This window comes from Pipra filicauda, unplaced genomic scaffold (assembly GCF_003945595.2).
Source record: "Pipra filicauda isolate LSUMZ 115617 unplaced genomic scaffold, ASM394559v2 scaffold83_size3615187_pilon, whole genome shotgun sequence".
NCBI lineage: Eukaryota > Metazoa > Chordata > Aves > Passeriformes > Pipridae > Pipra > Pipra filicauda.
The window spans coordinates 1,235,089-1,346,724 of NW_024105020.1; the positions used below are offsets into that span (position 1 = coordinate 1,235,089).

The 111,636-nt window shown below is 39.6% G+C and overlaps 3 protein-coding genes and 1 long non-coding RNA gene across 7 annotated transcripts; 2 read left to right on the top strand and 2 right to left on the bottom strand.

The window, feature by feature from the left end:
- Positions 1–8,410: 8,410 nt before the first annotated feature.
- TMEM182 (transmembrane protein 182) lies at positions 8,411–29,557 on the bottom strand. 2 transcript variants are annotated; one of them, XM_039390569.1, is made up of 5 exons: positions 29,383–29,557; positions 28,898–28,993; positions 27,487–27,585; positions 18,815–18,952; positions 8,411–9,393 (listed from the first exon to the last, which is right to left on the bottom strand). In XM_039390569.1, exons 1-5 carry the CDS (start codon positions 29,525–29,527, stop codon positions 9,170–9,172), a joined length of 702 nt encoding a protein of 233 aa, XP_039246503.1. In that variant the 5' UTR covers positions 29,528–29,557; the 3' UTR covers positions 8,411–9,169. The 2 variants fall into 2 exon arrangements, with proteins under 2 accessions (XP_039246503.1, XP_027573947.2); XM_027718146.2 differs by lacking the exon at positions 29,383–29,557 and having other exon boundaries at positions 28,898–29,037.
- A 9,930-nt stretch (positions 29,558–39,487) lies between these two features.
- MFSD9 (major facilitator superfamily domain containing 9) lies at positions 39,488–50,131 on the top strand. 2 transcript variants are annotated; one of them, XM_027718052.2, is made up of 6 exons: positions 39,488–39,982; positions 41,951–42,038; positions 43,347–43,390; positions 44,564–44,693; positions 46,475–46,684; positions 47,023–50,131. In XM_027718052.2, exons 1-6 carry the CDS (start codon positions 39,884–39,886, stop codon positions 47,808–47,810), a joined length of 1,359 nt encoding a protein of 452 aa, XP_027573853.2. In that variant the 5' UTR covers positions 39,488–39,883; the 3' UTR covers positions 47,811–50,131. The 2 variants fall into 2 exon arrangements, with proteins under 2 accessions (XP_027573853.2, XP_039246482.1); XM_039390548.1 differs by lacking the exon at positions 39,488–39,982 and adding an exon at positions 40,003–40,243.
- Positions 50,132–54,953: 4,822 nt separating this feature from the next.
- SLC9A2 (solute carrier family 9 member A2) lies at positions 54,954–88,028 on the bottom strand. 2 transcript variants are annotated; one of them, XM_027718050.2, is made up of 12 exons: positions 87,640–88,028; positions 81,733–82,196; positions 76,464–76,714; positions 70,238–70,455; positions 68,621–68,823; positions 65,928–66,017; positions 64,609–64,679; positions 63,104–63,265; positions 62,432–62,528; positions 61,400–61,531; positions 59,463–59,553; positions 54,954–57,423 (listed from the first exon to the last, which is right to left on the bottom strand). In XM_027718050.2, exons 1-12 carry the CDS (start codon positions 87,923–87,925, stop codon positions 57,053–57,055), a joined length of 2,436 nt encoding a protein of 811 aa, XP_027573851.2. In that variant the 5' UTR covers positions 87,926–88,028; the 3' UTR covers positions 54,954–57,052. The 2 variants fall into 2 exon arrangements, with proteins under 2 accessions (XP_027573851.2, XP_039246481.1); XM_039390547.1 differs by lacking the exon at positions 87,640–88,028 and adding an exon at positions 83,348–84,318.
- Positions 88,029–88,244: 216 nt separating this feature from the next.
- Positions 88,245–95,979, top strand: LOC113986391. The gene is made up of 4 exons (XR_003540153.2): positions 88,245–88,424; positions 89,801–89,951; positions 90,705–90,771; positions 93,904–95,979. It is a non-coding gene; the product is annotated as an uncharacterized LOC113986391 (long non-coding RNA).
- Positions 95,980–111,636: the final 15,657 nt, after the last annotated feature.

The window sequence follows — 111,636 nt, forward strand, 5'->3', positions numbered from 1 at the left end:
ACAGTGGCTTCTCTGTGCTTTCTATTCTCCTTTCCTCCTGAGGATTTCACTGCTCCTGCTCAGCATATAGATCCCATCATGTCTGGCGTGTGGCTGCAGTGCATGCATGCAATAACCAGGGAAATGGAAAAATCTTGCCCTAACCCTGCAGTTTCCTTTCCCTGACTCGAAGAAGAAGGGAAAAGACAACTCCAGAGGAAAAGTGCCAAAATGTTTTAGAAATAAACGACAGACACCAGAGTCATCACACATTTTCCTAGGCAGGATAGTAATTTCTGTAATGTATTTTTAACTGTGAGGAGTGATGGGAGGGAAGCCACTTAAATCTAATGCAAATGAAGGATTTGTCAGTTACGCAGTTCGTATAATGTCATACGTAGAAAATGTTATAAAAGTGGAGGGATTATGGTGAGGAGAGACATTTCTAAAATTGGAGGCCTCCTTTCAGGTCTTTAGCCCCCTCACTCTTTCAGATCACCAAGGAAGGGCAGAAGACTATCTCAAAAATTGTGACAGCTCTCTAAGCTACACATCATTCAAGAAACTTAGCTTTCTTCACTGCTACCTCTTCCAGTTTTTGCCAACTGCTGCTTCTCCTCATTTCAGCTCTTCAGTGATCCCTAACCACTTTAACCACAGTGGGGCAGTTTCCAAATCCTTCCAGGCTATTTTCTTCCTCCCTTCCAGGCAGCGGCAGCTTCTGTGAGCAGAAACCTTATCTAATATGGAGGCTTCCTGCTGTTTTGGTTTTGGTTCCAGACTGGATTAAAGGTGTTAGAAACGGGACCATTTGTCCGGCTGATGCACAGTGACAGCATCAGTTATGAGCACATCTGGAAATTCCTCACAGCAGTGGTTCGATAGGGTTAATTGCACTGACCTCATTTATAAAACACTTTGAGATCTTATGAATGAATATAAGTGTTTAAAAAACTCCCAATGTATTATAGTTATTAATATGTATTACTCTCACGGCTAATTATTTAAGCAAGACATTATTGAAGCACCCGTTTACAGCAAAAAAGTAGAGCAGCACCGCAGGAACAGGAGCCTGGCAGGCTGAAAAGAGAGTTTAGCCCAGCATTTGGGGCTGTCCTGTCCCATAAATGGGTTTGATTGTAATTATGCAAGAGTCCCGCGAAGGATAAAACGTGCTTAAGTGTATCAGCCTCTACTAGGTGAAGGATGACAGATGTGAGACCCTCAAACTAGACAGGGAGACCGGGATACCTTTAAATGGCTAAAACCTGAGCTAACAGCAAAAGCTCCGCCGCGGGAGCAGAACAGCCGGGCTCTCATTAGCGCTAACAAGCCGCTTTCTCGGGAAGCGACTCCCGGCGGAGCTCCTTTCGAGGGGAAAGGAAGCCCCCCGGTGGCCGTCGGACGCCTTGCAGCCCCCGCCCGCCCGCCCGCCCCGCACAGCCCGCACCGCGCCCAAGGTCCGCACCGCTCCCGCAGCCCGCATCGCTCCCGGGCCCCTGCGCTTCGGTCCCCCTGCCCCGCGGCTCTGCTGGAAAGCCCGCGGGTTTTCCGCGGCCTGGCCGGCCCCTTAGCGCGGGGCAGGCGTCGCCACAGCAGCACACCCCTGGACCACTCATCCCCTCGCCAAAAATTTGGTCGCTGTCTTCCTCCAGCCTGCCTTTATGACTGGCTAAGTGAGAGTAAGTACCCTTTCGGCCGAGGGGATTTCCATCCTGTCTACAGCAGGTTGCACAGGGGTGACATGAATGTCACTCATGTTCCCTCTTAGCTAAACAACAAATACAATTTTTGACAAAACATACACAGAGAAAGAAATTGGTGGGCATCCCCGTCTCATGAGGGGAGAGTTTAGTTTTGCCAACCACTTCTCTTACACGGAAGTAGTTCAGAACTCATGTAGTACAAATGTTCTTTCCAAACTTAAAGCCACACCTTTGGCATTCTTCACAGGCAGAATCCAGGTGCATTAAAAAACTGATATGGGCCAAACGCTTTTTTTGTTAAATTGCTCTCTCAAGGCCCTATCTTTTTCTATTTTTGAGCAGTTTTTAGGCACTCTTGCATCCACAGGTATTCCTGCATCTAGACATACAGGCAGTAACTGAACAGGCAGTTTGTTTCTGCTGCAATAAGGATCTGACCCACACATATGGCTGATCAAGGAGTTTCAGATACCAAGATGTAGGGCATTAACTTCTAACTGGGGCTTCCACTTTGGTCTCTCTAGTTCATGAATTTCCTTCCATTCTGAGTGCAGAAGCTCTTTATTAAATTAAAGAGCCCATAGCTGATTCATGCGGAGTCTTCACAGGATGTATTCATTTCACCAGAGCAGTGGAGATATGGGGACAGATTACCAAGGGCAATCTGAAGAGTATTTCACTGCCATTGAAATATGCATAGAATTTGTTTCGGTTCTTTTCTGCAGAGAAAAAAAAGTCAGACATGCTTTTTTATAGCAATTTATAATTGGAATATACTTACTTCATATTCCCATACATCTGAATTACAAGTAATGCTCCTTAGTGCAGAAAGGTTATCCAAATATTCACTGGATGAATCACAGGTTAGACTTATAAGAGGGTCTCACGTACTAGAACCAGTTGTCACCATCCTGTCTTTGCGTGTGTACGTCATGCTTTTGAGTGTGTACGTCACAATTTGCCTTGTGACAAATTTCTAGGACTTTGTGCAATAAGGTACTACTACGTTTTCATTAGAGCTAGAAAAACTAAGCTGATAGGAGTTGGCTTCTTTTTATCAGACTGGAACTTCTTTTTCCTGATAGTGACTAGAAGCAGGTACCTTCTGTGGATTGCATTCTCTGTAAGTACAGAGTTGTCTATCAGAAACATCTTCCAAGGAAATATGAAGCTTTGCACAGCTTTTACGTAGTACTGTATCAATCCAGCTGAAGAACTACAACCTACACATACCACATTCTGTTCTGAATCCCACCAGGTTCATTTCCTCAGGCACAACTAACACTGGAGAAACCCACAAATTAATGGTGTATTGTGCAACTTCAAGAACAAAAAAGCATTTGGAGCTATAATGATGGGACCACAGTACTGGTACACTGGGCCTTGTTTCTGCAGGGAAGGCAAAGAGCATAATCCAGTTATTGTTCCACCTCTCTCTTCTACCCTCTCTTTGTCTTGCACACCACAACACAGTCACCATCAGCTGGCACAATATAGTACTTAAGCTAAGTTTTTCAAGCTAGTTGTCCACTCTACATTACTCATAGACATATCGTGGAGACTGCATTTAAAGCTGTATCCTCCCACATCTGGACCCTAGTGTGGGTTCATGTAGCTGTGCAGGCTCATCTCATCACCAGACATGTGCAGGACTGTTGTGTGCATGGCAGGAGCACACCAGTGCCTCAAAGCATGTGGTGCTTCAAGGGAGGCTTAACAGTTCCCTCTCTAAAGCCTGCTCCTAAGGGAAGGTTGAAAGGGTGCTTTTGTACCGGATCATGTGATGCACATGCCAAAGAAACGAGCTACTTAGCACTAGTCCCAGCATATGCAGGAATATGCTGATCATATTGCTTTGGCTAGCAATTTGTTATTTCAGTTCAGGGCTAAGATTTAAACCCTGAAAAGGTTTTGTCATAATTGTTGGGAGGGGGGAGGATGATGATGAACAACATGAGCAGGACTTACGGAAATAGGAGTAAAAGAAGGATTACATACAAAACTTCAGTTTCCTTCTTTGAAGGCACTATCCCATATTTCTTGAGAGATGTTAAATGCAAGCTGATCACCTCAGCTTCTGAATTTAATGCATCCATCAGAGTTAACAATTACCTGGGTACGGGATCAGTCACTTTATTTCCTATGGAAAATTCTCCTATTCTCCATAAAATAACTAAATAAAATAACTAAATTCCTTATAGTGTATTTATTAGTTAATTCTTCTTGGGAGTACCTTGTCTTGACTGTGTTCAGTGCTTTGTAAAATTCAAGATTAGGCTCATGATATTAAGAGCAGGATTCAAAGCTATGTCAAATCTCATAATGGTATCCTCTCCTGCTACAAAATCTCACTCTGGACTAAATATGGGAAGAAAATATTAGTCCTTTTAAATGGGCAATCATCAAAGACCAATGACCATCAAAGTGCTTTACTTGGGGGGAAAAAAGAAAGAGGCCAAATTTCAAGATAGTGCAGACAGTCAGTGACAACGGAGTGCTTGAAGCTGCTGGAAGTTTTTTAAGTCATTCACAAATACTACATCTACCCATGACAGGTCATTTCATTCTATTTAGCACTTTTTATTCTCTGTGGTTTATAAGCTCTTAAGCAAATGTAAGAGGGAGGAAAAGCTAATGTGTCTGATAATACACTATATCAGGCTGACAACCTAACCGAATTTCCCCTGTGGTGCTAGCAAAATGCTGTTCCAAAAAGCAATAATGCATACAAAAAAAAAAAAAAGAAAAAAAAGGAAAGAGAAAAGGGGAAAAAAGGATCATAGAGATCATGCCGTCACATTTAATTTCAGAGAACAAAACCTGAAGCTGATTTCTCTTTAGATCAGTTGTATACCAGTTGGAACATGGGTGCCTAGCACTGCGACAGAGTAATATGATCTGAGCTTTAAATAGCTGCCAAATAACCATGTGGTGGCTGGCAGCATTAAACGTGTTGCAACGAGAATGATCTGTTTCAAAGTAAAGCCACATAACAGAGGATTAGTCAATCTGATGTGGTATAGAAAAGGAGGGGGGAATGTTTTTCATTACCCTTCTGGGTTTCTTTCTGGTTTAAATGTGTTTCCATCTAAAAGATGCATTAATTTTAGCTCTTTTTCTTAACCGGTTTAAAACCTGAATTATATGCAGGTCATTTCAGATAACATCTCCTTGCGTACCCGGGTACAAGGTGGGGGGGATAAGAGTGTGATAAATGTGAAGCACCGGCACCGAGACCATTCTCTTGAATTAGCCCAGTACATAGTGACTGCCTCTCAGCATGAAAGGCACCTTTCCTATGCAGAGCCCCCCCTTCACTTCCATAGTTGGTACCAAATGCATCCTTGCCAGATTTTAGGAACAGATAAGGAATAGATCTATAGCAAATAACATGGGGTGACTCATGCTCCAAGCCCTGTCCTTATCCTCACAGCAAAATGTGGAGCCTTGCAGTACTCCATGAGACCCCTTCGGGTTCTTTGGGATGTAGGGAAAAAAACAGGTGCAGTTTGGAGATGTCTAATATAGGAGACACTGCCAACCCTCCATTCCTTCTTACCTTCATGTCAAATGGCTCTCCTGATCACCATTGTAAATGTACCCCCTGGGTAGATAAGGCACATAAGGACTGGAAAGATAGACCAGGAATGATCTTAAACTGGTAATGTGAGCAAGAGACATAGAGGGAAAAGTGGTGCTGTAAACACTCGTGATTCTTCATCCCTTCTGTCACTTTTGATTATAGATGACTGACTTCTGTTTTCAATTTCAGTGTCTCCACCAACTTTAGCTGCATCAGTCAAGACTTACTGTAAGTCAACACAGCAGAATTTCATGTGAACGTTCTTTATCTACTCTTCACTGCCTGGAAATCACTCTGCCAAAAGGACAGATAGCCAGAGGAGAGCCAGCTGCTTCATCAGAAGGTAAATAGCTTATTTAAGAGGTTCAATATGACTTCTTAAAAGATAATAAGCACAACATACTTTGCAGCCAAGATTTTGCAAGAATGGAGACAGCATTAAATACTACTTACAATTTTCCTACTAGCAGTTGACTAGCACGCTATAGAGCACAGTCTCAGTTGCTGCAGCTAGGCACCCTGTGGAGAAATAAAGCAGGCTTTTTTTGCATTTCCTCAGAGGAGAACATTGCTTTACCTCACCATCGTAAATGCCAATAAACAGCCACATATTTCACGAAGGTCAGCTCCAGTGAAAACTCCAGCAGCAGCCCCAATGAGTAACAAAGATAAACCGGAGGCAAATCCTTTTCTGACTGATTTTGTCAGCAGGTGCCTTCACCACGTTGTGACAGTGCATCCCCCAGGAATCCACAACAGCTGCACAGTGGGCTGGCAGAGGGCATCAAAGAGGGACATTCACCTGCCTTTTTCTCCCTCCTTTCTCACCTTCCTCTACTCGTTTTCTCACTGCCTCCTTTGTGGGCAGTCACAGTCCTTGCCATGTTTGCACTGGACAAGCAGATGATTGTAAGATGGAAAGTAATCAGAAAATGTTTCTTATTTACTCTTGCTCCTTTTGCCATCACTTTTTCAAACACATTTCTTAGAAAAAATAAATCTCTTTTCTTCCAATATGATCACAAGCTATTAAGCCAGAGAGGCAATTATTAAAAAAAAAAAAAAGGCAACAAACCAACCAAAAAAGAAAACCCAAAACCAAAACCAACCAAACAAAAAAACAACAAAACACAAACTCCTATGGATTTGTGGGGAACACATGTCTTTCACCAACTTCACAGAATATTTTGATTACAGTATTTAATCCCCTTTACAATATTTTACACAGCTCTCATGACAATCCCTGCATCGCTGCCAAGGACTTTCTAGACAAAAGCATATCTGGAAGAATGCCATAGAGCGAGTCTCCTTAGCTGGTCTGTCTTCCATGAGTTCTTACAAACTCATTCCCCTGCACGCATTTCTTTAATGAAATCAGAAGAACAAGAGTTAGACTGTGGTTTTAGTCCATAGAGAAATGCCTCTCCACCATCCTCAACGCTACTCCCTGGTCTGCAGTGACTACCTATTACATATCATGTGCTTACCTACATATATGTTTTGGAGGGAGCAAGCAACCTTCCCCACCTTTTCAGAAGGAACCTGACTTTCAGTTCTGCTACTAAGAGAAGATGGAATCCAACTAAAGCAAATGGATAGAGCTACAGACCACTGCCAAAGTGTGAGTCTGAGTGAAGAATTAATGAGGACTCAAGCAATTTTTACTGATGCCAGGAAGGCTTCTGGACGTTTCTAAGGAAATCCTCAGAAACACCTCAAATCTTCAATGGCCATTACATCCACGGTCTGACCCAAAGCATTGCCTCCAAGAGAGGACCTCTTGCACACGAAAGTGCAACTAATTTAGCTGCATAATGGAGAGAGTTCTGAAGATGCACATGGGCTGAATTAAGGGCGCCACGGGAGCCTTTGGCTCATTCCTTGCAGAGTTTATTAGTTGCTGCTGCACACATGGTTAGGTTTGCTGGAAGAGGTCCAGCTCTGAGGCACCACTCAATTCCTCCAGCTTCCAAAAGCTGCAAGAAAGTGGCTCAAGCGTATTGCCCCCTCTAAGCTCTTGTGCAGAATGACTCTCCCCTGCAGAGAAGCAGACAGGATTTGGGAGGGATACCTAGTCAATAACTCTTGATTATTGAATTTACCTTCACAATTACCAGTGAGTATCCTAGACTGTAAAGAGGGTAAATACCAACAGATTGTATTATTTGAGAAACGGTATGTGATTGTGTAATTAAGGGCATGAATATAATACCATATGCACAAGGGCCAGGGTTAATTTCAGCATTTCCTAACTAACCAATGGCATTATGGTGTAACCCTAATGTTCTCTGGATGGCTATCATTTATGTGGACCTCAGATATATGCTTATGAATATTTGCTTAAAATTCATCTATCTTACTCTCTGACACAATAATTAAAAACACTGTGTTAGCTGCCAATAAAAATATTTTTGTGATTTGGTAATTATTCTAAACCTCCCAGATTCCCTACCTCCCACCCTCGTTGTCTTCCTGTTCTAAAATATATAAAGCTAATCTTGATGATGGAAAAATAAATAAGTAGCAGGAAAGGCTGGAAAGCTTCCAACCACAAAAGCTCAAAAATAGAAGTAACATCCAATCTGGCCCACCACATCTTCTATATGGGCATTCCTTTCTTGCCTTTTAGCGATGCTTTTAGTATTCATAACAGCTGTGGAATTAAGGCTTACAAAATAGAAGAAACCAACATGCAGCCTTTACTTTTCCCCATCAGTCCCCAACTATTCTGCACTGAGTTACAAAGTGAAAACCAGCACACTCTCAGATGGATTTAATTTCAGCTTGGGCCCAATGCCAGACAAAGTTTCCCCACTGTTAAAACTCAACCCCATCTTTTCTATACCATGCATACAGTCTCATCCTTATCCCTTCTTCCAAACACATGTGCACGCACACACATAAACACACAGAGAAACAGCCGCTCCTACAATATAGAACCAAATCCACCTCTCCCACCGTCTTGGCTAGGCTCATTGCTTTCCTTAGGAAGCCTAGTAGGCAAGTTGGATTTGGTCTACAATGCAGACTTTTAAAATTTGGGAAAATGAAGGCTGCATAAGACACACATTTTCATGTCCCAGATATTGTCTTGACAATAAACCTTTTTTAATAAAAAAGTAATTTTACACAACCAGGAAAAATAAAAGGGTTAAAACTTAATTAAATTCTTAATGCTGTAATTCAAAATACAATTTTTGCATAACTGCAGCTAGTGATTGTACTACAGCATTTTGGCTTACAGAGTCATGCAACATATATGGACTTCAGAATACAGAAGTATACAGCTTTCAAATGTATACAGAAAAGAGAAATGGGTAATGGAAGCAGTTAAGCTTTTACACATTCACAGCAATTGTCTTCTCTTATGTCCTCTTCTCATGGATCTGCACTCTATTTTTATAAAGTGCAGACATCTTTTCTTCCATTAAAGCTAAGGCAATTAGTGGAAAATAGGAGAGGAGGTAGAATGAATTCCTGTATTTGAATGCTTACCTTCTCCTCTACTTTGTGCCATCTCAACAAACAGAAGCACAAAGTAAATGTTAAAAGATAAATGCATAAAATCTTGATTTGGGTCACTTCATGTTGGGCTTTTATTTGCAAAAAATTTCTGCCTTTTTCTGTTTGCAAACCTACAAAAATGCTGCGAATAGTACAGTCTGGAGAACCACATGTGTACTTGCTAAAGAATTAAAAACAACTAGTTGGGACTAGAGGTGGCTTCTTCCTGTAGTGAGTTTTGTATCTTTTACCCTTAAACAAGCAATAGAAGAACTTCCAGAAGTCTGCCTGCATACTTACGATTGCCATAATGGTAATAATGTATAAAATTGTGTTCCAGCTTACACTCGTCACGAAGTTTCACAAGTATTCCTGTATTCCCTTCAGCAGTGTACAACTAGTCTGAATGTAAATAAATGTGACGCCCTACCAATAAGAACAGCATTCCTGCTAATAAAGCAAAAAATACTCCTATAGGAGCCAGCATAAAAGACCAGCCATAACGTACATAAACAGCAAAGTCTGGGCAATCCATTTTTTTCATGCTTGTGTAGTTTTCCAGATCAGCCATGGCCTGGACCCAGATGACATACATCACGACTACCAGCGAAAACAAGACACCTGGAAAAGAAACACCAGGTTTTAACAATATAGTGTGAAACAGATGATGGGTGCATTTACTGTAATACCTAAAAATCCACCAGTGCTTGAGGCCCTGTCTGCAAGGCACAGTCAGCCACCACTGGACAATTTTTGCCTTTGGCTTCCTCTAACTGCCACTACCTCCATCTTGCTTCTGATTTGCACTGAAAGGCACACTTCCATATCTCCAAATGGAGATATCTGGTTTTGGTAGGCAGACTTTAAGGCAAAATTCAGGCAGCTATTTACTGGTTTGAATTCAGGGATCAAAGCGGAGGAGGGAGGGGGAATGGGATGGGACAATCTGAGAAAAAATATCTACTTTTACTTCCCAAACTCTGACACTGTTTTTATGAGTCTTTTGGAAAGGAGTGGGAAATTTTTCTACCATCTTCCCCTCTCTGCATTTGCATCTTTATTCTTATAAAAAGGGCTTTGTTTGGAACTTGCAACCTCCAGAGTATTCTACTCAAATATTTTGCAGAAAAATTCAAATGTCTTTAATCCAAAATCATCCACATTTAGAAAAAAGCTCTTGTTATAGGAAAAAAAAGACCAACAATAATTAAATAATAGCTATGGAGCAGGTTATTAGTATTAATCTCAAATTTTGTACAACAGTTTCCTGTAATTAATCCACCACATAATTCACAGCCTTTTCCCAACTACTCCTCTGGATTGTTTACACATGATAGTAATAGGAGCACTTGTCCTTACAAACTTTGTTAATCTCCTTGTTTCTATATACCAGAAGGAGATATAAGAAGAAAGTGCTTTCCAAAGTATCAGTTGCATTCCTAATATTTCATTTCACTCTAGAGGAATGTGGACACTTGAGAAATGCAAGCTTGTAGCGCACATGTTCCAGCAAAACATTTGCTGGAAAACTGAGGGCACAAGTCTAAATTTTTTGCATGCTCCAGTGTGTATCCATTTGCTCTGGGAGTTCCAGCTGTCCCAGCACAGTTACAGCAGCAGGACTATCTATTCCAACATTAAAATGTTTGAGGGACACAACCCCATCATGTTTTTATCCCAGGATATTTAGGTGCCTCATTAAAACCACAAGCCAGTGTATAGTCCTGGGAACACTGAACTGCCAAACTTGAGTCTAAAGGCTGTAGAGCTGCAGAGTATAAGTTAAAGGTATTTGTGATCTCTTCACCATCCTCCTAAATACTTGCAATGCAACCTTGAACAAATGTGACATTTGTGGCAAAATCCAGAAATACAACTTGTAAGCACTCATGGCCAGGCATTTTGCTCCAGACCCACGTGTCCTGGTAAACTTTGATGGTTGCCTTTCCCCATTCCCAGCCTGAGATACTGCCTCACAACCTCCTTTCTCTGCCCTTTCTGCCCATTTAGCAGGGAGCAGCTCTTGTCCTCACTCTCTCATTTGACTCAGATAAAACTAGACGGGTTAGATGCAGCAGCTTAACTTGGTGATCTGGTGACCTTCTTGTTGGTGCTTTATGGTCAAAATGTAATAGCTTTACATATATCCTGAACATCTGACAGACGAGAGCTCATGACTCAATGCTTGTAAACACTATCTTTTGAAGCCCACCAAAAAAAGAGCTGAAGTAGTTAACATGAGGCATAATCAAAACATAACTGAAATTTCCAAAGGATCTGCAATTTTTAGGAGGCTGAAAGAAAAGTAGAAAAACTAAATAAAGAAGGAGGCAGACACATTTTCTCTCTGTGAAATACGCTTCTGGGATTATATTTTTTGCTAGGGCTCAAATTTCTAACTAAGTTTGAAAAAAAAAAACCCAACACTCAACTCTAAAAGGCATAAATTCAATTTTGAAAGTATTTTACCTAAGTAAAACTGAATTTTGATGGAATTTAGTACTGCACTTGTATTAAACACAAAATCGGTGAAACAATCAGAGAGAAAGATCACCTTAGGGCCAGCCAGACATGAAGAATGAGAAATTAAATTGAAGACTCTCCAAATACAATTCAAATTGAGCAGAAGATTCGTAGAACAGAATGTCTAATGATAACAGATAACGTAGGCAATATAAGAAAATTAGAACCAAACACAGTTAGTAACTTTTGATTTAAAAAGTAAAAAGATTCAGGGCCAAATTCATAAATGGAGTTATTAGATACATGGATTTTGCTCAAGGTTTCAAAACTTGAACACACACAGAAACAATGTAGCCCAAAGATTTGGAAAGATACATTAATAACCTGGCAAAATCCATACAAACATCGGAATTTACCTCTTCAGCTGGCTGTGCCTATGCATTTTCAAATTTGTCCTCTATTTATTCTCTTTGTTGGGGAAAACTTAGTCCAAAACAATAATAACAAAAAGTAGTGGTGCATATTCCCTTATTATAGCAGCAGGTAAGTATAACCAGGCCTTGAACATCTGGAATGCCCTCTAGCACCCTGGGCAGAAACAAAGTTAAGTAGGCCACTTAGTTGGAAACATCTGCCATTAAAACAAGACTGTGTCAGAGGTGCTTTAATCTCGAAATGGGCATCCCTTGCTTTTCTGGCAGTCTGAAGAAACACCTTAGTGATTAAACTAGAGCCAACACTATGTAGGGGCAAAACGGCAGGCCAATGCTGCCACACTGTGCTACCATACGTGGTAGAACAACTTCAGGGAAGCTAACATCCACCGGGTGTGATTTCCCAGCAAGCTGTTATACCGGTGAGTGGCAAATTGTTGGGTATGGAAATTTGCAGAAGAAAAGTATATCAAGCAGAGATAAATGTCCTTCTTTAAAAGAGAAGAAAAAGAGAGGAAGAGCATGTAAATCCTTTTGGCTAATTAGGGCACTAAAGGGGTATTTAAGTGTTCTCACTGCCTGCTAATGGAGACTAATTAGTAGGTGTATTACTTAGTGTGTTCAAGAAATATCTTGAACAGTAGAATCAGGCTAAGTAAAAACTGGCCATGTCCTGTTGTCTCCAACAGTATTTTATTCATTAGTGCTCCTTTTGTCTAATTTTCACAGAGTTATGATTTCACAAGGGTTAAGCACTTAGACAGGAGTTTAGTGAATATATATTTATTCTGAGAAATCTGTTCCTGCAGTCTTGCACTGACTATCTATTGGGAATGTCATGAACTCTCAAAGCCAACACAAAAGTAATGAGACTTTAAAAAACTCCAAAATTCAATGAAGCAAATATTTTTAGGAAAAATGTGTGCTATTATGTATTTCTACATTTTTGGCATTTAGACCTTTTGCATAGTGTGCGGGAATCCTTTTGCCCTTGCCTCTTAGTGAATATAAAATGAAACAGCAGTTGTATGAATCAGGAATGACGGGGAAAATTACTCACATAACATGAAATATGTCTGAGAGAGATTAAGACACATAAATACTTCCCTACTACTCCTTTTTCTTTCTTTTTTTTCCATTTTTCTTTTTCTTTTTTTTTATAAACATGTTTGATACACAGCTCTGTGCAGTGTGATAAGACATGGGACTTCTCTGAGGTCACACTTTTCTGTCTTTTGCATTCATTCTTTTGAATTTCTTTCAAACAAATACTTGTGCATTTTGTAGAGGAGAAAGAATACAGAACCTTTAGAAATGTCTGTGAATTCAAGAAGCAGTTTGCTGGCCTTTGGTACTGATTCTTCCCACGTAGAAATGCCTTTCACTTGTCAGTGGTGAATGGCTGTTTGTGGCATGAATCTTTTACTATGCAGACAAGAAGACAACAGGTGCTGGAAAGAATGATGTGAGCTTTTTACTTGTGCCTAGAAGTTTAAAACTCTTTATCTCACTTGAGGAAAACTTGTATGTGTGTGTGTGTATGTATTTTTTTTTTCAATTGCATTTTTCTGTTCCTGTCCTTATTTCAGACTCTACCACCTACCTTGGCCTTTTGTGATCTTTATTTAAAAAGACCAAAGCACATACAGAGGATCCCATTTAAGAGTTATAGGAGTTGACATATGTCTCTGAAGACAGATTTTTGTCCTCATCTAGGATATACAATTAAAGTATCAGCCATTTTTCACTCTTTTGGCTGGAAGTAGAAGTCGTACTTCTAATCTTGCTTCTTCACCAGGGTGTGATTCTGTAATGCTCTGTGCACATCCTGGAATATTGCTTGTTGACGTCAGTACATTAGGACAGTTTTTACCACCACACAGGCAGAAAGAGATGCAAGGTAATTATGGACTTTATTGAAGGCTGCTGTGATTATTTTATGGCCACTTTCTCTTCTTTTCCTATGACCTTTGAAGTAACTATAAGGCTTCTTGCAGTTTGCAGTACTGTAGCTGCTCTTGGACCAGCCTCTGATGTTGAAGACATGAAGGTGAGGCTGCAAAGGCAGCACTTGAACTGTGATATCATTGAACTGATATACACTTTTCCCCCACAGGTATAGCAGCTGTAGTTTCACCTGCAGCCTCAAGTGGTTTATGAGGTTACAACGAATAATAGGGAAAGCTGAACCAAATAATTTTGTGTTCTGCTCCATTTGTCATAGTTTATCTACACCACTCATAAGAGAAGTGAGCAGCCTTTCTTAAAGATCAGAATTAGGAAAAGGCAGGTGTGTGACTCTTCCACAGGTCAGACATCAGAACTGTTCTGATGGTAGGTTTGTTGTTTTCCTGGAGCCCAGATATACAACACTGTGAAGAAGCTTCCAAGGTTCTCTGACCTCTTTGCAGTTCATCCACCTGGGCACCAGTGATGCTGTCAGAGAGAATGTCAGTGGGCAGTTATAGGGCTTTGATGATGAGAGGTAAGGGTCCAGGACCCAGGTGATGATGATCTCAAACCTATTGCCCAAAGGGTAAAAGCTATACAAAAGTTGCTATACGCTGTGCATCAGCTCCTGGCTTTGTAGCTAATGTCACAAGCAGGGCTTTGGCTTCTGTGACTACAGGACCCTCTTTGAGATATGAACATTTAAAATGGGGTGGGATGGCTGCAGTCTGCAGAAATAAATATCTTGAATGGATAGGGATCTTCTAAGTAAGAGGAGCTCATGGGTTAAGATCAATAAGTTGGATAAAAGGGTGCTGTCATGGTGAGCATCTCCTACAGGCCACCTAATGAAGAAGATAAAGTGGACTGGAAAAATAATTATGATTTCTGGTTCTCATGAGGGACTCACCCCAATATCTTCTAGAAGAGCAACATTGCAGAGAGCAGGCAATCCAGGAGATAGGTAGCTGGACTACATCAAGGAAAACTTTTTGAAAGAGCTGTGGAACAGACCAACTAAATAGAAGTGCTTTGCTGGATCTGCTACTCACAAATAAGAAAAAATGGGTCAGGAAGATGATAGATGGTGTTAGTTGCGGTTATAATGGTCATGGAATGGCAAAGTTTAGTGTCCTAGGAAGAACATGGAAGGTAAGAGATTAAAGACCCAGAACTTAGGAGAACAGACTTCAGTCTGTGTAGGGAACTGGTAGGCAGGATCCCAAGAGAGACTGCCCTGAAGGGCAAAGGATGCCCAGAAGAACCGGTTGCTCCTCACAGGCAGCTTTCTTAAAGGACAAGAATGCTTTCTTAAAGGACAAGAATGAGGTCTGACAAAAATAAAAATTAATCTCATACAGAGCCACATTAGCAAAAACACCATCATCAGGTTTGAAAATACTATTATTTCCCTTTATTCAACAGTTGTGATATTGTATATGGAAAACTATGTCCAGTTTGGGGACCCCTGGTGAAAGAGAGGTACTGATAAACTGAGGTGATGACTATCAGAATGGTTAGGGGGATGGAGAATGAGAAGAGGCTGAGTGAGCTGGGGAATTTTAGTCTAGAGAAGAACCCAGTCTTCATCTTTCTAAATAAAGTTATAGAGAAGATGGGGACGGACTTTTCAGAGACTTGCAGACTTGAAAGGATGAGACACAATGGTCACAAACTGCATCAAGGACAATTTTAGGTGAAAACAAGGAAAAAAGAAAACATTTTTCACAATGAAGTTGATTAATCTGCGACAAGTGCCCAAAGGTGCTGTGGAACGTCAATTATTGGAGATTTTAAAATCTTGACTGGATAAGGCTCTGAGCTGCCTGATCTAACTTTGAAGCCAGCCCTGCTGTAAACGTGAGGTCAGACTTGATTGCCACAAGAGGTCCTTTCCAACCTAAATTTATTTGTGTCACTCAAGATCTCTGTTTAGGCTTCTTCCATAGGTTCCTCTAAAAGGCAAGTCTATCTGCCTTATCACAAATAAGGTGAGGTGTCCCTCTGAGTGTTTCTTACTATTGACAATAGAAATTTAAGCAGTTGGTTCATACAAAACAGCCTTCAGATGGCTGAACAGTTGGCGTGAATCTCATTCCCAATAATATCTTCAGCTGCTTCCAGAACCCTAAGGCATCACAGCAGACCACACTACAAGTACTCTTCAGTTGAGGCAGAGCTTTTATCTGCTGCCTAAGTTGTCAGTTAAGGTTGCAGAAGGATAAAGATATTTCAGTCCAACAACAGGTATTAAATCTATTTCATCTAACTTCTTTTAATGATTTGTAAGCAGGAAAATGAATGATCTTCCTATCATCTTCCTAACTTCCACAGAAAAACCATCTTGTCTAGTTTCATTCTCAGAAGATTATTCTCTCCAGTATAACAGATGCTTGAACTTTGCAGTAAGACAGCATCCAGGCTCTTTCAAAACAATGTATATAATTCCTTTTTTTCTTCAAATCAATCTGCTGGTTTCTGTCTTGGAAGAACTCTAACTTCACCTATAATCTAAGTCACATTACATCTTTTCATTTTGCTGTTAGGTCTGTCTTTAAGTAGATGCATACCCTGTCTGCATCCTGATCACATGTTTGTATGAGTGGTAAATATGCACCACTTCTCATCACTCTCCCCTTCCATACCCTGTTTTTCTTTGGCAGGCAGTAAACAAACAGACTCTCTAGTCCTGAAGGAGATGGGTAGAGGAAGGGGTCAGGGCAGCAGGGACACAATAGAGCACACTGTCCTGACTTCTAAAGGCAGGCTAAAACACTCCTCTTCTGCATCGTATTCTACCTTATCTTGCTCTGTCCCCATGTTATCCCGGATTTAAGATAATAACTATTCCTCCTATTGTGAGAAATTTTTACTGGGAGAGAAAGAGAGATAGCAATTTCATGCTGTCATACCTTTGGGTCTGAGAGGGTCTGAGAGTAAGAGGGTCTGAGAGTAAGAGGTCATACCTCTTACTCTCCATTTCACGTGATGGGCCGTTGAACAGTAACACCCCAGGAAAGTAAGTTGTTGCCCAAAACATCCCACAGGACATAGCTTTAACTACTGAAAATTCAAATTATTTGTAAGAACTTCTTATGTCAGTATGGTCACACCAACAAGCATGATTTTTAATTCATGGTATAAATAAACTCTCTCCTTGGCTATGGGCAGTATCTGTGAGAAGAGATGAAAGCAACAAACTTCTTTTTAGTGTTTTTGTAGGTGATCTGAAGTGTTGGATAGGATGATGATATTTATAGTAAGTACCTTCCCCAAGCAGTCGTGCCCTACTGGTGGGACTGGGAGTAGGTGCAGAAGACCTCGGTTGGGAACCATGTGCCCCTACTCAAGCCATAAGGCCTGGAGCAAGCTGAAAGGGTCCTATATTCTGCTGCCATCACCACTTTTTACCAAATCATAGCAGGATTTTGCTAAAGATCTTTGCTTTTCAACAACAGCAATAGTAATGGTAATGGTAATAGTAAAAATAACATAGCTCTTCTCTGAAGCCCTGATTGAGAACAGTCCTGAAGTTGAAGGATACTACATATAGAGAGAGTAAAAAAAATCAGGATTTCCCTTAAAGAACATCTGCTCTACAGGGACAAAGGGTGAGGGGCAAAGACACAGACCCAAGGTCACACACTGGGATAATAAAGCTCACTTAACTTCACACAGCTAAAGATATAGTCTCTCCAGATTCCCTCAGTAAAGGGAAGAGGGGTGTAAGGGTTCCTCCATAGCGCATTCATCTGATCCAATTAGGCCCCTCTTTCAGTATGAAATGAATCCCCAGCTGGGGGAACTTCTTATACACCTGCTATTTTTACTGCCAATAAATGTTATTGCCTCTTGCAAGCCTCCTAGGGAAGCAGAGGGAGGCTACTGCAGACTTGAGGATCTAACTTTCCCCTAAATGAGGGCAGATTAACTGACCCAGAGTGTTGAAGACACACATCGTTTTGCACCTCTGCCCGTCAGTTCCTGGCATCTTTCAAGTGCCCTTTCCCCCTCAAACAGCCTCTGCTACTTTCTAGTGACAGCTGAGGTTTTTTATGCATTACAAATGCAGAGAAAGAGCAGGACTCGCATGGGCTCTTGCCCTGCAAATTAGTGACAAAATGCATTGAAATATCTTAGGATTTCCATCAGACTATGAATGTTTTTTGCATGTCTTTTAAAAGCATGGAGGAGCAATTCTCAAGGGATCAAATGCAAGTATGCAGGATTTTCTTCAGCTAAAATACTTCCCAAACTTCACTGAGAGTCCTTTAGAAAGGAATAATGATCACTAGTTGCATATGAAGAGCTGTGAGGTGCAGTGGGTAAGCAAAGTCAGCAGGTCAGCAGAGAAGCAGAAAGAGAGCTCAGGCCTTTTGGTCCTGATACAGGTGGCTCTACCCTGTAACATACTGTGTTCTCACAGGGCTGCCTCTCACCAGGCTTTAAGCAAAGGAGAACACTGATGGAGCACGTACTATCATTTACATCCTATACAACTATATCTTACACACCAGTGTGACATCACAGACTTTTCAAGGTTAACCAAAAGCATGCCAGAGAGCTGCCCATATCAGCTGAATCCTGGGAGGGTGCATCCTCCACAGTTCATGTGGGTTATGAGGAAGGAGGGAATTCACTTACTTGTTATCTTTCATTCAGAGAGGCTTAGAGCTCCTACTTACTCATACGACAACTATTTTATTATCAACCACTTACAATATGACAACTATTTTATTTACTCCTATCACATCCAAAACATTTCTCCTATATTGGTCATGTGAATGTGCTCTGTCCCCCAGCTTCCTCAGAATCCACTATGATCATCTTTCACATCACTGATAAAAGACAAACCCCTCTCTTTAGCTAAAGCCCTTGAGAATCCTATGAGGTAACATCCCTAAATATGTATTCTTTTCCTTGATTAGAAAAAGTAGATTAAAATTGCAGTGTAATTTCATTATTTGTCCTGGATTTTTTTTTAATCTTAACCCAAAAATAGCTTTTAGAACAGCTTCATGACTAAATAACTGTGGAAAGAATTGTCTCCAAGGTGGGCGCTCCACAAGCCAAAGGACAGAAGCATATGCTTTTTTTTCTTTTAACCATGATTAATATGATTTTTGGTCAAGGAAAAGGGAAGAAATAACTCATCCTTTCTATTCTTTAATTGACTCAGCAAACAGTATACCCACCAGCAATGATGAAAAAGCCTCCTCCTGCTTTGTATAGAACGTGACTGGCAAAAGGAGCTGCACAGATGATGAAGAAACTAGCCATCACAATAGTGAGCACTCCCAGGAGCATAAGAACTGTCCAGAAACCTCGATAAACTGGAGAAAAGGAGAAGGAAAAAAATTACAATGCTTTTTAGAACTTATCCAAATTAGCTAACAAGATTTTTTTCCCCTTGTCTTATCACTTGCTTTGTTAACAAATGAAACATTTATTTTATTTTTCATAATCATTATATATCATGTGGCCCAAATTAGGTTTGAATGCCAGTCCTTATCTGATGATCATGGAAAATAGGTTGTAAGCTACCATGAATGAAATCCATCTAATGATTATTTAACAGTATCTTGTAAGATAGCAACTTGACCAAATTTACACTCTTTCAAAAATGGTACACCAAAGCTGTAGCAGTGATTCTTTGGGATAAATGACTGGACTGATATTTCACCAAAATTGTCTGGGAGAAGCAGAGAGCTGCAACATCTTGACATTCTTAGTGTTCGGACTATATCACCAATAAGAATCCATAAGTTCTCTACAATTTACAACTGGATAATACTCCTTATGTATAGTCAAATTCAGTAGACAGAAACCTAAAGCAGGAGCAGGGAGAAACTGAAAAATGTAAATAGCATTGCTGAAAAACAGTTAAATGTTTTAAACCAGCCTATTTCTTCTCTAAAATCTTTGGATTTTATTAGATTTAAAATGTTATGTTTCAGAAGCCCCTGTTAGACAGTGCCAAGCAGTGCTGAATTAATGAATGCAGCTGGTGATAAATGAGCTGAGAGTTTTGTGACATATTCTGGCCAAAAGAGTCTTTCTAACAATTAGTTTTTAGCTGGTTAATTGCACATCCATTTAACAAAGTCATCATTTTACAAATGCTACAAGAGTGACATAAATTTCTCCCATGAATTTAAAAATTGGTACATTAACACAACCCATTAGTAAAATTAGGAGTTGTAAGGATCTTCATCGTCAGATCTGAAAATCTTGAAGCACTGACAATTCAGTCAGTGAAAAACATTTCCACCCAACTGAGGGAAAGTATGTAAGCCAGCTGGCAAGTCAGGAAAAGTGAATCACAAAAGAAACTGCCACTTATCATCTGACAGCACCTACTTACTATTATGGCAAAACACAACCAAGCAGCTATTATACTGGTTCATATCCTGAAAGTTTCAAATTCATACAGCTTGTTAAAGACAGCTATTCTGGAATAATTTGGGTTTGCTCTCATCTGAAATCTGAAGGTACACTAGATATTAGCAGATCACATTTCCCACTAATGTGTTCCAAAAAAACCCTACTGTTTTTAACTCGACTAGCTTAACTCTTGTTAAAGTACTCACCATCACCCTATTAAATGTATTAGCTAGATCATGTTCACCATATTGCATTAGCCATACTTTTCAAATAGCATCCTTTTTAATCCAGGCAAACATTCAGAGACATAATTTTCTGCCACACTGATGCCACAGCAGATTTGGGCATATAAAGGAGGAATGCATCTGAAAGTAGCTGGCAGAAGGGTTAAAATTGTGTTTTGGTTCATATCCAATACAAGTTTTCACTCCATATAAACAAAAAACTATGGGAATAGTAGGTAAGAAATAAGGCTATGGCTCAGCAAAGCAGTTAAGTGTGAATTTTACTTTAAGTACTCTACCTCTTATGGGGTTTAGGCACCTGTTTAAAGTTAAACACATAGTTAAATGATTCACTTAATGCAAATAGACAGTGAATGGAGACCTAGAGAGGTAAATCTCTCAAGTCCTTCAGTCTTGGGTTTCTGAAGCAATTTCATATTATTTTACTCATGGGGCTACTTTGATAAGCTTCACTGCAGTCCCCAAGTCCATGGGACATTACCTCCTCGTTTAAAGCCTAATCTCACTAAATCAGTCTATAACCACCCAACTCTTTTACATGGATGGCCCAAGGTACTTCAAAGTCATGCTATATAATAGGACACATTGGCCAAAATGGACCTTGACAAAGCTTTCTTTGATATTATTATGGTCAGTCGCATAAGTCATGCAGCAGTGTTTCTATTTTCTGAATGGATGAGGACACAAGATTCTCCAGCATTACAAAATCAGCATCCACTTTCATTATCTGCTCTTCATACAGGAAGCTTTGAAGTCTGCTTTCAGTGACATTTTATGAGAAAAGCTTGATTTGATACTCAAATGTTCTTAGAAACAGATCACAGAAGGAGTACAAATGTAACTGATGAAAATTTGTTTAAACCTCCCTGAAACTATACAAGAGAAAAGCTGTTTTTCTGCTCCAACAGTGTAACTATTTTATGCATTATATGTGAAATATAACAGCTTCCATTCTATTTCTCTAGAAATAATTATTTACTCTAGAGAATCATGGATAAATTCTGATTATCCTAATACTTGCTTATCAAGCAAACTGTCATTAAACATCAATTAAAAAATATAGTGTAGTTGACCTGCACAAAGTCTGATCAAAAATCTGTGACTTTTCAAGCAAAAGAGAGCCCCCTCTAATTTGAAAGGCAGTAAGCCATTTGAATAACTTGTGGCACAGGTCTGAAGAAACACCCTACGAGCATTTAGACTTTTGTAAGGGAGTTAAAAAGCAGACATGTTTCTGCAAAGATGGCTTCACTTATTTTATACTCTGATCATTTTTGCTCAGATCAAATTTCCCATCTTCTCTACCTAGATGGGCAAGATCACTTCCTAAAGGGCTAATCATTCAAAATTATGAGTCAGGCCTACTGCTGTCATTTTGCTTAGCTGGCATCTACAGACAAACACAAAAGAAGTGGTTGAAATTAAACCTTCCTAAGAAGGAAATTACTCTTCAAGTCAAAGACTTTGCTGCTCTGAGATTGAGGTGAACCCTGACAGACAAAATGCAACAGAAGATGCTGCTTTGAATTATGCTTCTTTATATCCCATGAAGAGGGCTGACACCATGATCCCAACAGTCTGTTTCAAGAAATAATGGTTCAGTGGACCTATAAAAAGTGTTAATACAAGTTTGCACCATTTCAAATCACACTGCAGTACTTCATAAGATAGCCCATGTTCTGGTCCAGATGACAAGGAGTACCCTTGTCTCTTCCAGGTATTTCACAGATTATATTAGAGTCACCTACCTCAAATACATTAATTATTCCAAGTATTTCCTACAACAGAAGAAATAAAATACAAACACTATTGCAGAGTCCAAAGTAAACATATCCACAGTGTTTGAAATCTTAGATACCACTGCTCTGTGATGTAAGAGTGCTAAACAGAAGGTTTTGTAACTTGTCTTGGTGACCTGCCCCTTTGTTGAGTACAACATTTGCCTTGGAAATGACACACAGGCCTACAAACAAAAAATAATGCCTAGTAGAAAACAGGAATACACACAATATACTTTTTTTTTGAGCTCTGTACTATTGCACCTGTATGGGAACATTACGGTTGCAACATATTCCTCAAAAATTGCCTGATCTGTAGTTTTCCCTTGCTACTTGCTTTTCTCTCTAAAGAACCTAATTTAAGTCCCTCCAGAGACTTTTGCATTATTTGAAAACTAGAAGAAGTATCTGGATTTGAGCTAGGGACCAAATTTTGGAGAAATTGAAAATTATAAAAAAAAAAAAAAATCAAAATTATTTTAATTATATTAAATTCAATTATATTAAATTATTTAAAATTATATTAAATTATTAAAATTATCAAAAAAGCTTCTCTTTTTAGTACAGTAGATTCCATAATTGGTTACAAACTGAAGTCACAGAATCATATTTTAAAATGTTACTGGTGCATGATATGAAAGAGAAGCAATAATATATTTGACAAAGTTACAGAGCTGTGTCACCTACAATACACACTTCTTGTGTAGCAGTCATGCACACCTCTGAAGCTCCATAATGGTTATTCAGAAACAGAATAGATAAAGACACAAAGCAACACCCTTCTGCTATTGCAGATGCTAACATCAGCCTCATGAAACCACATCAGGTATTTTATTGCCCTTGCTGGCTTCAAGTGTTTTCAAAACTCAGCCATCAGTCCATATATTTTCTGTGGCTTATCAAAAAAAAAAAAAAAAAACAACCAGCCACTTAATATTGAATTTAATATCAATACAGATTATTAAGCACTACAAAACCTTTTGAAGCATGTGTGACTGCAGTGCCACACAGACATTACTAAGGAGAGGCAAAATTACTTGGAAAAGTTGCCTTGAATTATCACCCACAAGCTCACGTCCCAAAGGGAACAATCTTGTGATCTGACTGTGGATTGTATTTTAGAATGTCTTCTTTTTTCCTCTCTATTTAATGTAACAGATATCAAAATGCTTTTGACAAGAGTATTGCCACCAAATATAAAGTACAGTGAAAGGTGAAACACCTGAACTGCTCTCAATCAGGAACATCTCTGCAGATAAACAACTGTAATTGAGACCACGGATCTCAGCAGCACCACAAGAGACACACCTGGCAACACAGTAAGCCTTGCAAGACCCTTCTCAGCTCCATTTGATACCCTTTACTATCTCTTAGTACTGACACTCGTTTCAATAACTTTAACAGTAAAATGAATACAATATTCACAATATGGATACATTGCTTTCTTAAATACTTCTTATTTTATTGATGCTTGGTGGCCAGAGAGCTCTCCCTTCCTAAATGTACCGTATCTCTCACGGGCAATTATATGACTATATTACATAACAGAATTTTTTCCACACAGAAATAGACTACTGCTAACATTTCACTTGTACAATTTTTTATTTTTTTTTTTTATTTCATTGCTGATATTTTCTAGATTTCTTTATGTTAATTTCAAACCATTAATAAACCTGCCAACAAATTTGATCTCACCATTTTAAATTTAAAAGCTGCTGAATCAGAATTTCTCTTTAGTCCTACAAATATTGTGTATTATACATTATATTAGACACTACTTCAAATGCTGGCAATATGCCCAGTAATGGACAAAATAAGATACTAATAGTTAGGAAAAAAAGTATTAGCAGTTACAAATTAGAGTATTAAACTAATGTGTCAGTGCTGCCCCATTAAATTGCTTCCACTTTAGCTTCAGAAGGCACTGGGGAGACTTACAACAGCTAAGGAACTATTGTTTATTTCCAAATTAAGTTGAAAAAAATCCTCTCAAAAATAAAATTAATGACTTAGTGACTAGGTGCTATATTTTTCTTTTCTTTTTCTTAGGAATAATCTCTCAATAGGCCAGTGGGACTATTTCCACGAGTAAGGACTTAGCACATTTTTCAAAAACAGGCCTAGTATTGCCCTATAGTAAAAGAGTTTCAGAAAAGTGTGATAGTCCTCCGTATTAACTAATCTAATTACATGATATCATGCATGAATCTAGTTAACAATGAATTAATATTTAAGTAGTATACTATTATGTTTTCAAAATAGCCTGACGGGGTAACTAATCTTGTTACGATTATACAAATTTATGTTTATGTTAGAATGTAGAGGTTGCTACTGTGGCACTTTAATTGTACGGTCTAATTTAATTTTTTTATTCCTAGGTTGTAGTCTGTTGCCCTTATGTTTGTGAATCATATAAATAAATCTGCTAGCAACACAATGAAGTGCTAAGTCAACTTAAGAACTGCACACTGTAATAGTTGTCACTATAAACCTCTGTACCATTACAGAATGTCACTAGTCAGGCTTCCCCTGAGCTCACTTAGATGCCTGTTTCAGGCTAAGATAAATGTCATGGCCTACAAATTTCTTTAAGCACATTAACGATAAATGATGCTTCACACAGCTTTCGACCACACCTTACACGACAGCTAGGTGAAGTCCTCCCCACTCTGTCAAGATACTTAACAAAACTAGTAAATGAACAAAAACATTATAACCATGATTAAAAGATATAGCAAGCTGCAATTTCAAAGCCATGCTATATAACCCCTTGAAGGTGATCATGCATTTAACGGTAATAGTTAAAAGAAATCTGATACATGCATTCAAATCTCCAGTATAAGCATCACTTTAGGCTTTTCTGTCTTTACTTTTCTGTTTAAGGCCATAATTCTTCACACCAAGAGCTCATAGTCTAGGTTTGTACATCAGGATGAACCAACCCTTTGTTCTAAAGATCTGTAAGACATACACTATGCCGTGGTATGTTTAGTAATACTAAACTGTAACACTAAAATTCAAGGTCCTCAGTCTTTTGGGAACTATCACATGAACGTCATAAATTGAACATAGAAAAAGATGTAAATAAGCTAAAACAGGATAGATGAGGCAGTTTTGAATTCTGGCCCAGAAAAGCTCTAAGCCAAATTCCTACTAATACTAAAGCCAAAGGAGTTATGTCAATAGAGAAACTGGTCCAGACACTGCACTCAACGATGATTAGAGATTTTATGTTCCTCAAGCAACTTCTCTTTGCCTGAGCTCTTCTAACTGGATGGTGACACGGCACTCCAACAACAAGCCACGCTTGTGTTTCCACTAGGGAACTGCAGTTAAATTGAAATTCCTCTGAAAGGGTCCCAAAGTCTCTTAAGCCAAACAGTCTGTAAAAGAAGTCACACACATTTGCTTCCTCAGAAACTAACAAACCTGTTAACAGAAAGTTAGAGATTTTTAGAAAATATGTTGCATATACATGTTTGATTTTTCTAATGAAGTTTAAAGCTTTTTATTCAGCTGTTTGTTTTTCTATGAAAGAGAATGTGAATTATTTTTCACATGAGAGAATATTTCTTCTTATCTACTCCTAATTAAAATAGGACTTGACTAAAAACACAATGATAAACTTGTGGGGGAGATTTGGGTTTTTTATCATCCCCAAAAGTGAATATGTCAAGAAAACTATGAGCCATGAAACATGTACCAAGAAACAGTAGTAGAACTGAAAAAAGGGACAATAACCTCAACCTTTTGGTAGTGCCTTTTTATTCTATGTTTAGCTGATGTGGACAATTGGATATACAAATCATTGATGAAATCGTCTTCTTCTTCATGAAATCAAACCAAGGCCTTTTGCCACTGGCTTTACAGAGAAGTATTTCCTCTATTGTGAGTCAAGAAGAAGAAGATAACCTTCTACCATTTCTTAATTTAGCCACTGCAGTTGCAGCGAGGTTTTAAAAACTTGTTTGCCAAATACCACATGCAGGACTGACTGTCAAACTAGACTAAAGGAGAAACAGTTTTGACCTAACAGAAGAGCTGATGAATAAACTTCTTCATAAAAAGTTGTGAAAGACTCTTGAATAAGCATACCTGCTCTAGTAAATAACTCAGCTTGGATGCTGAAAATTAACTGTAGGCATAAAAAACCCCAAACCCTCTTCAGTTTTAATGAGCTTGAAAGCAATCCAACTGTATCTATTTATATAGCAGGAATGGCTCTGAATATACTCTACCTGGGCCAGCATCTATAGTACAATTCTGCCTATTTTTAATCTTCTAATATGAAATATAGATAGGAAAATTATATTTGAGCAGTGGTTCTTTTGGTAAACATTAACTAAAATTAATTAAACTTTTGATGATATTCCTTCTCCTTTCCTTTTTCTTTGTTTGTCCACTTCTGTGTAATCACGCAATATAATTTGAGGAACCTTTGTGAATGTATGAGTGAACAGTGGAATACAAACTCTGCGTAGACTATTAGGAGCTGATGACTCTGTCACTTTCAAATGAAAAGATAAACTGTTCTAGATGCCCTGTAAAGTTACAGGTTAGATCTCTGAATGGTGAGGTCTGAATTCTTCCTTGACAAACAGTTCACAGTTTTTTAAGACTAACAGAACAATTATAATTCCCATTTATTTTCTTTTTCATGTCTGCAGCATAAAAAATTGGATTCTAAAATCACTTCAAAGATATCAAAAGCATAATTATAGCTTCAGGACAGGAAGGGGTCACTTAGCAAGGTCAGAGACATATAGCATCCACACAGAATGACTGTTTGAAAAGTCATATGAAATAGGTATCAGAAGTGACTAACTTCAAATATATTTGCATAAAGCTCTCGATCTGATGAAATGTGCCCAATATTTTTAAGTAGCTCCTAAGTTTTGTAAAAACAGAGCTTTCCAGGCATTATTCAAACATAAGGTTTTCAATTATTGTATATCTTTCACATGTATCTATTTATATGTTTCTCTGTTACAGCGCTAGATTTTCTCAGTGACATATATTTGACTTAGTTGAATAAACTTAGACAGCATGAAGGCCCTGTTCCTCCTTCCTCATACAGTAAAAATGCAATATATTTCCACATGATTATTTATTTAACAGAAAAAGCCACCTAAACAGTTTTACTGAAATACATGACAAGAAGTACTTGTTTAATGCATTCAGCCCAAGCAAGATACTTAATATGTCAGAGAAAAAAGCACTAGAAAAGAAATGGGGTTTTTTTAGAAATTACCTCAATTCTGCCATCAAGCTAAGCATTCATTTAAGTGATTTGTTAAATAGTGGCTTAAATATGTATGTTGTAAAATTATGAGAAGTATGAAACACCAAAACTCTGTTAATTAAACTGCGTGGAGTGATGGCTGTTTTATTCTGAAGCATCCAAATTGTTTTCTTGAAACTATAGACATTGTATCCATTTGCACCAAAAACAATACTTACTGATTGCAGAGTCATAGGAAGTTGAGTTGTGTTCATCTCGGAGAAGAGGAAATGGTGACAGGTAAGCATGTGTACAATTCTTAGAAGGTGATTGGTTAGCTAAAAATGAAAGAAAGCTGAAGATTAATATTTTACTGCCTCAACAATACTTTATGTCTGTTCTTCAAATGGGCAAACTGAGTTTCATAGGTTCTTTCCTAGGCAACAGCTTTCAGTGGATTTGATTTGGTAAGAGATATGAGCCTTGTTATCCAAACAAGGATATTCCTTAAAGAGCAACACAGATTTGTACTATGGGAATGGTAAATTAGCCACGCTGAAGGTTACACTGCAATTTATATGTTCTGCATATGTACGCTTTTGTAGCCATAGGTACCTTTCTCTTTTGAGGGTTAATTATGTTCATCTCATTACCACATGTCCCACAAAAAAAAAATTCAGGAAATTACTGTTCTCTTGTGAAAGGACAATGAAAGTATCAAGCATCTTCAGAAAGTGTACAGTGTCCACAAATATGAGTTTGGTCTATGGAATTAATATCCCCCAGAAAAGGGTAATTTCACCCTTTATATTAAATATTTATAAAAGCATCACCTTCTTTCTAGTTAAAGATAAAAGCTGACTATAACTTAAACCACATTTAAATTTCAGATTTTTGACCACAGAATTCTCCAGATAAATAACAAGGGGAAATTAACTACAGGAATATTACATTTTCCACCAAAGAGTAAGCAATATATTTTACAAAATATGGTTTATTAAAATCAAATTTGTATGATGGCACCTGCTTTTCACAAGGATTATGGAAATCTTGCAATAAAGAGAGGGAGCTCTCTATCTCAGAGGGAGTGTAAGACAGGAAAAGAAGTTTTGTTTGATTTCTTCATGGGGGATTTTGGTTGTAAAATACTATCCGATCTTCCAGAATCTTGGCATGTAGTGAAAGAAAGCAAAGGGTCATCTGGAGATGGTGTGTCCTACACCATTTTCACATTCCTTCCTTAACCCACTTGTAGAACCTGATGGAGAAATTCTCCAAGCAAAAATTCATAGTTCCCAATAACCACTAAGCTCTTTTTTCCCTACATAACAGAAGAAAACTATCTGTTTAACAGTTAGTGGCAAGAGACTGTGTAGATAAGAATGGACTCAGGTTAACAGAGCAGCCATAACAATCACAGCGTAATTTGATAGTTAAACTTGTATCATTTGGTCCTGGGGTTTCCTTTAGTACAGATTACAAAAGTGTGCGTCAAGAATTTATTTTAGGGTAGCTGAAGAAACTGATCACCAAAGAAGCCATATGAAATCCAGCGATTCACAATATAGAAAAAAAAAAGAAACACCACCAAACCCTAACAATTTTGAGAACAAACTACTGTAGATAATGTAAAAAGAAAAATTTACTTACTATACCAGAAATTCCACATGCTGGCATTATTATCTCCTACATTTCCACTAAACCAGCATCTCCAGAAGAAACCTTCATGATGGAAAGTGGCCTTCACTCCCTACAGGGGAAGAAAAAAAAAAGAAATCCATTATCATGTAATATTTGAATGGCTGAAAGAAGTAAGTTCAACCTGAATTAGATGTTGAGGTAACAAAAACCATAATAATGACACACACCTGTGTGCATGTAGATCAGCTATAGCATATCTAAACAGACATACTTTTTTTGAAAGGATATCCTATTGCAAAAGCAGTATCACAAAAGAAAAAGTCATTTTAGAGGTGATTACAACTGATTTCAAGAGGTTTTGAAATAGGCTTGTAAGACTCCCAGTGGTCAAAATTAGTATATTCAAAAGTTTATACAGAAGTAAATTCTTAGAATATAAACACATCCAAGAAACCTATATATATAATTATTGTTATAAGTAAAAAAGTCCATACTAACCCCAGTATCTTCAGGTGCTTCTGAACACGTTCCTATTTCTGTAGCAAGAAGCCAATAATCAGTTCCAAACGCCACCAAAAAAAGCAGAACCCCCAGAGCTGCAAAGAAGCCTCCAAAAAATATCCCCACACTCAGTTTCATTATCAAAGTTTGGGTTTGGTTTTTTATTTTATATTAAAAAAAAAAAGCTTAATTACTTGTGAGGTTGGCAGTAAAGGAAAAAATAAAATATTGTGAAAGTGACTAAAAAGTTGTTTGGAGAATACAGCTCATATCAGAAAAAGTTTCTCTTCACTTGACTTTCTGTCTGTGCCCTTCTTCCCAATGCCCTGTGAGTCGATTTGTGCCTCTGAATTTGTGTTCCATGTGGCTGACTCAAGTCTGACAGATGAAAAGGGCCTTCTATTTTAGGACACTGATGGCAGAGCTTCACTCTGTTTCTCTGTCTGGGCGAGGCCAGTCAGAAATAGCTGACCTTCCCCTAACTAATCAGGGATTGACTTGAAATATTATTGCAGCTGGTGCACCAACATCAGCGGAGATGGAGTTGCAATGGCTCTGTCCATCTACATGAACTGCATTGCTGAGCACATACTAGGAGCAAGGACTTCCAAAGCTCAGGCCTGGTGGTGAATGCTTCCTTAGCTGCTAGCAGGGAAGGAAACACCTGCAACACTTTGGAAGTTACTAGAAGCCACATTACAAAATGAAGGCTGAGGTTTTTTAAAACATGGTAGCCAAATTGCAGAGATACCTTTGAAAAATCCTAACTATTTTTACAAAATAATTCTCTTTAAAAAATTACATCTTATCTTTAAAGTAATAGGTTTAACAACACTAAACATGAAAGTATTTAAATGCTCTATTTATTCAGATCCACCTTATCAAAAATGTATGAAGTTAAAAATTCCTCCCAGCACCTGATAAAAATCTTTCATCTTTTTTAAACAAGAAGACACTTTCCCATACACATGCTTTGGCCATTTTGGAAAGCGATGAGGTAGCACATTTAAATTCTAAATACTCACTGCACAAGTAAAAAGGCTTTTTCAACAACTTCACTTCATGGCAAGCAGGCCTTCCTAATCTTCTCTAGTGGCTTCAGGGTATGCTACTACAGAGATTTACTGAGTTCATACTGTGCACCAGATCCTGCAGTCATTACCCAATAAAATTTCATTGGCGTTCTCTATCATAAGAGTAGAAAATATTCCACTGACGTTGCATGCTGGTAAGTATTGGGATCAAGAGAAGAATGAAGCCAGTTTACTCCTGAAAACACTTGTCACAAATCTTATTGCAAAAGACTTAGGACTTCAGAGGGACTTCTACTTCCAATATCCCAATATTGTTTGGACAGTGCAGCAGCATGCTTAAGGAGAGCAAGAAAAATACTGTTTCTACCATCTCCTCTCATTTCTAGACAGATGAACAAGTGCCGTGTCCTCAGTGTTTTTATAACACTATATTATCTGCTTAAAACTATATTCACATTTTTTACAAGTCATATTTTATTCAAACATGATACTACACTAATTCCATACACAAGCATATCTGACATTTTGTGGCCTTTTTGCATTTCAGAGTTTCAGTGTATGCAGAGAAGCAAATGAATACTCAAACAGACTCTTTTTGCCATATTTGCTTTTCCTGACAGCCACTGATGCAGTTCATTTTGCTATAGAAGAAAGAGATGTTTGCAAATATCATTTTGGAAAGGGATGTTCTATTGTTCTTTATTAAAGAAAACAAAAAAAAAAGTCAGGAAAAAGAAGAAGACATAGTATATGCTACAAAAGAAAATAAAAAATTATTACTTGCAATTTAGAATAATACTTTAAGTCTTGGTCAGCCCTGAAGTGGTCAGGCAGGTGGACTAGACGATTTTTGTAGGTACCCTCCAACAGAAATATTCTATTCTATTCTATTCTGTTCTGTTCAGTTCTATTCTAATGTGTCCAAAGTAGCACCAAAAAAAAAAAAAAATCAGTTCAGCACTAACGTGCCCAAATTTAGACAATTTCATGTGAGCTACGTCTTTCCATTATAATCAATAGCAATCACACTCAGCTGAGCCAGAGGGCCGTTCCTCACAACCTAGATTAGACTCACAGAGATCAGTTCCATCACTCAGGCAGACACCTTGCTTTAGCCAGTTTCCACAGTATCCTGCTGGCTCTCAGATGCCACTGCAAAGGGCATATTTCCCTCCCTGTTTTAAAATATATGCTAGCCCCACGCATGGGTCTTATGTACCCTCTTTCACCTTGAACGACACTAGGACTCTACATGATGGTGACAGAATCATGTCTGGAAAGAGGGATACAGTTGCCTTACTGTCATCTCCCACAAATGCTTCAGGATGTCAAAGGCAACCAGGTATGACAAGGGACTTAAGGGAGACTGACACTTTTCTTGAATGACAACTACAGTCCAGGTTGACACCACCTAAAAGTGATCCATCCTCTGTTTAGATGGCTAAAGCCTGTCTCCATTAGCTTGTCAGGTCATTCTGGAACCACTACTGAGTATTTTAGCTGGACCTTCATCAACTCTAATGGCAACAAAGATCTGTATTTTACACAGAGAAGTCTGAATGCACAGGTCTTAATCTGGAACTGAATCCCACTCAGTGAACTGGAGTTCCCAACCATTTTTTGTATGGGTACCCCTAGAAAGCATTGGCCCAAAGTTCGAGAATTTTATTCTGTGAAGTCCAGAGATGTAAATAGTCACAACATAAAAAAAATCCATGATAAAAAGTTCTTCATGATATACATTAAAAAAATAATTCTGATGCATTGTTTAACACAATGCCATTTAGCTCATCCTAAATAATGGGGGGGTTAAAACTTCACAATAGTGAAATGACTTTTTCAATGTTACAACAGAAGTAAAAGGAGAACTCCAGTCACCTGACTCAGTCACTGAACCACAATTAATAAAAAAAAAAATCAAACAGCTGGTTCCAGTCATATTGCACCTACCTGGCTTCAGGTCAGAAAAGTCAGTAACCATGTGAATCCATTTCTGCCTGAGAGTAGCTTCACTGAAAACACTTTGCATGAAAAGTTTCACTGAATTCAAATGACAGCTGAATTACTGACTGTGCAGGGCAAGTATTTATTTTTAATATACTGTACATGCACTCTGGTCTCAGTTTAGCACGTTCATCCTGAGAGGATCTAATTTAATTATTCTCTTTTATATTTATGGCACATTCTCTGGCAGTGTTATCTTCCAAATACTCTAACATCACCAGTATTATGCCCAGCTATGTCAGGAATGAATCAGAAGCCATGTTAAGACTTGTTATGTCAGCTTAAAAATTCATGTTATCCACTACTTGAATATTCACAGAAAGTCTCAGTGCACTTTTTCTTTAATTAAATTAAATTCTGAAGGTTTCTCACTAGAAGAGAGAATGCTTCAAGGTAGAGAAAATAGGGCCAGGCTTATCAAGCCAAAACAATCGTTATTCTGAATCTTATACAAGACTTATACAATTTGGTCATTCCCCAAATCTTCCCAAAATTCCTAAATTTCTAGAGAAATACTGCCATTTTAAACCAAAATGACTTAGCCAAATTTATTCCTACTATAATGACAATGAAGTAATTAAATCAGTTTTAATAAACAATCAGTTTGGCCAATTAAGCCCAACATTGATTGATTTATAGAGTGAAGATTGAAGGCCCCGACGTAATGGATGGATTCCGATGTCATTTAACAAAGCTGGCAAAAGTTTCGTGATTTTATTTCTGCTTATTCACTAGAAGATAGAGCTAAATTAACTCCTGAATCTGCATATTTTATTTATGCATCTAAATAGCTCCACCTTCAATATAGTGTCTGAGCCTCTCCTTGTATTTACAAACAGAAAGAAAAAAAAAAACAACACAAAAACCCAAACATGAAATCGAAACAATAGCAGGCTGTGTCTTTCTTCCTTTTGCATCTGAAGGGGAAAAAAGCTTGATTAGTTTATGGGAAGGGGAGGTTGTTTATTTGCTTGTTTATGTTTGTGTGTGATTGAGTAAATGTCGTGTGCGTATGTTTGGATTTGGCAGGCAGCTCCTTATCTGTCTGGCAGATATGTCCATGATCTAAAAACAGCCTTTTAGAACTGGCTGCATGTCTTGCTGAACACCAAGAAACAATTTCAGCAGCTGTCTCAGAGCTGAGTCCTTCTGAGACCTCAATGTCCATTTACAGCTGAAAGAAAACATTCTGAACAGCAATGGGAGTGTCTCACCCGCTGATACTGATCCTCATTCTGTCCATTTTCCCCAGCTGGGCAGTATGTTATCTATCGCACCTACATGATCCATTGTCAGCAAAGGGCAGACATACAGAATATAGTACACCTTGTCCACTAATTCTTTGGCTGGGATTCATCTTACCTAACACTAGACAGCTGCAGGGAGGCTGTTTCCAACTAAGCTGGTCACCTCAGGTTTCCCCTACAGTCACATCACCACTTTTATAGCACAGTCCATCTGACCTATTTTTGGATGACTACTTCAATGTGCAAGGAATTGTGTCCTAAAAGCACGATTACTTTTCTTATTGTTTGTTTTGTTTTGCTCACTGACTAAGAGAGGGTCTGGAATAACTAATTTGAGATACAACCACTTAAATTTTAATACTATAGTAAATCAGAAAACAAATCACAGAATCACAGAATGATTGAGGTCATCTTGTCCAACTTCCCTGCTTAAGCAGGACCACCTGGAACTGGTTGCCCAGGACCATGTGGCTTTTGAATACCTCCAAGCTTGGAGACTCTAGAAACTGCCTTGGGCAACGTAAGTCAGTGCTTGGTCACCTTCACAGTAAAAAAGTGTTTCCTGGTGTTCAGAGGAACCCTCCTGTGTTTCCCTTTGTGCCACTGTCTCTGGTCCTGTCACTGGCATCACGGAAAAGAGCCTGGCTCCATCTTCTTTATACCCTCCTTTCAGGTATTCATATAAAAATCCCCCTAAACCTTCTCTTCTCCAGGCAGAACAATTCCAGCTCTCTCAGCTTTTCCTCATAGGAGAGATGCTCCAGTCCCTTTATCACCTTAGTTACCCTTCATTTCACTCTCTGCAGTATGTTCATGTGTCTCTTGTACTGGGAAGCCCAGAACTGTACCCAGCACAAGTGTGGCCTCACCAGTGGTGAATAAAGAGGAAGGATCACCTCCCTTGACTTGCTGGCAATGCTTTGCCTAATGCAGACCAGTATAACATCCATCAGCTTTGCAGCAAGGGTACGTTGCTTGCTTGTGTAAAACCTGGGCAGAGATTCTAGAGATGTGCTGAAGCCCCCTAGAAATGGATGAAATCAAGTAATTTTGAACACGGGTATCACCAAGTCATTCATTTTGCATGAGCTATATTAAGAAAATAGGTAAGAATATAGTAAGAAAATAGGGGACATAAGCAGCATATATCCCAGCAACAGCTTCAACAGGAATTCCAATAAACCAACAAGAAAAATGTTCTTTATGAGGCATTACATCTACACACTTTTATGTATCCAGAATCTATTGTTACACATCTGCAGCCACCCCAATTAACAAAGCTGAAGGGGGTATGTCCCATCTGGATCCTGCCTCATACCCTCTCCATCCTCAAGACTTTGACATTCTACAAAGAATCACAGATTTATTCAGCCACAGAAGAGAAAACTTCAGTATGAATACTAGTGGGTCACTCTTTCATATATTCCATTCTTCATTGTATCCTACATTAAATCAACATTGGATACAATAGCAAAAATATAGAAAAGCACTTTTTATTTTTTTTAATTGTGTCATGTTATTGATTCAAGGTGTGATGGATCCATGTCCCTGCGTTGAGCAAGATAACTAGAATCATCAGTGGTACAAGAGGGTGTATCTGAGTTCCTTTATCATATCACCATCCTTGGTGAGTGCTCTAAATTTTTATAATTTTTAAAATTATAGGGAATCCAGGCCAACACCAATAATGTCTCCTGCACTGTTTTAAAGTCATGACACATCCCATGTGCAATTTTCATAGAAATGAATGAGTTCCCTAATTTTAGGAGGTGTTCCAGGCAGTTTTCTATGGAAGCAGTTATCCACCTGCACCCCAGAAATAGTCAGAAATTAAGAGTTGGACCTTTCTTAACCATTTTTATTACTGTCCTGCATGGGTCCTTCCATAGCAAGAAGCTATTATAGATCTCACTCTGAGGCTGTAGCACCTTCCACTTACTGCAGATACTTTTTGGTACATATTTTTGGATTTTATTCAGGAAGCCTGAGGAACTAGACTCCAGTTCTTTCTGTACCCTTCCAGCTTTTACAGAGCTTCTGAGGAGAAAATAAATAAATAAATTTTAAAAAATCATAGACTAGGTGTGGGGCAATATAAGGGTACCATAATACAATAGGAAATAGACTGGAGTCAACAGGAGTCATCCAGGCAATCAATAATCCAGGATCAATAAAATCTAAATTAGTTCTGGTGTATTCATCTGTTAAACATTAATTGAAGAAAACGTAGAAAACTACATGGCCCTAGTTATGCTGCCATGGAATCTCCAGCAGGGAAGAATTACGCCCAATGCCTGAAATAATTCCTCCCTTTAACAAGTTGTTTTGTTTTTTTTTTTAATAAATACTTTATAAGTTGCTCTGACATACTCACCAGCACTTATAGCTTTGAGGGTGGAGTCAATTAAAAGGTTTCTTTCCACATTCCTTAAATCTGCAGGTCTTTTCAGACAGATTACACTTCAAATGTCCTTAAGATTAACAACAGATTCCAAACTCAAGTTCATTTAAGTACCTCTTAAAATGTTCTGAACCATTGGATTGTCACTTTTTTTACTGGGCTCAATTCGTATATGAAAAGTTGAAATGACTGTTGAATGCTACCCTAATGATCTGAAGCAATAAACCCAAATGAAGTAAGTCATTGTTAGATTCACTAAATTTGATGACAAATTGCACATTTGGGGGTCCTGACCTTACCCACTTGTAATGCAGGAATCCAAGAATATGTTCCATTTACCCAAATAAATTGCTGTAGTTTTCTTTGGTCTGCCTAACAAAAGTATTTTACAGACTTTATTTAATAATTTATAAGGTTTAAAATTTTTTTCCCTGTTGAAGGAATGAAGGGATCTTTCTTAAAAAAAATTAGTTAGATTTCATATGACTCCATCAGTGCTTTCACTTGTCATGGCTCGGAGCACACACAGCCACTGAGCTGGCTGAGGAAGGGCAGCTGCAGACTGCCTCAACCCTAGCTTGGCAGGTGACACCAAATGACTACAGTAGACATTTTCAGTAAAAGGCTGCAGATGTCTCACCCCTTCCCCTCATGACCAAACTGAAGCTCAGACATTCTTCCCAGACTAGTTTTTCCCCCATTCATAATTTGAGGCAAGAATAGTCTATTAAGGCTGAGGATAGTCTGATCTTTGGCAGCCCAACATTGTAAGAAACATTCCTTCTACCATTAGTCTCCCTCTCTCTCTTTTCTTTTTTTTTTTTATCTTTTTTTTTTTTTTTTTTTTTTTTTTATTTTAAACCCTCTTCCATGTATTCAAAACTGATCTTCAACTAGGACAGGAGACGTAGGCACAATGTTGTATTAGTATGCAGACTGAAGAACTGATACAAATGTAATTAAGTTTTCCTGCTTTTCTACTTACTGGTTCTTCTGTTGATCAAAAGATGGGATCATGCTTCTTGGGCCATGGAATAGCAATAAAAACTTATGGTCACTGGCTATGTACTGTGACTACCAAGTTCATCTGATAATCACTGACTGTCACAACAGAGAGGTGACATGCTCAGCGTGCATCATGCTTTGTTTCTAGCTGTGCTTTTACACTTAGGATACTTGCATATTTTGAAAGCTGAGTACTCAGGTTGTGTACTGACTATAGTGTCTGCATACTTTTCTTGGACTGGTGATTTTAATTTTATTGCTTCTACTGGATCATGGAAAAAGGGACAGAAATAAGAGGATCGTCTAGACATACCCCTTCTTCAAGGAAGATTATCCATTCGCAAACAGTTTGGAGACATATTGGACAATTCTGAACACATGCTGTTTGCCATTTCTGAGTATGTACTGCCCTACTGTCTTTAAGAATCATTCAGTAACAAGTCAAACACCTTAAGTAACAGAAGTGTGCCATATTGATGGTTAGTTGATTTTAATCAACCAACTATGTAAATCTGCCCCCAAAGATACTAGACTGGTTCTATTTTCTTTAAGATTCTTATAAATGGTCTTCTTTGTATTTAACTCCTTTAATTGCTAGTCAATTCCCTTATCAGTCACAAAATCACTTTATTTAGGGACCTTTATCTTAAGATTTCTTTATTTTGGGAACCTTTATCTTGAACTTTGTAATTGCAATGACAGAACATAAGTGGAAACTTTGAAGCAGTTGGGCTCATGTGCCTTCAGTTCAAAGGCAAGAGAGATACTTGCCACATTACTATATATTAATGTCTTTTTCCTACATCTTATGCAAAAGTAAGCATGTTAAAATTCTTTTAACAATATGACCAAGTTTGCCAGGACAAAAGCAGTAACAAATCTATTAAAGGAAGAGACATCTAAAAATATTTTCTCCATGAACAGTTTGCATTGGCAATGTTATTGGAATATCATAAAGTTTGGTTACTCTCTGCTTTAAAAGGCATTCTGCATAGAGATAGCTTGAAATAACATACAAACTAAGGATTTTCATTGTCAGAATTCAATATTCCTGCCTGTAATATTTTGTCCCCATTATATTAGATCATTCTGATCTTCAGAATCTGAGAAGAATGCAAAATAGCTAACTCTGGTTTCTCAGACTTACAGAGACTACCATTTACATAAAACCTCAAAAATTTCACTTGGGCTCAGTGTTTGCACAAAAGTCAATGTGCCTTAGACCCCAGGAAAAGTACCTAAATCCTTACAACATCTTTTAATAATTCACCTCTTTAATAGTTTCTTCTGATAAATTTTCAAGCATTTTCCATTTCTTCTATCAGAGTTAAAATGAGTAAGGGTAAAATTAGCGCAATATTGAGCAGACAATGTAGTGGCAATTCCCATGATGCTCTAATATTTAAGTATCCTGTCACGATTTTGCCCATTTCAGAGGAATTGTATGCAACTGTGAGATCCGTTAATGTTATATATCCAGAATTTTAAAAACCTCACTGAGAGGATTTTTTCTTCCAAGTGGCCTCAGAGAGATAAATTAACAGGATGTATTGGTTAACCCAATCATAAAACATCACAGTCACTAGAACATTAAACAACTGAGTTATTCTGGAGACTCTGATAACATCTTTGTCCCTATACATATACTAGTCTAAGCTTTGCCTTGGTATCTTACAAATAAGCTGCATATCTAGAAATATGTCTTGCCTTACATGTTTGGGTTTTTTTCAGCTTAATTCTTCATAACCATAGGGAAAATCACATTTCCCTCTCCTTTTTTGTGACCTAAATCTGTCAAAGAACCTCAGCCCTGTGATATTTATTTCTTCTGAAAACACAAAGATAGAATTGAAGTCATGCTATTGTCAGTTATGGAATGATCACTCTCAAACTTTACCAACTGGTGCTAACTTTTACAAGTCATCAACATTTTTCAATAGTTTCTTCTTACTGATAGTTAAAAACAAGTTACAGCACCTCCTGCTCCCTTTTGTGGTTTTTTGTAAGTATTTAAAACCGCAGCCCTTTCACTGATCCCTGGCCTAACAACTATATAAAAGAACACTTCTGCCTCCAACATAAAGGTATTTTGCATGTGACAAAAGCTTCCACCTGTGCATCTGAGAAATTTAAGAATGGTGTTTTACTTCTCTGGATGCAAATGCATTATAACAATTATCAACAATTCCAGCTATCCCTGACGTTTAATGAAAATACAGCACAGCGGTGTGCTAAGCAGAAAGAGGGATGCTCTTCTTCCCTGGGCAGTACCACTATCACGAGCCACACAGCCAGGCAGGAAAACACTGCTGCCAGAAACACTTGGTGCTGGCACCGGGCTGAGCCTCTGTGAGAGGGCCAAGCACTAGCACTGGCGGTGGGACGCAGCCATTTTTCCCATGGATATTCCCCATGGAGCAGGCAGGCTCGGAGGTGCATAGGCTCAAAAGTCATCTTTCTGCAACGACCTCGAGAACGGTGCAGGAGATCCAGCACCACGCTCCTACGGCATATTCTGCCCGTCGGCTCCATCTCGCTCTTCCTGCTTCCTTGGGGCCTCAGGCCCTGACGTGACGGGTTGCAAAACTCCCCTGCACAAACACGCAAGAAGAGGCGGGAAGGGCAAAGTCCTGTGGCGTGGAAGCACAGATCTTTTTACTCTTCGTCCTCTTCGCCTATAAAGGAGGAAACGCGGAGAACACGGTGCCTAACGCAAACAAAAACACCGAACCCTGTCCCGCCACCCCCGCGCTTCCGCCGCGCCGCCGGCACTGCGCACGCCCGGCGCGGCCACCGTGCCCGCATGGAGGAGGAGGAGGACGAGGATGGAGGCCAGGGAGCCGCGGGGGCTCCGGAGCGGTCCGGGCGCTTCGTGCGCTGCCTCTACGTGGTGGGATTCCTGGTGAGCGGGGAGTCGGCGGGAGGGCCGCGGTGCCTTCCCGCGCGGACTGGGGCGGGCGGCCGCGCCCGGAGAAGGGAATCCTTTCCGCTGCTGGGTTCTGGGGTACATCGCTGCAGCTGCTCCTCGGGGAGTTGGGATGCTTGTAGCGATAGTGGTGTGTAGCGGCTGTGCTGTTTTATCCGGGCGAACAGCCCTGCAGTTTGATACAGGGGTCGTGTTTTTATCCTGTGCGTGCCATGGAATAGCGCAGCGCCTTTAAAGGTGAGTCTTGCCTTGTGCTTATAAGAGAGCTGGTCCCTGTGAAATACCCGTGCTTGACGTAAACTTATGTTAAAAAAAAAAAAAAAAAGAAACACTGAACATGTTTTTTTCTAGAGGAAAAATCTGAGAGAATATAGACTTTAAAGATGGATCATATTCTGTATTGATTCACTAGCCCCAGGAAAGTGCCATTTGAAATTAGAAGGGATTACTTGGAAAGTAAATACAAAGTGAGTACGAATTTGCACTTTGAAACGTCGAGATACTGTCTTACCTACCCTTAGGTTGGGCAGTAGAAACAACCTAGTCAGTTTGTGTCCTGGACCAAATACTCCAGGTGAAGGTGTGTTAGAACAAGCTTTGCTTCTTAACTAACTTTTACACACTGTGGTTCTCCAGCCCTGTAATATCTTGCTGACACGGAGCCAGAGCACACACAGATGTCAACAAAGTGTCCTTTTAGAGGTGTGGAGTGTCCTGATATAATACGGAGCTGTTGCTTGTAATGCAAGCTTCCTGTAGCCAGGCAAATACAGGATATCCGTCATTCAACATAAGAAATTACACATGAAATGAGAAGTAATTACCCATAAGAGGATGGTGGTTAATGGGTCTTGCTCTACCTGCACACTTATGACAAGTCCAGTACTGCCACGGTATATTCTGAGCCTTGTTCTTTTTAATGTCTCTATTAATAACCTGGACGAGGTCACTGAACCTCCTTTGGGTTTGCAGATGACACCTAAGACTGTTACTGCAGGTGTTTGGAAGTCATGTACTCTTTTTGTTAATGCTGATGTATTTAATGATGATTCTAACCTTGTAAGTCTCAATTTCAAGCATCAAAAGATAATTAATGACAGACTGTGAGAATTTAGGGATACACATTGTTACAGTTAATCAGGCTTTGGAGTAGTCCAGTTCAAGCAGTTGCTGATGAAAGGTGATCTTGCTCCGATAGATCTTCTCCAAGGGACAGTAGATGCTGTGTCAGATTGTAGTAGTAGTGGAAGAACTACTACGTCACTGTGGTGAGCTTAACAAAAGGGAAAAAAGCAAAAGGAACGATCAGGAGATCCTTGTGCTGTTCAGGATGGGCAGTGTCCTTTTCCCTCCTCTTACAAAATGTTTTTCACAAATACTTTTCTTCTTTTTTTTTTCATGTTTCTGTCTTTTCACTACATTTAAGCTATACACAGGGGTGTAAGTAGGTTTAGATCATAGCTTCTTCCCCATTGCAGTTGAGTTGAAATACTGTAGTTTTTCAAAATATACTTTCTTTGCACAAGTAAAAATTATTTTTAGGTCATTGAAATTACAGACAACTTCGAATTTAAAATACTGGCACCAAGTACTTTTCTTGTTAAATGGGTAAAGTTTAATATATATTAAAGAAATATTTAATGTTTAAATGTGTATCTTGAGAAGGATTGTATCTGGAGGGGGGGAGAGGACTGATGTTTTCATAAGTTTAACTCCTCCAAGAGGCAATCCTTATCTTTCAGTTTATGTGTTTTGTAATTTTGTACATACTTGATGCACTGAAGAGGTTGCAACATACCATGTTGACCATGAAAAATTATTTTTCTTTTAACCTTGTGTTGATATGGAGGTAATTTACTTTTTTTTTTGAATGTTGGCTGTTATTAATCTAGGTTTCTATCATCTTTGTAGAAGTTATTAAAACTTTTTCTGCCTTTTTTTCAGGATTTATTTGGGGTGAGCATGGTTGTTCCTTTAATGAATCTTCATATCAAATCTCTAGGAGCAAGTCATACGGTGGCCGGAATAATAGGTGAGTTGTAGTACTTGACTGATTTACCAAAGAATAAGATAAGGCCTGGATTATGCCTTACTGCAAGTTGGACTTTGTAACATAATTCTTCCTTGCTAATAGCACAATTCAAAGTAAGTAAGGACAATTTCCTAGTAAAACTGTAAGGGCAGCCATACTGTGTTAGACCCATAGATCTGTCCAAACTTGCATACTGACAGTAGCCAAAGGCACACACATGGGAAAGAGTACACTTGGAAAGAACAAGGAAAGCTTGGAGTAACATTTGTACAGATGCTTTTCCAGCGTCCAAGAATTCACAGCTCAGCAATTTAGAGAGCTAGAGGTGTTGCTTCTAATTTTATTGTTATTTACAGACTCTGCAAACAGTACTTCTGTAGCTGGTTCTCCAAAGGTTTCCAAAGCCCACGATTGCTCCCATTTTGATTAAAATCCTTGCAGCTGTCTTGGCAAAATATTTATTCACTTTAAGGAGTTTTTACAAGTAAATTCTGAAGATTAGGGGTTTTATCTTAACATATTAAGTCGTAAGGTAAGCTCTGTGGGTTTAAAGTTCTTTAAAGTACATTTTATGGTACTGTTTATGATTTGGAGTGATACAAGTATGATATTCTTTATAGCTATGTGTGGTTGACATAGGCTCTGTTATTCAGTTTTTTATTGTATTGCTTTTCTATTTTAGCACTTTTCACGAAATAATTCTGGTTCTACACTGACTTGACAGCATTATTTTAAGCAACAATTAGTTAGAAATATGTCTTCATTTCAACAGTTTGCTTTGATTTTTAACTTTAAAAAAACCTGGGATTTGAGATGTATTCCTATAAATAAGAGACTCTGGCAGATATTTCTCTCTGCTTCTCTTCGTTCATTCTCTTCTGTCTCTAAGTGCTGATAAACTCCTAGCCTCCAAAATGACAAAGTACGGTCTGTGGTTTCTTCAAGGTATCTGTGGCGCCTTGCAGTGGGTTGAAGTGCCAAGTGGAAAATAATTAGTCCCTCCCAGTAATGAAATTCTCTTCCAGTTCTGAGAAAGCAACCATAAATGCATGCATCTGTTTTGTTGCTGTTGTATCTGTTGCTTTGTTATACAAAGCAACATCATTCTACCTTACATAGTTTTACAAGTTTTCAGCACTTTTGTTTTGTCATTCCTGAAACACTACCTTTGGTTTGTCATGCTCCCTCTTCCCATTCTTCCAGTAAATTATTCCCAGAATTTCTCTCATTTTTTATCATTTAAAATTTTGTGTATTTTTCATTAAAAAAAAAGTTTAATTTTTAATACTGGTATTTTGTTTGTTTTAGGATCTCTCTATGGTGTAATGCAACTGTTTTCCAGCACATTTGTGGTGAGTTCTAACACTACATTCCAGAGCACATTGGTATTTCTATGGATTGTAGGGGGGAAAAAGAATGAGGCTAATAATGGTGTTTCTTGGCATTTTGAAAATGCATAAAGTGCTCTTATAAGCATTTTTGGTTGGAGGAACCAGGTTTTAGTTTGTGTGAAAAATGTTTGTTTCATTTATAGTGAATTGCCAGATTTTTCAGACTCAAACAGAATACAGTTTTAGACAAAAATTAGAATACGGATTTAGGCTCAGATACGTTACTGAGCACGTCACAGTCACACAGGGTTTTCTTCAGCATTGGTGCTGGTAAAGCAGTTGCCTTCAGTGCAGTAACCTATCCAAAAACAGTCTCATGAGGAAGCCCTTCATAAGCCTGTTATCTACTTCACTTTCCATGCCTAGTGAGCAGTGCCTTGTAATTTAACATATGGTCTAAATTAATGCATTGTATCTTTGCTCTTTGTTTGGCTTTGTTTTCTATTAGCTATTGGTTTTTTACATCCTAAGATTACCCTGGTACTAGTTTTCTAGCTTTCAGGGGAGCAGATTTCGAACATCTCATGAAAAAACTGTTTCAGGGTTTGTTACCCAGGCCATCTGGGATAATTTGCCAGCCTTGTGGCATTTTCTTTGAACTGCAAGACCATTGTCTACTTTCTTAAAAAACTATTTCCTTTTTGGAATCATACTGATTTATAAGCATACTAAATGCAAGTTTTCTGTTTACCCTTCTCATAACTACTTCTTACCTACGCACTCGGATGACAAACTTCTCATATCTAGGATCATTCCTTTTAGGATGTTCAACAGGTGTCTAGTGCACATCAATGCAAACAAATATTTGTGGTTGGTTATGATAAGATTTTCAGAAGACCACTACTGCTAATATGAATTGCAGGACTATTTTTAAAAGGGAGAAATTGTTTTTTAAAAACCTGTATACATAGCATTAAGTGGAATCATAGTTTTGACAGGTGCACTGCCAACAGGGCAGAACTCTGCTGGGGACTTCCAGATTTTGAGCACTTAGGAATGTTGTGCAGTAAACTTATTAAGCTTTTATTGACAGTCCTTTGATCTCTTTTCTCAATTTAATTTAGAAGTACTGATTGTTCACTGTACATAGCTTAGTGTTATAAAAAGCTAATCTTTCTTTCTGCTTTGTTAAAGGGCTGCTGGAGTGATATAGTAGGAAGACAGTATTCCTTGCTTGCTTGTATTCTTCTCAGTGCACTGGGTTACTTCCTTCTTGGAACATCCACCACTGTGTTGCTGTTTGCCATTTCTAGAGTCCCTGTAGGTGAGTAAACACTTGGCATTTTGCAGTTTAAATTCCCTGTAGTCTTAGCTTGAGAGTTACTACAGGAAAAATCATGATATGTGGGTGACTACATCATGACCCAGCAGCACCAACTAAACCTTAATAACGGAAAAATCTCTACAAATCAAGAATTCTCATTACTTTTTCTTGAAAATAATTTGAAATGTTGTTGTGACCTAACCCACCAGGCAGCTAAACTCCATAAAACCACTTACTCACTCCCCCTCCCACAGTAGGATGTGGGAGACAATTGGAATTTAAGAAAGTAAAATTCATGGGTGGAATTAAAGACAGTTTAATGGGTCAGAAAAGGAAAGAAATAGTAATAATAAAAAAGAATTAGAATATACAAAGCAAGTGATGCACAATCAGTTTCCCACCATTCGCTGACCAGTGCTGAGGCTGTTTCTAAACAACGGCCCTCACACATTTGTATGCTGAGCACACCACCATATGATGTGGAATCTCCCTTTGGCCAGCTGGGGTCAGCTGTCCTGGCTCTGTCCCCTCCCACCTTCTTGTGCACCCCAGCATACACACTGGTGGGATGGGGTGAGAGGCAGAAGAGCCCTTGACTTAAGGTAAGCACTGCTCAGCAACAACTAAAACATCATTGTGTTATCAACATTATTCTCATCCTACATCCAAGAAGAAAATTAACTCTATCCAGATGAAACCAGGATAAATGTATACTCAACAACTGTCACAACTTTTATGCCGCCTTGAATGGCTGAAATTTATGAGAACAGGAGTGCAGCAATATCTTGAAAGAGGCTATTGTAAAATTAGTCTTAGGTACACAATATACTGGGTGACTGCTGAAAATCTTGGCCTGCAATTGCGATGGAGAATGGAATGATATGTGTGTTGGGGTTTTTTTAATGCTGAAAATATACCTCAAAGTGATACTAGAAAATTCGGCTGAAGTTTTAGGTCATTGCTTCAACCAAAACATTTATGTTGTACAAAAGCATGTATGTTTGCAGCACAGAAGTGAAGTTTGTGCCAGGGTTTGTAGCAGAGTTCTTAAAATAGCTGAACACCTACTGGATATATTCTGATACAATAAGCAGTGCTATTACTAAAGGGCACTTTTATGGACCATAGTTTTAATTTAAGAACTCCTAATATTGTTTCTTAATTTAAAGACAATTTACTAATGAATCGCTTGGTTGAAATTTGATTAGATGAGTAGTAGGTGTAGTACTTTTTAATCCTGACATCACAGTGACTGTGACAGCATTGCCATGGTCAGAGGGAAGCCACACAAAAGATTGCATTATTAATATTCTTGCAGTATGCCTAACCTTCTGTGCTCTTCTTTTGCCACCCACCAGTTTCCCATATGAACTTGGTGTGTTACAATCTTGGCACTCTTCATATTCAGCCAAGTTGGTACAGAGTTATGTCCATAAACAGACAAGCCATTTCCACTCCATCAAAGTTCCTCTTTTAGCAGCTATTTTATTCCTAGAGTGCTTCAGCACATGACTTAGTTACTTCTTTCATCAGGGCTGCAGGAGCACTCTTTGACACCGATGCCTGAATAATTTTGATTCCTAAGTACAAATCCTTAAACAGTCAGGATTATGGTCATGGCCCAGTGTGCTGCGTGGCTCTAGCATTGAAGAATTTGTGATTAATGGGATCTTAAAAATATAAATCGTACAGATTTTGCTCATTGCTATTTCTGATAGCTTCTGTCGTCTTTAATCTTTTGAACAATACATGTTTGTTATTTTGTTTATATTGTGTTGCAGGTGTTTTCAAACACACGCTCTCTATCTCTAAAGCCCTGCTTTCTGACTTGGTTTCGGAGAGAGACCGCCCTTTGGTAATGGGACGCTTCAATGCAGCCTCTAGTGTGGGCTTCATTCTGGGGCCTGTGGTTGGTGGCTACCTTGCAGAGTTGGAAAGTGGCTTTTATCAAACATCCTTCATCTGTGCCTCTATCTTCCTTCTGAATGGTGGTAAGTTATATGTCACATTTTGCATCTTGGGTCCCTTTACATTCAGACACAAATAGGAACTTTTGATGTGCCTAAAGATCAAGACTAGAACTCAGAATTTTTGCTTTAGTCTTTAGATTTGTTCATATGGTATGAGTGTGGCATTTCATTGTTTCCTTTGTTGCTTTCACTGCATTAAAAATTGAACTGATACTGTGAATAACACTAGCCTTAATGATTACATTTTTTAAGTGAAATTATTGTCGAAGTCCTTTTTTGAATTGTTACAGTCAAATTAATGTCTTTTATGTAAAGTTGATGCAATTGAATGAAATAAAATGATTTCTTGATATACATAGCTCTTGTCTGGATGTTACCTTGGAATGAAGAAAACACTGGCAACCGGGAACATCATCAAGACAGAGGAACAAATAGTTTCGCAGCAAAAGCAAATAATGACCTGCACTTCAAATCAGCAGCTAATAGAGCTGTGACAAACAATAATGTTTTCCAGTCTCCGTGGATCCAAGTTGCAACAGTGTTGAAGAAGATTAAAGAGATTGCATGCTCTAACTTGTGGGATATATTTTTAGTGCGGTTTCTGATGTCTGTGGCTATACTGCTGTACTATAGCAATTTCACTCTGGCCTTGGAGGAGAGATTTGGAGTGAAACCACTGTTCTCTGGATACTTAACGAGCTATAGCAGTGCACTTGGAGTCCTGGCTGGTTGTCTGCTCGGACCAATAACAAGGCTCTATCAGCATAACACTTACAGAGTTCTGTTGCACTCCAGCACTTTCACCTGTATGCTGATTCTCCTGTATGCATCAGCGTTGAACATATGGATGGTCATTTTGTCTTCCACATTCTTAGCCTTTTCAACTACTATAGGTCGTACTTGTATCATTGATCTTGAATTGACCATTGGTGGGAATGAGGCCAGTGGCACACTTCTAGGTGTTGGACAGTCTGTGACATCAGTGGGACGTATAATTGCCCCACTCCTTTCTGGAATTGCGCAGGAGTTCAGTCCTTGTGGCCCTCCAAGTCTAGCTGTTGGACTAGCTTTAGTAGCTATTCTGATAATGAATGCAAACAAACAAAAATACTGTAGTCATGGAAATGTGAAGTTAAAAAATCAGTAGGCACAATTTTGGATTGCATAGATGTATCTTCACCTGCCAGGCTTGTACAGTGGTTACATGATCTTTTAAGAGGGCACATTGTGTTCTTGTGGAGGCAAGTATTTCTGCTGCAGGGTGCTGATCTACGGGGAAGCCGTACAACAGGTTTGTAAAAACAAAGGAGGACAATGCTGGTTTTCTGTTAACTCTAGATAAATGTTATTCTAACTGGTACCACTAGAACATTTGTAAGGGGGACCAGTGTTGCTATGTTGCTATATTGTACTGCCTGTGATTTTTTTTTTAAATGGATTTTTAACCCTTTTTTAGGGGGAAAAAAGAATATCATGAAATGCACGGATCCTGCTTGTAGCTCATATTTTAAACAGTGTTTAGATTGAGAGACTGTTAAAATACAAAAATTGATTCTTATTATTTAATCAGAGGTGGATATTTGTTATTTAATCAGAAGGAGAATTTGCAATATGCTTGTTGGCCTTAATTTCTTATGCTGTGGTCAGTTGCCATTTGTCTTCTGTGACAGTAGCTCAGTTAATAAGGTGTTTGCTTATGTGATTTTTTTGAAGCATACTTTGTCTACAAAACTTGCTGCACACCATGATCAGGCACTTTGGGATAGTCATCCAACCCCTGCTGATTCCTGGTCTTTCCCAGGTAACAGAACTGGGTATATGCTAACTTCGTGTATTAGAAGACCTAAAGTGGACAATTTTAAAATTATACAAGCCGATTCAGACTGAAACTGAGGCTGAATGTAAGTTTTATTGAAATTTGAACTGATGGTTTCTGTTTAGTAATAACTTCTACTGCTCAATTTTGTCATAAATATTTGTTATTATTTCCTGTACAGTTTTCCAACCTTCAATTTAAGAATAAATTTCCCTCTTAATTCTTTTGAATGACTGTAAAGATGTGCTGGAGCAACTAGCAGTAGTTCATGGATCTTGAATCTCTCATCCTCTCTCATCTCAGGCATAAGTGACATTTCAGTGACAAGAGAAAAATTTTTGTTTGTATTTTACTCATTGGTTGAGTGCATGGCTTAATTAATGAGAGGTTACTCTCAGAGCTATACTGGAAGTTTTAGCAGTCCTGTGCTATTTACTCTTCAAGCTCGTATTACTTGCCACTCACCAGTGTTTGTATTTCATTTGAAACATAGGAAAAATGTATTTTTCACTGATAAGGTTTCATATGCTCTTCCTAATAATACTTAAAGAAAGTACAAAGTCAACTATATGTAATTGTTGGGTTGAGGGAGGGTTTGTTGAAAAACAATTTAGTTATCTTCTTGAACACATCTCTACAAACACTGTTGCTACTTCAGGTGAGTCACAGATGGTGTTTTGCATTTTTTATTTTCATTTTCTTCTTTACCTTTTCCAGTGCCTGCTAGTGTTCAGATATTTGTTGAAATATTCCAGTAGCAGCACCATGGGAATATATATATATATGTACGTACATATATATATATATATAAAACGGAATTGTTTTAATTTTACATATTGACATAATCAGTGTCTTATTAGTGCTATGATTTCAGTACATATCCTCAGAGTTCTTTATTACAATAATCTTCTCCTGAGGAACTTGAGGCATTTTCAAGTGTATTATCTTTTCTTGCCTTGTTTGGTAGATGCCTCAAAACATTGTTGCCCTAATTTTCCTGTTTTCTTTCGTTTCATATTTTTTTTTCTTTACCTAAACTTTTCAGGGACTTCTGTTTTTCAGCTCTAGCAAGGGGTAAAGGAAATGAGTAGGAAAAAAGCTTCAAAAATTAATATATATGAATGATTTAGTAATTTTCCAATACTTGTTGGTTATATGAGGTAACATTTACCTTTCTGAGGTGGTGCACTGAATGAGTCTGACTTCTGTAAACACTTATACTAACACATACAACTGCCTGAATATTTTTTACAAAATCTTTACAACTTCACTGGTTTATACATAAGTGAAAAATGTGCTTTCCCCTGTAAGCAAATATTTTTGTTTTATTTTGAAAAATGGTGTTCCATATAAGCTAAATAAAAATGAAATTAAATACTAAAATTGAGAAATCTGCAAAAGCCTGTGGTCTTGGGGGCATGTTGTAATACATGTTACAGAAGGTAAGTTTTTAACCTGTAGGCCAGAATGATTTCTGAGGTGCCACAGAAACACACCTTCTTTATACAGCCCCAGGATCAGAAAAGTTTCAATAATTTTTTTTTTTAAGGATTAGAAATGAAGTGACATTCCACATGCATCATTTTGTCATTGTGCTTTTTCCCCTCTTCCTCTGCTAAAACTACAGCACAATACAGAACTGTTCAACCCAATATGAAGTGCAGATTTTTTTTTTCTTCAAACCATGACTCATATGATCATTTGAATCTGCCTGCATTTCACATAAAAAGCACAGGGACCAAGGATTCAACCAAGAAGAACTTAGCAATTTTGGGATGAAGTGCTTAAAGTTACTGTTCCTAGTGCCTGGAGACCACATTCATGTCCCTTGTGTTGCCTCTTAGTTGCCATAACTGTGTGAGTTCAAAGAATGATGACTCAGTGATGTTCCCAGAGATGAGATGTGACTCCCCCTTTCAAGTTGAGGGAGGAGCAGCTGCAGCTATTTTTGGCTACAGTCTAGTGGGCAAACTACTGAATTACTAGGCAGTTTCTTGAATCCAGTTGTCCTATCTAAAGACTGTAACAAAAGAGATCTGAATATGGACTAAAGGAAAAGAGTTTCTACCAGCAAATCACTGCAAATTAAGATTTTTCTCTTACTTGCTGTTACTTTATTTTGGCTTGGTTTCCTTGGGCATGTAGGAAGGGTAGGGGCATGATTTGGTTTTGGTTGTTTGGGGGGGTTTTTGCTTTTTGCTTTTCAAAATTTTCACTTTGGTAAAAGTGACTTTTCTGACAGTTTTGATCAGGCCATGTTGAAGATACTACATATATAGGATATTAATTTATATCTGTAAAACAGTGGTAGCATATGATATGCACTGATTTTGTTGCTTTTAAATGATGAAGCAAATGTAAGATTTTTTTCATGCTGGTGTAGGCTGTATACATTTGAAGAGATCCTTTATAAACATACCAGTTGTGGTCGGTTGACCCTGGTTGGCTGGACACCAGGTACCCACCAAAGGCACTGTATCACTCCCCTCCACAACTGGACAAGGGAGAGAAAATATAACAAAAGGTTCGTGAGTTTAGATAAGGACAGGGAGAGATCACAAACTGATTACTGTCATGAGCAAAACAGACTTGACTTGGGGAAATTAATTAAATTTATTATCAATCAAATCAGAGCAGGATAATGAGAAGTAAAATAAATCTTAAAAACACCTTCTCCACACACACATGCTCCCCTCCGTTCTTCCTGCGCTTTACCTCCTCTCCTGCCACAGTGCAGGGAGCTGGGCAAGAGGGGGTTACAGTCAGTTCATCATGTTTCTGCTGCTGCTTCTTCCTCGGGGACAGGAGTCCTTCCCCTGCTCCAGCTGAGGTCCCTCCCACAGGAGTTGTCCACAGGCTCTTCCAACGTGAGTCCTTCCCACAGACTACAGCACATGAACTGCTCCAGCGTGGGTCCATTCCACATGGTGCAGTCCTTCAGGAAGAGGCTGCTCCAGCATGGGTTCTTCACAGAGTTAGAAGTACTATCAGTAAACCTGTTCAAGCATGGGCTCCTCTCCCTGTGGGTCCACAGGTCCCTGGAGCCCTCTCCAGTGCAGGTTTCTCACAGGGTCATAGCCTTCTTTTGAGCATCCATGTGCTCCAGCATAGGGCTCCTTCACAGACTGCAGGTGGATATCTGCTCCCCTGTGGACCTCCATGGGCTGCAGGGGGACACCTGCTTCACCATGGTCTTCACCATGGGCTGCAGGGGAATCTCAGCTCCGGTGCCTGCAGCCCCTCTTCCCTCTCCTTTTCACTGACCTCGAGGTCTGCAGAATGGTTTCACATATTCTCACTCCTCTCTGGCCACAATTACTTCTGCACAATAACCTTTTTTTTTTTCTGTCTTAAATGTGTTATGCCAGAGTCATTACTATCATCACTGATTGATGGCCTTGGCCAGCAGTGAGTCCATCTTGGACCCAGCTGGCATTGGCTCTGTTGGACATAGGGGAAGCTTCTGGCAGCTTCTCAGAGAAGCACCTTTATAGCCACCCTGGTACTTGAACCTTGCAATGCAAACCCAATACACCAATTCTGCAGAATTCAGTTTCTTGTCTAGTTTTCTTTCCTCTAAATTTACTCAACACAGCACCATCACAAGGGTCACTACCATTCTCATTTTCTGAGAACAGGTTGATTATTGAGCAGGTAATACAGCAACAAAACAGGACAAGGGTTGCTTATGAACTGGCGTGCTTGTTACTTCAACCACTCTGTAGTGCCATCACATCCCTGCTGATGGGAACCTCTGTGGGTATGTGGAGGTGCTGCCAGTCCCCATTTGGTTACGGGTGTTGTGGGATATTGTGAAGTAAATGATCCTTTATAGCTTGGTGATTTGGCGTTTGAAAACCCAAGACTTGCCGGTGCTGTTATTGCTGTAATACTGAAGATTTATTCACAAAGAGCTGATCATGAATCTTGTAAGGGAGTATATTGGAGCCCGAACTTTAAGAATCAAATGACTGTGAGTGGAGGTCAGACTGCTTTTAAAAATGAAAGAGTGTAGAGCTTGCTTTAAAGGGAAGTCCTGAAAAATTTATGTGTTAATTTACAAAGAGAAATTAATCCAAAGTTCTAATTATTTTAAATCTCAGCATCAAAGAACTTTTTTCTGAAATGTGCTTCACAGTAGGAAACAGTCTTCCATCCTTTCAAATGTGTAATAGATGAAAAATAAATTAAGTAAACTGGAGTATTTAAAATTACTTTTCTTTTTTGTGGCAAAAAAAATTACTTTTTGAAACAAAACCTGTGGCAATAAGGGTGCTCTTGTAACAAATGACAAATTTAAACCTGAGCACATGAACCACTGAAGGTCACCAGAGCAGCCATCTAACTACTGCCTTCCCTTCTGCAATTTCTGTCCCCCATATTCTGCCACGTCTCACAGGATGAAAAGGTTTCCAAAGCATGTCAGTGCTGTGTGGGAGCCATTCAGGGTTTGCCATCTTGGGAAAGGAATAATGCTAAACCAATCTCTCCCTGTTTAATAAATTGTCTGACCATCTAATAGATAGGCCAGGAGGGAGATGAAACTCTTTGACTTGAAAGTTTTAGGAGAGTCTTCATAGCCATTCATACAACAGACAATGTCAAGCACAGCTGCAGGTTTATCTTGAAAGTGTAAGTTGTATCATGATCTGCTGAAAAAAGGGCTAAAAAAAAGACTGTTAGTCTTTCTACTAATCTGGATTTAAAAAGCACCTGAATCAGGTAGTCCATGATTTCTCTCTATACTGTGTTCTAAAGTGGTTCCTCCTTCTCATGCTTGGACTTGATACCCCCTCCTCCATGTTTTCTGGCCTGAGCCTCTGATCTATTGTTGGCATGGCTGGGACTGTGTATTGCAGATGTCATGTTTTATGCATACTTACAAGGATATTTTTATAGGATCAGAGCTCTTGTAGTACAAAAAGCATTGCTCCAGCTAATTTCACAATCCTTCATCTTTTCTTCAGAGGCTGGGAAATGTTGGCAGAACTTGGAGAATTTTGGAAATGGCACATTTCTTGCAGCATCAGCTGATGTCTGGAATTGGTGGACTTGGCAACTCTTCAGAAAGTTGGTGGAGGGTGAAGTGTGTTTGCTCCCAGAGAGCCCAAGATACTCTTCACAACAACAGACATATTATTTTGGCAATTTTTTTTAACTATGTTTTTCCATGTGATTTCTGTGTAGCATTAGTGGAGAAGGATATTCTAAGTTACTAAATTGTTAGGCAGCACAGTTTTCTTTTGATGAACTGGTTTCAGTGAAGTTTGCATTATACTTTAGTACCAAGAAGGACAGCCCTTAAAATTTTGCCTTTCATGGCAAAATATTGTTTTTTCTTTCATATATCTACCTAAAACAGATAACTGGATGTCTATCTACTCTAGCCCTTGCTATACCTACTTTCTGATCTATTTACTTTCAATTTATAGGCCTCTCAGCAGCTGAAGGGGGAAAGAAATTCTCAGAAAACCCTAATTCAGAGTGGAACATATATATTTTCCCTAAAACTGTAAAACTGAACTTGCTTCATCGAAAACACACTAAAATATTTATACTACAGAGTGTACTGGGTAGTCCATCTGGAAACAAAACATCTGTATGTGGCTTTGGCATGTTTCCCCATCACTGCTGAAGATGTGGTTTCCTGAAAAAGTGAGAAACATCCCCAGTCAATACATGACTTTCCCCATCAGATGGTGCTCGAGGACAGATTTATTGGGCATTTCATCTCCAGCAGACAAACTCGCATTGACACAAGATGAAGGAAGTGTCTCCTCTGCAAGTTCAAAAACTGCTATCTAACTTGTTTTGATTCTGCAGGAAAAGAAAAAAAAAGATATAAAAGGTAAACCTCTGACCCGAACCAGAGCAAGAGCTGAATGAGAAGGGTTACCTGTGACACTGACTGTGTCACCTGCTGCTGTCATTGCTACTGAATAAGAGAACACCCAGGAAATCAGTTTCCAGAGATGACAAGGGTCTGATTCAGCAGTAGTGGAACAGAGCCTGAAAAGGGTGGGAGGAGCAGGAGTGAGGAAGGCAGAGAGTACTTGCAAGGACACAGAGTCCCAGGAGATTTGCAGTACTGCTTCACAGTGTAACCATGCTGGAGATGTGCCTTGATGCTTGTATTCTGTGGATTCTAAAGTGATTTGGAAAGGTAGCAACATGCTATGATGTTTTGAAGCACCAAGAGTTTAAGACTATATTTCATAAAAACGACCTTCAATTTGATGTGCTTGTACTATGGGGCAACCACTTTAAGTACCAAGATCTGAGCATGCACGGCACTAATGGGCAACCAGCATAGCAGTAAGGTTCCTGAAACCTGCATTCATTATTTAAAATTGTGCCATAAAAAATAACGACCATTTGAAAAAAAATAAAAGGCAGCTTTCCCCAGATAGAAGCCAAATGCTTGGTCATTACCAGCACATGGATGAGAAAACTCCACAGAGAGTAAACTAAATGTCTATGTGCAACATTTCACATTTATTTATTTTGTCAGATTTCAGATGGGCCTGATATAAAACACCTAATATAAGCATTCTGATCTGCAAGGAGGATGTCTCAAAACTGAAATCCAAACTCGAGGCTTCTTTCTAACTTAAATATGATCCCAATAATGCAGTGACAGAGCATTCACTGACAATTTTACTGATGAAACATACTTTCCTGTTGAAAGACAAATTGAAATTTGTTTTTAAAACTTGCTGGCTTTGTTTGAACCCAATTATATTTCCAAACAAGAGATGATCATTAAAGGACAGGTAAGTATTGATTTCCACAAAAATCATTTGTTGAGAATAGCCATGAGCTTTTGACTGAGATTATAGCATTCACACAGCCATCCCTCTGCAGCTTAGACTTTGCATTTGCCACACAGCAGAAACTTCCATAGCTGGAACAGAGCAAAAAAAGAATAAAAGACCTGTGCCAAGGAATGAGCTTAGGAAGGTTTGATATTTCAAATACACACATGAAATAAATATTTTGGAAAAGCTGTTAGAAGAAGCAAAGACTTAAATCCCCATTTATCAACCCCACCCACAATCATTTGAAAGAAATCTACCCTGTGATTTTAAAAGAAAACTCTGATTTTTAATAGTTCTTTCAAAACAAGCTTAAATAATAAAAAAATTAATCGTATTGCCCACAGATTTAGAAATGTGCTAATGAAAGAGAACAGTTATGATTTCACAGTGTACATTCTTCAATGACAGTTATCAATGTTGTAACAAGTAGAATGATTTCTGCATTGTGCTGAAATGTGTATCTGTGCTAATGCAAGCTTAGTACGTAGATTAAGTGGGACAGAAAGTGCAAATTCCTGAGAGCTACAGGAGTATCATTTATTTTAATGCACCCTCCCTTCCCATATGCCTTCAAATGGCAGCCATTGACACTAGGATCAAGAAGTCCATGTTATTAAGGTGCACAGTGACTTCATCAGATTCCAGGGCCCCTCTCTGCTACTTTTCTGTAAAAACAAATTAGACGGAACATTTCTGTTCCTTGGAGTGCATAGCTCAGACAAAGAAAAGATTATCTTTCCTCTTTTATAGATGAGGAAACAAAAAGTAAAACAAGTTGACCAGGGTTACAAGCATGAGTGAGCAAGCTTTCTTGAGTCTCAGTGGTCCCTGACTCAAACAGGAGACTGCTCTCTTTGTCTACGTGCAGTGCTCTATAACTATTCTACTGCTGTATTTGCATTGCAACCAAGAAACTAAGGTGCAAAAAGCAATTTTGATTAAGAACATTATTTATCCACTTGAAGTTTTCTTTTTTTTAGGCCTTCTGGTGTCCCGCTAGTTGCTCTCAGCTCTTGCTGACATTAGTGAAAGCCAAGGTAATTCAGTTTTTCTTTGGTGATCCTTAGTACCTTTCAAAGGTAACATATTGCCAAAAATTCAGAAAGTAAAAATTCAAGCTATTCAGGTCTTGTCTCTGTTGCGAGTCCTTTATATAAGCTGTATTTGCAATTCTGCCCCTACAGCTTGTTCCTTCTCTTCTTCCTCTTTTTCTGCATCACAGGTCCTCGAACAAACTAGGCTTCAGGAATATATTTATTCTTCTTTAGAAGTCTATATGATAGGTGCATTGTGCAATTTTCAGTGTTACTCATACTAAAGCTCTGGTTAAAACAAGTATTATTGGTTATAAATAAAACATGAAATGATACACTTTTTTTTTTAAGAATCCATTCATCACTGGACTTTCAACAATGATTTTCAATGGATAACTAGGTATTGAACTTCCATGACTTGGTTCCATAAGGCGATAAGGCACATTTCCATACTATCTTAATAGTGGAAATAAATTAAATTAAAGCATTGCCATAAGTTATTTATAAAAGAGATGATTCTTTTTAATGTCTTCAGCTTTGCAATTGTTCCAGTATTCCTTTCACTTAGTTAAAGGCATTGACTTTACTCAAATGGAAGTGGTTAGACCCAAATTGAGGCTTGTTTGGTTATTTTAATGGATCCTGCAGTCTGATCAGATAGTGTAGAATTCTAATTCAGTATGTTCATGATTTATTAGCAATAGTTCTCTTTTGGCTGTGTTCAGTACGGCTGGTTCTCAGGCTTATTTCTCTGCCTTTCCCCTTGCGATGCCTGCCTAACTAACCGTGGTGGTGGCATAGGTCTTGCTGGCCCATGGTCTGCAGTCAGATCTTCCCTGCTTAAAGTGCCAAATCTTGGTCTTGTGAGCAGTGGCTGCCTGAACCCAATGGACGGCTGAGGCAAGGTGCTTGGTTCTTGCTGCTCTCCTCGTCCATCCTGGCTTCCATCAACTTCATTCTTCCACTCCACCCTAAACTCAGGCAGTGGCCTCTGCTGTCTCAGTCTCTGGTCTCTCAAGATTTTCCCTGCTCTGGGTCTTAGATTGAGCACTGTAGTAGCGGCATCCAACTCAGAGTCACTGCTGTCACCCACTGTTAATTGAAAACAAAATTAAAATTTTAAGTGCAGAATATAACTGTTCCAGGAATATTCAAATAACAGCATACTGAGCATTAGTAGCCATAGAAAAAAGTTTCCCTCTATTTCCTAAATTTGGTGCTTTCTGATTAGACCCAGTAACAACAGCCTCTTAACTCCACCAGTATAGAGGACAGATTTGACTTACAAACACCTCTCCCCTCAAAACTGTGATTTTTAGAAAGGCCTCACTCAGCTGCTCCTTGATTGCCAAGTGCGTCCTTGTTTAAATTGACATTTCCCCAGTTCTGGCTCTGAATCTGGAAAACCTGTCTTTTTCTGAGGTACTTGGGGTCTATTCCTTGCTTACATCCAAGCAGGATACAAAAATTAGATTTCTTACCCTCATATCCCAAGAAATCTAAACTGAGAGGCATTTCCAGACCATAACGTGTACAGGGGCTCTAGAAATGTGACTGGAAAAGGAGCAGCAATACCAAGCAAAGGATCTTTCAAGGTCAATGTATAGGTGGGAGGAAACATCCTATCCTTAATATGCCTGAATGTCAGACATGAAAGAAAATCCACAGGGCAAATCTTACAGGTTGCAAGTGGTGCAGACTATTTCTGCTGCTCACAGTAGGGTAGAAAATGGCCAAGGGAAAGCTGGCATGATTGTTTAGGGAATGCTCATAGATGATCACTACCAGGTAAACCAAGCTGGAGATTGCCTGGATGTGCACATGTGCATATATTTCTTCTCAGCAGATTTCTTTAAAATGAATTAACATCTTCATCAAAACTTTCACATTTGAGTAATTTGATAGTTATTTTAACAATAAGTTATGAATGCCTCTGATTTGTTCTTACACTTAGGTCAGAAATGATATTTTAAATATATCAAAGTAAAGAACTGTGTATTGTGCAACTGTCATAATAACAACTTCCATTAGAAGCCTTCATGTTATTTCTTTTAAAAAGGTGAAGAAGGAGTCAACAAAATATATGACCATGTAATTGTCCATTCACCCAGATAATTATATATCAAGGAAGGTCTTCATCAGACTGTGTTTTCAGGCTTTTCCCCTCCTAAATATGTCAAATAATATATTTTTTGACAACTGAATAATCTGGAGGCACATTTTCTCTCTAATTCTAGATGACGGTAGGTGACCTCTGCAGACATAACTACAGAATAAAAGGCATCCTACATTCAGGAGAGCAAAGATGTAATTATTAAAAGACAAAACCATGCTCTATTGCTAAATTAACCAGGAAGGGTGGAAAACTAATTAGGGTGGAGATCAGGACATTTAGTAACTTTGCAGAGATTTAATCTTCCCAGCAAGAGATCTTGATGGTAGCTTGTCATGAAAGGAAATGCTCCTGAGCACGGTATAAGCATGGTAATGCAACCAGTAATAATCAAATCAATCAAACCAGTAATATACAGAATTGGGTAAAGTTTTCGCATCTAATAACTGTCTTCCTCCAGATTTTGTTTTTAATTTTTTTGTTAGAATTCAAGAACTCCAATATAAAACATTTGTGAGTTTATGCAGCGGGGAAAAATTAACAATTCGTTTGTAACCCAGAGCATTTTGAGAAGTTCTTCACGAGAACTATAAACCAGACCTCACGTTCTCATTATCCTCTCTGTTTTGGTTCTCAGAGCAGTGTCCTCTACCCTGACCCCAGTGAGAAAAGAAACCATATAACCTCACAATCCAAGAGGGATATCTGGACATTATGGAATAAAGGCAAGGAGAATGAGCCATAGCAGTGTTCCTGGTGCAGAAGTGTTTCAGGCTGCTGCTTGCTCACATGAGGAGATGTGCTGGGAGGACTATGCCACTATAGAAAAGGAAGTGAGAAACCCCACAAAATGCTGCTGTCCAGGGCATTTCTCTACACTCAAATTCCTGCTTTAGGGACCCACTGCTTTTAATGCTCTAATATTCTGATTTCTCTAAATCATTCCTGGAAAAACTTTCCTTCCATATATGCAAAATGACTGCAGCACAGTAAGAGACAGCAGAAAATTTTTCATTACCTCTGGAAGATGTTTTATTTCTCACTCGTAGTTTCTCTGGGAGTTTAGTATTTTTAGGAAGTGAAAGGAATCTTTTTGTATTTGCAGCAGCCTGCGTGTGAAGAAATACAAAAAATGTTAAGTTACTGCAGACTAGTGTACCTGCATAATGTGTGTTAAAACACACATCTGAGGCTTGAACGGGTTTATGTAGCTAAAGGGCTGGGGAATAGTTTGGGATTAGCTAATATGTGATCTTTTACTACACACTCAATGCTGACTGCTGTGCTAACTAAGGCAAAGACTGTGTAATCTCAAACAGTTTAATCAAATTAAAGCCTAGTGATATGCCCTCTGAGATCAGAGTTAATAAATATATGGTCTCTAACTTCAACCTTGTCTGTACAGGTTTTCCTAAGGAAGGCAAACACTGCAAGCATGGCAATTCATGCAGCTCCATGTTAGAAACTTTTTATTAGTCAGCTGCAAAAATTTGGTTGAGACTGAAGCTTGGGCACAAGAAGTAATCTGTGTTCTGATTCTGCAAGTGCTTTATACATATAAATGACTTTATACAGTTGACTAGTCACACTGAAGTTGATGGGGAAGTTAGGAACTAGCGTGATCATTTACCAGTTCAGGGCATAAAATCCTTGTTTTCCTCAGAATAAGCTTTAAAGACCCGGGGAGCAGAGAACACCTCATACTTCCTGAAACATGAGAGGTACTTTCCAGGACAAGTTGCTTTTTTTAAAATTCAAGTTTCTCAAGGACATCCTTTCTTAAATTTGTTACAAAGATTTTTTAAAAACTTTATAGTCTAGCTTTCCTCTGACTGTACCATTCATTGTGGCACACTCAAAGTGAACCTGATAGGAAATGTATTTTCTGTGAGATATTTTTCCTCTTCGGGTTTTTCTTCTTTTCCTCTCTTTTCTCTTTTTCCTCTTCCCTCTGTGGTGGATTTATGTATGAATAATTATTTTTAAAATTACAGCCTGTGCGTTTTAAAAAGTTGTAAGTCACCCTGTTTCTCGCCCTGACACAAAAATCATGATGAGTCTCCTCATTATTCCACCTAGAAATCATGTATTTGTATGACAAAGACAACATACATAATTGTGGTTGAGAGGGAAGAAATCATTCAGAAACAATCTTATTGTCACAATTAACACACAGCAGTCCTGGTAATGAGATACAGCAATTTTGGAGGCATTATTCCAGCCTCAGCTGATGGACAACTGTATCCATTAAGACAACAGTCACTAAGTATTCCTGTAACATGAAAATACATATTTATAGGATGGTTAATTTCCTTGATACCTGATATGATTTGGAGAATCAGCTTCCCTGCTGATTCAGCATTCTCCATTCAAATATGGTCAGAAGTTTACGGTGTGGTATTGCAGGATTGCCTCAGAGAGCCAAATATTATCCTGCCACAGCAGTTCTTGTAGGTAGAAGAGGTATCCCTATTCTGTGTCAAAACCTGAAGTCCTGACTATATTTTATGACCATTTTTCAAGTGAAGAGTTCACTCTGACTAACTCAATTAAAAGCTCTCTTTCCCGTATTTTGGAGCATACTGTAAATAGTTTTTCTATTTTAAAGTCATTTTTACCTCAACTATCCACACATCATCAAAACACTCATAGAGAATACTGACCTTAGAAGTACATTGTGTACAGAGCCTGTTCAGCTTCTCTAAGATAAAATTATGTCATCAGATCCCATTTTCATATCACACTCTACAAGACTGAAGCTTTGATGAAGTGGTCAACACAAATAAGGGGCCCACAAATGTGTGCAACTCAAGGTGGAAGGGTGACATTATATGTATAGTTGTCTTCCAAATTCAGGATTTTTTTTTTCTGCATGTCAGAAGATTTTTTTTCTGCATGACAATTAGCTACAAAGAACTGCTTTCTACATAAAAAAAAGAAACAAAATGCAAGTACCGGTCTTTCTCTTGACAGGCTGTTTGTTTTCCTCAGGCTCTCCCTGAGGCTGTGCCGGCGACGGATCAGAATTTCTTTGGCCTGCTTTTCGTTTGCATCTGCAGCCAGGCTATGTCGGTTGTAGGACATTGTCTGAAATACAAAAGCAGCGATCACAGCCTGAAAAGCATGATGACAAATGTGTTGAACTATATGAACAGGGCAAAACAGGCTTTTTGCTTTTAATGTTTTCATAAGCATCGTAAATCCTTGTGAACAAAATCATATTGCAGATGATTAGGAACAAGAAGAGTAATTATGCCAGCACTTTTTTAGTCATCTGCTTCACCATCTTTTGTTTCATTTGCTGCTTTGTTTTTTATTTAACCTGCTGATATTTATAATGAAAGAGAAAATGGAAAAAGCTGGCTTAATACAGTGTTCACCCGCACACTGTAGAAGCTCGGTCAGTATGTCAAGGATGCATATTTGAAAGTGATGAGTCACCTAAGGGGAGGTCATTTTTACCTCCAGCAAGCTGAAGCTTGCTCCATTTTTGAATGTTTTCCAAAGGCTCAGGCATTCAAACTACTTAGCCGCAGGAGGGTAAATGTGAAACGTCCTTTTGCTTTTAGTTCACTATTTTTCCAGCTCATCACCTCTGCTCTTAATACAAACAACTTCACAACTGTAGGCAAATAGGAAATCTAATCCCATATCAAGGAGTGGCCAAAATATTGATATAAGTAGACAGTGTTGGGTTGAATTTGCACCTATGATCCTATTTTAATACCATACATATATTGGAGGTAATATGACAAAAACATTAAGCTTTATCAGTAGTATAAGATCAAGTAAGCTATTTACACTAAGGAGTATGGATATGCTACTGTACATATGATAAGACATGGATTCAAGGCAACAGAGGTAAATAAGAGCATTAATTATTATTCTGTGGTAGAGCAGATGTACTAGCCCAAAGATATGTTAGGAAGATAATCAGCATATTCAAAGACCAGTGGGATATTTAAGAATGCAAAACTTCATCCTTACTCGATGTCGTATTTGGTAGAGATTCTTTGTTAATATTTCCCGCATGTTTTCCATTTCAGTGGGAGAAAGCGGCTTTATCTTTCCTTCATGATATTCACTGTTGTAGGATGAAAAAAAAAAAGTAGAGGAAAGAGAGAGAGAGAAAAAGATTGGTTTTGTATTTATGACCGGGAGTTACATTTTAACTATTTCCTTTGTTAGAGTTGGAAACAACAGTTCAAAACAACCGAGGAACAGGTGAAAACGTAACATGGAGAAATGAAATCTTGATTTGAGTCAGTGGTAAGACGCAAAACTGAGTCTCCAAAATGTGATATAAATTACATTAAATTGTAAGTGCGATTTAGGTACTTTTCAAAATGCCCCTCAGGCTTCCCCTGCAGCTATTCTGAGCAGATGGGCAGGCACATGTTCAAGACCAGCTCCCTTCTAAACAGTAAATCAATGTTCCAGTGAGCAGCTATCCTGGTAAAACTACAGATTCCAGAAGAGTACAGCTCACCAAGCAAGCTACAGAGAAAATGGTCTTGTTTCACATCCTCTTACTGTTCTGGTGACATTCAGACACAAAGCGTCTTATGTCAAAGTGATTATACTGCCTACAGACTGGGCTGTGAAATAAATTATGAGACCCAGAGGAAACGCTTGGTCATCACGGTATCTCTTGCTTACCTGAGAGACCCCGACGAAGGGACCTTGCTTATCATTCCACTTTCTGCCATTTCAATGGCATGCTTGATTTCTAGCTTCTTGTATAAAGAAACAATGCTGGATTTAGGCTGGTTCTCACGGATTAGAAGTCTTCGCAGGTATTTATTGTCAAACTTTTTAAACCTGTACATGAGGCAAACCAGCCCAACCAGTTAATTTTTACTGCACGTAGTTAAGAAAGCCAGTACGCTTTACATAATGCAACTTTAAAGGAGTTTATTCTCTGGGAATGTGTCTGTTCACATTAACAACCCATGCTAAGTAACATAAGAAAGCATTAATTTCATGTTTACTTCAGATAGATAGTTTTAACATGTGTTTTTGTTAATATGGTAGCGGACAGTCTCCATAGCAGCAACTTTTAACTTTAAGGTATTCTGTGTTATTAGAAAATATTATTTTTAATTCTCCATTTTCCTCAAGACAAAGAGAACATTAAATATTTACTGTAATAACAAATAAAAGGTCTAAATTTGCACCGACTGCTTTTTCTTTGAAATTTTACCCTGTTCTTGTAAAACTTTGGAAGTTCTCCCTTCCTTTAAAGTTAACTGCGACCCTCTTGGTTGCTTACTGAAAAAATACTGGTTACAGAAGGGGGGATTTTGTTTGTCAGAGATCTCACACAGGCTGGAGGAGAATCAGGCTGAGTAAAGAAAAGTTCTATCCATGTCACACACCTGTCTGAGTTTCCCCCAAGTCATTTGGAGAGACCTCTCCTCAGCCCTTCCTCCTGATGACATTCCTCTTTGTATAAAACACTTGAATTCTTCTTGGACCAGTGACTAGAAGGTGGTTGAGTGATGCCAACGCTTTGGGTCTAAAGAATTTGTGTCATTTTAAAAGAGCGTGTTTCTGAGAAAAGGGAATTATATCCAAACCAATGATGATGATGACTCAGCAGCTAAAGTATGAATTATTCAGGTATTGCCAGGGGTAATCTTCTTCACTGACACTAAGTCTTAAATAATACCATCAAGAACTGTGGAGTTGCCTGACATTAGGCACCTCATGCCTGCTACTGCCTTGATCTTTCTAGAGGAAGTCCAATAGCTTTTGTATGATCACTATTAAACAGGGAACTAACCTCTCACTTAACACTGCTAAGCCATACAGTTTGCAGCAGGAGAGCTGGATGGGATGAAAGGCTCACCAGACACACAGGAAATTCTCTGAAATAGTCAGAAACAGGGAGAGGACATGCACACTCAGAAGTTACCATACTTTACCCTGGGATCAGAGGGCTGCCTTTCTTCCCAGCTGGAGATTTTGTTCTACTTGCTTGTGGTTTAGTAAAAAGACATTGTTCTGCTGCTTTTCCTCTGAAACCCACATGTTCTAAAAACAACCATCTGCTTTCAAGAATAAATGCTGAAAATTAAATATGATGCCCAACAGCATTTGTTTCTTGCTACTGAGCCATTTCAGCCTCTCCTGTATAACAAAGAGTTTTAAATGCCACTTACTTATCTCTCCAAAAGTTGTGACCCCAGTGTCCACATACATCTTCAATTCCAGTCTTCACATGGTCAAAGAACTAAAGGAAAACATTGGTTCATTACATAAACTTACAGACATCACTAGACTTGCTCTTAGATATTACTAGTTTCCAACTTACTTTAAAACGGAAACATGTAGTCACAATTCAGGACAATGCTTCCATTTTACCAAATGCAGTTCAACCAAGCCCAGAGACAGAATCTGTTTTGTTCTCCTGGAGCTTCCTTAGTTCACAGCCCCAAAAGGACGGAAGTTAGTTGCTAATTTCTTCAATGTCAATCTTGCTCAGCTGCTGCATGAAACTAAAGTTTTTTACCATATTTTCACTTATTTGAAATTCCTTAACCACTCTGTGCTATGCCTGGGAGACTTCCCCAGGCCTGACAGTGAAGCAAATATGATTTTGTGGAGAAGAGAGTCTGAGTAGGAAGAAGCTTCCCACGTCAGCCCCTCAGGATGCACAGGACAGAACTGAGAGAGCCAACATCAGGTCCTAAGCTCCTCTTTTAGGGAACTGTGGTCTAGCCTCAACTTAAAGCATCCTGTTCACCTAATATTAGAAATAAATTTTTCCTCAGTCTACTATGAATGATAAAAACTGAATCAGTTCAGCTGAGATCTCACTTGATCCCAGAGGCAGCATGTTTGCTCTTAATTCAAGAACCATAGTAGAGGTCTCTCAGTAGGTGTCTCTCTAGATGCCTAGACTGACTTCTTTCCTAAATGTGGGCCTTACTATTCCTCATTTTTGAAATTTCAAACCACTTGCCATAGGCATGCTGCAAGGAGAAATACATTCAAGTACATGCATGGCTAATAATCTGCAACAATTGGAGACACATACATAGCAAACACAAATCCATAAAAAGGATGATGTAAGAGTTAAGTAAGTTTAAGCATGTGTTTAAGAGAAATTTGCTTTGTTTAATTAGATTAACTCAAATGCAATACAATTAAATTGCCAAGGGTTTCCCAGTGTAGCTAAATTATAAAATAACATGTATCTCATATGTGAAACAAACTACAGAAAATTAATTTACTTCAAGAGTTGAACTATTAAGAAAGTGAAGATTCCAAAATAATAATATGTAACGATAATTTCGGTAAATGCCAAAGGTTAAGTATAAGCTTTACAATTATTGTTCTTATAACAGCTATCAAAAAGAAACCTAGTACAGCACATGCCTCTCCATAATACTGTATGCTGAATCCTTGTCTTACTGACAGTGACTACGAATTTCATCTACCCAAGGGTTTCATCTATGATACTTAAGCTGCAACATACCCTATTATAAATTTCTTCACTGACAGCAGGCTGCTTTTTATTTGACCTTTTGACATCAAGAAACTCCACCAGCGGGCGAATTGTTATTCCCTGTGAAGAAAAAGAGAACACAATAACTATAAATGTGAATTCACTCTTTTGATTAGCAGGTATTGCACTTAGCTATGAAGCCCTTATCAATACAGACTCCATTAATGCAAGAGAAGGAAGGAAGGGATTCCCTAGAGCTAAGAAGTACTAGAGGGTCAACCTAGCAAACCGTATCAGGAATACACCATCTATCCCATCCATATGATTTTTATACTTTTTTTTCCAGTTCTGTGTTAGAAAAACACTCACTTGTTTTCTGAATTAATAAACAGATTCCCCATAATTTCAAAATGGACATATAAAGTCCTCTTTTTTAGTGACTACTTCCAAAACAGGTAGTCAAAGATACGTCAGCATTAATACTAAAATTGCTCTTTAAGAGCATGACATTAAGGCTTTTTGTAAACATGCCTTGCCTGACTATTCTCAGAGAAATAACAAAAAGTTTTGGCTATCACAGAATGATATAATGGTTTTGAATAATTATTTGTGGAAGAATTGACATAATTTGTTTACTTGTATAGGCACAGTGGCACAGGGGAGAGGAATTAATCTTTTGTGGTGTTGAGATCAGTCCCTACTATCCCAGACAACCAGGTCACATTTCTTTTTGTAAATGAATCACGTTTTATCTTAAAAGTAGTTAGGTTTCTTTGCCCCATTGCTCATAATGGAACACTCATCCTGAACCTTATTGTTCTGATAATTAGAAAGCTGCATCTTAATTGCATCATGGTCACTGTGTACCACTTTGTTCTTGTGCCAGCATTTGTCTTTTTAGTTTAAACTGTGTTCACTCCCTCGTATAAACAGTAATTATAGTCCCTCTTCTCCTTCATTTTGCTAAGGCCAAGGCATCCTGGTCTCTTTTCACGTGACAGACTTACCAGTCCTGTGGTCACTCCAGAACACAACACTATGCTCTGATGGAAACACCTGTATCAGTATGTCTTCAGATTAGATTTGCCTTTCTTCTGTTCCCACTGCAATGTTGACTTAAAATCTAGCCCATTACCAACTAGTACACCTGTGTCTTTTTCCCTTTCTAATTTTTTCCAAAGGTTCCCATTTCATAAGAGAAATTCCTAGTAAGAAAGTCCTAGCAAGAATATGTTTTCACTTTATTACTGTTCAATTTCATTCTGTTTCTATCATATTGGCCCTCAGTTCTTTCTACAGGATACTTTTATCTCACTGTCACCATAAGAACACTTTTAAAAGTCTGTCATCAAGAAACAATCAGCAACAAAAACTCCTACATTTATGTGCCATGGTCAGTAACGAGAATATTAAAGAAAACCATCCTCAGGAACCATCCTCGAGGAATTCCATTAATATCATCTCATCAGCCTATTATCTGGCCAAGGTGGTTGAAAACCTGAACAGGTGCCCAGAGAGGCTGGGGTATCTCAGTCCACAGAGGTATTCAGAACTCAACTTGACATGGCCCTGAGTAACATGATCTAGCTTTGAAGGTGGCCTTGCTTTGGGCACAGTGTTGGACTAGAGACCTCCAGAGGTCCTTTCTGACCCAAAGGACCATAAGTTTCTATTTCCATTTATAGGAGAGACCGTCAGCTCCTTCCTCATTTACTTTACAGTCATCCTAATGTCAATCTAAACCTCAGTTTAACGAGTAGTTACACTAACAATCTCCTGTGTAGCCCCCTCCCCAATGATTTGCAATAATCAAGTCAGACGAGCTTACTCGAGAAAATAAATTGCCTTATCAAAGAATTACATCAGGTTTTCCTTTGGTAAAACACATGGCATTTCATAACACATTCCATTTGTCTACAAATTTTAAATTATTCTACCCTTCAAAATCAGTTTTCACAGGTAAAGTCAACTAATGGACCTCCACCTTTTCCTCTTTCTCAAGCATCAGCACAGATACTTGCTACTTCCCACAGCACCTTAATCCACGCAAAAGGCAGGGTAAAAAAAAATATATATATATTTTTCCCACAGATATGAAATTTCATTAATAGCCATTCACATCTCTCTCACTGCTCTAATAACTAGTCTGACATGCTTATTTGACAGAGTTGGCTGCCTCTACACTTTCCAGATTTCAGTTTCTTCCCTGTTTCTTGGCCACTCTTATCCAGGCCTCCAAGGCCAGCTGGTCATCAGAGACAAGTTCACATTCCTCTGCACACCTGGTGCTTTTGTAGCGATGTCCAGCTGGTTTGCAGCATCACTTGCCAACACTCAGACTCCAGTTCACCTGTCCAGGCCCTCAGTGTCTTCCTTTCCCTGCTCACTGTGCACTGTATCCAACACTGAACTCCCGAGTAAATGCACAAATTTAAACATTCTAAAAAAAGGAATTAGTGCTGGAGCTGTACCCAGAATATCTCTCTTTCAACCTCACGAGGTCTTAAATACTTAATACTACTTATATGTTAGAATAAGTACTTAATATCAAGCATACTTTTGCTACCTGCCTGTGGTATGGATAGAATTTTTTTTTAAACTATGACTATGGAGAATACCTTCAAATATGTTCCTTCCAGTAAGTTAGAACATTTGTTTGTCTACCCATTGCTTATTTGTAACCTGTCTGAGAAAGAAGAAGCCCAGAAGATGAGAGGTACTACCTGAATGAAAACAGTAAAGAATATCACCACAATAACAGCAGTGATGAACAATTTCTTCCTGGGAAACACAGCAGGAGGAAGCAGAAATACAAGCGAAAAACAAATAGCTCCTCGGAGGCCTCCATAGGCGATAATAAATTGGTCCTTAAAAGTGAGAGGTATTGTCCGGAATACATTAATGATCTGAGTCAGAACAAAAACACCTGGGGGAAAAGAACATAAATACAAGGAGGAGGGAAAAAAAAGGGAACTTAAATTACACAGAAATAGCCCATGATGATAATATTTGTTCAAAACCACTTTTATGTGCTTCTTACCTTTTATTTGCTTCTCCAACATACAATATTGAAGAAATGAAATATTACTTAGCAACTTGAGAACACCATGGAAGAATAATTACAAAAGCCTAGGGAGCATCATCTTAAACATATTTAGTGAGCTAACCACCTCAGGTCAGGTGAATTTATGACCTGAAGCAGCTAATTGATCTCCACAAGACAGCTATCTGCTGGATTCTGCACTTCTAGAACAGCAATAATTCTCTGTGTCAGTATAGACCAAGACTGCTAGTTGCTTTTTAATAGGATTTGAGGTGATTTTGAACATTTTGGTTTGTCACCTCCATTAATCTGTGCTTTGAATCCTGCAAACTCCTATTCACTCAATTTTACTCACACAGACAGGAAGGATGCACGAGTGGGGATGGGGGAAGAAGATGCCAGTGCATGCTGCTGTACTATAGGCAAAGGCTCCAGGGATGCGGCAGACTGAAGTAAAGGTATAAAGGCAGGTGAAGGGAGCAAGCATGGGGGGCAGGAGCTGGGCAGCAGTCAGGCTGCTTGGCTGCTTTTCAGCATAAGGTATTAATTGTGGGGTTGCAGGTGCAGTAGAAAAATAGCCCAGATTTCTGCTCTGGGAAGGAGACTTGGGAGTTGGAAATAAGGGTGCAGAGGCAGATCAGAGCATGAGCAACCTTTACACGTGGAAGGACCGAATCATTACAGATGAAGTTTGGGAGAAGAGCAAGTTTAAGACCCACAAGCCTGCCCTGCACTTAGGTCTCCAGGTAAAAGAAAAACAGCTAGTGCTGTAAACTCAGGAGGGATGAAGCGGTTTCATATATATATATATACACATTTATTTATTTATTATACCCCTCAACTTATATATATATACACACTTAAACTTATATATATACATAAACTACAGCATTTCCTGTTTTGGTACTAATTATGCCAATGACTGGGAAAATCCTAAAGCTAGTAAATATAGATTTTAAAGAAAAAATAACTCTCAGCCTGTTTAGCTGCTGTACTACACCTAATTCTTTTAAGCAGAATTTGCTTATTTGCAAATAAATGTTTACTTAAATACATGTATTCTGATTAACAAGCAGAGTGCCTCTCACTTTAGACGGGCAGGATCAGGGCAAAACTGATTTTTAGGTTCCATTTTGGGAGAAAGTGGAAACTGACCCTGCAATATAGGACATATTACAAATATTACTTCCATTCCACCATTCACGATGGGACTTTAAGTTCTGGCATTCTCTATTTGACAAAAGGTAAAACATTTCACTTGCAAAGAATACAGACCCATAGTCTGAGACTTGCTTACCCAGTGCCCTCCAGATTAAACAGAAAAGGAGGGTGAAGCTAACAAAGGCCCAGTTCCACTCATGGTTCTTCCCAACTGTAGACACTCCCATGAAGATGAAGATTAAGGTCTCACTGACACTGCTTAGCATCTTCATGAAATATTTTATTGTCGTATAGGATTTTTGAGAAACATTTTCCTCCACATATTTATTCATGGTCATGGCACAAGCTGTGATCCTGAAAGGCAAACATTATCCCATATTTCACTTGCTTTATTTTTTTTTAAGCATCTTTCATATCTACATAATATTATTCACTTTTCCATAGTTCCCTTTAAAATGCAAAGCATAACTTACTCCATAACCAATCTCAAATATATAGGCTTGGTGAACCTACAATTTTGGGCACATGATTATTTTTTCTGCACTGTAGCGTTTTCTGAGAAGACATCAGTACATGGATACTTTTGTCATATACTAAATGCACATAATCTGTTCAGTGGTCACTCAGACTCTGTGTTTTGAAAGAGGCAGGGATGAGGAGAGACAGGGACAGCCCTAAAAAACACGATTTGCTGCATCTATTGCTGCTGAAGGACATCAGACAGGATGGCAACTGCAGGGGCAGGGCAGGACTTCCCTCCTTCCCTACTAGCAGTTGTCCCACCTCAGTGGCAGCGACAGTAGCCAGCTACTCTTTCCAGGTAAAGCAAGCAGCAAGGCTACAATTTGTTACCCTTCACCACTTTAGGCCACTGCTTGCTTTGCCTGCACAAAGGGCTGAATAGGGGAAAAACACCACCAGAAATCATACAGGTGCTGTTGCACATTTAAAGCACCTACAAATGGATAAAATGGGCATCTCAGCTGAAACATGAGAGAAAAGGCTTACTGTAAGTACTCCTACATGTCCATTTTCTGTGTTAGTAAACAGAGTTTGTTAATCAGCAGAAAGAGCAAAGAATGGTATCACTTGCTCAGTATGGTTGTCCATGTATAGGGATGGCTGAGAACCACTCAGATACAAATTTACAAGTTTAAGGGTAGTTAGCAGAGCTGGCTGGAGGATAACCTCAAGGTAGTGTCTCAGTGTAGGGAAGCACAGTCTGAACAGTAATTATCAGAGTGGCAACTAAGGCCAGACACGTTGTGAAACAGCTGTCATTCCTGGTTCTACTGTCTAGGGCAAAAACATGTCTTCTCTGATTTCCCAGTTAAAAACATTATACATACCCATGTGTGGGTTCTCAGTCAAACCCTGTACCCTAAATCTAAACAGAGAGAGTGATGTGTATTTACATTGTCTTTCTGAATACAGCCCATGAGGACTTGTCCTACAGTTATTTATCCCAGTTCAACCAAGTTTTCAGTTTATAATTATTTGCCAACACAGGGGATATTTCTTCCCACTGAGATCTCTTCTCTCTTTTGTAGAAGAGGATGGTAGGTTTGCTAGCATCTCTTTGGAAAAACGTGAACTCTCCCACATTTTGTAGAGATCCCACTGCAGATCTCTGCACCCTCTCTACAGAGAGGGTTTGCTAGCATAACAGTACACCTAACCTGGCTTTCACCCTGCATTTTTGTTCACCTATATTCGGTGACAGAGAGGCCAATCTAGTCAGCACAAAATAATATGTCCACTGCCATGCAAAAACTAGCTCCAACCCTAAGCAAACTCCTAGGCTAAGAAGGAAAGTCTCACTAAGACTATCTCAGACTCCCATCTGTATTTAGTACTGAAATAAATGCCTGCTCTCTCCTCATTGCCAGCTGATTTCACCATAGTCTTGAACAGAAAGATCCTCTATAGTCCACAAGCAGCATGCTGCCTCGGAAGCGGAGCTCATCCTGATTACACAGGATCCACTGTGGAAGATATAATGTAGATTTCAGAAGCATGCAAGCTTCCTCCCTGAAACACCAGGTGGTTTAGGTAACGTTTCTAGTTTGAGCATGTAGCTGGGACAAGAGAAGTCCTGCATTTTTGCCAGCACTGACAACCTGATGATGCTCTTCACAGCAGTTTTCCCTGTTCTAATCTTACAGTTGTCCAGACTAGGGATTTATAAGAGATCCCACAAACATATGCGTCTGAGTATCTCGGGAAGAAAATGGAGAGGACCTGGACCATGCATGGATTTTGTCCTGACAAGAAGCAGTGACTTGGTCAGGACATATACTCAAACCCAGAAGCTGTCAAAACACTCCCAGGCTCCTCGGTTTGCACATAGTTCCAGTGACCAACCTCTAAAGTACATGTGCAAATCTTCTCAAATATACTCTCAAATGTACTTAATACTTTGACCCTCCATAAGTCTCCTTCTCAGTAGCAAACCAGCTCCTTACAAGCCACAGGCTGCACTGACAGACCTAAAAATACCTCAGGTTATGCCATGGGTTGTGACAGCTCTCCTGTGTTTGCACTGCTTATCTACACAAGCATAACAAGTCTGATTCATCCTGGCTACCTCTCGCTGATGGTACACACAGTGGAGCTGGCAAGTGCAGGGGCAGCAAATGCAAAATAGCAAGAAGGCAGTGGGTGGGCTGCAAAAGAGCCACTTCCAGACCCACAGTCATTTTGGAGTCTCAAAGCAGCAGCTCAGTGCCCGGAAGCATTAGGGCTGTCAGATCTGCATCAAAGACACAACGAAACACTCAGTACTATTTATTACCTTCTTAAAATAAATCATTTTCATGATTATAGTAATTTAGGAAAGCCCTGCAGCATGGAGAGCAGGGAAACAAGCTCTGGACAGGGTTTGTTTTTGGATCCTGAGGTAATGGAGACACTGTAAATAGATAAGAATCTGTCACCAGATTAATCAGGATCTTTGCAAACTGTAACTTAAAACACCTACCGCACTTAAACACTAGAATTTAAAGGGACAACATTCTTATAATATTATTTTCAGTTACACTATGCATTCATTCAATTAGTGTCAAGTAACTTAGGAGTTGGTTCAATGTTAAAACAAATAGTGCTGTACACTATTTGTTACTCTTCAGGTAAGTAATATTCCACAGCTAATCACTGCTCACTTTGAATCTCTTCAGAGTACTTACTTACATTTGAAAAAATACCTCTTGAAGTCTCTTTTGTTTGAAAATTATAGGGGGATATAATGTTAGAATTTAATACAAAATCAATGTCTTTATGCAAGACTTTATGTACATTGTTATACTATGTTCTTCACAAACTAAAATTTTACTGTCATGATAATCAAAGCCAAAACTTAGATGAGTTTTATTTTATATTTCTCATCCACATACATTAATTCTGGCCTCCAATTTTGTGACCTGAGGCAGTTGCCTTGGTCAAGAAGGGGAAGGGAAAAGCAGTTAATTGAAATTAACCTGCAACATTCTGTACTTCTGAAGAATAAAAGTCTCCCTGTATAAACAGTACAGTTTCTGTCAGGACTGCAGTAAACTAGGCCACCGGGTTCAATCCTCAAGTTTCCTTGACCTACTAAATTTAGTTTCAATGTTTGTTCCTTTCAGCCTGCTAATTGTTGCAAAAAAAAAAAAAAAAAAAAACAAGGAAAAGAAAGAAAGAAACCTACAATAATAGTTCTGCTGCTTCACAGCCTTTATGAAAAATTAGTAAGCAGAAAATGCAGCATTATAATTAGAAATGCAACCAAGCAAATAAAGTTCAGATTCACATCTGTATGTTTTACACATGTGATCCTCATTCATGCCCAGCTCTAATTACAGTAGAAGCTCTTCCCTCTTCTTCTGAAGAGGATTTTCTCACTGCAGTTCATAGGGACACGGTTCAGTCCCTTCACTATTTCAGACAAGTAACCTGGCGCAGGGGTTACACAGACGATTCAAGAATCGTTTGTCCTTAGCTATCAGAAGAGTGACAAGCACCTTTTATTCCTTTGCCAGTGAATTCCTACTTGCCCAGGAATGAAGCAATCTGTGTAAGTATCTTATTTACTTGATAACACTGTACATTCCTGCTCATGTCCTTCCCCTAAAATATGGTACAGCATGTAACCACAAGGTCTGAGTATCTTTACGAACCTGGTTATGAAAGAAGTGGGAATCAGTTGTTTAATAGACTCACATGGATATTGGTGAAAAAGGGGAGATCAGGCAATTATTCCCCACAGGCTAAACTATAAATGGCCACAGAAGCAAATAATGCGTGAACAATATGGGTAGTAAGGGACATTCCAAGGTCATTTGGTCCAACTACATGTTGGAGCTGATTTTTAAGTCAGACCCAAGCAATCCTGCCATGAGTCAGTCGTTGCAGAAAACAACAGAGAACTCAATACTGGTGTGTGTTTTTGCACTGTGACACAGAGCAAATTACTCTCTGCAGTTCAAAGGCCAATTAAATGTGAAAATCACAGGGTAGATTTACTCCAAGGAGATGCAGAGATTGCAGGAGCTCTAAGGCTCTCAGAAGCACTGCTGGGAGGGGACATACTTTGTGGCTTATGGCAGCTGAGATCCTACATGGCTGCAGAGAGCCCTTGCATCTTGCCTGGGGGGGTACTGAGGTACCCAGGCCTGTTAGCTATTACAAAGTATGCTTAGAGTAAAAAACATGCAAGACATTTCAAAGATAACTTATTTTCTATTGTGCTGTTCAAGGGAAAAAATACTTTTTGTTTCCTCTTTTGTTTTGAACCCACTCAGGGGCCACTGTTACAAAGGAAAATGAACTAGGTTGTTAGTGCTGTGGGAAGCACTGGTGTGCTGATTGCAGGCACTGGCATGTGGTGGGTCCACTGACCCACCAGCAGACCAGCCATGCCCTTTCTGTTGTGTCTTGGATGCAGCAGGTCCAAATCAGTATTTTCATGAAAACTGCCACAATTTTTTCCATGTACAGTTTAGCCACAAGTTTTTGGTTTAGAAACCCTTTAAGTATTCGATCATAGAATGTCAAGGACATTTGGCTTAAGAGGTGGAGGAAACTAAAAACCACACAAACGCTATGAATAGAAGCTATGGAAAGAGATGGCACATTTATGAACTCGGTCAAAGTGGATGCATATGCTGCTTTATTTAGGCTCGTATCAGAGAAGGAAACACATGCAATCTTTAGCTCTTTACTTAAAGTACCAACCCCTCTTGCTTCATGGCATATTTCTATTTTTATACTACTGAAATCATCAGCTTTAAGTTTCCTTGTAAATTTCTTCCCAGCCCCAGAAAACCTTATCCTGGTGTTACTATGATATTAAACCTACCTTCACTTGCCTAAAAGATAATAATCAGATAAGGTATTATCGAGTATTAGTGATCCTAAGAAGTAACATCAGAGCTTACACAAAAAGCTATGTTCCTAATGCCTGAATGACTCATATTTGCCACTAGAACAATACAAAGTCATTAAAGAAGGTTGGCCTTTAAAAATATTACTTGGAACCAGAGCAAAACCTTTAAGTATATTAAATGTCATAAAGGCTCTTTCTAAAGTTGAGGTTGTTACATTATAAACAGAATAAAGAGAGAGGTTGTGCTCTTTTTTTACTGAAGCCCAGGAGTGAAAAAACACGAGTAAAAATATTTTTATCTGCTGGAAGTGGGAAGAATAATATTATTTTATATAGGGCATATACAGAACATTGTAGCGCACAAGCACACATATCAAAATACTAAACTAACAGATTGTATCACCACAGCACTGCAAATTTTACATTCAACGAGTCCTTATGGTGCTTATAATCCAGCAGGAGTTTGCCTTAATGATAAATATCTTGTGTTCATGGAATGGTACTTACTGGCCGCTCCCATGACTAACTGTTAGACATAGTTTCACAATATACTGGCATCAAAAGTGAAGGCAGTTCATGAAGTCCCTACCACTCCTACTCCCTCCCTGCCACCATTGCCCCTACATCACTGTGGGCCACTCCTCATCCATGCCCTTATGTCTAGTTCTAGGGTCACATGAGGACACAGGTCACCAAAGTGACCTGGGTTAAAAATAAGCCCCCTGAAAATACAAGTGAATATTTTTAACTTGGAACATTTCAAAGATATGGTTTATGATGTGATGCCATGAGCAGTTTTAGTGACACAGCTGGTGTGGCGGCAAGCTGAGAGAATGGAGTGGAAGCTGGAGGGAAGAGGCCGGAAATCCTCAAGCCAGAATCTCTGCCATGCACTATGGAACAATGCCATATGGCAAGGTCTGCAAAATCTGATCCTCTCTCAAATTTCTTTAGGCATTCTTACTTGAGTGCTATAATTAATGAAGTTTGGGGTACTTACGCCATGATGCCCGAGAGATGAAACATTTCAGCTGTTATGTATGACAAGTAACTGTACAGGAAGACAAAGAGTGGCTCAATCACTCGGATTTTATGGGTGAAACGGGTGGTAAAGGCTGCTACAAATCCCAAAAGGATTCCAATCAATACTCCACCGATCCCCACTATAAAGAAGTTAGCAATCCCAGCGAATATGTCAATAACCTTAATTGTGCGCATCTGGCAGAAAGACTTGAACAAATTGTACAGGACCTAAGAAGAAAAAGAAAGCACATTATGTTTTTGAACTCTTCTTAATTTCCCTTCATGTCATTATGTTCCCCTGCTTAAATGTTGAAGTTTGAATTTCTGTATCTCTCTTGAATTCACTTTTGAGATATGCTGTTGTTTATCTCTGGCATATTATTCATCATGCATACATATCAGGGAGATAAGCAAAGATGGGTAAAAATCAATACTCCCATTTTTGCAAATGGGACAGGTTTCTTAACCTATGCCATTCCAGGAGCCAGGAACATAGATCTATCTAATTCTTCTTTCAATTCACTTATTTGCACAGCTTCTAATTTCTCCACAAATGTCAATTTCAGATTTCCCCCAGATAAAAGAAATAAAACAGAAAGAGAAAAAAAGATTGTTTCACAGTCAGTGAAGAATCAGGTTATTTTCCAGTGTGTTTGATCTACATGACACTGAGAGATGCAGTACTGAATCAGACCATAGATTCATCTAGCATGGGGGAATAGGGGGGTCGCAGGGGGGTGGGGATGGACAGTGACCACCTCAAGGAGTAAAAGAAACGTTGTGTCCATTAAGTAAGTGCTCTTTCTCTAACTTATTGACCATTAGGAATCCAGTGGTTTAGAGACAAAACAATCTAAAGTCCACATTTCTCTAATATCCAGTATTTTAATTAGTCCAAAATAGGCAACAATGGAATCAGTTACTCTTAAAGAAACCTTAAAAGGGTTGCCCCATTTGAAGACTTACATGGGAGATTTAAGCATTCCATGGTGCTGCATGTATGCTCCCAGCCCTGCAATACCATGACAGCTACACTGTCCTCTTGTACAGATCTAAGTTGGGTCACAGGTACCTATTCCTATCCCAGAGGGTTCACAGGCATCTTAGACTGCTTGCAGGAGTTAAACCTCTGCTTTCTTTCTGGACTTCTTAGTGAACCAAACAGGTTTCTCTATCAAGAATGCTATTTGAGAGAACAATGTTTTATCAGCACTTGCATAGTGCCAACAGTGTAGGTGTTTGAGTAGTGGCTGGGAAGGATTTCTCATGTTTGCAGTCTTGTTCTCTCTCACATGACAGAACATAAGTTGTTCAGCACTTTTTAGCCAAAACTGGATACGTCTTACAGAGATAGAAGTTTAATGCAAAGTCATGGCTTATTATGGGTCCTTTGAGCTAAGTGAAAGGAAACAACTGAAACAGAAAAGAAAAAAATATTCCAGAGCAAGCATGAAAATAGAAGATTAAATCAAACCTAGAATGGTCAACAGTAATTTTCATTACAAAGCAAAAAATACAACAAGAGTGGGATCATGAACTATTCATTTGATAACAATGATGTTCTCAGGATGAGTCCACTTGGGAGAAGTGTCCCTTTTCACCTGGACTAACCCCTTCAACTTGTTGCTCTGAGGCAGACTCCCAGCCTTTTTGCCCCATTCCTTGTTACTATGTCCTGTGCAGGACAGGAAAGCATTGTCATAAGATTGACTGGTTTTCCACCTGTTTTAATTTGTGGACTCTATGGATTTGAATGAAGAGAAGTATACCAGAATAAAACCTATTGACAGTAGGAGCACCTTTGTTGGTCACCTTACAAGGGTTTCTCAGTCCACAGTCTCCCAGAACTCTGTGAATCACAGACTGAAGAAAAAATACTATTGACTTGTGTAGGTTGCAAGGAGTTTCTCTGAGTCACTTGTTGAAACTTGGGATGATCCTAGAGTAGTGTTTTTCTCTAAGAAACTACAGAATTTCACCTGGCAGAATACTCTCTTGGAATGTATTAGGGAAGATGATTATTTTCTTTAATTGGAGTTTTAAATAGCCTTTATTATATTTTAAAAGGTAACTATATAAATATATACGAGGCAAGACTCCAAAATAAGGGCAGTGCAAGGTGCTTGTAAAGAAGCAGAGAATTTTAATCTACTTGAGCAATAGCTTTTCCATAACATCACCTCATCCTCACAGTAAGGAATACACCCTGCAAAGAGAATGGAGCCTGTTGTTCCACATAGAGACATCCCCATAAATCTCAAGTCTGTTGCCATAAGTTATTTGAAAGAAGAAAAGCAATGTTCTCCTTTGTACCTCAACCATGGTAGAAGCAGCACCTAGGACTATGGAATGTCATGAACATGATTTTAATCTCATTTGTATTGTCCTTTATTTACACTGTTGTAAATGAGATCAAAATCAGGTTCTCTTCCCTTTTACTCTACAGCAGTTCAGTTTTACAGCTCTATCTAAACTTCCAGGTGTCAAACATTAACTCTAGTCATATTTTTAACGCATTTCGTATGAGAACATGGCAATTTTTTGAAGTTCAAGATTTGCATTTACTCAATAGCCTTCAGCTGAACTCACTGAAAGTTACACCAAGCAATACTAGTCGCTGATCACTTTTTAATCTTGTCTCAGAGTATCTCTGAAGCACTAATTGCTTATTTTCATCAGTTCTCAGTTATTAGTTTTTTAATTCTAAAATTACTTTAAAGCACTCTAAAGTAATGTTTTCAGCAGAGGCAGAATACAGAGTATTTCTGTAATGTTTTCTAACATGGGAATAATATTATTGTAATGACACTGGCTCCTTCTTTGTGATTTTAAGCCCAGAATTGGAATTTGAACAGCTAACACTCAGCTATCATTTTACCATTTAACATCGCCATGCTAGTTATCCCTGCCTCGTTTTTTTGGTAAAGCACCAACTCTGATCAAGAATCCAACTGGCAAACATTGTCCTCGGCCAAATTCAAGCTCCAAAATTCCATCAGTGGGGGAAAAGGAACATTCAAATGCACAGACATATTGCAAAAACTATCAGACAAGAAAGGCCATCTGAGAAGTGCACAACTCTCTTTGTATACAAAATGAAGTTGTGGTAGGACATTGTCTGAAAAGGGAAAGCACAGATGACACTGCTATTCTGTGAAAGCTTTTATTAGGAGCAGCCAGGCAGTACAAGCAGGATAGCAGGAAGAAGGGCTTAAAGTATTTAGAAAGTACATTTAGTAAAGCCACTCTGTTTTGCACTGCCTAGCTGTCCATCTCCTGGGGTTTTTGATACATAGGAATTAGGTAGCTTTCACAGATGGACAATCTGCATTCAACTCCCCTCCTATTTCATCCTCCCATCCCACTGCAGGTACCTGCCAGAGCAGGTGGGACTCAAGGGCTTCAGCAGATGAAAGCTGAAAGGTTCTGAGCTCTGCCTGTTAGCTGGTTTTATCAGCTCCCCCTCTAACACAAGGGCAGAGGAAGGGAGAGTATTTACAAAACATCATCTCCTTACAGTACACAACTGAGTGACTCCAGCAGCATCCCATCAAGGGCTGCTCCAGGAGCACTGCTATAGGCAGGGGAGGCAAGGTCCTCTAAGGGCACCCCACCAGGGTGACAGCCTGGGTCACATTTCAAATATAATCACATGATTGCAGGTGTGCAAACACATAACAAGGAACCATTAGCAGACCAATGCCGTGCATTTGGAAACTACTTGATCTCTTGCCAAGTCGTACCTTTAAGCGACAGCTGGGAAGTAAGACCAAAGGTACTCCGAATTCCTTTCACTCCTTCATGAATATATGTAAGGACAGTGCATTACTGGGCTGGCCCTACAGACTCCTCAGAGTAACTTCCCTGTGTTAGGCCATCTGGGCAGGCAAGTCATAAGGAAAGACTACATCCAGAGAAGGCAGTAATTATGCCATGCATTAAATTGCCATGCCAGCCCCTACAAAAAGGATGGTTTAGAGTAATTTGCCATTGGGCAATGGCATGCATGAATACTCCTGTCATCAGGATGCAGTATTTTAGTAGCAAATCTTACTGTATTAACTGCTGCTCCAGTGGAAAGGTGGTTGACTTTATGATTGAAAAAAAAAGTGATTTTGGTTGGAAAAATTCAGCAAAAAACAACTGTTATGTTAACATAAAACCAGATCCTTTTGCCCCAGAAAAACTTGTATCTAGAGAATTCCAACACATAAGTGATTGTTTAGAGTGAATAGAGACAGAGCCAGCCATGACTGAACTGTTGAGCCTTCTGAAACTCAGTATGTACACCTACTTATTTACAGGACTGGCTTAAGTACCAAGGCTCAGATTAAATGATGAGATACACATGTGTTAAGCAGGTGAGACAAAGTCTGATAAAAGGGGAAAAAAGGTGAGGTAAAGTCCAAGAAGAGGTGAAAACAGAAGGACAATTCTGCACAGAATAGGACAGGAATAAGAAGCCAGAGACAGGAAAGGTGCAGATTCAGTTCATGAATCCTTCTGATCCTTCTAGCACATGAAAAAACAGACCTCCATGTCTCACAAAACTGAAGGTATGCCAGGACATAGTTGGCATGGGCAGAATTTCAAGTAAGTCATGGATAAATGGGAGTAACGTCCCAGACATAGTGTCATCAGGTACAAACAAGAGACATTAGGGGTGTTAATTGAATTTGCAGATTGCTGTCCTCAGGTCAGCACCACAAACCCAATTCAGCTAGTTAATGATTAGAAATTACTGCCTCCAGGTGGCTGTCCTATCTCATCTGTAGCCTGGGATACATGTATTGGTGGTTTCAGGGCAGTTCCAACTGGATGGGCACATGCAAAAAGTTAACCTCAACTGGGTTCAGTGCCATCTCAGTGATTTGTCGACCCTTCCTGTGAATGCACTGAGAGACCCCACATTGTCCCTTTTCCCTCTCCTGCCCAAAAACGTTTCTGCAGGTGAGGGGAACGAGTTTCAGATTACAGAAGGAATAGAATTACAAAGATACAGAAACCAGAGTGATCAAGTAGTAAAATTCCTACAGTAAATACACTACCATTATACATTACTCTGGTACAGTAAGACTACCATTGTTTCTAAATCTAAAGTTTAAAGAATTACATAGACACTTTAGCACTCTTTTACTTACATCTATTAGCAAACTGTAATAACCAAATACAAAGAGATATAATGGAGTGGCATGTAAACAATCCTTTATCATTTTTATCAATTAACCATTTATCAAGTAACTTACCACAGTTATAGCATCATTCAGCAAAGACTCTCCAAACACTAGGATGTAAAGCTGCTCATTGACATGAATATTTTCAAAGACAGCTAACACCGCCACAGGATCCACAGCTGAAATGAGGCTGCCAAAGAGCAAATTCTGCAGCAATGTGATATCAGTCAAACCAAATGCACTGATTTGGCAAATTCCATAAAGGGAAATTCCAATGCCGATGGCATTCCAGAGTGTACCCACCACAGCATACCAGAATATGGTACCAAAGTTCTCAAAGAAAAGACGAGTTGGCATAAAATATCCAGCGTCGAGTACAATGGGTGGCAAAAGATACAAGAAAAACACATCACTGTTCATTACAGGTGGAGACTTCTCCTCTGCTCCAAAAATAATCCCACCAAGAAGTAATCCGACCAGAATGAGGAGACAACTTTCAGGTACTATTGAGGGCAACTTGTGATAGAGATGAAAGCCTTCAAAGGAAAGTCAAATACAAGAAAGGAAAATGGTTATTTGTAGAGAATCCACAAGATTATTCTAGATTTTGTTATCTTAGTTTCTATAGTAAACAAACAGCAATCACAAGCCAAATTCCATTTTCTTTGCAAAGACTGAACTGGACAACCACAACAGGTCAAGGCAAGTGCATTGGCTAGCATAGTTAATTCAGTTAATGTGGTGGAGCAACAAATTAATAGCTGGACACTCCACTTAACAGCTAGGCTGGGTGGAGCAACTGTGTGCAATGGTTCTCTGTGAAACTGTGAGGTTTTTCATAACATGGAATGCTCCAGAAACACAGTCAAAACACTTCTCTAGGGCAAACTGGACCTAGACAGAGGAAAAAAAATCATACTAACCACTCCTTTATCCCTGGACAGCTTCACAAAGGAGTTTAAGGAGTACATTAAATTATTTTTTAGAAATCTTTTAGAATCTCAAAGCTAGTGAGGAGAACCAGCACATGTGACTTGCACCCAGTCAGCCATGGTCACTCTCTCCACCACCATGAGAAAGCATTTACAGACATAATTATTATTTTTGGTGGAGCCTCCTAATTAATTTTACAAGAAGCAACATTTTCCATGAAGTGACAGTAAGTTGTAGCCTGTATTATTATGTTAATTCTTCTGTATTATATCAAGTAGCAGTGTTGGGATTCTCTCATCAAAATCTGTGCTAAGTACTGAAAAAATTAATTAAAAAAAGGTTCTGAATGAGGACTTAATGACTGAATGTTCCTTAGTCTACTAAAACTCTCAAAGCCATGCAGTTTTGATTTAAAGATTCCAATTACTTGTAGAAGTTGACAGCTTTAAGGATAATTTTGGTAATGAATGGGAAAAGTTTTGAAGAAACTTATTCTGGCCAATCTAATAGAACGATCAACCTCATGCACCAAGGTCACATTCCAGGTCCCAGTGATGCCAATCTTTTCCAGACTCCTCCTTATCTATATTTGGCCCACATAATTACATAGAAATCTGTCCACACCCACAAGATCCCACAATTCCTGTCTAACTAAAAAGCATTTAAATTATTTTAAATGAGAGCTGCATGGAAACACTGGGTGTGGTAATAACGGGCGTCTATTTCAGTAAAACTATTTCAGTAAAAATCACACCTGTAGTCCAAACAGTTAAACTAGTGCAATATTGGTATAGTTTACATCCAGTTTCCCAATTTCAGGCTTCTGTATCTTTTAACACCTCTTCTGTTAAGTCTCCTCTCACCATGGAGTTTTTCCAGGTAAAAGAAAGCCAGAACTTAAACTTAGGAAAACCAAATGGTTAAGAAGGAGCAAGGGGCAGCTGTTTTAATCTACTGACTTTTTACTTATATATTCTATAACTATTAAAGCTATTTTTAAAGGCAAGCAGCTCAAGCTGCATTTTTATTTCCTTTCTGGATGAACACAGACTGCTTTAAATAATTAGAAACACAGTCGATGTGACTCATTAGAATGTCTGCCAAACTCACTGTCATTCTTCAAAACCAGAATCACCAATGTCCTATATTGGCAGAAGAGGTAATGACCCTGGAAAAGACAAGAATTTGTGGTTGGAGACTTGACTCTTCAGCTTTCAGCCACACAAACATTTTATGATTTATCTTAGTTTCTGTACTGGCAGAACACCAACCTTTCCAATATAGCGATCACAAAGTTTCCCCTGAGTGAGTAGGTTTTGCTAAAAGTTTTTTTAAACTCTTCAGGAGTAAATTTTACATTATTTTCTTAATACAAATTCAAGAGGAAGGAATTTTTGTAAATGCAGCTTTTAAGGAAAAAAAATCCTAGACAGTTGTAACGCAAGGGCAATGAAACATCTACTGCGAATACAAAAATAAAAATCTTTTATTTTCTTCTTTACAAGTCACTCTGGAAAGCTCATACCCTCCCGGAGACTTGGGACTCCATCCTCAGAAGTAATGGAAAGGCTCCCACTAAATTAAATATGCTTTTTATTCATATAAACAGCATCAAAAATCCTGAAAGACTGCCTGCCTCCATGCAAATGCATATCATTCCTGATTTGAGGGCAAAGAGCTAGGATTTAGAATCCAGTGCACATCAAGTCATGTGCAGGTGCCCTGCAGGATGAGGGACATCTTCCGTTCTCTGACAGATCCACAGCCACAGGGTCAGGAGCACCCTGGGAGCAGATTCCCTGCAGTACAGGAATTTATGCTGAATGCAGGACTACAACTACTTTCTTCTCCTCTGACCCTATTCTTAGGCTCCAGACTATGCACTGATCCAACTTCAACAGCACTAAACATATTTCACATATCATGGCAAAAATGGCACTAGGACACTAGCCTGAACTACAGGTATGTTTAAAGCCAGAAGTCCTTAGGTTTGCTACTTTTGGGGTGAATTCCAGTGCTTTCTGATGCTGGAAATGCCACTGAGATGAGTATCCCTGAACAGCATAAACCTTTTTTCAGGAGAGCAGTGTTGGAAGGATATCACCTCAGTTCCCAGAAGAAACACTTCTCATTTGTGCATTTGTGATTAAACGTAATGGGAATCTGAATCAGTTACACAGTATTTTGTAGTTTTAGTAGTACAAAAATTAAGCAAAACTGAAGGGTAAGTAGACTAGTCTCACTGCTTAGAGATTCTAGCATTCTACAGGTGCAATGGGTCCCACCTAATATACTTATCAGCATGTGAGTAACACACCTCTATGGTATCAACACACAAGTAATAAGTAGAGGTAGTCAGAAAATAATTCCATTCAAGGCAATTTATTAGATTTCAAAATGTGCCCTTGTTCTATGCTGGAATAAAAAGCACCATGTTTCTAATGTCTTTATGAAAATGTACCTTGTAAAAATGTTCAAGTTCTGCTTGACAACTTCAGGTTTTCCTTTCTTATACTGTCTTTCTTGCTCCCTCTAAACCAAGCCTACAGTGTCATGATCACAGCCAGGGTCGGAGAAACCTCTCAGGTAAATCCCCTATAAAAATTAGCAAATGCTGGAACATTTCAGCTCTGGTGAAACTGTGCTTCTGTGGAAACATATTTGCTAAAGACTCATAACGAGGTGCTGCAGTTTTCTTTGGGATCCTTCAAACACTGAGAGAGCTGCTATTTCAAGTGACCCTATCTTCTTAGCTCCTCACAGCTGAAAAGACCCGAGAGCTCTGTTCATAAAGGTTTGCTACTCGGCAGTGCCAAGCATAAGCATTCAGTGCCTAGCCCCAGAAAGGAATTTGCGATGCCAGATTAAGCACCGAGGTTTCCTGGGCAGTGCGGGAGTCTCGAGGTGGATTTCATGCTGCCTGGCATGACAGAGGCAAGATGCGTGTGCTGTTCAGCAGGAAATTATGGGGAGAGGAATGCACCAGAGAGCCTCCTTTCTCACAGGGCTACAGGCAGCGAGACAAGGTGGAAAACCCCTCTCCATCCCTTTGAATCAAGACACAAGGCCCAATTCTAGTAACCAAGCAGGATGGCAGAGCAACATTTCTGTGTCTTGGTGGTTCAAGAACTGCTCATCTGCTCTACCTTCAACAGAGGAGAAGGCACCAGTCAGTGAAAATTTGATGTGGACTGTGACTTAGGAGCGATGGGAGCCTGACCTGGGAAGGTTTACCTGATGCACTCACTGGATAAGGAAGCACAGACAAAGCTCCAGGAGCAAGAACTGGATGTTCCTAATTCCAGTCCCAGAGTCAGGGCGCCTGCAGATAGGTGTGGCAAAGCTGAGCACTGCCACACCTAGGGCCACTCCTGGATCTGGCCCTCATTGCTCTGCGCACGCACACTGACAACAGCATGCCCTAGATTAGCCACACTTGCTTTCGTTTGGTGTTAACTGAAGGGATTTAAAAATTATATGCATTTTTCTTCACCTCTGCTGTTTACTTGCTTATTTACTGCAATCAGACTGGAAAATTAAAGTAGTCAAGCAAATTTTATTTTTTTTTTACTTTTTAGATGCCTATGCACCAGCAAAATATCATGATAGTCAGAATGTACTACAGACTATAATTCTGTCTGTATTGTGTTTACGTGTTTCACATGTAATCCTTTACAAAACAGAAACTTTTTCACTAGTTTTAGCTTATTCAAGAGTTCTTGCTGTATCTAAACTCAGAAGTCATAGCAATTCTACAGTACTCTGTACAGGCTGAGATAGTTTTTAACCAAACTCCCTATTCTCTGGTTATTACAGTTCATCATACACTTGAGTGGATCATATTGAACTCTGCCCTGATTCTGCAGTCACCTAAAAGCATACTCAAGACTAAGCATGCATCTTTAATGCACTAAGATACATGCATCAAAATACCTGCATGCTTAATTGATGCAACACACCGTATTTCTGAGGAAGTAACAATACCATAGCAAGTTGCTTGAGGAGAGGCTCAGGCCCCCAACTACAATGCTAGCTGTGTCAGGGGGTGAGTACCAATTTTTGGTTTTGCAGAATCCTAATTAGCTGATCATAAACCAGAATTTGACACAGTCTTCTTAAATGTCACAAGCAGAAGTTAAAAGTTTTAACTTTGATAAAGGGGTTTAACAGAATCAGCATGATCATAGTTTCTTATGGAAACCTCTGCTGCAAAATCAGAGTTCTGAATCAAACAACTGTAGGGTGGGTAAACTTATTTATTTTGTTCCCACACCTTTACTTCTTACATTATTTTCTAGGTAAGAAGATACAAAGTTCATAATTTGTAGAGACTTATTAGACCTTCAATAGCTGTCTAGCACACCATTATCTGACATTCCTTAGATTAATATGCTGTACTCATTACTCTGTTTGGGACATAGAAAGCTAATTAAAAACACGATATATAAGCTGCATAAAACTCAGTAAAACTATGCAATACAAATGTTTTCCACAGGAGGGAAGAGGCGGCCTTTCTTACTCATACAGTGCCGTCTTTCTTGCCTTTCTCAGGACATAAATGAACGGTGAGAAAGAAGAGTAAGGAGGAGGCTTACTCTCCCCTCATTAATATTTGCTTTCCATCGATCCGTTGTTCTGTTCTGAGACTGTCATTACACCCTGCGTTATTTTAAGAAAAAGCAGACCGTGCTCAAATGACAGCAGGGCGATCAAGGAAAAGTCAGTCACGCACCGGATGAACTCCGGGTTTTACGGTCCTCATAGCCCGGGGTTCACCCGGCGCTGCAGAGGGCCGGAGGTAATCTCTTCTCCTCTGCACCTTTCCTAACCGAGAGAACCCCGACTTCAGCCAGCCAAATCCCGTCCGGGAATCCCGCTCCGCGGAGGAGCATCAGTGTCCCTCTGGCCGCCCCCGAGCCCGCGCCCCCCGCCGCCGGGCACGGACCGCACCAGCCCCGCTGCCCGCGGCGGCCCCGGGGGCGGGCGGCCCGGGCGGCTACGGGCAGGGATGGAGGGGGGGGGGGGTCGCCCCACGACCCCGCTCACCGATCTTGGCGAGGGAGGCCAGCAGGATCCAGAGGGTGATCTCGAAGGGGATTTGCACGTGGGGGTAGTCCAGGGTGAAGACGTGGAGCCGCGTCTCCTCGAAAGCGGTGCCGCTGGGGCTCGGAGGGGTGCCGGTGCCCATCGCCGCGGCGCCGGGCAGCTGCCCTTCCGAGGTGGCCCGCGCCTCCGCCGCCCCGGCCGCCAGCGCCGCCAGCACCGGCACCAGCACCGGCACAGGCACCGGCCGCAGGGGCGCGGCAGGGCGCGGGGGGCAGCGGCTGCCCATGGCGTCGCCGCTCCCGCTGCCCTACAGCCCCGCGCTGGCCGCCGCCACCATCCCCGCCGCCGCGGGCACCTGCCGCTGCCGCGGCCCCGCCGGCCCCGCCTCCTCCCCGGTGACTGGGCGAGTCCCGGCCCGGCGCCGCCGGCCGCCCGCGGCGCCCCGCTCCCCCCCGGCCGCCCCCGGGGCCGCCCCCGCGGGGCCAAGCCGCGGGCTGGCCCCGCCGCAGCCGCCCGGCCGCCGCCCCCGCCGCCCCCGGGGCCGGCCGGCCGCTGTCAGCCGCGGGGAGCGCCAGGGCGGGGGCCGCTCCCGGGTTCCGGGTCGCAGGTTCCAGCCGCCGCCAGGTGCAGCGGCGTGAGCGGGGCTCAGGCACCCGGGTACCAGCTCCTGCCCCCCAGTACCCGCTGGGATGAACGGGGGTGCGCAGGTGTAGGCAGAGCTGGAAGGTCTTCCTTTAACTGTAGATTACTCTAAGAGAGAAGTGTATGCAGTCATATAAATACAAGTACGTATATGTATATATATTTGTATATAAACTAAAGTGTTAACACACTCTGTAGGTATATACACGCCTATAAATAAATATAGTCTCTACATACATGTATCTAAAAGCAATTTAGATTAGAGACTTTATATATACGCATGTACATCTATATGCATACGTGTAAATGTGTGTGTGTATGTATACATATGAATGTTTATATGTATATATATTTAAGAAAGTAATTTTTACATATGTATATGTGTATGTATGTATATATCTATGTTGCCATTACCAAATACAGAATAGGTGCTTCTACCAAATATGTTATAGATACCATTCTGTTCCCACTAATAAGGAGCAAAATTCTGTTAATGTGGGGAGTTAAAAGAACACACTCTGTATACATATATGTGTGTAGGTTCATGTATATGTATATGCATGTTGTAGAATACATATTTATTTTATGATCTATAATTATATAGTATATTATATATTTAATATATACAATTATATAGATAGGAGTTTTTCTGCTGTGCCTTTTGCAACTGGACATGTCTATCTCGTATTGGTCTTTTTAGCCACCAGCGTGCTTGTAACAAACATGGGTAGAGCCCTCCCCAAATCTTCGTTCTCAAAGCCTAGCCATGATGATGATGATAGATAGATTAAATATTTATTGCCACCTATCGAGCATGTGATAGGTACAATCCTGTTACTGTTAATTAATAGATTTTCATTCTGTTAATTCAGAGAGTTAAAATTGCACACTGTATAAACATATGTGATTGCTCATACATATATTCTCATGTATGTATATATAAATATATGACTGATCAAATAGTTTTGTGTATGTGTGTTGCAAATATTGAACATATGATTGGCAAAATCCTGTTCCTGAAGGCATTGGGATCTGATTCCATTAGATACTGCTGAGGACAAGCTTTCTGTATTTCCTGAAAGAGTGGAATCTCACCCTTGATTTACTCATGACTTCATCACTTATGAGTAAGACAGTATTCCAAAGCTCAAACTCGTAAAATCTTTAGAGCACACTGTTCTGCATGCCTCTATAGCAAAGCATGTCTTTCATGAATTCCAATAAAACTAAAGCAGAAAGTAAGGGTTCTCCTTTTTTCCCCTGATTTATCAGTGGCTGTTTCTGTAAGGTGTAAAGCTCAGAATCAATTAGCTGAATACCTGTAGTTGTTACTTAACCCCTAGAACCTGAAAAGAGGGCACTAAGCCTATTGCTTTTAATGACATAACATTAATAACAATTGTTCTTTATTTTATCTACAATTCAGCAAAGAAAACATGTTCTAATATCAAACCAGTGTATACACCATCTAACCCTCTAGCTGCATGTAATATCTTCATATCTTCTTTTGTTATATTAGATTCTCTGAAATAAGCGGATCAGATAAATATTGCCAATTCTGAGGACATTTCATTTATATGGAAAAGGAATACAAAAAGAAAATGCTCTTTCTTTTCTGGATCTCCTAGTTCCTGTCAGACCATCCGTAAGAAGAGAAGTCTAACCCTCAGGTGAGGGAGATAGCATTAAATTTCATATGCAAATCAGATTAAAAATCATAAATTTAATTGTCTGAAATCATAAGATCTGTAATTGTACATGTATGTCACATTTTATGACCTTTCCTGCAGATGAAGAAAAATACGGTTATGAAAGTGTCAATACACTTTCTCCTAGGAACAGTGTTACAGATCCCTTCTAGTTATCTACATTATCTCACTGGACTGAGAATAATCTTCAATAATGTCAATGCAAAAGCATTGGCAAGAGCAAGCTGGCCGAAGCTGTTAGAAGTATTTTTATTTATATACTGTCCCATTGACCCTTTTCTCTAATATCGCTTCACAATCCAGTGGTGGATTCACTGTCCCTGGAGGTTTTTAAGATGAGACTGGATGTGGCACTTGGTGCCATGGTCTAGTAACCACAGCAGTGTTGGATGAAGGGTTGGACTTGATGATCTCAGAGGTCTTTTCCAACCTGGTTGATTCTATGATTCTATGATCTATGCTGGAATTCTTACGCCCATTCAACAGTCACAGCCAAAATACACCGTAGGGCAGGTAACTGGACCATTGTCCAACAGTTCTGGCAGGTGCAGCAGCCACCAGATTAGTGTTTGGAAATTGTGAAAAATTGGCTGAGGGTTTCCCTTTGCCAGAAGAGGGGAATGAAGACTTTAGGTGGAGAAAAGATGAGGCATACAAAAGTGGAGGAAGGTTCCTTCTCACAGAAAATGTTCATTACTGCCCTTTTCATTACAGGCAGTGAGGGATGACAGAGCATGGCTGCTGCATACTGGCAGAGACAGAGAGTTGCTTCAGCACCCAGGTAATGCCCTTACAGTCACAAGGTTTCTCCCAGGCATGGGAAAATGGACCCTTCCTCAGGGCACCATCCACACATTTACCATTATTTGTCCTCTGACTCATCTCCTCTCCAAAAATAAACGGCCACACGCAACAGAAATCCTTCTAGCTCTGACACTGCTGTGGGTCTTGGTACTAGGCTAACTCTCTTTATATATTATGAAAATGAGAAGTTGGCAAATGGAAAGAAAAACAAAATGATGGAAAGATGTCACTAATCCTGAGGCTGGTGACTTACATGCCAGTAATAAAAAGGGAAATAATATATTGACACAGACCCCAAAACACTGGGAGAGTGAAGAAAATGAGAGTTGAGATTAATTATAAGAGTTGATACTGTCTATTGTTACATCAAAATAACATATTTTATGGATGGATTGTATAGATGAGAATACCCACTATTTGAGTAGGAATTGCCTTTACAGGATAGCACAATACAGCAGGGAAGCAAACCCTATTTGACTTCAGAGCTAGTTGAAATAGATGCAGTGAAGCTCAGTGCAGTATAAGGTGCTGAAGGTCTTAAAAGGATTCTCTCAGTGTTTGCAGCACATGCTGCTTTTCACTGCCACCAGACCTGTGCAGCTGGTCCCACAGATGCTGAGGGGTTTCGTCACCAGTGGAAGGTCTTTAAATCTCAGAGATTTGCCTGAGACAGGAGAATGGGGTACAATATTCCCATTATCTCTGCTTCACCCAGGCCATATGAGACAGCAGCAGCAGCTTCACTCCCCTCCACTGCCCTCCACTGCCCCTCGAACTCTGCCCAACCCTGCAGGTATCTGCACAAAAAGTAGTTCCACCTGAAGCCATGACCAGGGACATCACCATATGGAGAAAAATATTCCTGAGCTTCAATGCTGCCCGAGGAGGGGAGGGAGGGGGTCCCCTCAGCCAGGGAGAGCTATAGAGGAGACGTGAAGGTGTGTTCCTGGCGCCGCAGTGTCTCGTCATGGCTCTGCCCCTGACAATTCAATGCATCTGCTCCCACTTCAGAACAATTTTCTGTCGGGTCGCTCCGCACCATTTCAATGACAGCACAAACAGAAAGCACGTACACCGAACTTGCCTGATGGCAACTGATCCATAGAGGACCTTCCCGCAATGCCCCCACCGCTGCCTCCCTGCCCGCACTGTGCCGTGTCATCTGCTGCCGCAGTACTTTCATCTCCTTAATTCTGCTCGCAGGCATTGTCTGTTTTACCAGACACAGTGCTAACAGCATTTCACGTGACAAAGTGCGTGCTATTTTATACATCAAGATGCTAATTCACATGATTCAGTTTGTTTACCTTTTAATCCATTTATTGATTACTACTGGAAATTGCTGCCAGAGCAAGGGACTGCTCAGGGTACTCACAGTGTGCTGGTTGCAAAGGAGAAGCATTGACAGTCAGACCACACAGGTTTGCAATAGCTCGGGTGGTTCATACAGGTGTTATGACAGTTTAGTTTTACTTTTGCTGTAGCAGGCAGTGGGACTTTCTCATTGTAGGCATTACGCTGAGTTACAGGGTTGTATGTTGTCTGTGATTATTAATCCAGCTTTATCTTTACAGTAGGAAAGATCTATATTGCTATTATAAAAAAATCTGTTTCTACAATGAAAAGAAAAAAGTAATTTGAACAAATGAGAATTATCACTTTATCATAAATTTAGCTCCATTTTATAGGGATTCCCTAAAAATAATGACATAATATTTTCATACTTGATTTTCTGACCTGTCTTTGATATCAAGGAAGAATTTTTGGAACATGTTACTGTGACTATTTCAATAAGTAGATCTCCTGTGAGCAATATAGTAGGTGTTCTCTAGTAAATATGATCAAAAACATGAAAAGGGTTAGGGGAAATTTGTAAAAATATTAATAAATATTTTTCCATCATTTTCATTGCTGTTCTAGTTTGGCAGATATTTTCAACAGATTAAAAAAAAGTTATATTTTATTGCTGATATTTTATTTTGATGCAAATTGACACTGTGCAGAGAAGCTTACTCTTGAATACTTCTTAAATTTTCCCTAACACAGTTCATATAGCAGTATTGTAAAATCTGTGTTCCTTGTTCAGAAGAAAAGTATAAATTTCACCATTCTTCCTAGTCACTTAACTAAAACAGCCAAAGGCTTTCTCCAGTTTTCCCAAAAATATAGCGCAGGAGATTTAAACACAGACTACCTTGCTGAAATATATTAGGATGTTACAAAAATAAATTTGTTAAAAATTCTAGTATTTTCATTAGAACAAGGGAAGAAGTTTTCAGGCTACATCAGGTAAAGAGGTGATTTGTCTTAAATCTGCAGCTGTATGGGAATCAAAGTACCACAAGGAAAACCTCTGCCTGTTGTACATGCAACTAGGATGTTCAAAGAGTTAAGTGAAAACAGACACCTAAGAGGTGACATAGGGGTTTTTTTACTTATTTAGAAGTAGTCTCATTGGAGATTTAAGGACTATAAAATACAAATATGCTTGACTGAGAGTTTTTGATTTGATAGGGGAGCTGGTCTCTCACCTACATTTATTATGTTAATAAACATTTCTCAAATTCTCTTCCATTAGGGATTAGATTCTCTTTATGAGGGCTGTGTCACCGGGCCTTGACTGTATAACTCTGTCTCTAAATCCATTAATTAGTGAATGAATATCTCAGCTATAGAGTGATTTATTTTCTGGAATCAATAGCCCATTGAGGATGTGTTTTTCCACAGCCTTTTCCAGGACTGCTTAGCAACTGTCCCCATAAACCACATCCACCAGAGGCATTATACCTTCCTAATATGGGCACTTTAATGGCAGCAATTTAGCTGTGCACGTCTGAACTTTGGTAAGCCATTTTAAGGCCCTTGCAATGTTAACTGTTTTGTCTTCACAAACTGGTTTTTTTAGCTGGAAAGAGCTGAGAAAGGGCACAGGTACTGGCAGCTGCCTAATATTCCAGGATTCAAGGAGTGACAGATGCAGCAGTTGCCTCGCTATAGATGTGGAACATGAGGGAAGGAGCATAGCTATTTCTTTAATCTTCAAAAGCAACCCAATGAATGAAGTACTGAATTCAGAGTGCTGAACTCTGCTTTTCTGGTTTTCTTTTAGGCCTCACTCAGCAGCTGCTGCCACACAGCACCAGTCAAAGTTATTCCAGCATGAAGCCCTGAGGGAGTAATGTATTGCTGCTTCTGTGGATTATAGGCAACCACTTCCCCAAAGCCAGAGCTAATCTGTGTATTAGAGTAATTGCACCCTTGTGAACACTCTCCCAAAGACTTCTCCTAAGGCCGTCCCCAGCCAGCAGGTGTGTATACAGGCACTTTGCTCACCGTGAGTAAGCATCTCTAGCGGGTTCAGCCAGGAAAGCCTTTTGTGCCTCCTATCAAATAGCAGAGAGGTTTTAGCAGCATTATGGAGCATCAGAATTAAACATCATCCCCAAGAACAAAAAAGCCGATGGTCCTGCCATCAGCTGCTGCAGGAGGACTAAGTGATGTGTCTAACTCCAAAGGGATACTTATAACCCAGGAAGACTAATAATCCACAAAGTTAATTTTTGCTATTACTTGAAAGTAAAGTGCCCTTCTTCTGTTCATAAGACAGACAAAATTGAGAAGAGATGCTCAGAGTGGTTTGTGCTGTTTTTCCTTTCATTAGTTGTGTTTCAGATGATCTGGGAAATTACATTGTTGGGCACATTTGCTGGAAATCTAGAATTGGAGATGGCAGGCTCATCTCCCTCTCTAAAGGATTAGAACAATCTAATTGTTTAATAGGTAAGCAACATGTTTAATGTTTAAACTGTAAATCCCTTCTTTAGCTCACTCTGCACCAGGACACTTAGTCATTGAATGATTTCTGAGGCTGTGTCCCCATGCTGGCTGTCAAAAGTAGCCACTGTTCTCAAGCTTAGCACCTGTCACTGCCATGAATACAGAAATACTAATTTAAATGTTTAACTTCGGGGGCAAAAAAAGTTAATGACTAAAAGAATGCCTCCAGTTTCAGCCTTCCAATGGCATCAACAACGATGAGAATTTTCCTTTGAAAACAGAGCCTGATAGGGTATGGTAGATACGATAAGCATATTTTTTAATGCTTTCCCTTGAGTTCAACTGTTGGAGTTGGTGACTGAAGTGATTCCTTTAGCGCTGTAGCCCATATTTACAACAGTAGTAACCTTTGAAGCATAGAGGTTCAGCCTCTGTTTGCAAAGGGCAAGGTGAAGACTGACCCAATCCTGCTAAGCTCCACTTCCTACTTGCTCTTTGCTAGTAGATTAATAGCACAAGCATGTTGAACAAGTGTTGTTTTCAAAATGCTGAGGGGTTGTCAATTTTTTTCCCTGAAGAAAATTTCATTTAAAAATAAATGTTATAATGTTTCTCAAGTAGTTCTGAAGCAAGTAAAAATGTGTCCAAGCCATGCTCTCTATCACCTTATTCTCTATTAAGCACAGCCTAAAGTCTGTTTTCCCTCTCACCAACATGAGCTGGTTTGTACAACAAAAAAAGGCCCCATTTAGGCCCTTGATAAGGGCTTTTCTTAGAGGACTAAGATCTTCAGCAGGAGTCTAGAAATGTCTACCTTACAGAATGTCATCCTGTAGCAGGGATGCTGGTCAGTTTATAACAGTAGCTGGAATTGCTGTACATATGTGGGGTGAACAGGGAGCTGTTCACCCCACAACCCCTTTCTCATCTGCCCCTTGTTTTTGACACACTCTTGTCTCTCCTCTTTATCCCAAGAACCTACCTACAAAATACAAATAAATGCACCCTGTTCTTGCTCAGTCAGAGCTGAGCAGCGCTGGTCTTCATTGAGCTATAGGGAACTATCCTTTAGCAATGGTGAAAAAATCCACCTCAGATTCTCTACAACCCCCAAGGCTGACTCTGTCTTGAGTGATGCTATACATATTCCACTGAAGCCAGGAAAGTGTTCCTGACAGCTGAAGCAGAAGCAGTCCCAATACAAAGAAGACATTTTGTAATTTGAGTTGCCCTGAAAGGTAGTTTGTGAATTGCTACAGTGGTCAGCCAAAGAATTAACTGTCTCTACACTAATACTGTGTATGCAGGGGTTGAAGAGTGACAATATTTATCTGGAAACAGAATTAACCTAGAATAGGTGTTATTTTTTTATACACTATACACTATAACTTTCTTTTAGAGTTCAGAAAGACGCATTTCAAGAGTTGATGAATTCTTCTTTCTTTTCAGTGTCTTGAGTTTGTATTTTGCTTATCTTTCCTTAGTTTTCTTTATTTCTTATTTCTCTTAATCCACTGTATCCACTGAAGTTAATTAGCTATTGCTTTCATCTCTTACATCACCGTATTTTCACTGGAGAAGGTTAATAAACCTGTGCAGAATCTTTAACCGATGATCTCAGCTGCCTGGCTTTATGACCAGTAGGCTGGTGTGAACACAGGTTTTCCACTTGACTTGGTGGAAGTTTGGCTTTAAATTTTACACAGAATGTTATTTATGGCTTGTTTTCAATAAAAATTAGTCTAGTTCATTGTTCCTATGATTCATGTGTAAAAATAAACCTTCCTCACCTCTTCGCATAATCCTATCCATGGGAAAGTTAGCACAAAACAATCAGGTAAGAAATTAAAGAATATCATTCATTCGTTCAAGAAGACATATCGTTGGAAAGTCCAACCTTCCCATTACTCCTTAAAGATGAAGTATGTTTGGGAAAATATAGTCAGTGAGGCTGCGAGAGTTAAAAGAAAGGCTTTGATTTGAAGTCCCCTGTAGACACCATAAATTTAGAGTCAAAAGGACTACAGCTGTTAAATTCTGCCTCTGCACTACAGAGATAAAGGGTACTGCATTCAGCTGCATATGAAATACCCCCTGACCTACAGCCTGGATTTTAGCACTTCCTAAGTGGAATAATATCAGTATGTGAGGTTAACAGAGCAAAGCTGCAGTGGTTAGAGCAAGCAGTAGTCAAGCATCAACCCCTTTTTTTTTCTAGAAAAAGGTTTCTCATGATCTCAGAGATTATATTATTGAACCCCATGCCTTATTTAACATTCCAATACAGAGTAAAGAAAAATGCACAATATTTTCATTATCAGAGGTTACCAAATTAAAAACAAAAAAAAAAAAAGAAAAATAACAACCCAAATTGCTGATACTGTAAAACTTCTCAAAGAATTTTATATGCCATTTTAAGTTGGAAAGATGGGTACGGGAGCTTTCAGGGGAAGAAAAATGTGGACTTTTCATTGGAAAGCTTTGAGATGAGTGGAAACTTTTAATAAACTAATGGTTTCTCACTGCTGTAAAAACAAACTGGACACATTGGCATAATGAGGAAGATGTCAGATTTTCTTTGTCTGAGTGAAATGAATTCAGTTAGCTTTATCAGCATTTGATAAACATTTTAAATGGAAGATATACGTAACTTATACCACTGGAAAAATCTGATTAACCTTTTCAATGTTCACAATCCTTTGGTGATCACTAGTATCACTTTGGCTCTCATACCCTCTTAATCTATCTATATTCTGGGTTTGATTGTACTGGAATGATAATAGTTTAGGAGAGGACAAATTTACTGCTTCCACAACAACAAACAGCCAGCCTCTTTTCCTTTTATATATAGATACTTAATTTAATATCTATATGAATACATGGTGTGTGGTGGGGTCCTGAGCTGGCTAGGAGTCCCCCGGGAATCCCCCACCGGCGCCGTGCGCACAGAGCGCGCGCGGTTCAGGCCCCAGGCGCGGCCACAACAGGAGAGGGGAGAGGAGAGTGGGGGAGCCTTGCCGGCAGTTGCTTCTCGCCTGTGGAGGAGGAGAGAGCAGCTTTGGAGCACACAGAGGTTTGCCATTCCAGGTTTGGGGGGGGTTGAGGGAGGGGGGGTACAGGGGATGGGAGGGGGGATACAGGGGAGTGGGGGTGGGGGAAGAGAGGGGAGGGGTATCAAGTGGTCCATGGGGGTCCTCTGATTGGCGGGAGGGAGAGCAGGGCACTCCTGTATGAACTGTCACAAGTGAGTAGTGCGCTTCAAGATACGTGGTAACACAGTGGAGGAAGGATATGGTCAGGGTGGACAGTGGGGTTCCTTTAGAGTGATGGGGGTCCCAGCCAAGCTGGGGCCTTGAAAGGCACCCCAGCCTTGGATGTGTACGGGGGCCAGAACGGTTGGTCGGTTTGTTTGTCTGTTTGGTTTTGGCTCACCTGCAGCTACTGCTCAGGTTTGGCATGTTCTGGATATATTTGCTTTGCTCTGTTATGTCCTGAAAGGGTGGGCAGGACAAAGGGTTGTTCCTGGGTTTCTCCTTATGATTGTATATAAATAGGTGATAATAATAAGTAGAAAATGTAAGACTTGCCCAAACCATTCTAACAGGAACGTAGCCTGTGTGCCCCTATGTGGTTGCGAGCTATGCTGGCGATGGTACATGCCTTCGGTAGGGTCGCCCATGCCAGACAGGTCAAAACAGCAGGGTTAGACACAATACATCTGTGGGCAGGATGAGCTCGTTAGCCTTCTGGCAGTCATCCTAGGAGAAGGACAACTCTAATCCCAAACCTGGGCAGATGGAACTCGCTTAGCCCTGTAAGGCTATCCATCTAAGAGAAGGTCACTCTAATCAAACCTACGTCCTGAGGACCTTGCTGCCACCATCCAAGCTTGCTCGGCCCTGGCAGATGAACCTCAGGATTAAAGGGTGGGTTCAGTTCCGCGCATACTGCATCTCACCTAAAAATCCATTGCGCAGGCTTGAAGGCTTTACCCACATGCAAAAAGTCCTGTAGCAATGGGTGAGGGTTGAAACAGCAGGTGAAAGGTGCACTGGAAGCCGCAGACCCAACTCTGCATGCAGGCGGTTCAGGATATTGGTCATTTGAGACTGACCGGAGATGACAGTCTCTTGGGGCAGCACCCTGAACGACCAAGCAGCCTTTTCAAGGACAGCACTGCTTGCTCCACTCGGAGAGGGGCCTAGAAAAGGTGGCCTAAACAAAGCTCATCTCCACTTTCACCCGGTTGGTTAACTGCGGCCAACGGGCATCTTCTACTAATGCGGTCACACAAAGATCAAAAGACAAAGGCATGCACCTGCCTCCAAAGGTGTACCTAAATTAACTCTAGCATGTTGGAACATCAGAACCATGCTTGATTTTGCGGATAGCGGACGTCCTGAGCGACGTTCTGCCCTAATTGCCCATGAACTGGCTCATCTCAACATCGACATTGCTGCTCTCAGTGAAGTTCACCTTCACGAGGAAGGCAGCCTCAGAGAACGTGGTGCCGGTTACACACTCTTTTGGTCAGGCAAGCCCAGAACCGAAAAACATCTCTCAGGTGTCGGCTTCATGATCAAAAACTCTATTCTTCCCAAACTCAAAAATCTGCCGACAGGTCATTCTGGCCTCATTATCTCCCTATGCCTTCCACTCCACAACAACCAACACTCTTTAGTATATATGCCCCAACTCTCCAAGCTGACCCTGCCGAAAAAGATAAATTTTACGCTGACCTGCATCGCTTTACCCAGAAGGTGCCTGCAGATGATAAGATAACTATCCTTGGTGATTTCAACTCCAGAGTAGGTAAAAATTTTGAAGCATGTAAAGGTATATTAGGCAAGCATGGTGTTGGAAACTGCAATGATAATGGTCGACTTCTGCTAGAATTCTGTGCGGAGCAACAGCTCACCATCACTAATACTATCTTCCAGCAGAAAAATAGTCTGAAGACAACCTGGATGCACCCCAGATCTAAGCATTGGCACCTCATCAGTTATGTCTTGGTGCGACGGAGAGATGTTCACGATGTCCACCATACCCGCATGATGCCCAGTGCAGAATGCCAAACAGACCATCAGCTTGTGAGCTGTAAACTCAACTTCAATCTCACATTCAAACCCAAAAGGCGCAGTATCCCAAGGAGAAGACTCCAAGTTAACAATCTCCAATCAGCCACAGTAAGAGAGAAATTCCAGGCAAACCTTCAAACTAGGCTCGAAAACCATTCCACAGATTCTGCAGATTCCTCCCCTGAATCAACTTGGCACCATATTAAAACCAGCATCCTCAATCCTCTGAAGAATCCTTAGGGTTCTCCCTCAAGAAGAACAAGGACTGGTTTGATGAAAACAATCAAGATATCCAGGAATTGTTGAGGAAGAAGAGAACTGCCCACCAAGCACACCTTGCACTGCCATCCTGTCACGCAAGAAAAACAGCCTTTCGTCTTGCATGCAGCAACCTCCAACAGAAACTCTGTGACATCCAGAACAAGTGGTGGATCGATCTAGCTGTAAAAACTCAATTATGTGCAGATACGGGTGATCACAGAGGATTCTATGAGGCCCTGAAAACAGCATACGGGCCTACATACCAGGTACAAAGCCCTCTACTCAGCGCTGATGGTCAAACGCTTCTGACAGACAAAACCTCCATTTTGAATCGATGGTCTGAACACTTTCAGACTCTTTTTAGTACCAACCGTGTAGTCCAAGACTCAGCAATTCAGTCCATCATGCAACAACCAGTAAAGTGTGAATTGGATACTGCCCCCACTTTAGGAGAAACCCTCAAGGCCATACAGCAGGGGAAAATTGGCAAGGTAGCTGGGATTGATGGAATTCCACCTGAAGTCTGGAAACATTGGGGCCTCGCACTCCATACCAAATTTCACGAGTTCGTGGTGTGCTGTTGGGAGCTAGGTAAACTACCATCAAACCTTAGTGATGCAGTCATCATCACTTTGTATAAGAAGAAAGGTATTAAATCAGATTGCTCAAATTACCGTGGTATTACTCTGCTCTCCATTGCTGGCAAAATCCTGGCAAGAGTACTCTTGAACAGACTAATACCTGCTATAGCTGAAGAAATTCTACCTGAAAGTCAGTGTGGTTTCAGAGCCAACAGGAGTACTACAGACATGGTGTTTGTTCTCAGACAACTGCAAGAGAATTGTAGGGAACAGAACAAAGGTCTTTATGTAACCTTTGTCGACCTCACCAAGGCTTTCGATACTGTGAGCAGAAGAGGTCTGTGGCAGATTTTGGAACGTTTAGGTTGTCCCCCCAAGTTCCTCAAAATGATCATCTCACTCCATGAGGATCAGCACGGCCAAGTCAGATATGGCAACACACTTTCTGAGCCCTTTCTAATAACTAATGGCGTGAAACAAGGCTGCGTTCTCTCTCCTACCCTATTCACAGTCTTTTTCAGCATGATGCTCCAAAGGGCCACGGCAGACCTCGATGATCAGGACGGTATCTACATTCGATATCGTACTGATGGAAGCCTTTTCAACCTAAGGCGACTGAAGGCCCACACCAAGACCTTAAACCCTCTTGTCCGGGAGCTGCTTTATGCTGATGACGCCGCCCTTGTTGCACACGCAGAAACAGCCCTGCAGCGTTTAACATCCTGCTTTGCAGATGCTGCTGAGCTCTTTGGGCTGGAAGTCAGCTTAAAGAAGACAGAAATTCTCCAGCAACCTGCACCTCAGGAAGTCTTCCATCCTCCCCACATCACCATTGGCCAATCAGAACTCAAATCAGTCCAGCAGTTCAATTACCTAGGTAGCCTCATCTCCTCAGACGGTAAGATTGATGGGGAGATAGACAACAGGTTAGCAAAGGCATATAGTGCTTTCAGAAAGCTTCATAAAAGAGTTTGGCGAAACAAACACTTGAAGAAAAGTACAAAGATCAGTGTTTACAGAGCCATAGTGCTGTCTACTCTCTTATATGCATCTGAATCATGGGTCATCTACCGCCACCACCTGCGACTCCTAGAACGCTTCCATCAACGCTGTCTCCGCACAATCCTAAACATCCACTGGTCAGATTATTGGACCAATACATCTGTTCTAGAACAAGCAGCAGTCACAAGTATTGAGGCCATGTTGATGAGAACATAGCTGCATTGGGCAGGACACGTCTCCAGGATGAAGGACCACCGCCTCCCTAAGATCCTGCTTTATGGTGAACTTGCCACCGGCTGCCGCAAGAGAGGAGCCCCGAAGAAAAGATACAAGGACTCCCTGAAACAACATCTCAGCCTTGGCCATATTGATCACCATAACTGGTCTACTCTGGCCTCCAATTGGGAGAACTGGACACACACCATCTATAACGCTGCTGACACTTTTGAGAAAGCACACAGGATCACCCTTGAGGAGAAAAGGCAACGCAGAAAGAATCGTGCCTTGCAGAATATACCATCTAAGGAGTCTTTCTGTTGTGCCTTTTGCAACCAGACATGCCTGTCTCGTATTGGCCTTTTTAGCCACCAACGCGCTTGCAACAAGCGTGGGTAGAGCCCTTCCCAAATCTTCGTTTGCGAAGCCTAGCCATGATGATGATATGAATACATGTACACACACTCACACATACATGCACATATGAATATAATTTTATTTATCTTTTATATATTTTCCATGTAATTAGCTCTGATACATAGTCCTATATTTGAAACTATTTTTCGCTTTCTTCATGAATGCAGATATTGCAACTAGAATCTGCTCCTGTATTTTTAAATCATTTCAGCTAGACATAGATACGTAAATGTTAGAGTTCCCAACTTAATTACAAGCATTTGAAAGAGATAAAAAAAGCAGCAGGATTTGATCCCACAATTACATATGGGTATCAAAACGTGAACATACCTTTTAATAAGAAAAAAGGCTGCACAGGGAAGAAAACCAGCAAGCAAACAAACAAACAAAAAAACCCCAAACCCTCTAGAAAACCATTTTTATAAGCATAGCAGAAAAGTGCAGAGGAATGGTAAAGTGTGTTCTGATGCCTACAACAAACAAATCTACTCATAGAAGCCATGTCAGGATAGCATTACTTTATTGAGAAGATTGTATCCATTTCCTTGTATTTTAACCTGCCTCTGATTACTTTCTTATGCAACAGGCTTTCTTGGAACATTGCATCACGGAATAAAAAGGTGGAGCAGTTATATTCATAGTCATTAACTACCAGTATTTTTTTTAACTACTCCCGTGTGAGATTCCATAGATATCTTCTGAGAAAGGAATATACTGCCAAAAAATGGAATTAGCAAAATTTCTAACAGAATTGACAAATCTATCATTTCTTGATACACAGAAATAAGTAAATCCCCTTTTCCATTTGCAAGTGCCTTGGGAAATGCCAGTTCTGGGGAAAGGAGCAGAGGCTGCATATCTGTCCTGTGCAATTAATCTCTGCTTGTCTTGTGGGGAAATAAAATTGTCACATAAGTAATTTGGTTCTCATCTTAGCTAGACCAGCATCTTGGTACCAATCCTATAATGGTAGCATTACCCATCCCATAGTATTTGAAATAAACCAGAGTAGTTAGTAATCAGAAAAACCTTGGAGAGGAAAGAGGAATCTGTCTGACCTGTGTTTTCTATTGCAGAAGTCAAATACCTTAAAACTTGAAGCTGTATGAACTCCAGTAGTGAAGGGCTAACATTTTTTTGATCCTACATGTAGTCCAGTCCTAGCAGCAGGATTCCAAGACTCAGTACAATGCACATTTGAACAGATGCATTCTTTAGGCAAAATAGCTGGGCTTCTTAGATGAACATGGGCACAGGGCTTATGATATAGGTGATGATACAACTGTTCTGATTCTGGAAATTGCTTTTTTAGAGCTCATGCAAGTATTTGGGTACAGAACTACAGTAAAAAGTATCAGCATGCTTTTAACAACTGCTCACAAGTTCAGCCCTAGCATCACATAAAATGTATCCAGATGCTTATCACAGAAAGACCAAAATCTATTAAACCCCCTTCAACTCCTCATTAAAGGTAGTCATAATTTTATTTTTAGGGTGCCTCATCTGTCCTTTAGCAATGGCACCTTGGGATCTATTTAGAGCTCCTAGAATGCAGCAGGCACTTCAAAAGAGCCTACTTGTTACTGCCCAGGCTCATCAATCACTGCCTGTAGATGCTGCCTCTTACAGCTGAGCATGAAAGACACCCCACCTTGATAAGCTGGGCACACATCTGAAGCCAAATGTGGTGGATTCCAATCCTGTGTTTTCCCACTGCTGCTATTAAAATCACAGACCAATCTGAGCAAGGTGCCTCCTCCCTCATTGGTCATTGCATGTACCTCTTTTCCTGAATATTTTCTTACAGTGCTGGAATGGAATATGACTTTTGGTCCTTGCTAAGAGACTTGTAGTAGTGTGCATTCCCCAGGTATTTTCCAAGTGACTACTCACTAGAGGAGAAAGGAATCATGGATGAGGGATTGGACTAGATGACCTCCAGAGGTCCCTTCTCAACCATTCTGTGATTCTATCATAAGAAGGGATTTTCCCTATCAACCTTGCAGTGGTTGCCTCTCTGGGAATTTTTGATGAAGCCTTCTCTCCTGGGATTGAGACTAAGGTTTCTCGCACCTGCAACATGCTAAAAGAGGTTGAACAGAGAGATACAAATTGCCAAAATCACAAGGGTCAAAAGAACAGCAGGTTCAGATGCAGTTTTTGGAAGCGGGCATAATTGGTATGATTCAGAGCTGGCACTGAGCAGAGAAGTTGGCTTCTAACTCAGGAGGTCAATGAAACTCTGGGTTTGAACTGTCCAGTTTACCCCAAGAAATCATTCCTGAATGCTTCTGTGTCAGGCCAAAACCAGAAAGTATGTAATTCTCCTCACTGCAGAAAATCAAGCAATTGACCCAACCAGCAATTACTGCAGGATCCAGATAATCCCCACATACAGAGTGGAGGAGAATTTTGGGGCTGTTTGAAAGAGAAAATCCTGCCTTCTTGAACTCAGTTGCAAAAAAATCCAAATCCAAATGTGATTTCACCCTACATTATGCTATTGTGAGTGTGGAGATTTTTTGGTTATAGATAAGGATCAGCCAGGGTTTATTGCAAAGTTTATTTTGTAGTAAGCCTGTAGCAGCAATTAAAGTTCCAAAACAGTTTTCACATACTAGTAATTTAAAGAAAAGTACATCTCTGAAGATGTAATTTTCCATTTTTAATCTCTATCCAAAGATATTCATTAACTTTGAGCAAATTCCTGTCAAACAGTTATAATTGTATGAAAAAAGATACTTTTCCAGATGTTAAAAAAGATGACTGCTGACTTTTTCCTTTCTCTTATATAAGATAGGCCAAAAGAGATGACCTTTGAAGACTGGTACATAAACACAACTCAGGAACTTGTTCATAAATGCACTATAAGATTAAACTGGTAAAGAACTAAATTATAAAACCTGAATGCTGGGTATTAAGAATGCACAGTAGAAAAAGTGACAATAAGGTATTTCGATTTCTTTTGAGTCACGACCTGCTTCCTAAACTATACCTGAGGTCACAAAACTAATCCATGTGGAACTGGGACTCAGCTTTAGCACAGACATCAGAACATGGGTGATTTCAGCCTCAGTGCAAAAGCTGTAGCTATGCACAACCTTACAAATGTTCATTTTAGAATTATGTCAAGCAACTTAAAAAAAAATTTCTTACCATAAGGTAAGACAATAATTGGCAGAAAATAATTATTCTTCATATAGAATGATTCTATGTGCTATTGTAACATAGAATTAATTTACTTAATATATAAACTTCCAGGAATAGAGCCTTTTCTTGGATTATATTTAGAAAAGTGAGTGTGTATCTGGACTCCTTTAACATGAAGTGGTCTCTGTAGGATGATACTATATTGAGGAAAAGAAATCTTTTTTCCAACCTACCACCTAGCTATACCTCACATCCTGACCACTGTGCACAAAAATTTGTCAGATGCATGCAGAGAGAAAAAAAAAACGGACACAATTTCCCAGTAGTCAATGAAGATCTTTTCCAGGATAATTAATTATATATAGAAGATAAATCAATAATTTCTTCATGCCTGGCAGCATGTAGTTCTCAAGTAGGCAGCTATAATATTTTGCTTTACGGCAAAAATTGTATAAAGATGCCATAACATTTACGGCATCTATGACATATGCAAACTAGGATTGATTTTAATTCTTTAAATTTGGTGTATCTTGATCTTCTTAGACTGACAGAGCAAGTACACCTCCAATATCAAGTTAATAATATCATAATGCGCTGGTGAATTATTTTGGTTTTTAATTTTATCTATATCAAAATAAGATATTGCTTTATGTACAGCTTTTCATACTTTTTATTAAAACCATAATGAACTTGGTATTTTTCTCTCCTTACACTTGCAGAAATCATTCTCTACAAATCCTGAATTAAGATACCATAGTAGATACTAGTAAAATATCATTAGCAATATCCATTTGTCTCTTGTGAGAAGGATGTTTTAGGGACAGCAGTGGTTCTGGAAATATACTAAAAATAAAACTTCTCAGGCTTTGGTGGAGGCATTAACAAACTGGAATACCTGAACAAGGAAAACTTCCATCTTGGTGACCATGGCCAGATCTGCCATAACAGTTGACACCTAAGGAAAAAGATACCAATTTGTATTGCTGTGGCTCCTAGAAAAGCCAAGCAGCATGGGTGCCAATTCTTTACTGGGCAGTTCAAAAACACAAAATAACTTTAAGAGCACAAAGCCCTATTCTCTATTTATGCCTTTGTTTAATACTGAGTAGTCCTTAGCAAAGGCACAAGTCTGAAAACAAATACAGACACAATACTCCCATTTCCACATACTACTTAGCTCTTAATAGGAGATTTCTTATTTATTTCAATAACTTTTTTCATATGGGACTAATTCTTAAATGCTTACCTTTAATGAGACTACTCCCAACCTTGAAGTTAAGCATTAAGGTCCAGATCCTTGTGGGTATTTACGTGTTTAATCATTTTCCTGTATCAGAACTAGACCAAAAAGACATGTTCCAAATTCTTGGTCATAAAGGCATGACAGTTCCTAGATACTTCTTTCTGCCATAGGCAGCCTGCCAACTGGAAAGCTGCTTGGCCTCAAAACTTCAAGAATACCGTGTGTCAGTCTGGCACAGGGAACTGGTCACTAAATTCCGATCATGTAATACATAGAGGCACAATGTTTTCCTTTGGTGATATAAACTCCTGGAATGCAGTATAGCACTGCAAAAAACCACATTTCCCCCTGTGTGTTATGTCTTCTGTCTTCATGCCAATGTTTTTTAATTCCACACCAAAAAAAAAGGAAAAAAATTTCTAAAAGTAGTTTTTAAAAGGCAACTATCCTGATAAGGATTCTGACTTCAGTGGGTGTTGGAAACAGCCTTTTTCATATGCAACATGAAAGCTGTTCCTTCTTAGCACAGCTTACCTTTGGTTCTATTAATTTCCAGAAGAGGATTTGAATGTATCACCTTTCCCTTTTGGCTCTTTAAATACATTGCTTAATTCTATCAACAGAGGTCACTGCAGCACTTTTCCTCTTTGGTGAAAGCGTGCCTTTTCCAGCAGACAAAGCAGAATTAATGGTCTCATCTAGCAGAATTTTAGTTTATCAATTAGAGACTAGTACAGGAAGATTTACACATAGTGGGAAGCTGGGAAAAAAAACCAAACTGAAACAAACTAAAGCAAAAATCCACAAATAGTAACAACAATAATAATAATAATAAGGAGAGCTCATTTCAGCTTCGGAACTTAACTAATTAATGCAAACTTGTTTATAGTGATGTTTTGAGCTTTGTCACTATCTTTCTTTTCATTACCTAGAAACAAGACATGTACATCTGATCTTGGCACCAGCTGTTCTATTTGCTCTGTAGCACTTAGTAAATCAGTATCAGGCATTTTTACATTAGAGAAAAATAAGAAAAAAAGCTCCTGAAAGAGCTCCTTCAAATTACTAAGACTTGATTAACACATTTGTCAGCAGTCATGACTTTCATTTAAATCTATGTTTGCATACATATGGAAATGATGGGGAAAGATTTTGGGATATTTATCATTAAGAGGAATTCAAGCCAAGGGGTCCATTTGAGCCAGCAGTAATGTGAGCCTCTCAATTTTCTATTGCTAAAGCCATTACAGCTGATAGAGCCAAATACGTTTGCAGACAGAGAGCCTTTTAGAAATAAGCCGAACATAGGAGTTGTACACAGTGAGACACTGTTAAATATATATATATATATGTATATATATATTCCCTTTTTATGTGTACATGTAGAAATAGCTTAGTTTAATGAGGAGGAAAAGAAGATTCATCTCAAAGCTAAACTAGTCATAATGCCTAGCTTTGAAAAGATGCTTTTCTTTCATAGGTGCCATAAGGATTGGTCAGTGGAATACTACTTCAGGCACATTAAGCTGCACTCATATGTTCACCATTAGGGTGTCTACACAAGCAGTAGGTGTTTGACCTCCAACTGGAGTCAGTGGAGGCTGAACTGTAGCCACCCACGTGTTCAACTGATTTATGCCCTAAGTGCCATTAGCTACCTTGAGCAGATCCCCACCAACTTCAGCCCCAGGGGTGCTGTCCAGCTGCCATAAAGGAGCTCCAAGGGGCCTCCCTAACCTCTGACTGCTGATCCAGGGAGTAAAGGGAGTAAATGGTTCCTATGCCAAACCTGGCAACACAGATGGCTCGAGGCACCTGTGTATGACTTAGCCCTGAGTGTCTTTAGCCCTGTGCTAAAACATCTGAGGCCTGCCATCCTCATCAGATCAAAACAAAAAGCAGCAATTTCCAAGAGTTTCTGTTACAGGTTCCAAGAAAAAAGTTTATTTGCCATAGTATATTTACTTCTTACAAGCCCCTACAATGTTACCAGCTTTTGGAACTAAGCAAAACTTGCCAAACATATGTAGTTTTTTAAAGGAACGACAGTGAACGTACTAGGGAAAAGTGAGTGAAAAAAGTATTTTTTTTCACATCTCATGTGTTTTATACAGATATCTTAAATATGGCAATATTTTATGATATCTTTTAGGATACCAGGCATTTGTAAACAGCAGGTTCTGATGTCTGGCTTGAAGCAGTGCACAAACAATACACAATTCTCTGTGCAGATAGTTACGTTTTTTATGGTGAGAGATGAATGAAGACTTTCAGCTTGTTCTTCTGTTCCTTTCTGTAGGTTTCAGTCACCTGAAAGCTTAAAGGAAGCAGAAGTAGACTCTGGGTCAAGGAACCAGTGTCTCTTTTTCCTGGCACTGTTCCTATAGTATGTGTACACACGGCTCATTTTCTTTGTGCAAGTTTTGCCACCTTACACATAGGGTTCTAACACTGGCATAAATCTCAGGATGTCCTGCTGCTGAACTGTCTGGACTTTGTCTTCATACAGCACCCAGAAGACACTGTGCAGCAGTGCAAGTATTTTCAATATTCATCATCATGTAATATTGAAGCTGAATATATTTGGATAGCTGACTTTCATTTACATATTGTTTTCTCACCCATTGCAAGCCACTGTGATGGGAAATTTACCCACAAATAAAGTAGTGAATAAAGCTAGTTAAAGGGTTATAGGTTTTATTCCAAGATACCTTAAAAAAAAGTAAGAGCCCTTTTATTTTGACATTTGTGCATAACTCATTATTTTCACACCATATCACTGCTGATAGTACATTAGAGCAAGGAGCAAATGGTGTTAGGCTCAGTATCAAATAATGAGTCATAATTAATATGTGACAGCAGTTTAACTTCAAGCCTCTTTTATGATAATTTTATATTTAGCAGAATAGGTTACTGATAGGAAAGCACTGAGCAGATAGATGTCTAATGATCTGACTTGTGTTTGCATGTGTAAAGGGATGTTGCAGATGGCTAATACCTGTGCCCCCAGCTCACTGTGGCTATTCTTGACATATACTTCCTTTTTTCCTAGCTTTCTCCTGCAAGAATGTAAAAAAAAGTAAGGGATGATGTTCAGTTTGGATGTTTATTCCTTACCAGCTGTTCTCTACTGATGTGGCTGCAATCTGCCCTGCCAAAGTAAACTCTGAAAATCAAGAGTTTGGCATAGTTTTCTTCAGTTCATGTCTCATTTCTTGTGACTGAAAGGTAGTCGAATTTTTCCATGCGGATGGGTGGATTAGAAGTAAACAAGAACCAATATTAACTTTTGAAATTTCATACCTGTGTAACCAAAGAAGGAAAGAAAAAGGAGTTTCACTTGTGATTAACATTGAGACAGATTCTCAAAACGAAATGAATTAAGAAGCTTAGCTCAACAGATTTCTAGTCCTTTTAACTGGTTCAGAATATTACTCATATAACTTCACACCTTTAATTTTAAGGTTCTCCAGTATAGTGAGTTTGGCAAAACAATAAATGTAATTGTCCTGCCTAAAAAGCAGACAAAATATAAAGATAAGGTAATCTGGTTTTCCACTCTCAGCGTTAACGTTTTATCCATATACAGAGAAAATTAGAAAAGGTACCTATGAAGAAAGGCAGCTTGGAAATATTTGTTATATTTTCCAGAGTCTCCCATAGGCTTCTAAATAGTAGTTTCCACAAATATATGACAATATAATGTGAGTTTTGGGGATCTAATGGCTGCAGAAAAAAACTTTGAAAGTGTCAGTTCTCAAAACTGACACACCAGCAAGAAAGGCTGCTGGTGAAACACTTCACGGTTATTTTCATCTTCTGTTACTTAAAAGTCATGGTTCTCATTCATAGCAATTTGACAATTTCTCCTGCAGAAATCACTGGTCCTCTTTCTCTGACTACCTCTCTTGTAAATATGGATTAAGCTATCCTTCCCACATTAAACATGGTCTTCTCTACCAGCCTCTCCAACCTGAAATTCTGACCTACTTTTCTGAATCTCATATAACCTTCCCTAGCTGCTCTTAGTATATCTGAACTTCTGTCTTTCAAGCTGGCCTACTTCCTTGGCCCACACACACAGCAGTAAATCAGTCCACCTAGAGCTCCCATTGGGACATTTGCTCTATTCTTATTGCAGCTCCTCCTCTCTGGCTCTGATAAACACATGCCTGCTCCACTCACTGGAGTTTTAAGCCACATCATGAGGTGAATTATCACCCCCTGCTTTTGCACTAGTGTAACTCAGAAACTGCTTTCGAGTCTCTCATAGCATCCTTCCCCACCTCGCTTGCTGGCATTATTACATAACCAGCGTGTCATCTGGGTGCTGTACAGATGGCAGAGGCAGCCCTGACTACACAGGGGTGAGCACTATTGCCCCTGGAAGAGAGACCATAGCAATGCCACCTTCTGGTGCCCTCTGGTATATCTGGAGGGCACAGCTTGGGTGCTCCCTGCGCTAGCTGCTATCATGTCCTGATTGCTGGCTCTGCCCTTGCTGCTGCACCCCTGATGCTAAGCTCTCTAAGGAAGAGATTCTCCTTTTACTACACATTCTTACTTGCAAGGGATATGAGTTGAAAAGCAATACCTGCAGCAAGACTAAGAGGATCTAACAGTTAATTACACTGTGCAATAAATATGAAAGTATTGCAGGCTGCTCACAACATATTATTGACTTTGATAACTCCTTCCTGTTTTCTGCAGTATTCTACAGAAAATATTGCAATATTTGACCATTACTGTTTTTACTACTAAACTCTTTTCTCATTATAACTGTTCTTATTGTCCTATTTCTCTCATCGATTAGCAAGTTCTGTTCAGGTGTGAGGTGGTTTAGGCTGGGATAGAGTTAATTTTCTTCATATTAGCTCATATGGTGCTGTATTTTGGATTTGTGTGAAACAGTGTTGATAATAGAGGGATGTTTTTGTTGTTGCTGAGCAGTGCTCATGACGAGTCAAGACCTGTTCTGCCTCTCATGCCACCCCACCAGAGATCAGGCTGGGGGTGCACAAGGAGTTTGAAGGGGACACAGCCAGGACAGCTGACCCCAGTTGACCAAAGGGATATCCCACACCATGTGGTGTCATGCTTCGCAATAAAAGTTGAGG

Excerpts from the sequence above, each read along its gene's own strand:
- TMEM182 (XM_039390569.1), bottom strand. The coding sequence starts at position 29,527 with ATGAAACTGAGTGTGGGGATATTTTTTGGAGGCTTCTTTGCAGCTCTG. Across the intron at positions 28,994-29,382 it reads ACCTGAAGATACTGGGGTTA|TGAAGGCCACTTTCCATCAT; the intron begins GTATGGACTTTT and ends CCCTGTAGGGAG. Across the intron at positions 27,586-28,897 it reads CATGTGGAATTTCTGGTATA|CTAACCAATCACCTTCTAAG; the intron begins GTAAGTAAATTT and ends TTTCATTTTTAG.
- MFSD9 (XM_027718052.2), top strand. The coding sequence starts at position 39,884 with ATGGAGGAGGAGGAGGACGAGGATGGAGGCCAGGGAGCCGCGGGGGCT. Across the intron at positions 43,391-44,563 it reads TGTTTTCCAGCACATTTGTG|GGCTGCTGGAGTGATATAGT; the intron begins GTGAGTTCTAAC and ends GCTTTGTTAAAG. Across the intron at positions 44,694-46,474 it reads CATTTCTAGAGTCCCTGTAG|GTGTTTTCAAACACACGCTC; the intron begins GTGAGTAAACAC and ends ATTGTGTTGCAG.
- SLC9A2 (XM_027718050.2), bottom strand. The coding sequence starts at position 87,925 with ATGGGCAGCCGCTGCCCCCCGCGCCCTGCCGCGCCCCTGCGGCCGGTG. Across the intron at positions 62,529-63,103 it reads CCTTCGTCGGGGTCTCTCAG|TGAATATCATGAAGGAAAGA; the intron begins GTAAGCAAGAGA and ends ATCCTACAACAG. Across the intron at positions 57,424-59,462 it reads AAATAAAACATCTTCCAGAG|TGGGTGACAGCAGTGACTCT; the intron begins GTAATGAAAAAT and ends TTCAATTAACAG.